Source organism: Eubalaena glacialis, chromosome 3 (genome assembly GCF_028564815.1).
Source record: "Eubalaena glacialis isolate mEubGla1 chromosome 3, mEubGla1.1.hap2.+ XY, whole genome shotgun sequence".
Taxonomy (NCBI): Eukaryota; Metazoa; Chordata; class Mammalia; order Artiodactyla; family Balaenidae; genus Eubalaena; species Eubalaena glacialis.
The window spans coordinates 176,053,844-176,179,554 of record NC_083718.1 but is presented as its reverse complement, the minus strand read 5'-3'; the positions used below and the strand labels follow the sequence as shown (position 1 = coordinate 176,179,554).

General features: G+C 42.6%; 2 protein-coding genes, 1 long non-coding RNA gene and 1 other non-coding gene across 8 annotated transcripts; 3 read left to right on the top strand and 1 right to left on the bottom strand.

The window, feature by feature from the left end:
* The first annotated feature begins 10,544 nt into the window (after positions 1–10,544).
* On the top strand, positions 10,545–13,619 carry LOC133087496 (uncharacterized). Of its 2 annotated transcripts, none has more exons than XR_009700404.1 (3): positions 10,545–10,636; positions 11,573–11,716; positions 13,533–13,619. It is a non-coding gene; the product is annotated as an uncharacterized LOC133087496 (long non-coding RNA). The 2 variants fall into 2 exon arrangements; XR_009700405.1 differs by lacking the exon at positions 10,545–10,636 and adding an exon at positions 10,684–10,753.
* Positions 13,620–59,562, top strand: NIPAL3 (NIPA like domain containing 3). The gene is made up of 11 exons (XM_061184730.1): positions 13,620–13,865; positions 33,531–33,599; positions 35,217–35,388; positions 37,975–38,034; positions 42,316–42,461; positions 46,165–46,261; positions 48,656–48,791; positions 50,682–50,770; positions 52,796–52,859; positions 54,594–54,688; positions 58,689–59,562. The coding sequence occupies exons 1-11, from the start codon at positions 13,773–13,775 to the stop codon at positions 58,886–58,888; spliced, it is 1,221 nt and encodes a 406-aa protein (XP_061040713.1). The 5' UTR covers positions 13,620–13,772; the 3' UTR covers positions 58,889–59,562.
* Positions 59,563–82,385: 22,823 nt separating this feature from the next.
* Positions 82,386–110,718, top strand: RCAN3 (RCAN family member 3). 4 transcript variants are annotated; one of them, XM_061186988.1, is made up of 5 exons: positions 82,386–82,635; positions 89,775–90,026; positions 106,512–106,685; positions 107,733–107,904; positions 108,892–110,718. In XM_061186988.1, the coding sequence occupies exons 2-5, from the start codon at positions 89,832–89,834 to the stop codon at positions 109,074–109,076; spliced, it is 726 nt and encodes a 241-aa protein (XP_061042971.1). In that variant the 5' UTR covers positions 82,386–82,635; positions 89,775–89,831; the 3' UTR covers positions 109,077–110,718. The 4 variants fall into 4 exon arrangements, with proteins under 4 accessions (XP_061042971.1, XP_061042969.1, XP_061042970.1 ...); XM_061186986.1 differs by having other exon boundaries at positions 89,772–90,026; XM_061186987.1 differs by lacking the exon at positions 82,386–82,635 and adding an exon at positions 82,943–83,039 and having other exon boundaries at positions 89,772–90,026.
* Positions 99,142–99,214, bottom strand: TRNAS-GCU (transfer RNA serine (anticodon GCU)). The gene has a single exon. It is a non-coding gene; the product is annotated as a tRNA-Ser (tRNA).
* Positions 110,719–125,711: the final 14,993 nt, after the last annotated feature.

The window sequence follows — 125,711 nt, the reverse complement described above, 5'->3', positions numbered from 1 at the left end:
AGGTCTAAGATTCATTCTGAATTAAATTTTATATTTGGCATGAGATATAGGTCAGGTTTGTTTTATTGCATTTAAATATTCAATTGTTCTAGCACCATTTGTTGAAAAGAATATCCTTTTCTCTATTGAATTATTTTGGCATAGTCATCAAAAGTCCAAGAATTCTGTTCTTTTGACCTATATGTATACCCTTATACCAACAGCGCACTATCTTGGCTTTATAAGTTTTGAAATCAAGGTAGTTGCAACTTTGTTCTTCACTTTCAAAATTATTTTGACTATACTAGTTCTATTTAAAGTTATTACTATATAAGTTTCAGGAGTACAGAATTGTAATTTGACACCTGTGTACGCTACAAAATGATCACCACCACCACAGGTCTAGTTACCATCCATCACCATACAGTTGATGCCCTTCACACATTTCACCCACCCCCGCAACAGACTTCCCCTCTGGGAACCATTGGTACTAGCCCTTATAAGCTCTTTCGAATTACCATGCAATTTATACAACTAGCAGGTCAATTTCTACCAAAAAACCTCTTTGGATTTGAATTGGGATTGCACTGAACCTATAAAACAATTTAGAAAGAATTAATATCTTAACTTTGTCGAGTGTTATGATCCAGTAACGTGGTATATTTCTCCAATTATTTTCAACATTAAGTATGATGATGTTAATTGTAGGTTTTCTTATAAAAGCATTTTATCACTTCCAATCCTAGTTTCTTCAGAGTTTTTAACAGGAACAGGTGTTGAATTTTATCAAATACTTTTTCTGCATCTATGGAAATGATCATATTATTATTCTTTTTGAGTATTCTAATGGGATTATATTGATTGATTTTCAAATGTTAAAACAACCTAGTATTTCTGGAATAAATTCTACTTGATCATGATATACTATCAATTTTGTATATTGCTGAATTCAATTTACTAAAATTTTGTCAAGGATTTTTTTGCATCTGCATTCATGAAAGATATTAGCCTGTAGTTTTCTCTTTTTTGTAATGTCTTTGGTTTTGGTATCAGAGTAATGCTGGCTTCATAAAATGAGTTTCTCTTTTATTTTGTGTAGAATTGGTATTATTTCTTCCTTAACTTTTTTTTTTTTAATTTTTATTTATTTATATTTTATTTTTGGCTGTGTTGGGTCTTCGTTTCTGTGCGAGGGCTTTCTCTAGTTGTGGCAAGCGGGGGCCACTCTTCATCGCGGTGCGCGGGCCTCTCACTGTCGCGGCCTCTCTTGTTGCGGAGCACAAGCTCCAGACGCGCAGGCTCAGTAGTTGTGGCTCACGGGCCTAGTTGCTCTGCGGCATGTGGGATCCTCCCAGACCAGGGCTCGAACCCGTGTCCCCTGCATTGGCAGGCAGATTCTCAACCGCTGTGCCACCAGGGAAGCCCTCTTCCTTAACTTTTTGATAGAATTTATGAGTAAAGCCATTTGGGCCAGGAGTTTTTTCAGTGGGAAGGTTTTTTTAATGACAAACTCCATTTGCTTGTTAGATATAGGGTCTTCAGATTATCTATGTCTTCTTGAATGAGCTTTGGTAATTTGTGTCTTTCAAGGAAGATTTTCCATTTCATCTCTGTCATGTAATTTATTGGCATTAAGTTGTTCATAATAGTCCCTTATTATCCTTTATGTCTGTAAGTTCTGTAGTAATGTCCCTCCTTCATTTCTGATATTGGTAATTTGCATCTTATATCTTTTTGTTAAGACTGGCTAGAGGTTTATGGATCTTTTCAAAAGAAAACAGCAAGGGGTTTCATTGATTTTTTTTCCCATTTCTGTTCTCTATTTCATTTATTTCTACTATTACCATTATTATTTCCTTCTTTCTATTTATTTTAGGTTTTATTTGCTCTTCTTTTTCTAGCTTTTTAAGGTGGAAGCTTAAATCATGGAATTTAGACCTTTCTTCTTTCTTAATATAAGCATTTAATACTGTGAATTTTCCTCTAATCCCTGTTTTAACAGCATCTCATGTATGTTGAAATGTTGTGCTTTCATTTTCTTCCTAAACTAGCTTCTATTTTTCTTATAATATCTTTTGACATATGGTTTATTTGGAAGACTGCTGTTTAATTTCCAAGTAGCTGGAGAGATTTTGAGTTTTTCTGCTGTTATTGGATGGAGGTTTTTTAAAATAAATGTCAATTAGGTCAAATTGGTTGATAATATTGTTCAAGTCTTTTATATCCTTATTGATCTTCTCTTTATTCATTCTATCAATATGGAGAGAAAAGTGTTGAAATCTCCCACATTATATTATTGTGAATTTGTTTATTTCTTTTTAAAGTTTTGTCAGTTTTTGCTCTATGTATTTTAAAGCACTGTTTGGTGCATGCACATTTATAATTTTTACCTCTTCTTGGTGAATTGAACCCTTTATCACTGTGAAATGCCCCTCTTTATCCCTGGTAATATTCCTTGTTCTGAAGTCTATTTTTTCTGATATTAATATAGTCACTCCAGTTTTCTTTTGACTACTGTTAGCAAACTGTATCTTTTTGCATCCTTTTACTTTTAACCTATCCGTGTCTTTATATTTAAAGTTGGTTTCTGAAAGGTAACATATAGTTGAGTTGGATCTTGGTTTTTTAAAATCTGTTCTGGTTATCTCTTTTTGATTGGAGTGTTTAAAACTTTTACATTTAATGTAAAAATTTATATGGTTGGATTTAAATCTACCATTCTCCTATTTGATCTTTGTTCCTTTTTTCCTTCATTCTTTTGGATTAAATGAGTATTTCTTATGATTCAATTTTACCTTCATTGCTGATTTATTAGCTATACTTATTTTATTTTTAGCAGTTGCTTTAAGGTTTAGCGTTTACATCTTTAATTTATCACAGTAAAAAAAAACACCACTTCACATATAACATAAGAACTTTACAATAGTATACTTCCATTTCCCACATTCCATACTTTTTGTTATTTTGAGATACATTTTAGTTCTACATGTATTATGAATCTCATGTTATTATTTTTTTTAAAGACTTGTTTTAATTTTATTCATTTTTTGGCTACATTGGGTCTTTGTTGCTATGTGCGGGCTTTCTCTAGTTGTGGCGAACGGGGACTACTTTGCGTTGTGGTGCACGGGCTTCTCATTGTGGTGGCGTCTCTTGTTGCAGAACTCGGGCTCTAGGCGCGCAGGCTTCAGTAATGCAGCTCAGTAGTTGCAACATGCGGGCCCTAGAGTGCGCGGGCTTCAGTAGTTGCGCTGTGTGGGCTCAATAGTTGTGGCGCACAGTCTCAGTAGTTGTGGCACATGGGCTTAGTTGCTCCACGGCACGTGGGATCTTCCCAGACCAGGGATCGAACTCATGTCCCCTGCATTGGCTGCCACCAGGGAAGTCCCTCGTGTTATTTTTCATTTAAACAGTCAATCATTTTTTAAGGAGATTAAAATAAGAAAAAATGTATTTTATATTTACCATTGTCAGTGTTCTTTAATTCTTTGGGTTTATCTAAGCTTCTGTCTGGTATCATATTCCTTCTGTCTGCAGAACCTATTTTAACATTTCTTGTAGTGCAAGTCTTCTGATAATGCATTCTCTAGGTTTTTGTTTGCCTAAAATAATCTTTTTTTTCTTTCATTTTCTTAGTCATTTTTATTGGTAATAGAATTCTGTGTTGACAGTTTCCCTCCTCTCCCCAACTTTAAAATATATTACTCCGGGGCTTCCCTGGTGGCGCAGTGGTTGAGAATCTGCCTGCCAATTCAGGGGACACGGGTTCGAGCCCTGGTCTGGGAAGATCCCACATGCCGCGGAGCAACTAGGCCCGTGAGCCACAATTACTGAGCCTGCACGTCTGGAGCCTGTGCTCCGCAACAAGAGAGGCCGCGATAGTGAGAGGCCCGCGCACCGCGATGAAGAGTGGCCCCCACTTGCCACAACTAGAGAAAGCCCTTGCACAGAAATGAAGACCCAACACAGCCATAAATAAATAAATAAATAAATAAAATAAAAAAAAAGAAACATTTAAAAATATATATATATATATTACTCCATTGTCTCCTAACTTGCATAGTTTATGATGAGTGATCCATTGTAATTCTTATCTTATAGTCCTAATATATCTTTTTTACCCACTATTTTTAAGTTTTTCTGTTTATCACTTTTATTCAGAAATTTGATTTTCATGATGACTGCATCATTTTATTATTTTCTTTATGTTTTTACTATTTGGGATTCATTGAAATTCCTGAATCTGCAGATTTATAGTTTTCATCAAATTTGGAAAATATTCAGCCATTATTTTTTCAAAAAATTTTCAGCCTTTCCCCACCCCAGCTTCTTTCCTGAAGCTACAAGTATATGTATATAGATTACTTAATATTTTCCCACAGTCACTGAGATTCTGTTCTTTCCCCTCCCCCCCACTTTCATTTGGACAGTGTATATTGCCTTCAAGTTCAATGATCTTCTGTAGTTTCTAATCTGCTGTTAATCCCATCTATTATATTTTTATTTCAAATATTGCATGTCTCATCTCTAGAAGTTACATTTGGGTCCTTTTTAAAAATATTTTCCATTTCTATCTTCATTATGTTCATGTTTTCCTTTACATATTTGAGCATGTTTATAATACCTGCTTTAATGTCCTTTTCTACTAATTTTTTTAAAATTTATTTATTTAATTTATTTATTTTTGGCTGCATTGGGTCTTCATTGCTGCACACGGGCTTTCTCTAGTTGTGGTGAGCGGGGGCTACTCTTCATTGCGGTGCGTGGACTTCTCATTGTGGTGGCTTCTCTTGTTACAAAGCACGGGCTCTAGGCGTGCAGGCTTCAGTAGTGGTGGCTCAAGGGCTCTAGAGCGCAGGCTCAGTAGTTGTGGTGCACGGGCTTAGTTGCTCCACGGCATGTAGGATCTTCCCGGACCAGGGCTCGAACCCGTGTCCCCTGCATTGGCAGGCGGATTCTCAACCACTGTGCCACCAGGGAAGCCCCTTTTCTACTAATTTTATGATCTCTGTCATTTCTGGGACTGCTAATATTGACTGCTCTTTCTCTTGGATATGTGTCATATTTTCCTGTATTTTTCATGTCCAGTAATTTTGTACTGGACACTGGACATTGTGAGTTTTACACTGTTGGGTACTGGATTTTGAAGTATTTCTGTAGAGTGTTGCATTTTTTTTTTTCTGGCACAATTTCCAGTAACTTACAGACCCACATGCTCCTTTCCAGCTTTTTAAGCTTTGTCATAGTGAATCCAGAGCAGCTTTTACTCTAGGAATAATTTATCTCCACTACTAAGACATGATATTTCTATAGACTCCCCAATCAATCCTCATCTGATACAGTGTCTCTCTATTCTGGTTTATGGGAACATGAAGTAGTCCCAGTTCTGTGTCAGGCCCAGAAATTGCTCAGCCTACTGCTTTCTGGTGGCTCTTTCCCCAGTCTTAGTTTCTTCTCATGCATGTGCCCATCATTCCTCAGCCAAAGACTTGAGGAGAGCTCTCTTCCTATTTTTGAACTTTTTATGTGCAGGTCCCTCCTTTATGGTGTTCTACCCTGTAAATTCCAGCCGCTTTGGTCTCCCTGAACTCTGATTTCTATCTCCCCAGCTCAGAAACTGAGGTTTCCCTCACCCTGAACTGTGGCCTAGAAACTGCCCCCAGCACTAAGCTGGAGCAATTGTGGGGCTCACCTTGTTTTTCTTCTCTCAGGGATTATAGTACTGGGCTCCCTGTTGTTCAATGTCTAAAAACCATGTTTCCTATATTTCTCTGTTTTTTTAGTTGTTAACAGCAGGAGCATGATTTAATTTTCATAGAAGTTAATCTTTCATGAACAGACTTGAGTTTTATTTTGCTCACCTTTTTTCCTAAGGAACTTACATCATTTATAAATACTAAGGAATGAAGGATTGAATAAATGATGTTATGCTCTACCAATCCTTTGCTCCTTCAGTATTTACTCTTCACTTTATTCTATCACCCTCACAGCAGCAATTCTCAATCGTTTATGGTGGACAATCTATACTAAAAACTTAATATTTAATATAATTATTGGCAACACACTCAAAGAAATTAAGAAATTAAAAACAACAGAAACAAGTCAATATTGATCACAGCACAATCACTACTCTAGTATAAGAATGTCTTTTAGGATCTATAAAAGCAGCCACTATTCACTTGTCACGTCTCAGTGCAGTGTTGTTGTCTTAGTAATAACCATCTACTTCCCTAGCTGCAATAAAGCTGTTATTTTTTAAATGCATTAGTGTGCTAGAATTATGAGTAATTAGAAGAGATTTAAGCTTCCTATTACAATGGTAATATGTACATATTGTCAAATTTTTGGAAAGATAAATTTAAAAGATTTAAAAAAACAATCCATATTCCTACCACCCAAAGACAACACTATTAATAATGTTTTCCAGCCTTGTTACTGCATACCTGTGAAGCCAGGATGAGAGAAGGTGCAGCCCAGGTGTGAATGGAGCACTGCGCAGATGTGCCTCACTGGTGCACTTGCTTGTATAACTGTTCATGACAGGATGTCATGGGCCTGGAATCTAAGAAAGAGCAATGAAGATATACTACCTTCCTAATCAACAGCATATGTTAAAGCAGTTCCCAGGTGAGGGCCAGTGCAGTGATCAAGAGTATCCAGTCCTCTGTTCAAGGTTAATGGTCCTGGGTTCTGCCACTTAATGGTTCTGATCTGGATGAGTCACTTGACCTTTTAAATCCATTTCCTCCTCCATAAACGGAGATTGGTAACAGTACCTTCCTCTCAAGTTGCTTGTGAGGATCAAATATGATGATCCACAAGTAGTAATTAATGCTGCCTAGCCTACAGTAGGCTTGTATTAATGTTAGATTTTAATACATGCACGGGGATAATATATTAACAGCTTAAAATAATAGCTGTCATTTCTTGAGCCCCTACACTCCTAAACGCCTTGTATAGGATACTTCACGCAATCCTTACAATAATCCAGTGAGGTATTATCCCCATTTTACAGATGAGAAAACTGAAATTCAGAGGGAGGGGTTAAGTGACTTACTCAAGTTCACACCAGAAGTAAGAGGTGGGATCAGGCTTTGAACCCAGGAAGTCTGACTTCTGCTTGCTCTGAACCACTATAATAACCTCTAAGGCAGCACACACTAAATGTTAACATGCTAAATGTTGACATTTACTATCCTTGAGTGTGTATGGTTGGTTTTCTAAAAATTAGGACATTGCATAGAGTCCTATGCAATGTACTATGCAAATAGAGTCCTATGCAAATATTGAGGCTGTCTTGAATTTTCACAGGATGCTGGGGGTCCCCAGAACTCAGTTTTAAAATTCCTGAGGCAGTTCACTGTTGGGTAGTTCTAACTGCTAGAAAGTTCCTGCGTGAATCAGCTCAGAATAAGTCTCACTCCTCTTCCACGTTGGTGAGTTTTGAAATGCAGGTCATAGCTTGTAGTGTTTTGTGAAGCTTTTGTTTGTTATGTGCATGTGTATGTGTGCTGGATCACAATATAAAATGCATTTCTTGCCATGGGTCACAGTCAAAAAGTTTGAAAGCCACTGTTCTATATGACTATTCTTCAGGTATTTGAAGGCAGCTGTCATAACCCACAACCTAAAGACTAATCCTCTTCTCCACAAGGGACCTCTTCAGCTTCTGCAATACCCTTGTAACATGGGGATTCCTCCTTTCATTATACTGGGTACCATCCTCTGGCCCTGTCACCAGATTCATCTGGGCCTCTCCTCAAATTGCCTTTGGGATGACTTCCTTGACCACTCTCTCTTCGGAAGCACCACCCATCTCTCTCTAGCCCCTGACCCTGTCTTATTTTTCTCAAAGCACTTTTCACTACCCAACATCATATTTTATATGTAATATATAAAATATCTTTTTATGATCTTCATCAATAAGATGTTCACCACTGAATCCCCAGTCTGTTTCCTGGCACATAGCAGTTGCTCAATAAATATTTGTGGACTGAATGAATGGATGAATACTAGGAGTAGACACATTTTATCCATAATGTATATAGATGTACTCATAATATTAAATACAACTTTTTCCATTAGGAGCTACATTCTAGAAAGATTTAACTCACAAAACTACAACTGTAGGCATGTTTTCATTCTACCATCTCTATGTTTTAAAAAACCCTTATTACTTATCTTATAGTATTTTCACATATTTCATATATTTATGCATGTATTTTACTGTATATCAATATATACTACCTCATGTATACTGTTACCTTTATGTGGAATTTTATGGGACTTGCATGAGTAGTTTTGACTATATGAGATTTTTATTGATTCAGTTACAATGCTATGGTGCACCTTGGAAGTATTTTACATTTTTCAAAGCACTCTTGGGTAAATAATCTATTTGATATTTTTCTGAAGCCGAGAAAGTGTGTCGGAGAGCTGGAATAAACTTCCGCTGCCGGCTAGTGACCTCTAGATTCCAATCACAGCCTTTCGTTTCACAGATGGGTAAACCGAAGCCCCGAGCAGGGAAGGAGATGGAGTGGACCTGGGATTACAATTTAGCTCTTTGTGGCCCACCTGCTGCCAGACGCCCCCAAACGTTTGTACACTCGCCGGGGCTGAGGCAGGGGAGTCAGAGCTCTGTGGGGAAGGCATGCCCTGGTTATTATCACCACTTTTCAGGTGGGGACTCTGAGGGCACACCTCCAGGGAGGGGAACCTCCAACAGTGGCTTCTTCCGGCCCTCACGGCACCACCTAGCTCGGCAGGGCAATTCCGCACGCACCGGGCAGGCGGCGGTCTCAGTGGGCGTCCCATGCGGTGCGCCGGGTCCTCCTCCCCACGACCCTGGCATCCGTCCCCCAAAAGGGACATCTTCCTACCTTGTCGGGTCCCCCAGGGCTGAATCTGGCCTGTCAACCTCCCTGTCGCTATGGCAACCACAGGCCTAAACAGTCTAACTTCCACCTTCTGCCCGCCTCCTGATGAACTCGAGCCAATGGTGTCCTCGTTTCTTTAGCGTGAAAAGTTGTTGGCCAATGATCAGAGGCATTTCAAAAACCGCTGGGAAGCTGCCAGAATTTTAGGGTTCAGGTTAACTACGTCAGGATGGGTGGGGAACCTTAATAGGGCTTATCTAGGCAACCCCACAAAATCTTGTGATAGACCCAAAGCCTTAGACTTCTGCTCACCCAGAAATCCTACTTCAAGGAATAAATCTAAAAGAACTAACATTCATCGAAGCCCTGTTTATAAGAGCCAAAGAAAAAAGACTGAAACGGGCAACATACGAGGGCAGCCATGTAGTGTTCCAGGAGCCCCTCTTTACACACTTCAGAGCAATCACAGTGATCTTGTCATTCTCCCTCTTAGAACACTCCAAGGGCTCCCCTTTAAACTTAGGATGAAATCCAAACATCTTCATATAAGCTGTCCCTTGCCCGTCCCGCTCCTCCTTCCCACGCGCCAGAAAAATCTCGCACCAGCCACTCTGTCCTTTGGGCAGTTCCTACAATATGTCAACCTCGTCCTGCTCCCGGGTGTTCCCTCTGAGTTCGCTTGGTGTCAGGGTCTGAACCACAACTGCCTCTTTCTCATCATCGAGGTCTCTGTCCAAATGTCATGTCTTCACCTGTAAAATGGGCATGAGCCCAATGTCTCACTCAGGGGGTTGCTGAGAGGATCTGAAATGAAATGCATGTGAGTGAAAAAGCAGAAGCTCCATGCACGTATTAATCATTATTTAAATACAACTCATTTTTTAAAAATTTAATTTTTAAATTGAAATATAGTTGCTGTACAATATTATGTTACAGGTGTACAGTATAGTGATTCACAATTTTTTAAGGTTATACTCCATTTATAGTTATTATAAAATATTGACTATATTCCCTGTATTGTACAATATATCCTCGAGGCAATTATAATTATTACACTTGTACATTACGGAAGCATTCAAGTGCTGGGCTTACTGGTGGACCTTAAGTATTGCTGAGCTGTGGATGTACCGGGAGGGTTGGTATATTGTGCTGCCAACAGGTGTTCCGGGAGGACAGGCAAGGAGAGATTTTTATGGCCCCGCGGCTTTGGGAGAAACCGGGCCTTGAAAGATGTGTAGGATTTGAATATTTGGTGAGAGCGTGGGGTGGGGGAACAGCAGGAGCAAAGCCCGGGAGGGGGCTCTGAGGATAAGGAGGCAGGATACCTGGCAGGCTGCCCACCTGTAGGGCAGGTGGAGTGAGCAAGTCACCGGAGCTTTCCAGACACAGCCCGAGGAGGGAGAGGAGTTTTGTTCCAACGTCCTTCCTGTGGCCGCTAGAGGGGACCCTCTCCAGGCGAGCGCAAAGCTCCTGCGGGGCGCCACCTCCTCAAGACTCTCCCCCTACGCTTCAAGCAAGCTTCTCGGCGGAGCCAATGCCGGAGGTCTGTCCCGCCCACCCCTCCTCGCAGCCACTCGCCTGCGCCAAATGCCCGCCAGCTTTTGACTGGCAGGCGGTCTGGCAAATCAAATCGCGGCCTTTGAAAGCAAAACACTGCAGCACTCGGGCACCTCTGGGTTGGGGAAGGAATCTAGGAGGCTGTGCCTCCGGGTCGCGCGAAGAGTCTAAGTCATTGCTCAGAAACCTCTGATAGGTGGGCCTTAGCGGAAACGCCGCCGGTGAGTAGTGATTAAGACTAAGGGCGAAAAAAAAAAAAAAAGACTAAGGGCGGGGGAAGGGGGACTTGAATTCACCCTTCGTTTCAGGAAAAGCGAATGCATTTGTGATCATCTACCGTAAATATCTTCCTTCTTGTCATTTTGGGTCTCATTGCCTCAGAATGCTTTTTCCATTTTCGCATCGAGGAGAGGGGCATGGATTTGCCTTAGTAAAGGTGATGCCAGGCGTTACCAAATTAGGAAGTGAAATAGAGTAACTTCGCCTAAATTGTTCCTATACACGCCGGCTTGGGCGACAGCAGATGGTGGAGTTAGCAGGTGGATGAGAGAAGGCCTTCTTGATCCATGCTGGCCTGTGGAAGTTGTTTCCAGCGCATTGGGTGGGGACTTTAGCGTGTAACCCTTTAGTGAGACAAAGCCCAGGAAAGGGAAAGCGCTTGGCCTGTAACTGGCACTCAGCAACCGGAAGCTGAATTGGCAGGTGGTGGGAAAGGGCGTGTTTGAGTTGTTTGTTCAGGCAGAGCCAAATTCTATCAGTAGGGTCTAATACAGACCCTACCCTTAGCAGCCACGAGCTGCGTTTCTCTAGGCTGGGAAACCGTACCTGTGGGTCAGTGAAGTAATTCATTGAGATGAGGGCTGGTGGATGGAGTGGAAGCCATCACCTAGTGAATTATCTTTCCTTTTTTAAGTCAGCGACCCTGTGCTCACTGGTGGCTGTGAGGGCCTCAAAATTAAGGGGTGGCTGGCAGCACAGAGTTGGCTCCTTGTCTCTAGGGCATATGTTAGTCCTGGAAAAGTGCTTTGAAGTCAGGAAAAGAGAGTCGCTGGGCAAAGAATGTGTGCCTTATAAGGAAGGGCAACTTGCCGAGACTTCCTCCAAGGCTTTTAGTCCCAACGGCTACCCAGCTGAGGGAGAGTTTTCTGTCTTTGCAGGCCATGATGCCTCAGAGGCCTGGGGTTCCTGAGGCAGAGGGGGAAGCTGCTTTTTCAAAGCGAATTAAATGAGAGTAACCACAGCCGCCACAAAGGAGGGCAAAAACAGAAACCCACCTGGAGGAACCAGCTGATCCAGAGGAGGTTAGTTAGGGGCCTGGATTCCCATCAGCCCCTTGGCACATCCCTGTGGTCTCTCTGACGTGTTGTGGGCGGGGCTGGCTATACGGGCTGTATCTCTGGAGTCGTGGTTGGTTAGGCCTGAGTAAGCCGTTCTCTTCTTGCCCGTGAAGCAGCCACGGTGCACCAGGTGCTTCACAAGCCTGTCTATAGCCAGTCAGCAGGTATGTATGGAGGTCACCTTGCCAGGCTCTGGGCTAGATCTCGGCAAGGAGCAACGGAGCAGGGGATTCAGCAAACTGCTTCCCAGAATTTGTGCTCCAGTGCCCCTTCACCTCCAGGCTGAAAGACTCTAAGAGGGTCTCAGAGATCAAGGGAGCCCTGGGCCACCCTTCCTTCCTAAGGCATAAAAGTATAGTGAAGAATAATTACGCTTTTCACAAGATTACAAACAAATATTCGTAGGGCTTTACAGTCAGGGAGGTCTGGTTATGGGATGTGAGTTACAAAGTTGTCTGATGAGTGTACTTCAGGTATATATATACTGAATATATAACCTCATCTAGAGGCAGCAGCAATCATTTAACTTTGAGGCCCTTTGACAAAGTGAGACCTGGGCTACATTGTCTAAGTGCTGCCCCTGTGCTAAGCCCTGCATCTGATGTCTCCTAGATACTGGACTCAATGTTAGTCCTATAACATAAGACTGTGCTGTTCACACCAGGAACCAGAATTCCTGGGCCTAGGGCTAGATAACAGAAGGAACTGGAAGCTACAGGAAAGATAGGAGGCAGCTTTCTGACACCTTGAGGCACAGCAGAGACTTTGTTTGGCACGCAGTAAGCCCTCAAATATCCATTGCTTGAGAGAAAGAAAGGTGTATTCATAGGCAAATTAAATAAATAGACCGGTAATAATAAAATTAATACTAATAATAACCGACATTCATTGACCATTCACTGTGCACACATTTTATATGCATTATTTCACCAAATTCTCATAACAACACATGGGCGTGGAATATCCATATTTCACAGCAGAGGAGACTGGCTGAAAAGTTAAATAACTTGGCCAAGGTAAAACAGGTAGCACATGGCGGATCAAAAGTAATTTAAAATATTTTTATATTAAAATAAACATAGACTTTGCAGTAGAATCCAAATTTGTATTTTTTTTTTTTTTTTTTTAATATAAGAAGACCTCAAAGAAACCCTTAGCACTTGCAGAAGGTACTTTGGCCATGCTTCCCATAACACTAAAGGCGCACTTCCTCTTTCTCTATTTGGTAGAAAAGCTTGAGATGCCCTGAAAATATCAGTCCAATGAAGTTAATGGGAATTACCGTCATTGCTGGTTTTACTTGAGGCCACATTTTACCCCTGTTCTACAGATGAGGCAACTGAGACTCCCAGAGGCAAAATGATCTGGTCACTTAGGTCTTCCCCCTCCTGGTCCAATGTTGTATCACCTGTGCTAGGCTGACCCTCAGGAGCAGGACAATTCTTCCATCTTCCATGGAGATAACTTTTCTTCTCATTCTTTCTTTCCTGCATCAGAATGTAGATGGTTCCTTTTTTATGGCAGTGGGATTTTTTTCTTTTTTTGGAGTCCTGGAGAAGTAGATGTAGGTAGTGTTCTACTTCTTATGTAGGGGAGCCTATAGAAAAGTAGCATTTAAATTAGGATATGATGGAAGGAAGGAAGCAAAGGAGACGAGGGAAGGGGTTTTTAAAGGGCCGGGAAAAGGCTTTGAGGTAGGTGAGCCATATCTTTATTTGAGATGATAATGTTTCAGTGTTTCATTGTACATGCATTTTTAATGTTCTTCCCCACCCTCTAGAGCACCGCGAGAATCAGGAAACGCATCCCTGTCTGTCTGCCTGGGAAGAGACCTAGAAACTGGCACGTCTCTGAGGGAAGATGAGGAAAAGGCTGTAAATCGGCCAAAAGAGCCTTGAAGTACTCTTTCCGCGTGGGAAAGTGATGGCTGGTGGAAGGAGGCGAACCCCACAAGGAAAGATGGCTTAGCAGCAGCTGCAGCTGCCGAACCAGGCCCAGTGGGATGTGCCCTTAGACCACCATGGACGGAGCCCACAGAGCAGCCCTGCAGCTGCAGCAGCTCCCGCCCGCGAGCAGTGCTGACCCTGTGAGTGAGGCTTCCTTCTCCTACAAGGCAAGAGCTTTTATTTTTTTGGTTTGGGAATTTTATATTTTTCTAACAAGAAAGTAACACGGTGCAGCATTGGCTAACAGATAGGTCCAGGGTCCGCGTGCCTATCGCTGGCAGAAACAGGCAGACCCTCCACGCGTACAAGAGAATGTGTAATCAAAAGAAATGTTCATTAAAATACATAAAAATAGGAAGGTAGAGAAATATTTTAAAAGGAATTCATTCCCACTTAGAAGACTTGATTTTTTAAAAAAATCACCTGCTCCATTACTCAGAGACAACCTTTGTTCATATTTCTGTATATTTCCTTCCTGTCTTTTTCTGGTATTACAGATTGGGGATCAGATTGTACAGAGAGTTTTGTTTCTTGGTTGTTTCTCTTAACCTTGTTTGTGGACTATTTCCCCACGTCATTGAGTAGTGATTGAAAGCATGCTTTCTGAATGATTGCACAGTAATCTGTTGAGCTGCTGTATCAAAATTTGCTGGCAAGACCTCCCACTGTTGGATGTTTAGGTTGTTTCTAATCTGGGATGACTGTAAATGCTGCAGTGAACATCCCAGAGAGCATGCCCCTTTGCTATCTCTTAAGAATTGGATAGCCCTGGAAGAGGCAGTCTCTCCCCAACAAGCGAGGTCACAAATGCCAGTGCATCAAGAATACAGAAAATATAGTTAATATAATTGCCCTTGTGGGGAATGGATGCCAAATAGACAAACACAGAACACTCTCCCTGATGAGGTTTCTAATAAGTTTCCATTTTAATCACAAATTTTATTCAGTTACTTATTACAGAAATATCTTCATGCCAGAGCAAAGGTAAATAAGTCATAGTGACTCTATCAAAGAGCTTAAGAATTGAGGTGGCAGATAGGCATGTGAACAAAGGGTGATGAGCTGACCGAAGTACCAGGGGGGATAAAGGGAAGAAGGCTAGGCTTCAAATCCCTACCTGTTCCTAAGTGATTAGACGTAGGGCTTAGGTAACCCTCAGAGCTTCTCTTACAGGTAGGATGGTGGTAGCAACACCTCCCTCCCTCATCCCTCCTCGGCTGCATGGATCAATGAGAAAGCACGTAGCCCAGTGCTAGGCATGCAGGAGGGGCTTGACTCACCGCTTGACTCAGAAATGTCTCGTGGTTACAAACAGGAACAGATGAAGGTGCACAGAGCAGAGGAAGGAGTAGTTAATTCTGCCTGGGGGAAGGGGAAGGGGTTTCTAAGGGGAAGCTGTCTCTTTCCTCTTTGATTTTAAGGCTATTTTGGTTGCAAGGAATAAAAATCCATTTCAGAGACGCTTAAGGGAAAGGTAAAATTATTATAAGGCTACAGGGTAGCTCATGGAACCCAGGGGCAAGAAGGGCCGTGGGGCTTGAAAGGTGGTAGAACTCTTAATCACACGTTCAAAAGAGGGAGGATCTGATTGGCCCAGCTTGGGTCAGGTGTCTACATTCGTCCAATCAGTAATGGCTGGGGGTGGGGTCCTCCAGCAAACGTGTGGGGTGTCTCCACACTGTGGGCTTGTGGCTGATGCACTGTGGGCATCTCCTACCTTTGGGGGAAACATTGAGAGGCCCCAAGTCCACGTTGATCGGGGGATGGCGTTCGAAACAAGCAGTTTGCCCTGAGTTACAGCCCCGCCCTCGCCCTACCCAGCAGGGAATGGCTTCTGGTTGTTGGGGGAGGGTGGTCTGTGAGACCAACAGGCTGAGCTGCCAGAGAGGCGGCATCCCTGCGGGTCTCTGACACTGGAGGCTCTACTTCAGCCTGCAAGAGTCGGGCCTCACTTTCTTCTATTTAGCAAACAGGTCTTTCAACTGAGCACCTGCCATATACGTGCCTATGCTGGGTGGGGCGGGAGCTATGTAGGTAATTGAGATATCTCCTCCCTGAAGGGGTCTAGAAGGGTGGCGGGGAAGCCATTTCCACAAGTATCTACCCTTCAGGACAGAATTTGGCACAAAAAGAGAGATTCAGCAGGGTGTTAAGAGCATGGCCTTTGGAATCAGGGAGACCTGGCTTCCAGTCCCAGCTCTATCACTTTGTAGCATTATAACTTGGGGAAAATCATGTAATTCCTCCGCACATCAGCATTAAGTTCATCCTATAGGGTGGTTATGAGGATGACCTGAATTTACAGAAAAGGGAACTGAAGCTGCCTGCACCATCCCCTGTTTTCTGCCTGTGGTAATCCTACCCACCCTTCCAGCTCCAGCTCAAATATCACCTTTTCCATGAAGCCTTTGTCAGTCTTCCTGGCAGGAAAATATAGGTCCTTTATCCACACTTTTATAGCCAATTCACAATTACTATGGTAATCATTATCATAGTAATAGCAACTAACATTTGTTGTGTTCACTATAACAGGGACTGTGTTAATCCTCACAAAAGTCCCATAAGGTAAGTACTATTATATCCCCATTTTACAAATGAGGAAACTGGCACAGAGATGTTAATTAACTTGCCCAAGACTACACAGTCAATAGGTCATAAAACTGGAATTTGAAACAAGCCTGTGCTCTGCCAAAGCCCTTGGTTTTATCCACCACTTCCTCTTGCCTACATTGTGCCGGGCACTCTGCAAGGCCCCTTCTCTCCCTGGTACTGGTTATTAAGTGTCGAAATAGCAGTCGTGGATAAGGTAATGCCTTACCTGCTGGAGAAGGTAAACGTCAGGGAGCTGGCCTGAAGCCAGGTCACAGGTGTAGCAGAGCCCGTTAGCCAGCCTGCTGCATCCCTTGCATTTGAATATGAGTAACCCTCAGAGCAAGCCAGAATGCAGTTTATACTTAACTGTTAGCATTTTAAGCCCAAGGGACTATGAGAGTTCAGTTTAAATAGCAAGTGATGACACTGTCTTGTCTTGTCACTGCAGTATGTAAGTAGATGCTGTTGTTGGCAGATGTAAAGCAGGCGCTGGAACAGGAGATCTGAGCTGAGGTTTCACTTGGATACCAATATCCAAGGTTTCCTGCCTCTGCGACCTTTGGCTGCTTTTCTGCAAACAGTTTCTTTTCTTTCAGAGTTGTAGCTGGTGAAAGATCAGTTCTTGGATCAGAGAATATCAGAGCCAGAAGGGTCCTTAGAGCTGTTGCTAATGCTAATGATGATGATAAAAATGAAAATTGTAAAAATAATAATGGTAGCAGCTAGAATTGTTTTAATATTTATTACATGAGGGTTTACAGTCAGCTTCATTTTTCAGAGGGGAAGCTGAGGCTTCAGAGTGATTGCCCTGAAGTCACACAGCAGTAAGTGGCAGAGGCAGGACCCCAGCCCAGGTCTGCTGGTCTTCAAAATCTGTATTGGTATGCTGAAGCAGAGAGGGAAGTGACTTTGGGTCTGCTGCCCCCTCCCCTTGATGGCTGGGTCTGTTGGAGCCATGGCTTGAACCTGCCCCTCAGTGGGAGCACCGGTGTTGCAGTCGGCACCTTTTTGTAAGGCACAGAGTCATTGATCCCAAGATCGAATCCCTGTCCTGGGTTAGCCGTCCACATGTACTTATGAGCACTTAACACTTTGAATAACTTTGGTGAAAACCCCCGGGTGGTTCCTCAGCCAAAAGCAGAGCATGCTGGGTCGAGAAGTCTCCCAGCAGTCTCCAGAGCTGGAGGCTCCCGTTGCTGTCCTCCTCCCTCCCTGCCGGTAGACCTGGACACCACCATTTCACAGTTTACAGTGCTGAGGTTTGGAGGAGGAACTTAATATCAGGAGCCCTGCTGGTTGTCACCTCAACTCTGAACTGCCCTCCACCAGGCACTTGAGGGCGGCTGGTAGGTGTGTGTTCAAATTGTGTAACCCCTGGGCCGCTGGCAGCTTCCTTGCTTGACTTTAGATGCTCATAAAATTGAACCAAAAAAAAAAAAAAAAAAAATTGAACCAGTCACCACTTCACAAGGGTTTGGGGCATAATTAGCGTTGACGAAGCCCTTTGAAACCCTTGGATGCAAGGGCGTGAAGTTGTATTGCGCTGTTACTAACTGTGTCTGTAGCCAGTCGTTGTGAGTGGAGATTAATATGCTTGAGGTAATGGCTTTTAAAAGAAACCTCAGCTTCCTGTGTCATTAGTGGGAATGTAGCCCTTACAAGGTGGGGATCTTTTTTTCTTTATTTTGCCACCTTTGAAGGACACCCCAGAGAATACAGTGGAAGACAGATTCTCATCAGGAAACTGGAAGTCAGACCTCTAGCTAGCTTTAAGTTCTCCCATCCTCACCTTGGACAGGTTATTTAACTACTCTGAGTCTTCCTTCGTTCATCTCTAAACTCCTTCCAACTTGTGTGCTAAAAATAGGACTCATAGTAGTACCCACTTCATAGGGTTATTTGTGGCTCAAAGGTGATGCGTAGAAAGGGCTTAGTGCCATGCCTGACATATATATATAATACATGTGATATAATATATAAATGCTCCATAAATATTATTATGGTAACCTTTTAACCTCGTTTTTGATGCTTAGACTGGTTTATCCCTGTGAGCTTCACAATTTCATTTCCTGGTTTCACCCCTCCACAGCTTCCTCCCTGAAACAGCATTGACTTGTCTGTGTGGCCACAGTTGCTTGTTTCCCGTCTTCATCTCTTTACTTCCCCTTGGCGAGTTGTTAGCAACACTGTCAATCTAAATAGACCTAGGAGGCAGTAATCAAGCAAAAAGAGTTCACTTGGGATCCAAGAATTACAGTTCGGGGCACACAGATTCAGGTGTCAAGTCGAGGGCTTTTAAAGGTGAAGAAGGGAAGTTTGCATCACAAGGGATTTTCATTGGAGTTGGAGGGAGAAGCTAGTCTTGGCTAAGCGTGACTGAGCACTCAGGCCATCACTGGGGGGCGGGGGGGGGCAGTTTGGTACTGTGACAAGCTGCAAGCGTTCTTGCAGAGTCCTTAGAGTATTCATGGTTTGGCCTGGTTCAGAAGTTCATGGCTCCAGCCAGTGAGGACATATAGAAGGTCCACCTCCTTAATGGCCTCCCAGCCCCATTTCATTTTTTTTTTAAATAAATTTATTTATTTATTTATTTTTGGCTGTATTGGGTCTTCATTGCTGCGCACGGGCATTCTCTAGTTGCGGCGAGTGGGGGCTACTCTTCGTTGCAGCGCGCGGGCTTCTCACTGCGGTGGCTTCTCTTGTTGCGGAGCGCGGACTCTAGGCGCGCGGGCTTCAGTAGTTGTGGCACGCGGGCTTTCGTAGTTGTGGCTCGCGGGCTCTAGAGTGCAGGCTTAGTAGTTGTGGCGCTCGGGCTTAGTTACTCTGTGGCACGTGGGATCTTCCCGGACCAGGGCTCGAACCCGTGTCCCCTGCATTGTCAGGCGGATTCTTAACCATTGTGCCACCAGGGAAGCCCCCCAGCCCCATTTTAAAACCCTGACTTAAATGACTCCATTTTATGTCACATTTCACAGCACATTCTCCAGCAGCCTTGTGGATTCAGTCTCATCAGAGGACAGCTTGGTATCTCTGGGTAATAATAATGTAGTGGCTATCAGTTATAGGTCGAACCATAAGAAACTACCACTTTTGTAGGTCAAAACTGGTTGGATATTGGCAATTTCTATGGTTCACCCTAATTCTTAGTTACTGAGTTAAGTGTTTCTTCCAAATGATCTCAAGAAGTTCATGCACCAGCTCTGACAGAGGGGCACCGTCATCCCAACTAGCAGAAGAGAGCGGAACCGAGGCTTAGTGAAGCAGATCTCAGCAGCCTGCCTACCCTGAACCTGCAGCTGTCCTCTGAACAGCCCCCGCTCAGGTCTCCGTTTCTGCACAGTTCCTGGGGCCTGTTTCCAGCTCTCCCCTGTCTCCCACTAAGGTGTTAAAGCAGCTTTGAAGTGTTTTTGGAGCAGCAACCAGAGTCTTTTTGTCTCCTACCTGCGGAAGGCAGTTCTTGCAAAATCACTGCCAGTTAACGCTTTGTAACGATTTACTCATTAGCGTAGGTAAGCTGAGTTATTAGGCAGAGTGCCTGCCTGGCCCCGAGTTCTTTGCCTCGCATGAGGTTGAGGTCCTTGCTTTCAATCCGTAGGAGCCACATGTAGTGAAGGGCTTCCTTTGAGGTCCTCAAACTTGACCCCCTAAGGAAACACTGTGTATTTCCTCACACTTTCTTTTCATTGACATCTAAAACTTAAAACTTTTGATTACAAGTTTAAATATTCGCAAAGTATGTAATTCCTGACACATTTAAATTCTTTTTTTTTTATAACTCTTACACATACTTAACTAAAGCCCCCAGAATATAAAGACCACTTGATCCCTACCATCAGACTTCTGAAAAGACTCTTCTTTAACAGTTGGAAAGTTTACATCATACCTTTTCCTTCTTCAATTTCTGTTTCCCTTCCATTTCCCCACAGAATTTTATCCCAAAATTGTGTCAGCTTAAAGAAAAACACACAACCTAAGAGTTGTGACTTAAGTTTATTTCAGAGACCTTACTGAGGACTATAGCCTGGGAGACAGACGCTCAGTAGCTCTGAGGAAGCTGTTCTGAAGAGGTTGAGGGGGAAACCGGTTTATACGTATGGAATTTTTGGCTAGGAAAGACATGCGGTAAAGTGTACATCTTGGTAAAAGATTACTGGTAGTCACAGAGAAAAGATATCTCAAGTTACTGATTTAGTGCTTTTTTTTTAGTGTGGGAAGATGCAAGAATCTGGGTTCATTAAAATTCTTCCTGAGATGTGCATCTAACTATCTAAGGGGCCTGCTTGTCCAAGCACAGAGCATCCTGTCATTGTCTTAATTTCCGTTCAGAGTGTACTGTCGGTCATCGACTGCAACAAATTACAGCTTAATCCTTGCAGAATTGGGTGGCGAGCAAAAACACTCTTGTTCTTCTTTGTTTATATGTGTCTGTCTTTCAACACTTAAAATTTTTACTGACACCTATCATACTTCTCTACAAGAAAGAATGTAGAGTATGTAACCAAATTTCTTTTTTAAAATTTCCTTTGATATAAGGTTCATAGGTATTGATTCAATACAGAATTTTTTATACAATTGAATAAAAGCAATTGATTAATGCAGTATAAATTTTTATCATCATTATTGAACAAAAATAACTTTGTATTAGAAAAATGTATCTGAAAAGATTTGGACTTGATTTTCAATATTCAAGGTAAATATTATTAATTGGTAGAATGAGATAGAGTTTAGCATCAATCCTGTTGCAAGCTTTGGTTTTTATGGCTAGAAGTGCTGAGCCTCTTCATGTACCCCGAATGGAAGAAGTATTGTTACAGCAGTATCACTGAATTCTTTCAACTCCTTCCAAGTTAGGTTCTAAAAATCACGTAGTGATAAACTAGTTTTATTGACCTATCAGCTAACAATATGATTAGGACCTCATTCATTTTTGTTCAAAACAACATACTAGACACACTTCATTTAGAACAGGATTTGTTTTTGCTTTTACAGTTTCCGTGAAGTTTACCAAAAAAGCATGATCAATTATGCCGGTCACTTTTTTCACTTAGAGACACATTGGGTTAACCTCATATATCCAGAAAGGATTGGGGAAATTGAAATATTATTAATTTTACTACACCTTTGCCCTTACTGTATTGTAATACATATATGTGTACATATATTTTAACTCTAGAATATAATGCAAATATTTACTATAAATATTTGTACATGTATTTATCCCTTGCTTGAATATATTTTTGTCAAAACTTAGAACTGTAGGTGTAACCCAATTAACAAAGTTAGTCTTTATTGTAAAAACATCAGTTAAATCAGACTCTCTGATTTCAGAATATCTTAACAAGGGCCAAGTTATCCCATTCTGATATCTGTCATGCCTTACAGGAATACATATGAGAGAGAGAGAGAAAACAATTCCTAGAATGGGCATTTATCACTAAAGAAATCTCCCAGGAAATAAAATTTCAAAATTCCCCTTGGTTTCTTAGTGGTTTTACAACTTGGGGCAATGTACCAGAGTAAGATTCCACATGAGTGAAGGACAAGCCTTTCTTTGATAAAGTGGGAGGAAGCTACAGAGAAAAGGTAAGAAAGGGGAACTATAGGAAGCTAACAAAGGGCACAGATGGAAATGAGGATATGGTGATTGAATCCCTTAAAACTGTCAGTATCAGCAAAACCTTTGTAGAAGAGAGTCTCTGGGCCCCCCAATCTGAAGGATATGGCCTTCTAGACCTTGCTACCCTGATTTCTCTTTTAGAGACAGTCCTAATGACATCACTCAGAGCCTCCCTATCATCTCCAAGCCCAAATCCAAACCCTTTGAAGTAGAGAAGCCCCCTCCCAATCTGACCAGCCCACCCCTAAGCCTTATCCCTCTACACTCAGGTTTCTTCTGTCTTCCGTGGACCCTTGCCCCAGCTATATAGAAGCCCTCATTGGTCCTCAGGCTCTCACACACACATCCCCTTTTACCTCTCAGTGCCTTTGAGCCCATTTCCCCCTGGGTCTTGTCCCTCCACATCACCTTCTTTCCATTCCTCAAAGGCACCATGCTCATTCCCACCATGGGGGCTTCCCATGGGATGTAGAATGGCTTTCTCCACCCCACCCCCATCACTCTACGTCTTCAGATCTCTCTCTGAAACCATTCTTCAGAGATGCTTCCCTGACTTCCCTTAATCCTGGGTCTCTCACACACTAGATCAGGCCTCTGTGCTTCTCCTAGGTAGCTCTAACTGAAGTGTGCTTAAAAATAATCAGGTGTTTAATATATACTACATGAGGACCGGGACAGTGCATGGCACGTTGACAGTCAGTGCATGGCACACACTAGGCACTGAATAAGTGAATAAGTGTCTGGAATGCTATTCTTCCCTCCTCTGTAAAGTGTCTGTATTCTGCACTAGCCTAGGAACCTTTGAGTGAAGAACCAATTCCCCAGCCCTTGATAATAGCTACTAATTATTGAATACCTATCCTGTGTCAGGCATTGTTCTAGAGCTTTAAATATTCCATAGCTTGACATAATAGTTAAGAGCATGGGCTCTAATGTCAGACTACCTGGGTTCCAGTCCTGCTTCATCCACTTACCAGCTACCTCATACCCTCTGTGCCTCAGTTTCCTCACTGTAAAATTAGATAATACTACTACCTACCTTATAGGGTTGTTATGAGGATTAAATGAGTTAATATATATGAAGTACTTGGAATAGTACTTGGCATGTAGTAAGTGCTCAATAAATACTGTTGTTTGTCATTATCGCTGTCATGATTATTTCTAATATTTACAACAAACCCAGTCTGTCAGTTTCCAAAGGCTGAGCTCTCTCTAGTAGAAGAGCTGGCCAGCCACGTAAAAAGAACTCAGGCTGGGACTTCCCTGGTGCCGCAGTGGTTAAGAATCCGCCTACCAATGCAGGGGACACGGGTTCGACCCCTGGTCCGGGAAGATCCCACATGCAGCAGAGCAACTAAGCCCATGCGCCACAACCCTTGAGCCTGTGCTCTGGAGCCCACGGGCCACAACTACTGAGCCCATGTGCTGCCACTACTGAAGCACACGCCCTCTAGGACCCGTGTGCCACAACTACTGAGCCCGCATGCTGCAACTACTGAAGCCTGCACGCCTAGAGCCCGTGCTCCACAACAAGAGAAGCCACCGCAATGAGAACCCCATGCACCGCAACAAAGAGTAGCCCTAGCTTCTCTTGTGGCTTCTCTTGTTGTGGAGCATGGGCTGTAGGCACGTGGGCTTCAGTAGTTGCAGCACGCAGGCTCAGTAGTTGTAGCACATGGGCCCTAGAGCACATGGGCTTCAGTAGTTGTGGCGCTTGGGCTCAGTAGTTGCGGCGTGTGGGCTCTAGGGCGCACAGGCTCAGTAGTTGTGGTACATGGGCTTAGTTGCCCCGTGGCATGTGGGATCTTCCCAGACCAGGGATCGAACCCGTGCCTTATGCAGGGAACCTGTGTCCCCTGCATAAGAATCCTGTAGGCAGATTCTTAACCACTGCACCACCAGGGAAGTCTCAGGAGCAAAGTTTTGTTGTATACTACTGAAATTAAGATGGTAATTATAATCACTAGTATAACCACTAAGAAAATAACTCAAAAATATATAGTAAAAGAAATAACAAGGGAATTAAAATGGTACTCTAGAAAACATATCTGTTTAACACAAAAGAAGGCAGTAATGGAGGAATTGAGGAATAAAAAGAGACATAAGACATACAGGGGAAAAAAATAGCAAAATGGCAGAAGTCCTTCCTTATCAGTAATTATATTAAATGTATATGGATTAAACTCTCTCCAATTAAAAGGCAGAGATTGGTAGGAATGATATTTTAAAAACATGACCCAAGTATATCCTGTCCACAAGAGACGCACTTTAGATTTAAAGACACAAATAGGTTGACGGTAAAAGGATGGGAAAAGATATTCCATTCACAGTGGAATATTCCAAAAGACAGCTTGAGTGGCTATGCTAACATTGGACAAAATAGACTTTAAGACAAAAGTTATGTTATGAGAGACTAAGAAGGACATTATATAATGATAAAAGGGTCAATCCATCAAAAAGATATAGCAGTTGTAAAATATATGCACCTAACAGAGCCCCAAAATACATGAAGCAAAAATTGACAGAATTGAAGGAAGAAATAGTTCAACAGTAATAGTTGGACACTTTAATACCACATTTTCAATAATGGATAGAACAACTAGACAGCAGATCAGCAAGGAAATAGAAGACTTGAACAACACCATAAACCAATTAGACCTAACAGACATCTATAGAACACTCCACCCAACAGTAGTAAAATACACATTCTTCTCAAATGCACATGGAGCAGTCTCTCAGATAGGGCATGTGTTAGGCTACAAAACAAATGTCAAATAATCATATAAGCATGTCCTCTGATCACGGTGGGATGAAATGAGAAATCAATAACAGAAGGAAATTCACAAATATGTGAAAATTAACCCATGGTCAATGAAGAAATCACAAGGGAAATTAGAGACAAACTCATCCTAAAATTCTGTGGAAATGCCAGGGACTCCAACTAGCCAAACAATCTTGGGAAAAGAAGAACAAAGTTGGAGGACTCATGCTTCTTGAATTCAAAAATTATTACAAAACTACAGTAATCAAAACAATGTGGTACTGGCATAAGGACAGACGTACAAATCAGTGGACTACAATACAGAGACCAGAAATAAACCCATACATCTATGGTCAATTGATTGTTGACAAGGGTGCTAAGACCACTCAATAGGGAAAGAATATAAAGTCTTTTCAACAGATGATGCTCGGACAACTGGATATCTACATGTAAAAGGATGAAGTTGGACTCCTTCCTCATACCATGTAAAAAAAATTAATTCAAAATGGAGCAAAGATCTAAGAGCTAAAACTATAAAACTCTTGGAAAGAAACATAGGTACAAATTTTTGTGACCTTGGATTAGACAACAATTTTTTAAAATGATGACACCAAAAAACATACAAGAAACAAAAGAAAAAATAGATAAATTAAACTTAATCAAAATTAAAAACTTTTGTTCATCAAAGCACACTGTCAAGAAAGTAAACTATAACCCTCAAAATAGGAGAAAATATTTGCAAATCGTATATCTGACAAGGGTTTAGTATCCAGACATATAAAGAAATCTTACAACTCAATAATAAAAAGACAACTCAATTTAAAAATAGGCAAAGCATTGCACAACATTGAAAATGTACTAAATGCCACTGAATTGTATACTTTAAGATGATTACTAGTCAACTTTATTATGTGTGAATTTTTTAAAATAGGCCAAGGATTTGAATAAACAGTTCTCCAAAGAAGATAAACAAATGGCCAATATATACCTAAAAAGATGCTCAACATCATTAGTCATTAGGGAAATGCAAATCAAAACCACGATTAGATACCACTTCACACTCTTTAGAATGGCTATCGTAATTTTTTTTTTTTTTTTACGGAAAATAACAAGTGTTGGCAATGATGTGGAGAAATGAGATCCCTTGATTGGTGGGAATGTAATTTGGTGTAGCCACTATAGAAAACAGTTTGGCAATTCCTCAAATAGTTAAACATGGAGTTACCATATGACTGAGCAGTTCCCCTCCTAGTGGAATATACCCAAGAGAACTGAAAACATATGTTCGTACAAAGAGATGTACACAAATGTTCATAGCAACATTCATGATAGACAAAAAGTGGAAATAACTTACATGTAACTGATGAACAGATAAACAAAATATGGTATATCCATATAATGGAATATTATTTGGCCATAATAAAGAATGAAGTACTGGTTCGTGCTATAACATATGAACCTTAAGAACATTATGCTAAGTGAAAGAAGCCAGTCACAAAAGACCATATATTGTAGAGTTCCATTTATATGAAATGTCCGGAATAGGCAAATCCATAGAGACAGTGAGTAGACTAGTGGTTGCCAGGAAATGAGGGGAGGGGAAACAAGAAATGAATGCTAGTGGGTTTGGGGTTTCTTTGAGGAATGACAGAAATGTTCTGGATTTAGGTATCAGTATGGCACAACTTGATGAAATCTGGGCGTTTTCAAGATTATGTGGCAACTCTGGCTGTTCGGCGGTTAGGACTTGCGCAGCCAAAAAAAAAAAGATTATGTGGCAACTCCGGAAATCAGATCCACACCCGGCCCCCTGTTTGTTGTTGCTGCTTGTTGTGGTTTCTTATTGTTTGCTTGTTTAGTGATTTTTCTCAACTTTTTTGTAAAGTCTGTGTTTTCTGTTGTGTGTGGCCTATCCAAGTCTGTGTCTGTTAGCTTGGTGGTCAGTTTGTGTTTTGATAGTTTCCTTAAACGCCTAGAGCCAAAAAAAGGAAAAAAGAAAAAAAAAAACCTCTCCCAGTCTTTGCAGACTGGCTCTGTGCTGGGGCACTACTCCATCGTTTACCAGTCTATTTACAGCTCTGCCTTAACTTTTACTTGCTGTTCTGCCCAGCCTGAAGGCCACCTGAGGTGAAAGCTTAGCATCTTCTCAAGTGTTTTTGGAGCACGCATCCAGCCCTGGGTATATGAATAGTCTTGATTCCCCAGGATACACCAGAGCTTTTAAAAGCCCTCTCTCTCTCCACCCCGCACCCCCATATCTTCTTTCCCAACCTCTTCCTGCTCAGGCTTTTCCTTCTGTGTATTGTTCATCCCAGTGCTGTCCCTTGCCTCAGGATGCTGCAGCCAATACTTGTGACTTTAAATTCTTTCAGCAAAAGCATCCCGGAAGCTGAGCCCCCAGCCCTGGTACTGCTCCAGTCAGGCAAGACAAAGGCAAGCCCTTGCGCTGTTCCTTCAGGGAGCTGCCAGACAGGTTGGAATCCACAACCTCAATTTTTTTTTTAATTTTAATTTTATATTGGAGTATAGTTGATTAACAATGTTTTGTTAGTTTCAGGTGTACAGCAAAGTGATTCAGTTATACATATACAGGTACCTATTCTTCTTCAAATTCTTTTCCCATTTAGGTTATTACAGAGTATTGAGCAGAGTTCCCTGTGCTATATAGTAGGTCCTTGTTGGTTATCTATTTTAAATCACAACCACAATTTTTAAAAAATAAGGTCCTTATTGCTCCCTGTGTCCTCATGACTGCCATAGGTCTGGAGTGTAAGGGATGGTTTCCAGGCAATTTAAAATGCCACATTGCTCTCTGACCATAAAGCAACTGCTTCTTTCTTCACCAAGCCTTCCCCTTCTTATTATAAGTTTTTAATTAGACTCCAGATTTCTAGAAAAGTTGATTCAGACAGTGTTTGCCAGTTCATTCATTGTTTTACTGGAGGGATGGATCCCTGGAGTTCTCTATTCCACCATTTTCAATGGCATCACTTATAACATTGTGAAGATACTAAAAAAAAAACACTGAATGGTACACTTTAAAAATGTCAAAATGCTGACTTTTATGATTTTTGAATTTGTCTCAATGAAAAAGGTAGTGACACATTAAATAAAGATATTCTGGGTTCATAGAATGGCCTTAGAGCCAGGCATTAAGATGGGAAGACATTAAAACACCTTAACTGAGCAGAAAAGGGGGGAGATGACCAAGCAGTAGAGTGATCCATACTCAAATCAGATGGACGATCAAAGCCACCCACTAGTAAATGTCTGGAATAGAGTCACATCTTGAGTCCCAGCCAAAAATTGCTGGATCGTTAAGCAACGTTGGTCCACTAAGAAAGCACATCAGTTAGCTATTGCTGGGTAACAAACCACCTGAAAATCTAAGTAGCTAAAAACAACAACCATTTTACTGCTCACAATTCTATGAGTCGGCAGTCTGGACAGGATCTAAAAGAATTGAAATCAAGATCTCGAAGAGATATTGGTACTCTGTTGTTAATTGCAGCACTATCGACAGTGGTCAAGATTTGGAAACAACCTAGATGTCCATTGATAAATGAAGAAAGAAAATGTGGTATATACTACAATGGAGTATTACCCAGCCTTAAAAAAGAAGGAAATCCTGGAACATGCCACCACATGGGTGAACCTTGAGGACATTACGCTAAGTGAAATAAGTGCTAGACTGAATGTGCCTCGCCTCTCCCCCACCCCAAATTCATGTGTTGAAGTCATAATCCCCAATGTGATGGTATTTGGAGATGCGGACTTTGAGAGGTAATTAGGTTGTGAGGGTGGACCTCATAAATGGGTTTAGTGCCATTATGAGAGAGACAAGACAGAGCTCTCTTTCTGTACCATGTAAGGACACAGCAAGAAGGTGTCCATCTGCAGACCAGGAAGAGGCTCTCACCAGGAAAAGAATCAGCCAGCACCTTAATCTTAGACTTCTCAGCCTCCAGAACTGTGAGAAATAAATGTCTGTTGAGCCACCAGTCTATCGTATTTGTTATAGCAACCCAAATTGACTAAGGCAATAATCCAGTCACGGAAGGACAGATACTGCATGATTCCACTTATATGGGGTATCTTAAATAGTCAAACTCATAGAATCAGAGAGTAGAATGGCAGTTGCCAGGGGCTGGCAGGGAGGGTGGCAATAAGGAGTTGCTAATCATTGGGCGTAAAGTCACAGTTATGCCAGATGAATAAGTTCTAAGATCTGCTGTACAACATTGTCCCTGTAGTTAAAAATACTGTATTGCACACTAAAAATTTGTTAAGAGGGTATTTCTTATGTTAAGTGTTTATGCCACAGTAAAATTTTTTTAAAAAGAAAGAATTCGAGCAGAGCTCAGCGGTGGTGGCTTGCCTTTGCATCTTTGCTTGGCTGGGGCTGGAGCTGGAGAATCCAAGAGGTCCTCACTCATGTCTGGAACCTCAGCTGGGATGGGTTAAGTCAGCTGGCAGTGGGCTGAGGTGGCTGTGCCTCTCTCTTCTCTTGGTGTTGACCGGGCTCACTCATATATCTGTTTGGCCCTCCACATGACCTCTCTCTCTTTTGGGGGGAAGGCTGGGCTTTTTTACATGTGGCTGGGTTCCCCTCCGAACAAAAGCAGAACCTGTAAGGCCTGAGCTCGGAAATCCCAGAACGTCACTTCTCTCGCATTCTGTTGACCAAAGCAAGTCACAGGCCAACCCAGGTTCAAGTGATGGGGAAAAGCCCCCACCTTTTGAGGGGAGTCATAGCACATGCATACAGGGATGGGAGGAATTGTTGGCAACTGTCACTGCAGTTTACTACAAGTGATAACCCCAAGTTCAGGACAATATAATTGTGAAAGTCTAGTGGGAAGGATCTTGCCTCTCCACCAGGCCTCCTCTGATACCACCACAGTGGGGAGGAGAAGGGGTGCTTCGTGACTGCCAGGTGGGGCAGAGGTCTAGTCTCCCTGTGGTCTCTACTGACACTGGGGGGAGGGGGGTACCGCCTCATCACTGGCCTCAGCTCCCCACTTGGCCTTCTCTGATAGTCCCAGCAGGGGAGTTGGGTTCCTTTGTTACAGCCTCCAAAGGGTGGAAATCTAAGCTCCCTACTTGGCTTATGCTGGCATGGGCAGGGTGGAGCCATATTTTTTTTTTTCCAGCAGTGTTTGGAGTACATCAGTTATTGTCTAAAAGCTTTCTGCCTGGCTTGGCTGCTCCTTTCCTTGTTCTCCGACTAGAGTGCAGGCTTTTCTTGGGGCTTTTTTGGGTCACACCTGTTGATATTTCCAAGTTGCCAGTTTCTTCAGCTCCAAGTCTGAGATACATGAGGCAAAAAGAAAACTCAAGGAACTCCCTACCATGTGGTTCCTCAGGTCCCAAGGTCCTTAGCCTGTCCGCCTTCTTCTCTCCACCTTTCAGTCTTCTTATGTTTGTTTTATATATGATGTCCAGGGCTTTTAGTTGTGCATAGCAGGAAGCATAGGAAAAAGAATGTCTGCTCCGTCTTACTGGAAGCAGAAGTCTTTTAAAATTAAAGTTGTCACAGAATTTTATTGTATGTGAACAGCTGAAGTATTTAAGAGAATTTCAGTTTCCTTATATTCATAAGTGCAGTTTGTTAGACTTATAAGAATAACTTAGGGGCTTCCCTGGTGGCGCAGTGGTTGAGAATCTGCCTGCCAATGCAGGGGACACGGGTTCGAGCCCTGGTCTGGGAAGATCCCACATGCCGCGGAGCAACTAGGCCCGTGAGCCACAACTACTGAGCCTGCGCGTCTGGAGCCTGTGCTCCGCAACAAGAGAGGCCGCGATAGTGAGAGGCCCGCGCACCGCGATGAAGAGTGGCCCCCGCTTGCTGCAACTAGAGAAAGCCCTCACACAGAAACAAAGACCCAACACAGCCATAAATAAATAAATAAAAATTAAAAAAAAAGAATAACTTAGTTCCTTGTTAAGGTTTTGTTTCCAAAAAACCAGATCAGGGAATCTGTTATTTTAATAACATATATAATTTTTTTAAAAAAAGCAAAGTAAATGCACATAGCCTTTTTTGTCCATAAAAGCTACCCCGTTTTTGTCTATAAAAGTGAGGGGGGGACACATATTTACTAGGAGTTGGACTAATAATAATAAACATATTCCCAAACTGTGTTCTGTGAAGCCTTGACTCTATTAGGCTCTTTGGTTGCAAGTAACAGAAACTAGCTTGTAAGCAAAAAAGATTGTGGGACTGCTTCCGGAATAGAAGGAAGAGCTGGAGAAGCCAGCTTCAGAAGGTCAGGAACCAGGAAGGCCCCAGGGGTCTGACTTGGCTAAACCTCACCTTGGGCAGGAGTGAACCAGCCTTTTTCCGCCTTTGTGTTTCTCAGTCCAGGATTTGGACCCCAGAAAGAGAGCTTCTGACCTGCCTGGCTTGGATCAAGCGTGGGTCACAGGCCCATCCTTGTCTAGGAGAGGAGACTGGAGCACTTTGAATGACAGTCCCAACAGGACTATCCAATGAGGAGGCAGGGGGAAGGTGGGGGAGTCCTCCACAGCACAATCGGGGTGCTGTTACCAGAAGGAAAGGAAAGTGATTAAAATGTCAGGCTGGTGAGAATCGCAGATGTACTACAGATGCCAGTGGATGGACTCTAAGCTAAGAGCTCTAGAGCCAAATGGGTTTGGGAAACCTGAGCTAGACAAGGAGAAACTGCCTCTGAGAGCCTCTACTGGGCCAGTGCACTGGATGGAGGATACAGCGTTTCCCAAACTTATCTAACCACATGATGCCTTTTGCCTTGGAACCCCATTGACATATCTGGGAACCCTGGCCTGATTGACCTCCAGTGACCCTTTTAGCTCTGAGATTCTATGATCCTGCAGGAAGGACATGGCTTCTGTTTAACTGAAAAGAAACCAAAAAACATGAAACAGTGGAGATGGAGAAGGACCGAGCCAGTGCAGCTCAGGCTGAGAGCCGTATCGGGAAGCAGTGGAAGCCAGCTCCTTTGGGTCCCAGGAGATGCCCCCAATAACCTCCAGTTAATGAGCTATTTTATGTGAAATGAATTGGTCGGTTTCTTGTCTGGCATGATCATCACTTGGTTTCTCTGAGCAGTCTGGCTGTGACCAGAAGCTTGGGTCAGGGCCGGAGGGGCCCTTAGCAGTCATCTGGGCCAGCACTTATGTCATCCAGAGAGGACACACAAGCCTGGTGAGGGGAAAGGGACTTGTCTGAGGCCATGGAGCGACGTGGTGGCAGAGCTGGGACCAGAACCCAGGTCTCCTGGCACCCAGCTCAGCATCTTTCCTTTATGTTGCAGCACTGCACCTTGAGGGGGAGAAGATGGGGACAGCCACGGTGGTTTCCATCAGCAGGCCTCCTCCTCCCTCCTCCCGCCCTATCCCACAGTGACTGCCCCTTCTCTGGGAAGGCCCCCTCAGCTCTGTGGGCCCTCAGCACTCTGGGAGAGGGAAGGGAAGAGGGGGGCAGGAGGCGGGGTGGAGGGTTGACTTTATCCCCCTTACTGCTTGCTGATTATCTGTCCTTCCAGAGGGATTGAAGGACTGAGTTTGTCTTTTTTTTTTTTTTAATTAATTTTTACTGGACTGAGTTTGTCTTGATGTTCACTGCTGGTTCACTTGGGCCTGAGCCAGGCCTTGAAGGACATGCAGATTTCACAAGGGAGGGCACCAGTGGGAGGAGACTCTTGAGCAAAGGAGGAGTTGGGAAAGCCCATGCTGGGAAGAGAGGATTCCTATTTGGTTAAAATGATGCATTCCTTTGGTGTTTAGCGGGATAACGCTGGAGGGTGTGTTGAGGACATAACATAGTGTGGTTTAAATGCTGGGCCACTTACACTTTGACCCAGCAGTCCCACGTCTAAGAATTTATCCCAAGGGAATAATCCTTATAAATGCACAAAAATGCATGAACTAGAATGTTCGATCACAGCATTGTTTTTAAAAAAGGAAATAGCCTAAGTATCCAATAATACAGAAGCAATGATAGAAAATATGGCACATCCAAATGGTGAGTTATTTGACATTTATTAAAAATGGTGAATTAGATATGCCTATCAAGAGAATGTATTTATAATATCATAGGTAAAGGAACAGGTTATAAAACAAATTATAATATTATTTTTATAAAAATAAATTAACATTGCCATTGACATCAAAATTCATGGACAGAAAAAAATTTTTACAAAAACCAAAATGTTTGCAGTAACTATCTCTGGGGGTTTTAGAATGACAGGTGGCTTTTTATCTTTTTGCGTTATTGTTCTTTTCATTTATATTTCCTAATTATTCTACGGTGACTATACGTTTGGTAATCATTGTATAAAGTTTAAAAATAAATGCCGTGCTAAGGAATCTGAACCTCATTCTTAAGGTGACGTAAATTAAATTTTTATAAATTAAATAATTAAAAGTGCCCTAAGCAACTTTGCCACTTAAAAGAGTCTCATTGAGACCCCTCTGGGAATAGGAAGACTCCATTGATTAGATGGCAAATAGTATCCCCGCTTGTGTTTTTCTTGTAAATTCTGATTTCTGAACATTGCTTTTCTGCGCAAGACCATACCAAGTCCATACATTAAGGGGACTGGAAGAGCAGATTTAGGCCTTATCAAGTCCTTGTGACTGGAGGACAAAGGATGGTGCTTTCCGGTAGTGTCCCATTGCAGGCCGTGTTCTGTAAACCAGCAAGGCAGCCAGAGTAAACTCGGGTAGAAAAATTCCAATAGAGTGTCTGGGGGGCGTGGCTTTGTGATGGATGTTGTTGGTTTTGTTTTGGGACAACAAACAGTTGGATTCAAATGTGTCCTGGGGCCCCTTGGTTCAGGCCCAGCTCATCTCTGCTCCTGTGAACTTTCCTTACAGGAAAACTTGATCGGCGCCCTCTTGGCGATTTTCGGACACCTTGTGGTCAGCATTGCGCTTAACCTGCAGGTACGTTTCAGTCACCAGCACTGCCTGGGGCAGAGATACAGCCGATAGCCAGGGTATCTGGTGCAGGCCCGGCTGCCTCCTCTCTGGGGGACATTGCCTATTCCATCCCAGGGCTGGGACAATACCTTTTAGGTTGTTCCAGAATCTCCCTTGATTCTTTGCCCCCGCTTCATCCCCCATCACCCCTCAACTATGAAGACAGTGCTCTCCGTTACTTAAAAGTCTCTGGGGGGCGCCTTGGAGCAGCTGCTGTGGACGCCCTGCCCCACAACTCCTCGGCCTAGTTGAGCTCACAGGCAGCTGTGGTTTAGAGCCAGTTGACGACACCATGGGAACTGGCCCCACTGGCTGCAGGTGCAGCTGGGAAGCCAGCTGTGTGTGTTGGGTGCTGGTGGCGGTTGTTAATGCCCCGGGGGCAGCCTTCAACCAGTGGGGGATGAGAGTCAGTGGATAAATGCTCCAGGCCCCCGTCCTTGGGTAGGATGGTTCTGAGGGGAGTTCACAGGGTTTCTCAGAGGGACTGAGCCCCAGTTGCCCAAAGCACTAACTCACCGTGAAAGCACCCGTCACTGGTCCTCCTCCCTTCCCTGTCTCACTTTCCCACTCCCTGACTTATGCTTCCTGGAATCACCTCCCAAATCAACTCCCTGCTCCCCAGCCCTTGTTTCAGGGACTGCTTCTGGGAAACCCAGTCCAAGACTTGACACCTGCCAGCAGGACAAATCCCACAGCACACTGGCCAACGCTTTCCCCCAGCGCTGCACAGCTTCCAGCTTCGGCGAGCCGCTCTGCCCCTCTGGAGCAGGCACGTGAACACTCTGCTTCCACATACACACACGTGTGTGTTTCTGTGTGTTTCCGAGGCTGCATGGTCCCTTAGCTCCTTATGTGGTTCCCTCTCTTCTCTCTGCAGACCAGCACCTCTGCTTATGCATCTGCTTCTGTGCAGCCCTCATCAAGATCCTCCCCACATGGCAGCCTTGACCCTCTAAGTCAACATGCCTTTCTGGCTTTCCTTAGTCACTGCCTCAGGGTCTGTGTCCCAAGTTCACATGTCCAGAACCAGGAATATTGTCCATGCTTGGGCCAAGTATCCACCCGAGGGAGGGCAGGGTCCACTAGCACCCACAGGGCTGCCCAGCAGAGCTGCCAGCATTTCTACAGAAAGGAGTGTATCCAAGTGGGCACACTGAACACGGGGACTCCTGGGCACTTTTATTAGAGGGAAAAGTCAACCCAAGGGCCAGGCTAAAGTGGGGGTCCTTAGATCATGGCTCCCACCCCAGACTGCTCGTTGCCTGTGATGTGCATCAGAAATGCACATTTCTAGACCTCACCCACATCTCCCCGCTGAGGATGAGGCCCAGACACATGTATTTTTTCAAAGCTTCCCAGGGAATTTAAGGCTTCCCAGCCAATTTGAGAACTACTGTCTCAGAATAGCAACCTAAGATTTAGATCACTACTGCTTTACTCTTGTCTGAGTCAGAACTCAAAAAAAACTTGACAGATCTCCCCAAACTATTTTTAAAAGTGGGGGGTGGATTTAGGATTCGTGCATCTTAGCATCTTTTCCCTGGAGATCTGGACAAATCGCATTCTTTCTCGGATTTCTAGAAGTACTGTCACATCCGCCTCGCGGGCTCCAAGGACCCTCGGGCCTATTTCAAGACCAAGACATGGTGGCTGGGCCTGTTCCTGATGCTGCTGGGTGAGCTGGGCGTGTTTGCCTCCTACGCCTTCGCCCCGCTCTCGCTGATTGTGCCCCTCAGCGCCGTCTCCGTGATAGGTAAGACCCAGCTCCCACCCCGCCCCTCCCTTGGGACTTGCCCACCTCTGTGAGCAGGTCACTGCCAGGATCGAAGAGACTCGTTAAACAAACCAGCTTTTGCTTTGCTAGTAATACCTAACACTTACAAAGGGCTTCATACTCAGCAGGACTTGCTCTAAGCACTTTACAGATAGTGATTCTTCTAATCCTCCTGGCAGCCTTTTGAGGGAGATACTGTTATTATCCCCATTTTACAGATGAGGAAACCGAGGCACAGAGTGGTGAAGTTACTTTCCCCAAATCACACAGCTAGCGAGAAGCAGGGCTGGGATGCAAACTGGCTGTCTGCCTCCAGAATCTGTTTAAGATTCGGAAAGTTTATCAGAATTGCTTTTTATTTCTACTGCAGAAGGAAGATAAACCTTGACACATTCATCCTAACACTGTCAAGATAAACTAAGCTTTCAGAGTTCAGGTATTTCGTACCTCTAAGAAATGCACATTCAGCTTATTCTCTGATCTTTTTACATCAACTGATACCATTTTTAAAACATCACTAACTTTCTCATCTGCCATTTTTCTATGATTTCTGTAATCACTGAACCAGTGTTTCAGAACGTTTGAACCAACTGGAAGACAAAGGAGTTTTAATGTCCACGAAGTCACAAATAAAAAAGAATTAGAAAAAAAATTCTTTTCTTCTTAAGTAAAAGATGTTAGTAGATTAGTGAACAATAGTTTTTTGTACATAGGAGCAGGGACAGTGAACTTGCTTTGAAATGTTTTCTTCCATCTTGCTGGTAAGCATTACAGTGCTGAGAAGCTCTTCTGTGCTCTTAAAGGAGAAAATCGTATTCTGAGTCTTAATCCTCCTGGAATTAAGAGGGCCTCTTCAATAACAGGGATGGCATATGCATGGCATTTATGTGCCCCTGCAGTACCCAAGGCAGATATCACTAATCAATCATAGTGAGCCTGGATGGGCCCTCAGAATTCTCAGAGCTTCAGGCAGTCATTACCAATTACTAGGAGTTGGCAGAGGAGCGGAAATCTATTTGCTTTCCCTGATCCTATTTATTGAAAGCCCCTCTTTCTCTTGACCAGGGTTGGTAAACAGGCAGCCTACAAGATGACTGAGGTCCTCAGGCATGCTATGTTCTTTCCCACCCAGTATCGTTTCAAAATATCATTTGAGTGCCTTTAGTTGAGGCAAGTTGTCTGCCGTAGTCTCAGCTTCTCTCTACTGTCTTACATCTGGCCCACTTTCTACATCTGTGTTGTTGCCCAGCCCCGATAGGTATTTAGGTTTGTCCTCTGCCCATTGCTCATCTATCCAAAGGGCTCTCAGAACCTTTATTGACAATGAGGAATATGTGACTGAATGACTAAGTGCTTTAAATCTTAGTCTTAGAATTTTAATAAGGATCAAATAACCAAATTCTTAAAAATGGGCTGAATTGTAATGATGGGACTTCACATATCATCCCCTAGAAATTAAGGGGCTCTTAGAGTTTCTTAAGTCACCAAGTGAAAAATAATATTAAAAATAAATATTAAAATAATAATCACCATTTATTGGGTACCTATTACTTATTAGTCACTGTTCCAGGTACTTTAATAATAATACTAATAACTCAGTTATTGAGCATGTACTAAGTGATTTGCATATATTATCTCATTTAATTACCCCTATGACTCTGAGAAGTAGGTATTTTCAGTGATGTGCTGATAAACCAACTCGAGAGAATGAGAGAAGAAGAAAAAGAAAAGAAAGAGGAGGTGGAGAGAGGGAGGGAGGGAAGAAGGGAAGGGACAGAAAAGTGGAAGAAAAAGAAGACCTGATTTTTAATGTTTCTGATGTAAAGGGTGTAAATACCCACACTGTCACTGATTCCAAGCTACCAATGGTTTCCTGACTATTAACCCGCAGCAAGCTGGTGAAGGCTGGATCCAGCACACGATTTCAGAGACTAGGAGACTGACTCTCAGGTGAAGTGACCTACCCAGGTTACCCAGCCAGAGGAGGCAGACCTGAGATAGTAACCGAGGTCTGTTCACGGTGAATGCCAGCCCCATCCTCTAGGACAGTCACAGGAAAGTTTGAGTACATCTGCAAACGTGGAAGAGTCAGGGAGTGAAAAGAAAAGAACCAGGGGGGAAATGTCAGAGGTAGGCATTGCCTTCTGAAGGAGCAAGAGCCGTGGCCTCCAACAGTCCTAGGTTCGAGCCCAGCCTTTCCTTGCCAGCTGCATGGTCTTGAGTGGGTCCTTTCCCTCTCTTAGCTTCAGTGTCCCCATTTTTCACATGGAATCATAACAGTGCCCACCTCAAAGAGCAAACACGCCAGAAATAACTTGTGTAAGTTGCCTGTCACACAGCAAGTATTCAACCCCCGGTGTTCCTGGCCTTGTAGGAAACCCTCAGGGTGGCTCAGAGAGGAGCCTCTGTTTCTAATAACAAGAGACTGAGCTCTTGGGAGCATGAGTGAGAGCTGAGGCAAGCTCCAATGCAGATGAGCCAACCCAAAGGGCACTGGCGAAGGGACTCCATTTGACTGATGGCAGCCTCAATGCTCTTCTCCCTGTGCTTTTTTTTTTTTTACAGCCAGCGCCATCATAGGAATCATATTCATCAAAGAAAAATGGAAACCTAAAGACTTTCTGAGTAAGTTCGTGGATTTGTGCTCTGTTCTTAATTTTATGCTTGTGCTTTTTTTCATTATAAAACCAGCTCACCCCAATTTAGAGATCCTTTGTCTCCTGCTCCCCAGTGTGGTTCTGTATCCCACCCTCATCAGGCTCCTGAGAGCTGGGTTTTTTAATCAGTGGTTCCCAAACTTGGCTACACATCAGAACCATCTGTGCAACTTTTTAAAATGGGCTTTCCTTTATTCCATTCAATCAATATTTATTGAACATCGACTGCTGGGATTTTAGGAGGCCCAGTAAAAGGCACCCTCTTTCCCTAACTGAGTTTTAAAACAGTGAGAACTAAACAAGGAAGTCAAACACAGGAGATCAGAAGTTATGCTTTATTACTAATAAAAGCTAGATTAGAACATGCAGCCACATGAACTTGCTTACACTCTCCCCCAATGCGCTCCAGCCCACAGCTAGACCTTGGGCCAGTCTCCCAAGGAAATATTTGGGTTTACAGAATGGAACACTTATCCAGAATTACTGCCGTACATATCCTGGGGCAGAGAAGGGAGAAAAAAAGATCAGAGCCTGAGTGTTTAAATTATTTCGATAGATTAACTCCATTCGGTCGAGAAATGCAGACCAGTGGGGCAAGAGGCAGAAGTGTCGGTCCATTGGAGCTTCCTCCACATAGAAACCCAAGGAGTGGGGAAGAAGTTACCTACTGAGTGCCACCCTCTGTTGTAGGTGCTGGAGATATAGCAGTAGGACAGATGAGGATCCTACTCTCATGGAGATTACCGTCTAATGTATATGTGTGTGGGAGGGGAGAGCATACAGTAAACAAGTTAACTATATAACTAACTAAATAAAATAATTCTAGATCTTAGCGAGTGCTTCAGAGAAAGTAGAATGCTTTTTGTTGGGGCACTGGGGATGTGGGGATGCTTTTCCTAGACTGGTCAGGGTTGGACTCTCTGAAGAGGTGGGGCCCAGACCTAACTGATACTAAGGAGACTACCAATGCCAAGCTCTGTGGGCAGTGTTCCATGTAGAAGGAGCAGCAGGTGCAAAGGCCCTGAGGCAGGAATAAGCTTGGTGTGTCCGGTATCAGTAAGGCCAGTGCAGCTGGAGGGTGATGAGTAAAGGAGGAAGCAGGACATGAGAGCAAGGAGGCATGGAGGAACTGGATGATGCAGGGGCTTACAAGCCACACTAAGGAGTTAAGGAGTGACATGATGGTGGGTCCAGGCTCTATCCCCAGAGACTTTAAATCTGGGCTGGGGCCTGGGCATTTGCATTCTCATAAAGCTCCCCAGGGTGAAGTATATTAGTCTGCAACTTGCTTTGAAATGTATCCAGAAATAACCTGGCTTGATGAATGAGTGGAGGGATGAAGAAAATGGATCGTGATATGGGATAAAACAAGTATAATAAAATGTCAATTTAGAATCTAGGCGGTGGGACTATGGGTGCTTACTATTAAAGATTCTTTTTTATATAAATTTATTTTTATTTATTTATTTTTGGCTGTGTTGGGTCTTCGTTGCTGTGCGCGGGCTTTCTCTAGTTGCGGCGAGCGGGCTTCTTATTGCAGTGGCTTCTCTTGTTGTGGAGCACAGGCTCTAGGCACGCAGGCTTCAGTAGTTGCGGCATGCGGGCTCAGTAATTGTAGCTCGCAGGCTCTAGAGCGCAGGCTTAGTAGTTGTGGTGCACGGGCTTAGTTGCTCCACAGCGTGTGGGATCTTCCCAGACCAGGGCTCAAACCCGTGTCCCCTGCATTGGCAGGCGGATTCTTAACCACTGCATCACCAGGGAAGTCCTTGTGTCTGAAAGTTTTTAAACACAAAATGTCGGGGAGAAGAAGCTCCCAAGATGCTGCAGACACACAGCCACATTTGGGAACCACTGTTCTGAATCATTAGTGTAGAGTAACAGCAAGATTGGGCCAGGAGATGGAAAAAGAAAAGAATCTTACACTGAAAAAAGCAGAACTACTGCTCAGCAAACAAATGACACCACAAAGACCAAAAGACTCAGAATGATTTGTAGTAATTCTGCTGGGGTAGGGGCGGGGCTGGGCTGGTTCTGAGATCAGTGTAAAGGTTTATGTCCCTTCTAGGGTCATGCTAGGTGGTCCTGGAATGAGAGGCATGCCCTATGTGAATTAGAAAAAGAAGCCCTTCTGGGCATCTATAGTTCTGTGGGCAGATGCCTTGGTGAGCAGAGCATGGGCTAGATTTTAGCCCTCTTCACTGCCCTTGTGCAGTGAGCAACCTGCACAACTGTACCTGGCTGCCCTGCTTAGAGTTCTATTAAATTCAGCAAACATTCACCCAGTGCTAGACCTTTGCTGGACAACACAGGCATATTGATGAGTAAGACCTGTCCCTGCCTGTGGAGAACTTAAGACAGTAGACTTGCACAGAACTTACCATGTTGAGTTTAACCATGGTTCATTCATTCACTGAGCAATTGAACAACTGGTTTTTGAACACCTTTTGAGGCCTAGAATGAAAATAAAGGACATTTAATATGGTATCACATTTCCTGGAGATAGTGAAATGAAACAGGTAGAGTTAATTCTATCACAGAAAAATCCAGAAGCCTGTGGTCACAATATGTGCAGCTCAGAACTCACAGCCCTTTTCAGCTTGCCTGGGGCTGGGCTCACTCAACTTCAACCAGAGGCTTTTCACCAACCCCACAGGGTTCAACTGGAGTGTGACAGGACCCTGGGGAAGAGTCAGGAGACTCTTGTCCTTCACCCAGGAGCATGCCTCCTGGGCCACCAACAGTTTCTTTTTTTTTTTTTAAGAATTTTGGTAGGAACTTTATAAATTTATTTATTTATTTATTTTTGCTGTGTTGGGTCTTCGTTTCTGTGCGAGGGCTTTCTCTAGTTGCGGCGAGTGGGGGCCACTCTTCATCGCGGTGCGCGGGCCTCTCACTATCGCGGCCTCTGTTGTTGCGGAGAACAGGCTCCAGACGCGCAGGCTCAGTAGTTGTGGCTCATGGGCCCAGTTGCTCCGCGGCATGTGGGATCTTCCCAGACCAGGGCTCGAACCCGTGTCCCCTGCATTGGCAGGCAGATTCTCAACCACTGCGCCACCAGGGAAGCCCCACCAACAGTTTCTGACAGGTCTGTGGAGTAGAGTGTTGATAGTATTTAGATAGTTCCCTTGGGAGTAGGTTAAATAGCCAGTTGGGAGAGGCTGAGACAGTTTTTCAAAGGCATACGGTAGGCTCTGAAGGTTTGCTTTTGAGGTTTTTTTGTTTTTTGTTTTTATCTAGCCCATCTAGCTTTAGAATGTTCCTTGTAAAATGCATATTAAAACCAGAGTGCAATACCAGAACGGCTAAAATGAAGAAAAAAACGCAGTTTTGCTCATACGCTACTGGTGGGAGTGTAAATTGGTACAGCCACTTTTGAAAACCATTCGACAGTACCTACTAAACTGGACATCTACATCTCCCGTGACCCAGGAATTCCACTCCTAGTTTTGTACCCAATAGAGCTACATGCATATGTTTTCCAAATGACATGCACAAGAATGTTTGTAGCAACGTGATTTGTTATAACCCAAGACTGGAGACTACTTAAATGCCTATCAACAGTAGAAATGATAAATTGTATCCTATTCACACATGGACCACCGTACAGCAGTGAGAATGAAGAAACTACCACCACATGCCAGGATACAGATGAATCTCACAAATATAGTCTTGCATGAACCCAGACACAAGAAATCGTACTGTACGAATCCATTGATATAAAGTACAAACCCAGGCAAATGGTCAGTGCTGGTAGGAGTCAAAGTGTTGCCCTGGGGGTGGGGGCTAGTGATTGGAAGGGGACACGAGTGGGGATTTGGGGGTCCTACGAATGTTCCCTTTCTCGACCTGGGTGCTGGTTACATGGATGAGTTCACTTTGTAAGAATTCATCGAGCACTTTTTTGTATGCATGCTATCTTATTAAAAATTTTTTTAACACTAAATGTATCTTAAAAAAATGACATTCAGGGGACTTCCCTGGTGGCCCGGTGGTTAAGACACCACACTTCCTCTGCAGGGGGCACGGGTTAGATTGCTGGTGGGAGAACCAAGTTCCTGCATGCCTTGAGGCGCAGCCAAAAAAGTAGGAAAAAAAAAATGACATTCATGAAGATACTCTATTTTTTTTCAAGTAAAGAAAAACCCAAAATTCAAGCAATAGCACGTCCCGATATGTTACCCCAAAGACACATGCTGGCCTGGGGCGGGCGCTTGCAGTAAGCCCTGTGATGGCCTCCCCCTCACTGCAGGGCGCTACATCTTATCCTTCGTTGGCTGCGGTCTGGCCATCGTGGGCACCTACTTGCTGGTGACATTCGCACCCAACAGTCACGAGAAGATGACAGGCGAGAACATCATCAGACATCTTGTGAGCTGGCCTTTTCTCCTGTACATGGTAAGAGAAGCCTCCGGTCCTTCCACCTGAGATGGTGTGGGTGGGGTTGGAGTCCTAGAAACCAGAAACCCAAATTCCCAGCAAGACGGGGTTCATGGGAATCATGACGTATTTCACAGCGCCGAACACCACGCTCGCAGAGAGCATGTAGTTCCTGGGGAAGTGCTTTTTTTCACTTGTGTCCTGAGTAATGTCTAAAACTGCATGTATAGTATGATAACTTGATTTTTTTAGAGGTATTTGTAGGTCTGTACGTTACCTGTAAAAGATTGGATAGAAAAACAGAAACTCCATCAGTAGTTGTCTCTGGGAGATGGAATTATGATTGTGTTTTAATTTCACCTTCGTCTTTACATATTATCCAAAATTTCTACAGTGAGCATTTAACTGTTATGGTAAGAATAAAAGTTAAAATTTTCAACAGTTAAAGAATGTTATTTTTTTTTTTTTGCCCGCTATCACACAGCTGATAGAAGCTGATAGAAACACGGGAGACACTGCAGACTTTATCTCCTAAACCCCCAACCAGAACTAATCAAGGTTACAAATAGATTACAATTGACTAATTGTAATCTAAATTGATTACAAATAGACTAATCAAGGAAAACATCTAAGGTATTTGATAAAGCTACTGGTGTATTCCTGCTCCCCGCCCCCCCCCCCCCCCCCCCCCCCCCCCCCCGGCACAATGTTAAACACTTTTTAATGTATTATCTATCAACAAAAATAACCAGTAAACAAGGAGTTTTATCTGAGCCAAACTGAGGACTATAGCCTGGGAGACAGCCTCTCAGATAACTCCGAGGAACTGCTCTGGAGAAGCATGGTTTTCAGTACAGTTTTATATCTTCTCAGGTCAAAGAACATTAAACAAGTCAGGGATACATTCCTTTAAGGTATAAAACAACAACAACAAAAAACAGATCAGCATGTACACAGCAAGTCGGTTTGTCCTTGGTACCTGGGAAGGGAATCTTATCATCGCAGGGGTACTAGCATTGGCATCCCATGAAGGGAGGCATTTAATATTTATTTTTTATTTTTTAATATTTATTTTTAATGTGAACATTCTTTACTTCTGGTCAGTGTACCCTTTTCTTTAATAATTAAAGCAGGTGTACAATGTATGTTTGAAAGGCCACAAATACGCCGTTTTAGTTAACATAATTTTTTTTTTTAATTTCTCCATTTTAATCTTTTTTTTTTCATATTTATTTAATTACTTGGTTGCACCAGGTCTTAGTTGCGGCAGGCGGGCTCATTAGTTGTGGCATGCAAACTCTAAGTTGCGGCATGCACGTGGGATCTAGTTCCCTGACCAGGGATCGAACCCGGGTCCCCTGCATTGGGAGCTCAGAGTCTCATCCACTGCACCACCGGGGAAGTCCGTGTTAGCATAAAATCTGAGTTAAATCATGTATAAGCCAGAATGACTTCCCTAGACCTCAATGTGTGAAAATTTGTTTCATCACATCTCAGACTCCCTCAATAGTCCTATAACATAGGTGTTTTTCTCCGCATTTTATGGATGAGAAAACTGGATCTCAGGGTTAGCAAACTTGCTGAGAGTCCCATGAGAGCAGAGCTGGACCTGAAGCCTGCCTGCCTGTCTGGCCTCACGTGTCACCACAGCCTGCTAACGAAGGTGTTCGCTGTTTTGCCTTGACTCAAGCAACCTGGGCCTGCTGTAGAGGCCCAAACGTCCTTTTTCCTCCGATTGCCCGTGAGGCAGATGATAGATTCCCCCAAGGTTGGGGCTGTGTCATCTCCCTAGCGCCAACCAGCCCCAGCGTTGACCTGTAGGCATGGAGAAGTGTCTGCCGGGCAGAGCCAGAGACCCACCTCTTCAGGAAAAGCTTAACCCCAGAACACAGGCTTCTCTTTCAGAGAGTCCTGGGCTCGAGTCCATTACATACTGTGTAGCCGTAACCAAGGCACTTAGGCGCATGCTCTGCCTCCTTCTCTGTACGTTAACTGGCGGGGTCCCTGCACCCGGGGTGGCTGTCAGGTCCACCCAGTAAGTGACAGATGCTCAGTGACCAATTCAGTTTGGCTTCCTCCATCGTCACTGTGAGGCAGTGCTGCCAGCTGGAAAGATTTGGCCAAATCAAATTCAGTAAATATTTATTGAGTGTCTGCTATGTGCCAGACACTGTGAGTATAAAAACTAAACGAGACAGGCTGACAGAACTCGTGGTCCATCAGGAAACACCAACACATATACAGCCGTCTCGCGATAGAACGCCAAGTGCTCTCCCAGCGTGTGTTTAAGCATCATGAAGAATGGTGGGGAGATCGGCCACTCCCACCCCCCTGCCCAAATGTGCGCACATCAGTTGGGAATGTTGATGAGTAACTGTACATCTGCTCGATGGCGTATTTTGCGACAATTAAAGATAATTATGACAACTCCATAAAACATGAAAATTGTTTACGGTAACTAACAATGGCCCAGCACAAGACTGTGCTTTGACTGTGATGACAAGTAGATAAAATATGTATTCACTGTGACAAAGACAGGAAGAAACAGGAAAATGAACGCAGCTGTGTTTTATGGTCTCTAATTCTGAGGAATTTAACAATTTTTTTCTTTTTAAAATGCCCATTAATGTTTCTGCATTGGTTTTTGTGATAAATGAACTTCGCTAGGAGGTTGGGATAGGCAAACAGAGCTGAGCCATTGCTTTAGTTTTGCTGGGGGCTGGGGCTGGCTTCACTCCTTGGGAAAGTATTGCCAAATGTCTGGACCTTTAAGGAATAGAAAGGACAAGCTGTTGCTGCAAAGGCGGGGAACTTCTCAAACTGCAGAGTTTTCAAACTTGCTGTTGTCTAGTAAGATTCTACTGATGGAGTACCTTCTGAACACCAGGCACTGGGCCCCCATCTGCAGGCAGCGTAGCCTAGTGGGAAAGCACATGGGCCCTGGAGCCAGACTATCCGGGTTCAAATCCCAGCTCTGCCATTTGCTAGCTTGGGATTCTTCACAGAATTATTACGCTGATTTAGTGAGCTGAGTAAAGATAAAATGCTTAGAATAGAGCCTGGCAGATTTATGAGTTCATTAAGTATAAGCTGTGATTATGGCCCTCTAAGTTAAGAACTCTTATCCCTGTTTCACAAAGGAGGTAACTGAGGTTTAGAGAACTTAAGTGACCTGGCTAAGGTCACACAACTAGTTTAGAAGGAGATCCAAGCTCATAACTGGGCCTCCCTGACTCCAGAAGTCCTCTTTTTTCGACTCCACCAAGCTGCACGCAGTGGAGGCTTGGTTAGCAGGCAAGTGGTGTATCTACTTACGTACTTAACCGAAGAGCTCTTCTCCTCAACGAACAAGCAGCTCCCTCTTTGACCAACTCCCAGTTTTAGTGGGGGTTACCATGGAGCAGTGAGATGGGACACCAGCTCAGCCTGATGCATCTTGACCATCCAAGGCAGGGTGGACCTGAGGCCAGCACAGCACCCTCAGAGCCTCACCACGAGGTGAACTGCTCCTCAGAATTGGGAGTAGAGAGATTCAGCGTTCCCTGCTTTCCTGCAGGATATGTATCAGTGGTTTGGGAAATACTGGATGTTTCAATTCCCTTTCAACTCTGAGGGCCTGTGACTGATGCAATCAGCAGCATAAACTCCAGCCCAGCCCTCCAGGGTCTCCTGGTCTTGCCTGTGGCCCCCGCTGACCTCCCCCCCTTGCTGCTCTCTGTAGCTCGTGGAGATCATTCTCTTCTGCTTGCTGCTGTACTTCTACAAGGAGAGGAACGCCAACAACATTGTCGTGATTCTCCTCTTGGTGGCGTTACTTGGTAAGTGAGGGTCCTGGGGATTGAGTGGGGATTGCCACCACTAAGGAGCACCAAAAGGAAATGTGGGTTTTGTTTACTGAGCTGTGGCATGTGGACCCAGGAGCTGCTGGAGGCCGGCTCAGGCTGGTCCTTCTGCATCGGCGGCTGCAGGAGCTGGGTCCCTGCTAACCGGACGCAGGCCTTGTCAGTTCCATCGTGCTGCTGACGGCTTTCGGTGTTCTTGCTCAAATACCGCGTCTCCTAAGTGCCAGGAGCGGTGCTGCAAACAGGCTAGAGCAGTGGGCCAGACAGACACCCGTCCCCTCAGGGTGCCACCCATTCGAGAGGGAGGAAATGACAGTAAACGAGTTGACAAATACATAGATAGTATAAGTTTGGGCAGCGACAATTACAATGACGAAGAAGAAAGCAGAGTAAGGGTAGGGGTGGGGGGTTAAGAGGTTATTTCAGAGAAGTCAGGGGTGGAACAGGTTCCAACAAGTGAGTCCCTAAGGGTCCGTGTAAGACCTATCAGAGGTTAAGACTTAATTCTGGATTCAAAGGCAAGAATTGATTTCGAATTTGCTCTCTTTTTTTTTTCCTTTTAAAGGCATGGGTGCAATGGGGGAAATGGCTCCTAAATCAGATTGGGGCAAGGCTCTAGCCCCACATAGAGTTAGATTTACTACGTAGAGCTGTGAGAAGCACCCCTTCTTCCTGGAGAGGGAGAGGTGGGTGCGGCCCTGCCGCTACCTCCTAGTGACTGTCCCTGTGTCAGCCACGCTGTCCTCTAAAAATGGGCCTAAGAGAACACCCAGATCTCAGGGGGGAGAGGCGATTAAATGAGATAAGCACCGGTCCCCAGTGTGTGTTGTTTCCTTCTGTCCTTCCGACAGCAAGCCCCCATTCCAGCGACAGGCCATAAAACACACAGATATGTCATCGTAGGACAGGGTTCCATTTTTTTTTTTTAACAGCTTTACTGAGATATAGTTTACATACTGTAAAGCTCACCTGTTTAAAGTATACAATTCAGTGATTTTTAATGTATTCATAGAGGATGCAACCATCATCATAATCGAATTTCAGAACATTTTTGTCACCCCAAAAAGAAACCCTGTGCCCACTAGCAGTCACTCCCCATTTTTCCATCCTCCCAGGCCCTGGCCAGTCACTAATCTACTTTCTGTCTCTATGGATTTGCCTTTCTGGACATATTACATAAATGGAATCGTATACCATGTGGCTGTTTGTCCCTGGCCTCTTTCACTGAGCATCATGTTGTAGAGGTTCATTCCTGTTGCAGCATGACTCAGTGGTCCATTCCTTGATGATTTTGTTTGCAAAGTGGATTGGAAGATCACGGTCCCAAAACGTTCTCTCCTGGTGAGTTGAAAGGTTAGAAGGTTCTGAGGCACGTTGGCCAATTCCTTTCTGCCCCCTCCTCACCAACAAGGACAGCCTGGAGAAAGTGCTTGTCTTAACTGCCTGCCAGTGTTTGAAAACTGTAGTCTAAGTAGCTGAGGGACCCAGAAGCCGCTGTGTCTGCTGGGCTGTTGTCAGGAGAAGGCAAAATGAGCAGACGCTGAGAAAAATAGGAAAGCAAAACATTTCAGCCAGAACAAGGAACTTCATTTGTACCATACTTGGGAGTTCCTTTTAATTCCTGCTCTGGCAGGGGGATCCAACAGTTTAGAGTTAGAAGTCGTTTCTGCAGCACTGGGTAAAGCAGTGGTCTCCATAGTGAGGTGGGTGTATGGGAAGAAAAAATATTAGAACTGGTATTTATTTTTTATCTCCACCTTATAAGTATATTTCCTACACATGTTTTATGATATCTATACCATATAAGCACAGTGTTACATGACTATAATTTTAAAATAAATAAATGTATATATATTTGAAAAGTATATACATATGCATAGGGGTATACATTCCAAAACATGTGGAGACCTCTGGTCTAAAGAAATGTTTTTAAAAATACCAGTGAGTAAGCATTTTAAAAGACCAAAAAAACAACACAAAAAACTCCTGAGCTCTGTACACACCACATTTTTCTTGTGATTGCCGTGAGAATGATACTCCAAAGAAGTTCATTTATACATTCGATTGTTTTGACCTTGCATTGTGTTCCAGACACAGTGCTGCCACTCTGGAGTTCAGAGTGAACTCACTACCCTTTCTTGGTAGAGTTTAGAAGGGCGTTTGGAAGTACCCTTCGGGGTTTTGCTTTCCTCTCTGCTTTTATGGGAGGGTACAAAAGAACCAGTGCCAACAGGATCTTCTCACTGTGTAAATCACTGGCTGGGCTCTGCCCGTGTTCCCTGCATCTTGGTCACTTTGTCCTTTGAGTTTATAAACTGTCCCCCCCCCATGTCTCTGAGGCTCCCACACATCCTTGTTAACCTTCTGCAGGCTCAATGACCGTGGTGACAGTGAAGGCTGTGGCCGGGATGCTCGTCTTGTCCATACAGGGGAACCTGCAGCTCGACTACCCCATCTTCTACGTCATGTTCGTGTGCATGGTGGCAACTGCTATCTATCAAGCCGCGTGAGTTGCAGATTCTTTTCCTGCTGGGCCTCCCCACAAAGGTCTCTTCCAGCTTCTGGGCCTGATTACAATTGTTTTTGAAGCTGTAGGGCAGGTAGAACATTCAAATGTTCTGTCGCCAGGGTTTGGCATCCACTGTGGAGAGAGAGGGGTCTCTAATTTGCTGAGTTATCACATGGAGGGGTGCCGTGCCGCTTGAAAAGCCTGGAGTGGATGTATTTCTCCCTCTGCCTCAAAATGTGAGAACCACGCAATCAGAGGCAGCCTCGATTCCCATCTGGACCAAGGCAGGTGCCCACTTCCGGGGCCTCAGAAGAAGCTGTGCCGTCCCCGTGAGGCACCTATTTGTCTGCCCGGTGGAAGACAGAAAGTTGTCTCCAACTTTCTCGTCCTCAAGAAATCTTTCCAAGTAGAAGAGCAAGGCGATGGTTTCTGCCTCAGAAGCAGCAGTTCTGAGGGTAGGCCTGGGCCTTGCTCACGTCAGAGATCCGGTGCCCAGCAGGGGGCCTGGGTGAGCATGTGACAAACCTGCGTGGGGACGGAGGGTGGACAGTGCCGGTTTCAGTGTGGTGCCTGGGGCCGGTTCACCCCGGACAGGTCAGGCCCTGGACTCCAGCCACTGGGGCTCACCATCCACCAGCGGTGCCTGCGGGGAACATAGCGGTGACCGCTGCCACCCGGGTGCCCAGTGTAAGCTGTGCTCTCACTGCCTTCACAGGAACTTGAATTCATTTGGTCCCCACGACAATGATATCATCCTCACTTTGCACGTAAGGAACTGCTGCGAGAGGCCAGGAACTGGCGGAGCTGAGACTGGAACCCCGGCGTCTGTCTCCCTCCCCATCCCGCGCCCCTCACCCCTCTGCCCTAGGCCTGCTCCTCAGCTCCTCTGAGACACAGATTCCCCGTCTGCAGTGACAATAACAACAGCCCCTACCTAACAGAATCGCAGCAGGCTCTAGTAGGATACAGGATAGCATCCAGTAAATAGTAGCTTCTTTTATGATTTTTGTTACTATTATTATGTCTATTATGACTATGCTTAGTCCTCCTACAATGATTCTGGTCATCACCCCTGAGCCCCTGCCCAATGCAAGGCTCTGTGCTGTGCCCTCCAGGGCTTACAAAGATGATCAGGTGCCCCGCCCTCCTCGGGAAGCTTCTCACTCACACAGCACACATTCATCGAGGCCTGCTGTGTACCGGCCCGTGCTGGGCCTTCCACGCACAGAGACGTGAGCGATAGTACTGAACTCAAGGTGCTCACAGCCCTGGTCCGAGGACAGCCGGGTAAACCGACCATTACAGTTGGGTGGGAAGTGTGTTATGGTGTAAGGAACTTTGCAACAATAACCAAAATGCTATGCAGAGAATGGACAAAGAATATATTCCTAAATGATGGAGTGTTTATCCTAGGTGGAGAGATTAGGAGTGACTCTAATTTTCTCTCTCTTTTTCCTATATTTATTGCAGTGAAAGTTGAATTAAGAAGAAAATTTGTTTAAAAGAATAATTACAACACGAGGCAGGACGTGATAAGCGCTACAGGAGTTTCTTGGAGTGTTAAGGGACCAGGAATGGCTTTTTAGTGGGTAGGGGATGCAGGGGACACAGAGGTGAGGAGAAGGGCATTGCGGTGATAAGAACTGTGTGGTCAGAGGTGTGGGACGGGGAGAGGGAGGGGCCTCAGGCTGTGTGTCCAGAGGAAGAATAGGAGCAAAGCGTGGACCCCAGCCCAGGAGACACACAAGGCTGGCATCTTTATAATCCCAAGGAATATTCCTTCATGCCTCATCTTCGTATTTTCAGACCAAGCCTACGGTCATCGGCTTTCACCTCGGCCTTCCGACATCCCCACAGCCCACTGACCAGAGTGCTTTTGTGTTGAAGGTTTTTAGGTCAAGCCTCACAGATGTATGACTCCTCTCTGATTGCCAGTGTGGGCTACATTCTCTCCACTACCGTGGCTATCACAGCAGGTAAGGGTGTGGTCGCAAGATTTCTGTCTTCTACCTTGACAGCAGGGACATTCCCCCAGTGTGGAGGGAAGGGGCGCCGCCTCTGTCAGAAGGCCAATTCTGCTGACTTGTTCTGCCCGTCACAGTTGTAGATGGTTTTGTGGGGAGAGTGCAGGATTTAGAGCCAGAGAGGCCTAGGTTTGCACCCCAGCACAGACATGGAGCTGTGTAGCTCTGGGAAAATCACTTCACCTCTCTGAGCCTCAGTTCCACATTCATAACATGGGAGTAATAATACTTTCCTCCTAGAATTGAAATATGTATAGTCCAAATGTCCCCTACTTTGTACTGCTTGTGTTAGGTTTCTTTAACAGTTTCTACCATCATCTGCTAACTCCACAGCCTCCACTGGCCAAGTGACCATACACTTCTTCTGTATAATTTTTAGAGATCATGAGTATATACATAACACGTGCTCAGTAAGTGATCATCATCATTATTACATTCCCCTTTTCTTTTACTCCACCCCTATATTTTTTTTCTTTTTCTTTCTGAGGTGGCTTCAGAGGCTGCAAGCATATCTCTGTGTGTGTGTGTGTGTGTGTGTGTGTGTCCGTTTTTTTGTTTGTTTATTTTTAAATGGCAATGGTGACTAAGATTTTCAGAGTAAAAAGACCAGTAAGAACCAGTGTGCCTCCCACTGGAGGTGGCCCAGGCCCAGCTGGAAAGCCGTATATTTCGCACTGCATCTTGGACAAGTGGTGCCCAAACTGGTGTTCACAGAGGTTAGAACAAGAAGGCACACAGCCTGCCAGGGCCTGTGCCGTGAGCGGGACCAGGGATTGAGTGGGGCTTGACCCAGAGCAGCCAGAAAGCTAACCTCATGCAGAGATTTAAGTCATGGTCAACAGCTTCGGTCCAGGCAAGACTGAAAGGAATAGAAACACCGTGGTTGAGTCCGCAGTCAGGCAGGGAATCAGGAGCTCCAGGCAGGGTCGGGGTGGTGGGGTGTGAAGTGGGTCCAGACAAACGCTGGCTGCAGGGTGAGGGTGGCAGGCCTGTGGCACTGCCACACTGCAGGGTGTGACATCTGCCAGTCTCATGAGGTTAGAAAGCTCCGGCGGCTTAACCACAAAGCCTTGGTTTTCCATCTTAAGAAAGATGGGGGGAAAATGTGGTACATATATACAGTGGAATATTACTCAGCCATAAAAAAGAACGAAATAATGCCATTTGCAGCAACGTGAATGGACCTAGAGATTGTCATACTGAGTGAAGTTAAGTCGGTGAAAGACAAATATCATATGATATCACTTATATGTGGAATCTAAATAAAAGGTACAAATGAACTTCTCTACAAAATGGAAATAGAGTTACATATGTAGAAAACAAACTTATGGTTACAAGGGGGTAAAGGGGAGGGGAGGAATAAATTGGGAGATTGGGATTGGCATATGCACACTACTATATATAAAATAGGTAACTAATAAGGACCTACTGTATAGCACAGGGAACTCTACTCAATACTCTAACGGCCTATATGGGAAAAGAATCTAAAAAAGAGTGGATACATGTATATGTATAACTGATTCACTTTGCTGTACACCTGAAACTAACACAACATTGTAAATCAACTATACTCCTATAAAAACTTAACAAAAAAGAAAAAGAAAGAAGAGGGAGAGGGGTGTGTAAAAACTGGTAAGTCTCTAGTGTAGCTCATAGTGTCGTTTCACTGGGGGAAGCTGGGCAAAGGGTACATGGGAATTCCGTACTATTTCTGTGCATCTAATATTATCTCAAAATAAAAAGTTAAGAAAAAAAAGATGGAGGTAAGAGGGGCCTAGGTGGGGGAGAAAGAGAAGACAGTCTATTCCCCCCAAATGGCTTTTATTCCATTCTGCTAATTTCTTACTAGGTGCAGTCATAGTATTTTGGACCCCTTTGGTATTCTGTAGGGAAGGGAGCTTCGCCAGATCCTAAACAGACTGGCAGGTGGGTGATCTGAAAACAGCTCACCCGCATTTTCTATTCTTTGCTTCTTAGGCGCCATCTTCTACCTGGACTTCCTCGGGGAGGACGTGCTGCACGTCTGCGTGTTTGCACTGGGGTGAGTCCCATCCTGCTCCCTGGCCCCGAATTCCAGGCAGGCTGCCCCTCTCTCCCCACCCCTGCTCCAGCCTCTCAGGCAGTCCCTTAGAGCCAGAGGAGCAGCTGGCAGTGGGAGCTTTGTCCCCAGAGGTGAGCGTTTCATTCCCCAAAGGGCTTTACTTTTCCTTTCTTCTCTTTTGGGCTTTAATCGCCTTGTCATTTCGAACACATCACAATTTGACCCATGAAAGACTCTCAACCTCACCTCAAATCAAAGAAATGTATACTGAAGCTAAACAAGATGCCATCATTTTGCAAAAACTAACAGGAGGGGTAATGTCCCATGTTGGCAAAAGGATAGGAGCCCAGCTCTCTGCCACAGTGTGAGAAGTTCTTTAATGTGGGAGGATAATTTGGCAATAACAGTGAAATTTTTAAATGAGCATGCTTCTTGATGCAGCTTTCCATTTCTAATCATTTATCTTGGAGAAGTAAATGATGGACGTAAGGACACATGTATGAGGGTGTTTATTATTTTAAAAATTAATTGTATAAGAAAATAATTGGAAACAACCTAAATGCCCATCAGTAAAATACAGGTTAAATAAATTACACTATCTTCATATAATTAAGTGCCATACTGCCATTTTGAAAAATTGAAGTCAGTCTATTCGTACTGACGTAGAACCATGTCTAGGATACACTGAATGAAAAAAGTTACATTTTTAAAAATGTATAGTATACCCTATGAGCCAGCAATTCCACATCTAGATATAGACCCAAAAGAAATTAGTTATATATATTGACAAAATGACTTGTACATGAATATTTATAGTAGCTTTATTCATAATATGCCCAAACTGGATACAACAGGAGAGTGGAAAACAAGTTCTAATATATTCAGACAATGGGTCAGATAATGTGTTCAACACAACAATAAAAAAATAATGAACTACTAATACACACAATGAAGTGGATGAATCTTAAAAACATTTATCAGGTGAAAGAAATCAAACATAGAAGAGTACATGCTGTATGGTTTAACTCACAAGAAGTTGAAGAACAGGCCAATCGATTCTGTGGACGTCAGAACAGTGGTTTCCTCTGAGGAAGGGTCTGCATGAATGGGGAAGGGGCACAGGAAACTTTCTGGGGGTAAGGGATGGAAATGACTTCTCTATTGACCTGGGTGGTGATCCCATGAGTGTGTGCACAGGTAAGATTCATCGAGCTCCACATTTAGGGATTGTGCATTTTATTGCCTGTAAATTATACCTCAGTTTTTAGAAAGTGTGCTTGTTTATCTAAGCTCTGGAGAAAAGAAAAAAACAAAAAAAGACTCCGGAAGAATATACACCTATGGTGGGGGCGAGTACAGGGACTTTCTAATTTTTACTTTCTCTGCTCCTGTATTGATTGAATTTAGGCCATAAAGAACTTTTTAATTAAACAAACAAAAAAAATCTTTAAAGGCAGGGTTCTGAGATGCAGGGTAAGTGGAGGTGAGGGTTTGGCCGAGGATGGCCTGATTTGTTCTGATTGAGGCCTGTGTGGGCTGCACGGGCTGTTATTATTCATCTCGCATCGGCTTCCTGCTGATCCCAGGCCCGGCCGCCTCTCAGGGCCGCTCAGCAGTGAGCCCACCTCCGCAGCCTGCCACCCTGTTTTCCCCTTTTTCCCATTACCCACGTTTGAAAGCATCCCTCCCAACCTCACTCTGGCCTTGTTTCTCTTCTTCGTCTGTGTTCGCCAGGTGCCTCATCGCATTCTTGGGCGTCTTCTTAATCACGCGTAACAGGAAGAAGGCCATTCCCTTTGAGCCCTACATTTCCATGGATGCCATGCCAGGTAACATTCAAATCCAGCTGGCCAGCCCATCCACATAGAATGACTGCTACTTCCTGTTTAAAAAGAGACAACCAGCCTCTGGGTTTGGTGCAGGGAAGGTGTGCTGTGCTATTATGATGTGACTGTCTCTCTTTTTTTTTGTTTCTGTTTTTTGTGTTTTTTTTGGTTTTTTGTTTGATCTCAGTTTGCAAAAGAGGAGGCAATGGCTGAGGCACCTTGATTGGTTTTGGGCACATCTTGCCAGTTCTCATGTCAATTTGGGGATCTTTTAAAGACAATCCTGATTCACACTGGTTATAATTATGATCTGCAGCACCAGGCTTCCTGCCTGCAAAAGGAAAAATCCAGTTCATCTCAGTGGAATGGAATGATCAGAGAGGGGAAGGAAAATAGGATGAATGAAATTCAAATACTATAACCTCACTCCTTAGATTCCACAAGGGAGTGGATTGTTCTGGAGAGCCTAGTTCCCCAAGGAGCTCAGGGTTCACACTGAGAAGCACAAGTTCAAATGGCAGGAACATAAGTGTGTGAATCAGCTGAGTACTGCACAAAAGGGAGTGATGGGGCTTGCAGAGAACTGGAGAGCACTTTCCAGCCTCAAGGGATTCAGATGAGAAAGTTAAGATGTTGGGCAGCCCCATCTAGATTTGCTGACCTAAATTCTATAGGATACTAGCGGCCACTAGCTTTCACTCTTTAACTCAAATTTAATTTTTATTTTAGATATATAAGATGGAACTCTCTCCAAAGCATAATCTCCCACCCTCCATTAAGACAGTCTTGTGAACAAAAGACAATCGCAGTGATGGAGTAGAGTACTACTTAAAGTACTCAGGAGGCAGGCGAGTTCTCAGGGCTGACCGAGGTGCCCATGATTTAAATGGCCCCAGGGTTTATGTGTCTACTTTTTATATTATTTCCTCATCTCTTGCTATTAAGCTGTTGTCTGTCATTCTTGCTGTTACCAGCCTGCCTGTGTATAGCAGCTCCGTGTCAATCTTCTCATTTGACCCAAGTTGTTTGAATCATGTATAAAATTAAAATAAATAAGCTCTGAGTTGGGGCCTTAAGGTTTCTCCTACGAGTTAAGTGCATGAGCTTTAGTGCATGGACTTTTGAAACATCTAATCTGGCTGCTCAGATGCCTTTTTTGCTTACTTCCTTGTTTCTCGGCTGTGTTCCGGATAGATGAGGGCGCTGGATAGCTGAATTCCAGATAGGTGAGGTGTCAACTCTGTGCAAGTATGTGTATGTACATGTGTGTTTGTGTGTTTATAAACCGTGTATGTGTATACATCTATATAAGTATTTGCATTTGCGTATATACAGATGTGTTTTCTGGTAGAAGATAGAAGGTAACCTAAGGTAATCTTAGGTATCCGCGTTCTGTGATCTGTTTGTGGACGTGGCTCTCGCTTCCTCTTTGTGCCTTGTGACCGGTGGGAAGTTGGATGTTGGAGAAAGGAGACCTACCCTCGTGCCATGGCACGACAGGACTTCTGAGTAGGCCTGGCTTCTGTACTTTGAAGCTGAGCATGGGCTTGGAGTTCAGATGACCTGGATTCAAATCCCAGCTCTCAACCACCTACCTGCTGAGTGACCTTGGGCGTGTGCCTGGACCTCCCAAGGCCTCTGACCCTCACTTGTAAATTGGGATTCCTTTTCCCAGGGTAGTGGGATAATATGTTAAAGGCCCCTTGCACAATGTCTGGGACCTGGTAGATGCCTGGTTGAATTTGGTTTCACTTCGTTTTTACTTGAAAAAAGACTGAAAATTTCGAACACTTGTTTGACCTGATGCCAGGTCAAACAAGAAGAAGAAAACTCTTAGACAGAGACGCTTTTCCAGCTGTTTGGTTTCCCTGGTCAGCATCAGGACCTTCCTGGCTTTGGGTCTAACCAGATTGATATCTTCACAACCGACTAGTAGCCACGGTTCAAGAGGCATTCAAGTTCCGAAAATTAGCTACACGTCACAATTAGGAGAGGCTTGAAATAATTCTAGCACCTGGAAGACTTCTAGAAAATGAGAAGGAGAAAAACAGTCCCTGACAGCGAGGAGCTGGGCTGGCTCTCACAGCTGGGCCCTGGTGTTCCTGGCTGAACATAGACCATTTCACAGAACATCAACAGCAGACAAGGTCATTCTGGGACTGTGATGGATCAAGACACAAACAGGACCATGCCACTGTCATGTCCAAACACAGACAAACATGAACATGGTCCAAACCATAAAAAGACCAACCATCCCCCTCCCACGAGTGGCTGCTGCTTCTTTACCAATCACAGCCTTAGTCTCCATCTAGTCTTCTTTCCTTCTAGATAACAATCATTAAGATCCCCAGTTATAGAATTATCCCCACTTCCTGTCAGCATCTCATCCAAAGCAAAGCCCTGCTTCCTTAAACCCTCCTGAAATCACCTAACACAACCCAAATTCTGTAGTAAGTCCTTTCTAATACCCTCTTACTGAAACAGCTCCCCATGATGTACATCTCCTTCACTGAAATGAGTCAAGAAACCCAAATTTGTTAGACTATAGGTATATTCCTGGTGGGTTTTGGCTGGGGAACGTTGACAAAGCTAAACTATGCCTGGTAAGCCAACTGTTCTCCCTGAGGAATAGGCATCCCCTCATCTCCTCCCAATTCCCTCCCCAAAATCTAAACCACAGACTCTTAAACTGTACCCTTCAAATTCCCGTCAGCCAAGGCTTGTGTAATGTGGAAGCAAAGGCCCTTCCACAGATGGGGTCTTCCCAGGCCATTTGCAGAGTAGATAAGAGCATGGGCCTTGGTGTCAAATCCCAGCTCTGTCTCTCATTAGCTGTGTGTCCTTGAGCAAGTTACTTTACCTCTCTGAATCTCTGTGTTCTTGTCTGGAAAAGGAGGATAGTAGCATATTTCTGTCATAGGATTTGGGGGGATTAAGGTCTATAGGGAGCCCACACAGCATTCTGGTTAAGAGTGTGGGCTTCAGAATTTAAACCATCTGAGTCTGCACCCTAGAGCTGCCACTTGCTAGCTTGGCGACCTCAGGCAAGTCCCTTAACTTCCAACTGCCTCATTTTCCTAATCAACAGTTGTGCGAATCAAATGAGATAAAACTTTATAACTATTTAGAACAGTGTCTGCCACCAACTAAATGCTCAGTCCTCATCAGCCATTATCATTATTGCTGTTGTTGTTACTATTACTATTTAAAGCACTTAGCCCAGTGCGTCAGGCATAGGAAGCAGTCAGATGTCAGCTGTTATTATCATCATGGTTTCATGGAAGATAATTTGCATTCAATTTTTTTATTACTCAACCAGGGGGCAAGAGAATTTGAAGGGTCTTAATTCCCTACCAGGAAAAGAACTGGCCTCCGAGGAGGCCAGGTCCTACTTGGCTAGGGGAATTGTAGAATACATTTAAAGGAATTAATAACTAAAGTCTTTGCCCTCAAATGTAAGTAGAAATCCGACATCAATGTGCCCAGAGGTAATAAGCAAAATCGCACCTTACTCTATATGTGGATCAGGGATGTTAATGTCAAAACTCTCCCTCTGAGCATCATAATACATGTGTCACCATCATGTATCCATGGCACAAAAGTTATCGTCTTCTCTCAACAGTATAATGAAGTTTTCTGGATCCTGATTTAATTCAGCGAAAAGTGTTGGCATCTACCACGTTCAAAACACAGTGCTGGTTCCACTTGCCCTGTGGCCCGGACATTCCCACCTCATTCTAAGCCAATGGTTTCTTTTGACAGTGGCTGGTCTGTGTGCATATTTCCTGAAGATTCATCCTTTGTTGCTTAGCAACTATAATATTTCTAGTGTATATTTATGGGCGCTCTTTTTTTGTTCAATCCAAACCATTCAGGAAGTTGACAGTGCACATGCTTAGCTCCTGAGCACTGTGATTAGTCTGTGGTGGGATAGAGGAGGATGAGATGCAGCCTCCTTTGGCCCCACTGCATAATGATTTGGGGGAAATGGATTTCATTTCAGGTATGCAGAACATGCATGACAAAGGGATGACCGTCCAGCCTGACCTCAAAGCTTCTTTTTCCTACGGGGCCCTGGAAAACAATGACAACATTTCTGAGATCTACGCTCCCGCCACACTGCCCATCATGCAGGAAGAACATGGCTCTAGAAGCGCCTCTGGGGTTCCCTATCGCGTCCTGGAACACACCAAGAAGGAGTGAGCGCACCTTGAAGGAGACTCACCTTCTCTCCATTTACAGCTGCTCAAGCCATGCTGATAGCGGTTCAACCCTTAATTCTAAAACTTTCCTTTCAAGTCGTATTTTTTTAATCCAAGAACTCTGTGGACGGGGATCTTGAAAAGCCTTTGTCTGTGGCAAAGGGTAGATTATCTTGGTCCTGGAAATTTCAGATGATGAGGGTGGGGCTGGGGTGGGGGGCTGAAAGCAGTATTCTAGGCGGGCAGTACAGAGTTCAGCCTCTGCCTGGTTTAGCCCAACGAGATTTGGAAAGCGGTTGTCATCCTTGAGGATGGTAACTGGGTTTCCCCAGTCAGTGACCAAAGGTGGCCACATTCTTTAGAGCTAAAGCAAGGCAGAGATTCTGCCCTTACTTTCCAAATCCATTGAAAGGCTGGAAACCTCCAAATCTAGTCTTCCCTCACCTTATGTGCAGGCCTGATCTCTACCCACCTCCCTCTTGATTCTGTACTTGAGATAACCTTTGTGTCGCCTTCACATGGCATGGTGAACCAGCCCTGGGTGTAACATCCTGCCACTCGCCTGTAAGAAATGCACATCTGCTTTCTGGTGGTCTGTGCCTCCCCAGTGAAAGTGTGCTTGATGCGTTTGTACTGGATCCACTCTGAAAACTAATTTGGTTTTGGTTCTGTGAACTACTTGGTTGCTTTCTTTCCCCTCAAAGGAACTGAGAAATTAAGAGAAGGGGAAGAATAAGAAAGACAGGAGCAGGGGTGATGAGCCTTCAGCCCATAAAGGGAGAAAAATCCCTTTTCCTTTTGCAAGAGGTGATTGCATCACCTGTAAAAGGACGGACAGACAGTCTGACTGTTGTACGTGTATTTTCCTGCACACCAGTGTCCTCTGGGAAAACCAGGGGTGCTCATTTCAGAGACAGCCTCACTCACCTCTCCTCTCTCCTCTCCTTTATAGATTGACGAACCAAGCTTGAGTCATTGGTTCACTTCCTTGGGGTCGATAGACTCTTTGGGTCCTCATCCCCGTGCACATACATCTGGGAGAAGTAGGCATTCTCAAAAATGGGGCTGCTGCTGGCTGGCTGGCTGGCTGCGTACACGATTGTCTTCCCCTAGACTGACTGTATGCTTTTGAGAATGGCAGGTAAAGGTCTGCAAACTTTAATGAAAATAAGGATCCTCTAGGGAGTTTATTTAAAATACAGATTCCTACACCCCAACCACAGGTACTCTGATTAAGTGGGACTGGGACCGGGCCCAAGAGTCTGCATTCTTAACTGGCAGCACAGGTGATTCTGAGGCAGGTAATCCAAGTATCACACACCTTGAAAGCCTAATAACTGAGAGAGACAGTCTGCTGAAACCCTGACACACCCCTGCTGGAAAGTTGGAATTACCATTCCTTGCTTCCTCTTGGGGGTTCATTTGGCAGGCCAAATAATCCGCATAGGATCCATGGCATTTCTGCATCCAGCGATTACTTCTTAGAACTACACTTCCTGCTTCCCTAGGCAGCCTTGAACGAACCGGCAAGATAACAGTGTTAATAGACCAGTGTTGATAGATCATTAACCTTTATGGATTGTGCTTAATGCTCATTTAGTACCTTGACTTCAAAGCTGATGTCTGTTGCCTGTGATAACCACTTCTGTATTGTGTCTTAACCACTTCTGTATTGTGTCTTACATGCCTAAGAAGGCAACAGACAATGACTTTTCTTTTCCTTTAGAATAGGTATCAAAACAATATTTATGAGGCACTTACTATGTGTTAAGCATTTGGACAGTGAGGGCTACAAATAATAAGACCTGGTTTCTGCCCTCCAAGCCAGCCGTGAGAGACACAAATACCTGGTCAACTATGGCAGGGCAGGCCGAGTGCAATAGCCGACCACAGAATATGACAGTTATGGAGGTCCTGCTAAAGGTCAGGCCCTGAGCCCAGAACTGGGTGTTCAGAATTGGAGATGATTTAGGCTCCACTCATTGATGGGTGGCAAATCTAGCTAAGATTTGGGCAAAGCACAGAAAGTAGAGTGATCACCCCCAAGCAGAGGGGCCAGCATTTGCAAAGACACAGAGATGGGTTGAGGCGGGTGGCAAAGGAAGAGCCAGGGTAGGTGATGGGAAATGAGCCTGGAAAGATAAGCAGTGGAGGTAGAATCATGGAGGGACTTGAAGGCCTGGCCGAGGAGTTTAAACATATCCTAGAGAACATGGGAGCCATTGATGGTTCACGAGGAAGAGAATGGCAGGATCCGCACTGATTGGAAAGGAGGCCCTATGCAGTTTGGAGGAAGACTCTGAAGGGGTAATAAAAGTCACTTTTCAAGGTCCGGCTGCACAGCTGCAGGAACAAAACACAAAAGGGGAATTAAAATCCAATTTCGCTGCTATTCACATTTTCCCAGTGATGTTTCTAACGTGGGCCGGGAGGGGGTGTGAGGGCAGAGTGGATAAAGGGAAGGTGAGCGGGGAGGCCATTTAAATGTGTCAAACCCAGGTGATCATTTGGTATCTTATGTGCTCCCAGCCTTACTCTGCCCCCTTCCCTTGGTTTTGTGTTGGGTCTTTTAACCTGGAGTCAGGCAAGAGTGATGAATGGATAAAAGCACATTGTAATCTCAGGTCAGCTGATGATCATGGGTTCAGTGCCGCCCAGGAGCTGCCTTCAGGTTTAGGGCAACAGCCCCAGAATTCTGACTCTGTCTTGGGCTGGCATCTCCCAGTCTTTGTCCCTGAGTGTAAATGGACAGTTTGCTGGTGGCAGATAAGCAGCACTTGCTGTTAGGGCGGGGCACAAGGGCATCAGCTTTCCACTCACAGCCCTGACTCTTTATTTTTCTCATGGCTCTCACGTCCCCAAGCCCTCTCGAAGGCTCCAGGCAACAATACATATCCTGTCGCCATCTCCCTTCTCACAGCCAGTACCTAAGGCAAGGTCACCAAACTTGGGTTTCAGCTTTCCAGTTGTTCTCTGGCTTCCTCTCCCCACCCCACTCTGTTCCCCTCTTCTAAAGGCTGGGATTCTGGGGTCCCTAATCAGATAGTAAAAGCAGTTCTTCACAGATGGGTGCCTGCAGCTTTTGAAGGGAGCTTAGCCCCACTCCACCCACCCCCACCCCTCCCACGAAGCTGCAGGTCTGACATGCCATCACATGAAGCCTCAGGTCATGCGAGGGTTTTGCAGGATGGAATTGAACACTGGGTAGGCAAGGGAGGATTGACATCTCCATTGCTTTTCTGGTGGAAACGAGGCAGCTTGATGGCACAGTGTGGAGACAAGATGTCCATCAGGGTAGTGTTGGGGAATCTCCAACCCGCAGCCTTGTGAATTCCAAATCTGGTCCAACACTGGCTGACAGGCAAAAAATTTTACTGTGTGTTTCTCTGAGAAGCTGTGTAAATAAAGTCACCTTAGAATGTATTCTATGTGGATGCTCACATTCTGTTAATTTAGTGACTAATGTATGGCATGTCTTATTTTTCAAAAAAATGTGTGTGCTATGTGCAAATAGCATTATGAAGTGGTATTTAATTAAAAAGAAAATCCATGTGATGCCTGTTGAGCTTGAGTCTTTTATGTTTGGTTAATACTTTCCAGAGTTATCTACGACAGTGCTGTACAATAGAACTTTCTGCAACGATGGAAATGTTCCATGTCTGTGCTGCCCAAACGGCAGCCACTATCCACGTGTGGCTATTGAGCACGTTAAACATGGTGAGTGCAACCTAGGAATTGGATTTTTAGTTTTATTTAAATTCAATTATCTTAAATATCCACATATAGCTAGTGGCCGCTGTAGAAACCATGCAGATCTAGAGATGCCTGTGATTTCACTTAAGGCTGAATTAAGCACTTTTTTTTTTCCCTGCAGTGGTGAAGAGTATAGGCTTGTGGCCACACTGCCTAGGTTTGATTCTTGACTCTACTACTTATTAGCTGTGTGGTCTTGAACAAGTTGTTTAAACTTTCTGTGCCTCATCTGTAAATCCGGGATAGTAACAGTCACTTCCTAAGGGTTATTATGGGGATCAGGTGAGTTAATAGCTGTAAAGTCTTAGAACTATGTCCAGCATCCCATCAGGACACTGTATGACACTGAAGCTATGGTTTCCGTATTTACTTATTTATTTACTTTTTCACTTTGAAATTGTATAATGAACACTTGTGATTTTTCTTAAGTAATTCTAAGCAAATGTGTCTCTCTTCTTTCTAAGTTTCCAATCTACAAAGACAGGTGTGGAATAGAGCCTAAATCTTTATTTATACACACACACACACACAGAATAATATATACATACTCATACATTTAATAAGCACTTATTATATGCCACACACTATACTAAGACTTCGTGTACATCTCAATTCTCCTTTATAACAATTCCATGAGGTAAGTTTTAATATTATCCCCATTTCACAGATGAAGAAACTGAGACTCAGGTCATATAGCTGGTAAATAGCAGAACTGCTATTTGAGCCCAGAACTGCCTGACTCCAAAACCTGAGCTCTTCATCCCTCTGCTGTGCTCCCTTTCCTTGGTGTGGTTGAATTTCCATGGGGTAAGTTCACCACACATTAGGATTTCACCTTTATCTGACAAATAAAAAGGATGTACGGTTTCTAAGAAGGATGCAGACTTAAAGAACAGAATGCCCCCCTGCCCCTAGTTCATATGTTGAAATCTAATCCCCAGTGTGATGGTTTTTGGAGGTGGGGTTTTGGGGAGGTGATTAGAACATGAGGTTGGAACCCTCATGAATGGGATTAGTGCCCTTATAAAAGAGACCCCAGAGAATTCCCTCATCCCGTCTGTCTGGTGAGAACATGGGAAAAAATACCCTACTATACTATTATTTCTTTAAAACAGGACATCAACACCCAAATAGTAAGGGCAAAATCTCACAACAGAGAATAATCCCTGAAACTGAATAATTTACCTTTATGAAAAATTTAGGACAGTCTCATTATTTGCCTCATTTTCTTGCAGGCCTGTAAGATGAAACCAGCATTAGGGAACCTAACAACTTGGTTTGATGCAGCTCAAACTTGGTATTACTTGTGAGGAAAGGGGGGCTAGTTAGCTGTAGACACAGGACTAGAACCGTCTTATGAGCTCTAGTCTGTCCCCTTTCCACTGCATCACTGAGTCCTGCTACATCCTACATCCTCCATGCACCCCATTCATTGAGTTTTAACTCTGTGCCAGGCCCTGTGCTAAGCACTTTACATCCATTATCGCATTGCATTCTCTCAACAGCCCTGCAAGGAACCTGTTCAATCCCTGTTTTACAAATACAGAAACTGAGGCTCAAAGAAATTCAGTCATTTGGGTGTGTAAGCCGCAGAGCCTGGATTCAAACCCAGATATAACTGATTCCAAAGTCTGTTTTTTTTTTTTAAATCCCATCCTCGGTATGTCAATAGACAATACTTTTGTACCTTTACATTCTTTGTTCATTTTTAAGCATAAAATGCAACTTTCTCTGAGTCTGGAGGAGCACAAGAGCATTAGCTTTCAACCTTCACCGTTGCCCTGGGCCAAGGCATCTTTCATTCCTTTGGTACACTGAGTATATGGTATTTTAGGCAATTATTGTATCAATCAGGGTCCAGTCAGGAGACAGAAACCACGCCAGTTTTTGGAACAGAAATTTTAATATAAAGAATTGGTAACTAGGAATAAAGTTGTTCACTAGGCAACTGAAAGGGTACAGAGAGACCGCTAAGTATCATACAGGTAAGACGCAGCTCCCACCCCGAAGGCTGGGGGGGAAAAAGGAAGAGGTTGGAATGATTACAACTTAGATGTTTGGAGGAGGGGCCCTGCGGAGCTGAAACTCAGAGGAGCTGAAACGGAGGCTGATGCTCTGCCTCAGAGCTTGGAGGAAGACCCTGGAAAACTGGGACCCAGGCCCACGAGCCTCTGGATAAGCCCTGGAGACCACAGATGAAGAAGCCACACCCTCTGAACTTAAGTGGGAGAAAAAAAAATTTAATTATGCCAAAAATATTTGTTAGAGTTTCCCATTCAATATGGAGCCTAAGCACACACATTCACCTCCTCTCTGTCCCAGAGTGGCTTTGGGCTTAAAGTCAGTAGGTATCAAGAACAAGAGTGCTCTGGACAGCTATCAGAGGGATTGCTATGCCAACAGGCACAGAGCAGCTATGCCCCAGTTGAAGCCCTAAGAATTACTCTAAACAGTGGAAGTGACTTGGCTGTAGAGGGCCCACGGTAAGGATACTGGGGTGGGGGGGGGCGGGGTCAAGATGGAGCTGAAGAAATGAATGGACCTCTAGAATAACCAGGAGGAGAAATAAGGAAAGACAGCCCTGTGCAGGCATGATAGACACTGAAGCTCCCTACTCCTAGAGTCAGTCTTGCTTATTTTTGCCTGCGTCCCAAGGCAGCCTGCCGGCTCCTCACTCACACACCTGAAGGGGAAGCTGATGGAGAGACCCTGTTCACTTCCTCAGAGACAAAAATTACCCCTCCCACGGAGGGGACCGTAAGCCTTTGAATAAACAAACCCACACGACTGCGAAGGAAACCCACACAACTGCAAAGGAAACCCAGCCAACTCTCTGCAGGAAGCAATATAGCTCTTCATTCATAAGTGGGAGTTATCCACTGAGAATTACAAGGCATTTGAGAAAATCCAACAACACGAAAGAGAAAGACTAAAATTGTTGAGGTGAAACAAGAATGGCAGGATAGTGTAGTCAAAGCCGGCCATAGTCCACAAGGATTCATTAAATCGTCATCTCTGTTTTTGTGTATGCTTGAAATTGTCACAATAAAAAGTGAAAAAATGGTGTTTTGAGCACTTGTCATGTGCTAAGTACATACATACAGCAATGAAAAAAAGAGAAACACCATACAAAGGAGTCAGAAAACGAAGCAAACAATATAAAGTGTGATGGTTAATACAACTGAGGGACTGATGATGAAATTTCATGGGGCCAGGACTAAGCAGGAAACAAGAGAACCCAGAAGGGGAGACGGAAGCTGTGGACATGGCCCTGGGTGTGGTGGAGAGCAGGCACTGTGTCTCAGCCCCAGAGCCCGGGCTGAGCTGGACAAGGCGGAGACGACGTTTCAGTCCAAACTAGGATATCTGCAGGGCCAGCTACACAACATCCAGGACCCAGTGCAAAACGAAAGTGCAGGGGCCCAAAAAGTGAGAAAAAGTGCCATTAAATGGACCATTTTTTACCATTCATTTTTATTTTATGCAATACCCATTTTTAGACACAAATATAAGAGCACTAACTCATGTAGAAATCACTGATATGACACAATTCGTATTTCATTGCTTGTACATGAATAGGTATTGTGTTCTTACCTGAACAATGGAAATCCTACACAAAACTAACTCAACTGTTTTTATTTCTTAATGGGTATACACATATCCTACCAACATTCTCTGCCTTCAGCTTATTGATGAGTAAAGAAATAAAAAGAGAAGGAGCTGTGGGTGGTCTGAGCCTTCCCTTTCCATCTAGGTCATCATTTTCAGCGGAAGTGGTTGTCTGATAGGCTGATACAGGGAAGTAACACGTGTAAGAAGGACATGATGGGGATCCTTGTCCGTTGCCTTCTTCCTGCATTGAAAGAAAGTTTCAGTTGGAATGGAAAGTGTAGCCTCTCCAGAATGTCAGTCCTTCCCCACTCCCACCCCTGCCCCCACTGAATCACAGGCCTAATGGTCACCTAGGATTTGCCTTGAGCACGCCTGATGAGGACGTCAGGAATGCTATGTGCAAAGAATGCTGCACACACGTTGCTTTTAACTCCTCTGCTCACACGCATGTGGCACCCATCAGACCTTGCTGACAAACAGAAAGATGTTCAAAGATAAAATTATAAGAACTTCAAGATGGCAAACGCAGAGCATTAAACCAAGTGTGAGGCCCCTTTGAGTGTGAGGTCGTGTAGGAGTGCACAATTCACACGTGCCTGGAAAGCTGGCTCTGGCTCTCTAGGGGCATTCCCAAGACCCCCACGTGGTGCCCACTTATGTGGACTCATAGTAGCAAACTGATAGGTCCTCAGTGTGAAAGCTGCTCTGAATCCAGATCAATCTGGGCCTCATCTCATGAATGACAGCAAACTCCTTTTACCGATCTGGGTTTTTGCACTCTTTAATCAATAGAAATTGATGACGCCAGACAAGAAATTCAGGCAAGGCTTTATCGCTGCAGCACAAGGGAGCAAAAACATGTAACAGGTGTCCTTGCTCACTCCCTGAGGGGGTGACAAGCTGGTCCCTTAAATGGGGTGAGGGTGGGGTGGATCGGTGGATAGGCCAGAAGGGCGGCTTAGGTGGTCTGCCCACCCCCTTGTAGGGATCATGTGTAGTACCCTGCTTTTGCTCCTGGCACCTCAGAAGTGGCAGTTGGGTTTTGGCCTTTTTGTACCTCATTGTTCATATTTTGCCCCAACTGCACATGTGGGCACTTATTTTTAGTTCCTTATAGTTTCTTGTATTCTGCTGGTCGAGGAGATATTTGTCCAGGTGCAAGTACTGCAGCAAAGGGTCCCAGGTCCCAGGTCCCAACCTGTAATAGGAATAGAAGAGAGTTTTACTTGAGCCAAACTGAGGACTATAGCCCGGGAGACAGCCTCTCAGATAACTGAGGAACTGCTCTGGAGAACCATGGTTTTCAGCACAATTTTGTATCTTGTCAGGACAAAGAAAACCAAATAAGTCAGGGATACATTCCTTCAAGGTTTAAAAACAAACAAACAAACAGATCAGCACATACACAGCAAGTCAGTATGGCCTTGGCACCTGGGAAGGGAATCTTATCATCAAAGGAGTACTAGCATTGGCATCCCAGGAAGGGAGGCATTTAATCTTTATTTTTAACATGGACATTCTTTATTTCTGGTCAATATGTCCTTTTCTTTAATAATTAAAGCAGATGTACAATGTTTGTTTGATAGGCCACAAACAGGCTGTGTTAGTTAGCATAAAATCAAGTTAACCTATGTATAAGCCAGAATGACTTCCCCATACCTCAATATGTGAAAATATCTTTCATTGTTCTTAAAAGGTGTTGGTATCCATTCTGACTGAAATAAATCACAGATTCAAAGAAAGAAAGATTCAAAGAAAGAAAGACAACAAACTCTACTCTGTGGGCATTTCCAGTATGCTGCTGCCACTTTAAAAACTGAAAAACTGTAAATTCAGAAAATGGTCAAAGCTACCTGGGATACTTTTTTTTTCTTCCAGTTTTATTAAGATATAATTGACATACAACACTGTATAAGTTTAAGGTGTACAGCATTATGATTTGACTCACACACATTGGAATGATTATCACAGTAACTTTAGTACACGGGATCCTTTTGAAGTAAAGGAGCAAGGTAGGTGTCTGAGTCAATTCCTCTCAAGTCAAATCACCTAAAGCCGACAGCTTGATTTGTTGGATAAATGTGCTTATCTAATTTACACTTCAACTGTAACCCATTCAACCCAGGCCTCACCAGACCATGACTTTGGCTAATAATACTTTTCCTTTTTATACCCAGATTATTATAGCACAAGCTTCTAATAGCTGGAAATTAACCACTTCAATATGACATTCTCTTCCCCAGCCCCATCTTCTGCTTTTTTGAGAGATTCTCAGGAAACATTTCAAGTGTACTGGGTGCTCTGTAACATCTCTTGGGTTTTCCTTTCTTAATTACTCCTCTTGCCATGACCTCTGCTCTACTAGCCGCTTTGAGACCATCACTGAGCTGGGTCAGCTGCCCCCTGCTGGTGACCTCCCACTGATATATACTCCCCCTACCCTCTCTGGTCCTTACCGTGGGCCTCCCCCTCCAAAGCATGGGTCAGGCCTTCAGCAGCCCCTGGAAATAGCTTCTTGTGAGCCCACAGGTCCAAACAGAACCTCAGGAACCCTTCACAAGCAGGACTCTCATCTGGTTCCAGGTAGGCCTACACACCATGGGGCCAGCAGCCCATCTCCTTTCTCCTCCACCAGGTTTCTCTGAGCACCTGAGAACCCAGACCTGACTAATCCCACTGAGCCCTGAAAGAACAAGTCTTTCCTCAAGAATTTGGCTTCGTCAAAAAAAAGCCCAACTCAGTGGTCCCTCCCAGAACTGAGGCAACTCAGCCTAGTCCTTTAGACACTGGCAACATCAAGATGAATGCTGGTAGCATTTGAAAACCACTCAGTGGCCACACACATTGTAGTACAACTGTGCACATGATCTCTGGTCTGGTCATTTAGGTGGGGTTTTTTTAGTGTCTTCTAGATCTCCGGTGATGTTGCTCCCTGACTGAAGGAAGATCACATGGCCTGTCCAATAATAGCTAAGAGAAGCACAGAGCAGGACACAGGGAGGCAGCACAGTATCAAGGCTAAGAGTACAGGCTCGGGCTTCCCTGGTGGCGCAGTGGTTGAGAATCTGCCTGCCAATGCAGGGGACGCGGGTTCGAGCCCTGGTCTGGGAGGATCCCACATGCTGCGGAGCAACTGGGCCCGTGAGCCACAACTACTGAGCCTGCGCGTCTGGAGCCTGTGCTCCGCAAAAAAGAGAGGCCGCGATAGTGAGAGGCCCGCGCACTGCGATGAAGAGTTGGCCCCCGCTTGCCGCAACTGGAGAAAGCCCTCGCACAGAAACGAAGACCCAGCACAGCCAAAAATAAATAAATTAATTAATTTAAAAAAAAAAAAAAAAAAAGAGTACAGGCTCTGCAGCTTACTTTCTCTGGAATCTTAGGAAAGTACATAACTCCTCCAAACCTCAGTTTCCTCATCTGTAAAATTGGCATGGTAATACTGCCTCCCTTGCAGTTTGTTGTAAGGATGTAATATAGAAAAATGCCCGGCACTGAATGACGTCTCAATAACATTAGCTACTGTTATTATTTTTCTTTAAGCTAGGGAGAAGTAAAAGTAGAGGCACAGAGCCACAGGCCAAAGTCAAAGAGCTAGGTGCTTAGATTTTGGCTTCTTGCATTGTATTTGGGGCTTGGCCACCTTTGGGAGGCCTTGTGAATAGACATGTATCTCATCCACTCATGAATAGATTTTTACAAGTTTAACCTTATCACCAAGCTTGTGGGTATCTTTTTGAAGATGCCCTTGCATACAAAGTTTCTGAAACTACAAAGCTAGTCTCAGTCATACCGAAGGATAAAATCTTCCAGTTGCCAAGGTATGCAAATGTAATGGACGGAATGTTTGTGTGACCCCCAAATTCATGTGCTGAGACCCTAATCCCAATGTGATGGTATTTGGAGGCGGGGCCTTTGGGAGGTAACTAGGTCATGAGGGCAGAGCCTTCATGAATGGGATTAGTGCCCTTGTAAGAAGAGGCAATGCCAACAAATTGGACAACCTAGAAGAAACGGACAAGTTTCTAGAAACCTACAGCCCACCAAAACTGAATCAAGAAGAAATAAATAATTTGATCAGACCGACCATTAGAAGTGAAATAGAATCTATAATAAAGAAAATTCCCTGCAAAGAAAAGTCCAGGACTAATGGCTTCACTGAGGAATTCTGCCAAAACATACAAAGAAGAACTTATACTGATCCTTCTCAAACTCTTCCAAAAGACTGAAGAGGAGGTAACACTCCCAAAGTCATTCTATGAAGCCACCACCCTGATAAAGATACTACCAAAACCAGACAAAGATACTACCAAAAAAGAAAATTACAGGCCAATATCTTTGATGAACATAGATGCAAAAATTCTCAACAAAATACTAGCAAGCCAAATCCAACAACACATAAAAAAGATCATAGACCACAATCAGTTCATCCTTCACAACCTGGTTCATCCCAGGGTCACAAGGATGGTTCAACATACACAAATCAATCAATGTGATACACCACATCAACAAAGGAAATGACTAAAACCACATGATCATCTCAACAGATGCAGAAAAAGCATTTGATAAAATTCAACATCCATTCATAATAAAAAAAGGAAAAATGTTACCAAAGTGGGTATAGAGGGAACATATCTCAACATAATAAAAGCTATTTATGACAAAACTACAGCCAACATAATACTCAATGGTGAAAAGTTGAAAGCCTTCCCACTAAAATCTGGAACAAGACAAGGATGCCCACTCTCACCACTTCTATTCAACATGATATTGGAAGTCCTAGACAGAGCAATCAGACAAGAAAAAGAAATAAAATTTATTCAAATTGGAAGGGAAGAGGTAAAATTGTCATTATGTGCAGATGACATGATACTATATATGGAAACCACTAAAGACTCCACACAAAAACTACCAGGACTGACAAACGAGTTCAGCAAGGTAGCAAAATACAAGATTAACATGCAGGAATCTGTTGCGTTTCTTTACATTAACAATGAAACATCAGAAAAATCCTTTTTAAAATCACATCAAAAAAGAATAAAATACTTAGGAATAAACCTGACCAAGTAGGTGAAATACTTATACACTGAGAACTATAAAACACTGATAAAAGAAATTGAAGATGATTTGAAGAAATGGAAAGATATCCCATGCTCTTGCAGTGGAAGAATTAATATTGCTAAAATGGCTATACTATCTAAAGCAATCTACAGATTTAATGTGCTCCCTATCAAATTACCCATGAAAATTTTCACAGAACTATCGATAGAACAAATAATCCTAAAATTTACATGGAGCCATAAGAGACCCAGAATTGCCAAAGCAATCCTGAAGAAAAAGAACAAGGCTGGAGGCATAACCCTCCCAGACTTCAGACAATACTACAAAGCTACAATAATCAAAACAGCATGGTATTGGCACAAAAACAGACATATGGATCAATGGAACAGAAAAAAGAACCCAGAAATAGACCAACACACCTATGGTCAATTAATCTATGACAAAGAAGGCAAGAATATACAATGGAGAAAAGACAATCTCTTCGGCAAGTGGTGTTGGAAAAGCTGGACAGCCACATGTAAATTAATGAAGTTAGAACACACCCTCACACCATACACAAAAATAAACTCAAAATGGCTTAAAGACTTAAATATAAGACAGAACACCATAAAACTCCTAGAAGAGAACACAGGCAAAACATTCTCTGACATAAATCATAGCAATGTTTTCTTAGTTTAGTCTCCCATGGCAATAATAAATAAAAGCAAAAATAAGCAAGTGGGACCTAATCAAACTTATAAGCTTTTGCACAGCAAAGAAAACCATAAACAAAACAAAAAGACAATCTACAGACTGGGAGAAAATATTTGCGAACAATACAACTGACAAGGGCTTAAATTCCAAAATATATAACCAGCTCATACAGCTCAATAACAAAAACAAACAAACAGGGCCTCCCTGGTGGCGCAGCAGTTAAGAATCTGCCTGCCAATGCAAGGGACACAGGTTCGAGCCCTGGCCGGGGAAGATCCCACATGCTGCGGAGCAACTAAGCCCGTGTACCACAACTACTGAGCCTGAGCTCTAGAGCCCGCAAGCGACAACTACTGAGCCTATGTGCCACAACTACTGAAGCCTGCGCGCCTAGAGCCCGTGCTCCGCAACAAGAGAAGCCATGACAATGAGAAGCCCTCGCACCACAATGAAGAGTAGCCCCCGCTCACTGCAACTAGAGAAAGCCTGCACACAGCAATGAAGACCCAACACAGCCATAAATTAATTAATTAATTAATTTAAAAAACAAACAAACAAACAAAAAACAACCCAATCAAAAAGTGGGCAGAAGATCTAAATAGACATTTCTCCAAAGAAGACACACAGATGGCCAACAAACACATGAAAGAATGCTCAACATCACTAATCATTAGAGAAATGCAAATCAAAACTACAATGAGGTACCACCTCACACTGGTCAGAATGGCTGTCATTAAAAAGTCTACAGATAATAAATGCTAGAGAGGGTGTGGAGAAAAGGGAACCCTCCTGCACTGTTGGTAGGAATGTAAATTGGTGCAGCCACTATGGAAAACAGTATGGAGGTTCCTTAAAAAACTAAAAATAGGGACATCTCTGGTGGTCCAGTGGTAAAGAATTTGCCTTCCAATGCAGAGGACGTGGGTTCAATCCCTGGTCAGGAAACTAAGATCCCACATGCCACAGGGCAACTAAGCCCGCATGCTTTAGAGCCCAAGTGCCTCAACTAAAGAGAAGCCCATGTGCCGCAACGAAAGATCCTGCATACTGCAACTAAGACCCGATGCAGCCAAATAAATAAATAAAATATTAAAATTAATAAAAAGTAAAATAAAATAAAATAAATATTAAAAAAAAACTAAAAATAGAGGTACTATATGACCCAGCAATCCCACTCTTGGGCATATATCCAGAGAAAACCATACTTCAAAAAGATACATGCACCCCAATGTTCATAGCAGCACTATTTACAATAGCCAAGACATGGAAGCAACCTAAATGTCCATCGACAGATGAATGGATAAAGATGTGGTATATACATACAATGGAATACTACTCAAGCATAAAAAAGAATAAAATAATGCCATTTGCAGCAACGTGGATGGACCTAGAGATTATCATACTAAGTGAAATAAGTCAGAACAATAAAGACAAATACCATATGATATCACTTATATGTAGAATCTAAAATATACAAATGAACTTATTTACAAAACAGAAACAGACTCACAGACATAGAAAACAAACTTATGATTACCAAAGGGAAAAGGGAGTAGGGAGAGAGAAATTAGGAGTTTGGGATTAGCAGATACAAACGACTGAATATAAAATAGATAAACAACAAGGTCCTACTGTATAGCACAGGGAACTATATTCAGTATCTTGTAATAACCTATAATGGAAAAGAATATGTATAACTGAATCACTTCACTGCACACCAGAAACTAACAACAACAAAAAAAGAAGAGGCCAGAGAGCTGGCTTGCTCTCTCTCTGCCATGTGAAGATACACAAGAAGACATCTGTAAACCGGGAAGAAGGCACTCACCAGAACCTGATCGTGATCTTGGACTTCCACCCTCCAGAACTGAGAAATAAATGTCTGTTGTTGATAAGCCACCCAGCTTATGGTATTTTGTTACAGCAACCCAAGCTGATTAAGACAGCATGTCATTAAGATCTTCTCTCAGTTCTAAACCCACACTTCCAGCGGATGGCTTTGGGGTGCCGGGGCTGAAATTGCCTTTCTGCTTTGCCAGCTGCTCCCGGTGAGGGAGACTGTGAGGTTGCACGAGGAAGAAGGACTTACTCCTTCCTATTTCCTGTTTGTACGTACATCACTCGGCAACACTGCTTCACTCGAGCGCAGCAGCAGCTGAATCTGGTTTTGCAGTTGGACAACCAACTTCATAGCAACCCCTCAGAGACATCAGCACCCCTTCCTCAGAGGTCTGGGGCCCAGGTCTGCTGTGCCCTCCTCTTACATATTTAACACGCTTATTGACATAATTCACATACCATACAATTCACTCATCTAAACTGTACAATTCAATGGTTCTTAGTATATCCATGGGTATGTGCAACCATCACCACCATTAATTTTAGAACATTTTCATCACCTCTAAAAGAAACCCTGAAAAGAAAATAATAGGTGGACTTTCTCACCTTCTGAGATGGCCCACACTCTGTCTGTGGAGTGTGCTTCTCTCTAAATAAATCCACTTCTTACTGATCGCTTTGTCTCTCACTGAATTCTTTCTGCGATGAGACATCGAGAACCTGAGCTTCATGAAGTCCTGAAACCAGTCGTTCCACAGGAACTAAGACCCCCACACTCACGTGGAGGATGGCGACTACCTGCTGAGCGCAAGCAGTAGACCCCAGGCTGTTCAGAACCAGAAGGTTGATGATTAAGATTCCTAAAACACCACACTGTTACTTCACAACCAGTCAATGAGAAGAAAGTCATGAATCCTTCAGCCTCCCCCCACCCCCGCCGCAAATGTTGCCTTTAAAAATGTTCCCCTGAAAGCCATTGGGGAGTTTGGGTCTTTTGAGCATGAGTTGCCTGTTCTCCTTCTTGGCCCTGAAATAAACCTTTCTCTGCTCCAAAAGAAGAAAAAAAGAAAATAACAGGTGTTGGTGAGGATATGGAGAAACTGGAACCCCGTGCACTGCTAGTGGGAATGTAAAATGATGCAGCCACTATGGAAAACAGTATGGTGATTTCTCAAAAATTTAAAAATAGAGTTACCATATGATCCAGAAATGCCACTTCTGGGTATATACAAAAAAGAACGGAAAGCAGGGACTCAAACAGATATTTGAATACCCACGTTCACAGCAGCATTATTCATAATAGCCAAAAGATGGAATCAACTCAAGTGTCCATTGACAGGTGGATAAACAAAATGTGGTGTATACATACAACAGAATATTATTCAGCCTTAAAAGGAAGCGATATGGATCAAACTGGAAAACATTATGCTAAGTGAAATAAGGCAGACACAAGAGGACAAATACTGTATGATTCCACTTACATGAGGTACTTAGTCAGATTCATAGAGACAGAAAGCAGGGAATGGTGGCTGCCAGGAATGGGGGGAGGGGGGTGGGGAGTTGACTGGGTAGAGAGATTCAATTTGGAAAGATGAAAAATGTTCTGGAGATGGATGGTGGTGATGGTTGCACAGCAGTGCAAATGTACTTAATGTCACTAAACTGTGTACTTAAAAATGGTTAAAATAGTATATTTTATGTTACACACATTTTACCACAATTAAAAAAAAAAACCTGTACCCTGTAGCTATCACACTCCCCCCCCCCCCGCAATATTTCCTATACTCCCTATCCCCACCCTCCCAGCCACTGGCAGCCTCTAAGCTATCTTCTGTCTCTGTAGATTTCTCTGTTTTGGACTTTGACATGAATGGAATCGTGCAATATGTAGACTAGTGTGACTGGTTTCTTTCACTTAGCATAATGTTTTCACAGTTCATCGAAGTTGTAGCATGTATCTGTGCTTCATTCCTTTTTATGGCTGAATATCCTCTTATCTTCTAAGTTTTAATAATTAAACCTCTTCCGTTGGTTCCTTTCATCCTAGGAATGGGAAGCTGCTTCCTGCAGTTGCTACCTCTGTGACCCCTTTTTTTTTTACCTGTTTAGTTACTAGTGAATAACTTTATATGTAGGTAACAATTCTTTATAATAAATTCTTTCTGTTCAAATCACTAGTGTGACTTCTGTCTCCTGATCAAACCCTGATAGTCAAGAAAAATCAAGATAATTTGAATTCCTGGGCTATTCATGCAGCTGCCTATTTTTAATGTTCCATTTTCTTCCTTTCTTTTCTGTGCCCCACCCCCTCTCCTGATGATGGTCATCTAGCTCTTATTATCCTCCACCCATCTGCAGCTCAAATTAATCAGCAAATAATATCTCCTCCTAACAAATTCAAGAAATGCAACATTTAAAGAGCGGCTCCTTCCAGCGTGGAGTAGCCCTGCTGCTCTTGAACCCATCTGCAGTGAATTCTGCAGCCTCTGAGTCTGCAGGCAAACAGGACTGATTCTTTGTAATTTAGAGGAACATAGCTGGATGAAATCTTACACAGCATCCAGGCTTCAGAAGGCACTGATATACCTCATCTTACAAAATAGATTGGAAGGAAATATACCAAAATATTGAATAATCTCTAGATCATGGGGTTATAAGTGATTTTAATTTTCTTATTTATCCTTTTGTTTTCAAATTATCCATAAAAACCAAGTCTAGCTTTTACAATGAGGAATTTTAAGTATAAAAAATCGACATCACTCATCTCCCAACCAATGGTGCTGGTAAGAAGCTTCCCCCCTTCCCAGCCGGCTCTTGGATCATGTTGTAACTCTCCTCTTTGGGGAATGACTGATTTTCCAGGAAGAGGAGATAAATGAGGGTGTTACCAGGGAGGCTGGGTAATTAAAGCCTCTTCAGGAAAAGGTGTCATCTACAAGGCAAATCCCATAGGAGATCTAGAGTGTGTGGCAGGCCATGAATTTAAATATCTAATATGCCTGGGTTCTATGAGCCTTTGAGACACAGAGACAGAGACAGAGACCAATTGGCAGGCAGGCAGGCAGGCTTCCATCTTCAGGCCTCTTCCTTTCTCAGTATGTGTTCTCTCATGAGGTGATCTCTCTCACGATCAGAAGCAGCTCTGTTTCCTCCCTCCCTTTCTCTCTTCCACATTTATTGAGCACCTACTATATACCAGAACCAGATATTGTTATAGGAGCTGGGGATTTAACAGTGAACAGACTACTCCCTGCCCCCATGGAACTAATATTCTAGTAATGGACTTAGGCCATTAAATCAGTAACTGCATAATTATTCTCTTAAATACAACTGTGATAGATGCCATGAAAAGTAGTATAGGGAACTGTGGGTCACTCACAAGGTATATCATTTGGGATTAGGTTTGGCTGCAACAGACACCTAACAGTATAGAAGAACATTTCACTCCCAGGTAAAGGCAGTCTGTATACAGGCAACCCAGGGCTGGTATGGCAGCTCCAGTGTCACAAGGGATCCGGGATCCACATCTTTTGGATCCACCATCCCAGCATGCGGCTTCCATCTTCAAGGTTACCTCCTGGTCCAAAATGGCTGCTGGAGCGCCAGCTATCATATTCATATTGCAGGCTAGAAGAAAGAGGAACAGTAGAAGTGCACAGGGTACCTCTCCCAGCTAAGTCAGCTTCCTTTTGCTCATATCTCACTGGGCAAAATTAATTTATGCCTAGCTGCAAAGGCGGTAACACACTGCTGCCTTGAATACCATTTCCTTGTAAACTGATAATAAACCAACTAATGTTTACTGAGCATCTGTAATGTGTCTAGCTCTTTAGAAAACAACCCTGCAATGCAGATATCATCACTGTCATTCAACAGATTGGAAAAGTGAGGTTCAGTGGGTTTAAAGAAACTGCTCGAAGATCACACCACCAGTGATGGTGGAGCTGACTTCCTGAAGCCCATGCTCTTTCCATTGTATTTTGCTGCCTTCCCACCAGCAACTAAAAAAATGGAGAAGAAAGTTCCTCAGACTTGTCATTGATTATATTTAAAGAAAGGCCCCTTTTTTCTATTTAAAGTGCATTGATGCTACGCAGCCAATGAAAAGAACTTAGATCTGTATAAAAGCAGGGACATGGTCTGTTTTGTTCACCACTATCTTCTCAATGCCTAGAACAGTGCTGGGCAAATAGTAGAAATCCAATAAACGTGAATGTTCCCTGAATGTTCTTTTGTACCCCTTTCCAATCAATCTCCATCCTTCAGATGCAACCACTATTCTGATGCTGATCACCATAGATTAGTTTGGCCTTTTATTTAACATCATGTAAATGGAATCATACATCTATAACTCTTTGGTGTCTGCCTTCTTTTTGCCCAACAATTTTTTGAGATTTATTTATGCTGTTATGTGTATCAGTAGTTTATTCTTTTTATGGCTGTGTAGTATTCCATTGTTGGAATATACCATAGTTTGCTTATCCATTCTTCTTTTGATGAACATTTGTAATATTCCCAGTTTGTGCATATTATGAATGAATAAAGATGTTAAAAGCACTCTTGTACAACCCCTCCCCCTTTTGGGGGATATTTGCTGACATTTTTTGTGAATATATAACTAGGAGTTGAATTTTCGAGTCACAGGGTAGATGTACCCTTAGCTTGAAAAACTGGCAAAAGTTCCCAAAAATTGGTTGTCTCCTTTTACATTCCACCAGCAACACTGGAGTGTGAGATGGAGATCTTTTATCATTTCTATTAATTCCATAGCACAAACCTAATAAGGACTTTTTAAAGTATTGACTTTTAAGTCTACTCAGATAAGAATAACAAAATCTGAAATGAAATCATCTGTCTGGAAATTCTCCTCCAATGTAAGAGGTGAGCTACTCAGGATCTGTAGCCTCATCTGATGGGTTCTACTTGAGTTTTTCAGGACAGCAAAAATGCTTATCAACCTTGGCATAGGTTTCAATGGATTGAGTCACAAGGGATCAATTTCTCTCTCTTTTCTTCTCTGCCTGTAACTCAAACCTCACAATGATGAGGAGGAGAGGGAGGGAGTGTTAGAAATGTAAAACTACGTGAAGTTCATTCATAACATGCACTTATTATACACTGTGGGCACAATGTAAGAGGGAAGATGTGGAAGATTCCATTCTTGTTCTTAAGTTGCTCACAACCTAGTTGATAGATATAAGATGGCACTGCTTCCTCTGCCCACCATGTAAAGATTGATGTTCTCCTGGATTCGGCCCTTTGCCCTTTTCGTGTTTCTTTTCCAGCTGCTCCTCCGGGGTCATCTCACCTGAGCTAATGATTTCAGCTACCCTGCACACCTCCTTCCAGAATCACTATGCTTGGTTTGAGCCCACTCCTAGGCTCCAGACCTGTGTCTTCCGGCTGCTTCTATCCCAACTCCTCTCTCATGCTCATAACTTACATATAATTCATCAGTAAATTTTGTTAACTTTGCCTTTAAATTCCACCAGGAACATACTATTTTTCACCACTTCCTTTCCTATAACCCTTGTCCAAGCCACTGTCATCTCTGGTCTGCCTTATTGTAATAGCTCTACCAAATCAGTATTGCTATCTTATCGCCTGTTGCCTACTCTTTACTCATTTCCCTTTCTTTCGGTAATAAAAACTTGAATTACCTTTGGTGAATGTAACCGTCAGGGTTCCCGCAGAAGGTTAATCTGAGCTGAGTTTGGTAAAGGTTATATACAAATGTGTGGGCAGGGTTGAGGGAAACAAGAAGGAATGATAGGATGAAACTCTGAGGCTGCCAGCAGAAGGGAGCTACTACCACCTCTAGGCCAAGAGAAGGGAGACTCTACCAGAGCTAGGAGAGACCCGTATGAAGAGGGGCACTAGACAGAAGACTCAGCAGAGGTATGTGGCCAACATGCAGTGACCCAGAAGGGAAAGGGCCTGCGGAAGGGGCCTTACTTCATCCTCCTCCAATCCTCTGCACGCTTCCAATGTCTTCTATGGATAAATTCAACTGTAAGCCAGAGAATTAGGGACCCACTGAAGCAGTCCACGCTGGTATCTCCTGAGGCACAAATCAGGAAGAAAAAAATGTAGAGAGTAGATAAAGGGATCAAGAGAAAATTTTTGGTCACACAGGAAGCCACCTTTCCCTAATTCTCAGTCCATGAGATTTAAGAGCTACTGACCACACCTTAGCTCCAGAGGTTAGCACATGACCCAGATCTAGGCTATCAGAATAGTCCACGCCCCTTCTGAAGACAGTGGCTTAATGATGCACGAGTAACCCAAGTTAGACCAACAAGATGCAGTCCTGGGACTTTTGTTGACAGCACTGAGGAAAAGAAACTCTCTAATGGTAAGGATATGATGTGAAGTTGTTAGCAGCCATTCTGCTATCTCATGGGGAAAGGCAGCCTGAGAAAGAAGTCAACACAAAGGAAAACAGAGTTAAGAAATGGAGATCAAATCCTGATGTCATACTTTTAAGCCCTTAGATCCAGCCATGCTTGAAGCCCACAACTTTTCTGCATTACATGAGGTAATGAATTCCATTTGTTGTTTAATCCAGTTTGAGTGGTATATTGCATGCAAACAAAACAAAAACAAAACCTCTTGAATAATATTTAATACTTATCCCAAAGACCAACATAAAGGCATACCTTTATATCTCTAAATATGCCATTATTTCTATGGAATGTCCTTTTCCATATTCTCCACCTAGAAAAATCCTACTCAAATAACCTCTTAATGCAAAGCCTTCCCTCAGTTTTCCAGGTAGAATTGCTCGATTCTTCCTCTGCTTTGTCAGCACTTTGCAAATGCCTCTATCAGTGTACATATAAAGTTGTGTCATAGTTAGTTGTTTGCTTATCTGTCTCCCCTATCTGTGAGCTCCTGAAGGGGTAGATTTGCGTGGCCCTTACCCCTGTAAGCCTAGTACCCAGCACAAGGCCTAAACCCTGAGTTAAACAAGGCTAAACCAGTCTTTTTACTTAAGGACCTCTCAGAGCCATTTCTGTGTTAAGATGCATTAATGGGTCCCTATGCAGGGGTACAGAATGCAGCAATTTCCAAATTCATTTGACCTAAAAACTCAATTTTTGCTGAAGTTGCTATGTTTGAGAAATTTAGAGAAGAAAAATAACTGCGGTTCTTAGGGTGACCTTAATGCATGAAGTGGCTCTCAATAAATATTTGTTAAGTGAATGAAAGGGAGAACTTGGTGGGGAGCAAGGGGCAGTAGGGTTGGAAGCAACAGAAACAACACAAGCAATGAACAGGAAGCCAGAGGGGTGATCCGTTGGACATATCTCTGTGATGGTGCCAGGTCAATAGAATAAGAATGATTGGGACCATAATGCAATCCTGTTTCCTTAGTTTAAATCTAACAGAGATTAGATGTATTCTACACACTTTAATCCTTCTTCCTGTCCCATGACCCAGGGGCTAAGTGCCTAACGGCACTGCTTCCTTGATTTTGACCTTCAATTTGCTTCACTTTGCCTCAGAGGGGACTATGTGGGAGATCAGAGCTGATTTTCCTCTAACTGCACACCCTTAAGATACATTCCTTTCCTGTTCTGTGCCTGTTTCCCTCTCTGTGAACACAGGCTCCCTTCCAAGCTTGGCTCAGACGCCTTGGGAAAAATAAAAAAAATTTTTTTTTAAATAACCTGACAAAGGAAGCCCCAGTCCTACCACTGTAACTTTGGACAACTCATTGAACAGCTTAGGCCCTTGGTCTTTCTATTTGTAAAAGAAATAGAGGCTTCTGAGAGAATCAAGCAAGACTGTGCGGTGAAAAGTGTTTTGCAAACGGGAAATAAAACATTAGAAATGTAAATATTATTAGGATTGTACATACGATGAAGAGGAGGTGGAGGGAGAGTGGAGGGGGGGGAGGAGGAGGCGGCGCCTGCAGCACAAGCCCACCGTGGTTCAAAGCCCAGGACAAGGAGTCAGCAGCCGGATGCAACCTATAGCTCAACCACCTAACTAGCTGTCTCGCCTTGGGCAATTAAGCACATGGAAGCCCTCTTCATCTATAAAAGGAGGATAATAATGTTCGGTTCGCTGGTTGTGAGGTTAAATGAGGTAAATCCTGCAAAGCACGCGTTGCAGTGTACATAGTAACTAGCCCTCAGTAAATGTTCATTATATTCCTAACTGTTCTTGCCACCGACTGAATGGGACCAAGCATGAAAAGGAGATAAGCCATTTCTGGTCACGGTGCAAGACCAGAAGATCGCCAAAGGTCCCGTCGTCGGGGGCACCTAAAGCCCCCTCCCCAGCTAGACCGCCCAAGCCCCTCACCTGCGCGGAACAAGAAAACCCGGAGGCAGGTCAAGTGCGAGCGCGCAGCCAGGCTCCCGCCCCGGCCCCAAGGCCGCACGCGAAGGGCGGGGCCGCTTCCTGCCGGCTCCTGGGCCCCGCGCGCCCCCGCCGGGTCGTCGACACCGGGCGCCTGCGCCGCGCGCGCTCGCCGGAGGTGGGGCGTGGGAGGTGGGGCGTGGGGGGCGGGGCGGAGCCGCGCGGGGCCGGGCGTGCGCGCGCGACGCCGACGGTCTCACTCTACAGGACGCGGCTCGCGCCCAGGCCGAGGCGGTCGGTCCCGCGGACGTCGAGGGCGTGGCGGCTAGGCTCTGGGCAGCGGGCACCTAGCAGACTGTACCCCGGCGGCCGCCCGCGGCGTCTCCCCAAGCGCGGCCCCTCGCGGCGCCCCGTCTATCGCGTAGCCCGTCCGGCCGCCCCGGCCTCTCCTTGCCTGCCTGCCTGCGGCGGCCACGCGAGCAGGTGAGTCTCCCCTTCGCAGGGTGGGGCCGGCGCCCGCCTCTCCGAGCAGGCTCTGCACCCGGCTCTCGGGAGGATGGGGGGCACTGGGTGTGGCAAGTTAAAAAAAGAAACGGTCCGCAGGTGCCCGGGAGGGGTGGGCCCTCCTGTGCCCGAGATCCCAGAGATGCTGCGCCTTTGCCTTCCGGGTCCAGCCCCTCTGGCGTCCAGGCTCTTCTCTGACAGCTCTGGGGTCGTGTCTTGGAAAACAAAACCAAGAAAAATGTTCTCTCTCCCAACAGCTGTTTGACTTTTTGAAAAGCTGACAGAGCCAACGTGCTCCTGAAGGCAGAAGGGTGCAGTCCAGGGGCCACCAGAAGTTGGAAGCCCCTCCTTTTTTCTTGCTCTTCTTCCTCCGTGATGCGCGGGTAACCATCGCATTACCTATTCGATAACTTCTTGAAACTTGTCTGTCTGCTTCCATCTGCTGCCTGGACCAATAGAGCAGTAGTGGTCCGTTTTCAGGTTGCTTCGTCCCAGCTTCCGTGCAAAATCTGATCATCTCCTTCAGGGATTAGGAGTCTAGTGCAGGGAGCAGTTCAGATCCGTGTTGCAGATACAAACTAGGATTATTTAAAGTGATGTTTTAGTGCAGTGCTCAAAGCCAGAAGTATTTGCTCCTTCTCGTTGAAAGTTACCTAGCACACCACATTTATTCGAACTTTTAATAGAAGTCTCTGCATTTCATAGAAGTCTCAGATGTACAGTTTCATAAGCGATTGACTTATTTGTAGCTGTGGTTACAATAGGATTTAAAGTGATTAATTTTAAGACTGTTTCATTAGCTCTGATTCAAAATACTAAATTGTAAAAACACAATACTGAGACTCAGATGTTTGTGTATCAACTAAGTTCGTGCTTTTTGGTGGGGATATTATATTGGTTTTCTAGAAATGGATTTTTGATGCAGGAGACAGTGAAAGGCCTGAAAACTCAGAGCCCCTTCTTTAGCCACGCTGTCAGCTTTATGTTTTACCAGATTGGCAAAACTTTTCTTCCTTAGCGTGGGAAGAGATTTCAGTGCTTTTCAGGAAAACAAGATTTGTCCCACTATTGAATTGTAACATCTGTAAAGCTTTTAAACGTGTTCATGTTAAGGATTACAAATGAGTACAAATTTTGTATGGTACTAGAGGATATGTTGGTTGAAAGACTTAGGCAAAACATCATGAAAAATAGTGTGATTTGGAAATCTGTTAGGCTGAAGCCTGTGAAATAATGGGAGGTCTAAAGTTCAATACCATTTGTTATTTAGACCCAAAGAACTACAGAAGGTGGAGGTCAGACAGTGGAGCTCCACTTTTCCCCTAGAATGTAGTGGTTATAGTGAGAGGAAATGAATTACATGCAGTGAAACAAATAGCATCAGTCTTTATATCTCTACTTCAATTATTCTTTAAAACCTGTTATTTTCATTTGTTCTGACAAATGTGAAAAGAGGGCATAGGTCATTGAAACATACAAAATTCAAAAATCTAATTTTCATCTTTACTGTTGCACCATTTTTTTTTCTTACCACAGCTACTAAAAAGTAGTAAGATTCTACCTAAAAGTAGTGAGTGGGGAGGAAGTGGGAGATAGAGGCTTGTAGGATAGCTATTCAGAACCCCCGCATTGACAATGCAGAGGGTTTTTTTTAAAAAAGAAATTTAGTCTAAATTTATAATTTAGACGTTTTTAAAAGGTATTTAGTAGTTCAACATTAGCTGTGAGTATTTTCCTCATTTTATATTGAGAGGACAAATGTAATACAAAAAGCCAAGTGACTGTTCCAAGGTTATTCAGCAGGGCACTTGTAGAGCTGGAAATGGGGTATTTGTTTGCTTCCAGTATTGATCAGTAGCATTTTGAGCACATCAAAACATAATAAAGTGCATCTAGCTAAAGTATTTTAAATATGCACCAAGTTGAGAAGCATACTATTTTGAAAAGTTATTATTTTTTTAATCCTGGAGGAGGAGGAGGAATTTACCTTTTCCTGATCAGAATTTAAAATGCAAAGTCAAATCCATGTGCTTGACATTTTCCCCTGATGGATTATTTCTGTCACAAGGCTTGTAGCAGAGCAGAGGGTCATGCTACTTGGAGTTTTCCACTCACTTGATATTTCCATGAAGAAACAATTTGCCAGAAGCCAGCCACAGCTACTGTTGTGCTGCAGATGATGCTAAACCCTGATTAGCACAGACCTTTGCTTACAAAAGCTGGTGGATATTGGTTCAGCCCTTTCCAATCAATATTTCCCTGAGTTAGTAAACTGAGGGACAGCTTAGTCTTGTAGGAGTTGCAGTGGGGCAGAGTTAGCGACAACTCCAGTAATATCAGCATAGAAGCTGTGTACTTCTGTAAATTTTTTTCTTTTCCTTAATAAAACCAAACAACTTCTTAAGTACCAGCTGAGTTACCTTATAAGATGATTTCTTTAAGGATGTGCTAGGATTGTCTTTTCCACTGGTTGACTCTGATCATATCTCTCTGTTCAAATCTAGCTACATTTATGATGTCAGAAAATTGTGAAATGGTTGACGATGTTGACTTAAGCTTTATCCAAAAAAATCTCATGGCAGGCCTTTAGCAAGAGAACCATCATATGAAAGACAACATCTCTAATACTGTGTGCAGTGAATTACAACATAAAATTCTTTGAGGCCCTTAAAAAGTGCACCATGGCCTTTTTTTAGCTAGCTCTCTGTTTTTAAATCTTTAAATGACTTCATACTGGAGCTATATTACTACTACCAGTGGTTGCTCTGGAGCTGATTTTATTGATAGACCTGCGACTGAACAGTTTTCTTGAAATGATACAAAGTGTTAGTTTTATTTTCTTAGTTTTATTTTTGTATCCTTTTTGTTGCTTGGAATTAGATCATTTGGGTGTGTATTTTTCTCATTTTGTTATTTTAATATCAGTTCCACCAAAGGTTCTGATATTATTGGGATCCTTTCGACCCAACAATACATTGACATAGATTGTGCCTATGTAAAAATAATTAGTTATTGACCACCAACTATATGCAAAGCATTAGTCTGAGCACCCAGCATGTATTCTCTCATTTAATACTTCTAACATCGTTATTGGATAAGGATTATTATTATCATCCCCATTTTATAGTTGAGGAAACAGAAAGGGAGGCAAAGTAATCTACCTAACATAGGATACAGGGGACAGAGTTTAAATCTAGAGGAGTCTGATTATGGAGCCTGAATCTTTCTGAGATATTTTAAAATACTGTTCAAACTTGTTTGCAATTACTACAGTATTTCATTAATCCATCCTTTTAAGCTGTATCAAATATACACTACTGTATAAGTGAAGAAAATATAGCAATACTATAAAGATTATTGAAATATCTTGGGACAAAAGGCAAATCATTTAACAATAATGTAAAAAAATTGAAGGGAAAATACCTATAAAGATATTATAGGGGATAACTGACAAAATTTGAAAATCGACTCTGATTTAGAAAGAAGTATTATATCAATGTTAAAGTACTTGGTTTTGATAATTGAACTGTAGGTTGTATAAGAAAATGATCTTGTTCTTATACACTGAAGTATTTGAGAGTAAAGGGGGCATACCCTATCTTAGTCTCAGTGGTTTGGGGAAAAATGTATATGTATAAAAATGAGAGAATGATTTTTAAAATAGGCAAAAATGTAAGTAATTGTATACAGGAAAAGGGTACACAGGAATTCCTTGTACTATTCTTGCAACTTTTCTGTTTGAAATTATATCAAAAGAAAAAGTTACCCCAAAATGAAGGTAGAAAACAGGAAATGAAGGTGTAACATTCTAAGAATTTTTTTTTTAAGTCAGGTGAAGGATTGTTTCTTGTGCTCTGATTTTTTTTTTTTTGGAGGTTGGAGGAAGGAACTTGAGACAAACAGAAAATCTTATCAAAAATAGCTTGACTTTCTCAAATTTCAAAATCTAGCCATTCAAAGCTCCCTAACTCTCCAGCCAGGCCAGGTGTTTTCCTCACCTCTTTTTAATGGGGAGGGGGAGGATAAAGACATTAGTGTCTCAGAGATAAGAGGTAAAGACAGCCCACTTTTAGTGATACTGAAAGTTAAATTAGGTTGGTTATATCATTTCCCTGCCTAAAATCTTCAATGCCATGCTAATATTGACTAATTTTTATGTCAGAACTCTGTAACCCTACTTTCAAGGCAGCCTGGCCCAAACCTACCTTTCTCGCTTTGTTTCGTGCCATCCCCACCAAACCTGGTCTGCTCTGGCCGCACCAGATCTCATGATCCTGTGCCTGCTCCTCGTTGTGTCTTCCTGCCTTTGTCCATGAACTGTTGGCTTCGCCTGGAATGCACCCCATTCTTTTCCTGCTGAAATTCTGTTCATCCTTTAAGTCTAACCATAACCTCCTTTGGGGAAGCTGTCTCTAATCTCATGCAGAATTAAATTTTCCTTTGTCTGTGCTGACGTATCAGAGGGGTAAACACAATACTACCTGCTTTCATTCAGTAATCCTTATTAAGCATATACTCTGAGCTAGAAACTGTGCCAGGGACTGGGGATTCAAAGGTACTCAAGCTCTGGTAGCTTAGGAGTGATTTGTAAACAAATAATCAAGTACATAACAGAAATGAACAAAGCTACGGACTCTAGCTGACAACTTAGTCTTAAAAGATTACAGGGCTTCCCTGGTGGCGCAGTGGTTGAGGGTCTGCCTGCCAGTGCAGGGGACACGGGTTCGAGCCCTGGTCTCGGGGGATCCCACATGCCGCGGAGTGGCTGGGCCCGTGTGCCACAGCTACTGAGCCTGTGCATCTGGAGCCTGTGCTCCGCAGCAGGAGAGGCCACGATAGTGGGAGGCCCGCGCACCGCGATGAGGAGTAGCCCCCACTCGCCGCAACTAGAGAAGGCCCTTGTACAGAAACGAAGACCCAACACAGCCATAAAAATAAAAAAAATTTTTTTAAAAATTTTAAAAAAAGAAAAGATTACAATGGAAGTCACAGTGAGATACCATTTTCCCCCCAGCACGCCCCTGTCCAGATCGGAGATTTCCAGCACAATCATCTACTTAAAGGAATAAGTTTTAAACAGTTGTAGCACCAGGTAGGTATATTCAAAGGAAAGCTAAAAATACAAGTCTAGAACTCAGGAGAGAGGGTGGAGTTCAGTGTGCACAGGCAGGAAAGACCTGGGGGCAGATGAGAACCTTTCAGGATCCTGTCGTTTTTCAACGCACCATCCCCTCCGATGCCCAAGATTCTGCTCTTGCTTCCCCTCAATTTCGGTGACATCTTTCCCGGCTTAAGAATTATTGAAGTGAGAGACTGTATTGATATACATGTGTTGTGTGTGTGAACTCCGGGGAAGCAGGAAACAAAGTTGAGAAACACTGGTGGTGGAGTAGTTAAAATGCTTGGGCCTGGATAATACCACCCAGGAAGAGTAAGATGAAGAAGAGGATGGGGTTGAAACCTCGAAGAGACGTTGTAAAGGGTGAGTAGGGAAAGAGGAGCCAGTGATAAGGGCAGCTGGCGAGGAAGGAGAGCCGGGAAAGACGGAGCCCGGGAAGGGCAGGGGCACAGAGACGTCCCAGAAGGAATGGGTAGGTGGTGGGTCCCGAGCTGCAGAGACAGGCAGAGGCCTGGGGTTAGGACACCACGAAGAGGCTGTTGCCATCCAGTGGGGGCAGTTTTAGCTGGAGGGGGGGGGCAGGAGTCCAGCTGCCCTGAATTCAGGGGTGACTGGAGTTCAGGAGACTCCTCTTTCCAGGAAGCTGGTAGGAAAGGGGAAGCAGAGACAGAGATCGAGGGGCAGGCAGACTCCAAATGGAAGGTTTTCTTTTTTCAAGACTGGGCCGGGGTGGGGTGGGGAATCTTGAAGAGGTATGTTTGCTGAAGAAGAGGAATGAATGGGTGGAGACGGAGAAATTAAAAGTATAGGAGCCAGTTAATGGAACAAGGTCCCTTTGGGGTATTATTGAAGGGAAGAAATTCTTGCTTTGGTGGGATCTCCTTGAGGATAGGAACCATGTTTTCTTCATCTCATAGCTCCGTGTACCTGGCATGCAGTAGACACTCGGAAAATGTTTCTGAAAACAAGTAAAGATTTTACTTTTTAGAATTAGTCTTTCCTGATTGATACAGTGGAATAACGGGGAAAAAAAATCACTATTTTTTCCCATAATTAACATTCTGTACTGTTTTCTATATAAGCAATATATTTGCAACTTCGTGTTCTTTGAAATAAAAGAGAAAATCACAAAGGTAATATTGAGGTAGTAATAATCACGCTCACTTAACTTTTCTGTGCCTGATAAGTATTACTTAAATTCCAGCGTCTTGAAATGTGTTATGTTCAAGGCACTCTGCTTGGTGGGTGTGGAGTGCAGTTCATCAGAAGAGAAAAAAATGCACATAAACAGTCCTATAAGACAGACTCTGTTCATTATTTAACAGTGGGACACTATCAGCTCCATGCTTTGGGGTTAAAATTACTGATTTTTAAACATTCAGAGAAAGGACATTTTAAAAATTGTCTTCTATGTCAGATTTTGCCTGTTGTAAATATTTCTGATATTAGCGAAGACCAACTTTGTATAGAACTTTTGGTTCTGTGTAACCTAGTTCTTCGAGAGTGTATTCAAAAAGAACAAATTGGTTAAAAAAGGTAAAGTCAGCTTATTGCAGACCATATTTTAGGGTGCAGATGGTGAGTGAATCAGTGTGGGTTTTATTCTGCTCTGCCAATTTCAGTGTTGCAGACCTAAATCCCAAACAAATATGCAAAGGCAGTTCTGGTTCACATTTTTCTTCCTACTGCTTGTAAACTGGTGTACATGTTGATAATATTTCATTTTGTATTATCCCCCCAGCTCCATTTCACTAGAAAACTTGCAGCCTTTTTTTCGTAATATGTCGCTGCCAGTGAAATATATTACATAAAGTATGCTAAGCAAAGCAGATTAGTAGGTATAGAATTCATTTATGAGGACTGTAATGAGGTTTAAACTTTGATTGATCTTTCCTGAATAAAATTGCTTCATTTGATGAGTCGCTGTCTTGAGAATTAATTGGAGCGTTATTGGGCCTTCAAAGTCTTACCTCTGTTGTTTTCTTTTTTTTAACAGTAGATGCCTGGTAGACATCTTAGAACTTTAAGAACGGAAAAGACCTGCTTTTAGGGGATAATGCTGAGGGACACTATGAAATCTTGGAATGATAGCCAGTCAGATCTCTGTAGCAGTGACCAAGAAGAAGAAGAAGAGATGATTTTTGGTGAAAATGAAGATGATTTGGAAGAAATGATGGATTTAAGTGATCTGCCTACCTCACTTTTTGCTTGCAGTGTCCATGAAGCTGTGTTTGAGGTGCCAGAGCAGAAGGTAAGCCTGTACCCTACCTTTCCCTGCCTTTGGTAGTGTGTTAAATGTGTGCGGGTTCGGGGAAACAGCACGTGGCTGCCCGTTTGCAAAGTTTATTACGGGTCCGTGACAGGTAGAGAAGTGTGCACCAAACTTTAGACATTGCTGGGGCATTTTTATTATGCTTTATGAGACTATCAGTCTGCAACAGATAGGAAATATTTAAAATCCAGTCCTTCCCCACAGGCATTTTGAGAAGTACTGGGTTCTAGTGAACTCTGAATCAAGTCCTGTTAAGTTCATCCATTTATTCATGCAGTCATTCATTTTTGGAGCCTGTGGTTAAAGAGAAGCTAAGTGATTTTTAGCCTGGCTTCCTATTACTTGGGAGTAAATTCACAAAAGAAGGAATTATTTTAAGCCTTTTTCTAGGGCTAATTACATAATTAGGACTATTTATGATTTCATTTTAACAGAGTTGTTAGTATTTCTTGTTTTACTTTCTACAACCTGGCCAGGGCAAAATGATTGAGTTTATTTTTTTAAAAGGTTACTCTTCTTTAGTTCATTCATTATTTAACTGGAAAAAGAGATTGTGTGTGCGCTTTTGGTTCCGTCATGACCTCACAAAAGCTTGTGGGTCTTAGTCCTACAAAAGTAAAATATTTCTGCCACTGGTATGAATTTTGCATGTTCTAAGACTTCGTTTAAAAATCCTATCATGATCCTTTTAATTTGCTATCTATGCCCTCAAAGTATTTTCCTTCCAGTGACTCTCATGGAGCAGAACTTGATATAGTTTGACTCAGTACGTACTTGAGTGCTCCAGTGTGCAAGGCACTGTACCAGTTGCTTCAGGGAATTTAAACAGCTTCTGCCACAGAGAGTTTACAGTCCTGCAGTGGAGATGATCAGTAATTTGATGTAAGATAGAATACTCGTGCCTTTAGAGACACTTGAAAGTACTGAGGTAACAGAGGAATAGGATCACAGCCAGCTGGAATGAAAGATCTTACGGGGAGAAGACATTGCAGAGGAGCTGTGTGAGTTGGGTAGGAGTTTAGCAGGGAAGGGAAAGGCAATTCCAGCCAGAGGGAACAGAATGAGCGAAAGAGCTGAATCAGGAGAGCATGGACCGCTTACTGCAGGGAGTAGCGAGCAGTTCTATGTGGCTGGCACTGAGGTGAGATGTAGCCAAAGTCAAGAGCAATCGGGCTGGAAAGGTGAGTGTGGGGCATCCTGCAGACTCAAGGAGCTTGCTCTTCTGTGGTCAGTAGCCTCTGAGCAAAGGAGTGGCAGTCAGAATTACACATTGGGAAGGTCAGCCACAACCTGTGAAGGGCAGAGTGGTGGCAGGAGAGCCAAAAGCAGGGCCCGTTGGGGTGTGCTTGTGGAAACCAGCCTAGAGGTGCAGGAGACCTGGAAGCGGAGCGGGAGAGGGTGGCAGCCGCCAGGTTTTTACCGTTTGGGTTTGTTTTCATTTACAAATGCTATTTTCTTTCCCAAGTTCAGTCACAGTGTAGACATTGTGAAATCATTCTTCCTAGTTTTCTCATACGTTTTAAGAGCTCTAAATTTTCATGTAATAAATAATTACATTGACTTTGTTGTTTGTTGTTGTGAGAAACCACATGTATTGCAGTTTATCTTAAAATTCGTAAGAATTTTTCAAGAAACCTCACAATCTTATCTGTCCCAGGTTTTTCTTTGTTTACTCTAGCCTAGGGATTTGTTTAACTTGCCGAAGTGATGAATTCTGGTTGGTTTTCAATTTTTAAACCACTTGAGGTTGTATCTAACCTAAATTTATATTGGAAATCATATCACCAGAAATTCTAGCAGCAGTTCAGTGGACTTCACATTACATACAGTTCTTAACTCATAGTAAATTTTATATAAAAACCTTCATGATAATATCTGAAGCTGCAGAATATAAAATGTTTATATAATAAAATTATATATGGATCATTAATTAGATATAAAGTGTAGGGAGAATCAAATGTTTTCTTTATAGTTTGCTTCTCACTATCAGTGTGTTATTTTGCTTTCATTTCTTCTGGAATAACCTGTTTGTGCAGGTCATCCACATACGTGCAAAAAACAAAGCAAAACAAAAACCACTTCTGACGGATTATGGGCAAAATAATTCTGATTGCAATTAAATGCTTTATTTTCAAAAGAATTTTAGTTTTTTCTCCTGGTTTGAAAAGGTTTTTGTCTTGATAATTTTATAATTGTTGGAATGAGCTTTTACCCTCTTTTGAATGGTAGACTGAGTAACACAGGTGCCATTGTCATGTAAAGGTGAATCTTCATTTTAGATCACTGGATTTGGGCTCTACATTTTCATCAGTTTTTCGTGAAAATTGCGTGAGGTGGGGGAGGAAAAGTAAAGAATATAGTAAACTGTAAGAAAAATAAACCGAGGAAAAGGCTTATCTCGTGATTTCTGTTTCTGCAGCAGCACGGTTGCTAGTTTTTATACATGTGCTCAGCTAATCAGTGGCTCCATCTGGAGCATTGCAGGTTTAGTACCTAATTTTTCTGAAACAGATTGGAATTTGTTCCAATGTGATTTTATTAACTTGACATTTTTAACCCCAGTTTTCCCTTTCTTAAAATAAGGAAAAATTGAGCAGCCTTCTGGTTTGAACATGAGAGGTCTTCAAAATGCAATTTAGGTTTTTATGATGGGAGAAACTGGATTGATTCTCCGTTCTGATTTAGGTCTGTGTGTCTGAGGGGACTCAGTAAATGTTGATGCGAAGCAGCATTCCAGATAGGACTGACTTTATAAAGAAATGCATGTGGCTTTTGGATTAGTCTCTTCGCAAAGCACTACCCTTCACACATGAAACTGTTTCCACTGACCTACTCACCATACGACATTTGATTTATTTTTCTAATGATGATGGTTGGGGTATATTAAGACATCTCTACTTGCTCTCCTGGTCCTGCTTTTTGATCAGTGACACTTAGCATCTAATACAGTTCCCAGTACGGGGCAACACCTGTTAAATGTTTGTTGAATGAATGGATTATGTTAGATGTTTGTGGAGGATTAGTGATACAGAGCTGTGGTAGAGAAACAGACTTATAAGCTGAGTGAGGTTAAGTAGTATGTAGGAGATTTAATCTGAAATTGTGATCTCAGATACACTGGCGCAAATTCTTCTGTGGTCTGTATAATCATATGCATAATATAATCTTTCTGTCGAGCATTTGGTTTCTATACCCTCCATTTAAAGAAGAATAGAAAATATTACTTAAGAAAAATAAATGGTATCTGGAAGTTAACTGAAATACCCTGAGTCTCTGGTTTTTAGACCTAATCAATTGTTGAGTGTTTCTAATACAACCTTCAATCCAGGAGAAATAAAGCTTTTGAGGAAAGTGATTTGTTTTAAATTTGAGAATTGCAAAAGGGGATTCAAAGGAAGAATGTTAAAGTGAACTGTCTTTTTAACAGTGCCTGGAACATAATATGGTTTCAGTAAATATTTGTTTAATTGAATCTGTAGTGCCATTCTGGCCAAGAATTAGTAAAAATTTAGTTAACTTCAAGGCTAGATTAAACACTAAAGAATCATAGAAGTTTAGAGCTGGAAGAAATCCTAGCCAAGTCTCATACAGTAGTTTCAGAGTAACAGAGTATTGAGCTTGCTTTAGAACCCATTTTTCAGTTGTACACTGAAAACTACAAAACATTGCTGAAAGAAATTAAAGACAACACAAATAAATGGAAAGATATTCATATCCATGGACTGGAATACTTAATATTGTTAAGATGTCAGTACTGCCTAAAACAGTCTATGGATTTGGTGCAATCCCTATCAAAATCCCAAAGATGTTTCCTGCAGAAATAGAAAAACTCATCCTAAAATTCATAGACTCTCAAGAGACCCCCAAATAACCAAAACAGTTTTGAAAAAGAACAAAGTTGGAGGACTCACACTTGTTGATTTTAAAACTTAATGCAAAGCTGTAGTAATCAAAGCAGTGTGGTACTTACTGTCAATTATATCTCAATTTTAAAAAAAACAGTATGGTACTGGTTTAAAGATAGACATATTAACCAATTGAATAGAACAGAGAGTCCAGAAATGAATCCTTGCATATATGGTCAAATGATTTTCAGCAAGGATACCAAGACCATTCAACGGGGAAAGGACAGTCTTTTTAACAAATAATGCTGGGAAAACTGGATATCCACATGCAAAAGAATGAAGTTGGACCCTTACCTTACACCATATACAAAAATTAATTCCAAATAGATCAAAGACCTAAATGTAAGAGCTAAAACTATAAACTCTTAGAAGGAAACATAGAGGGAAAGCTTCTTGACATTGGATTTGGCATTAATTTCTCAGATATGACACCAAAAGCACAGACAACAATAGAAAAAATAGATAAATCGGACTTTATCAGAATTTAAAACATGTGCAGAGAATATTTTCAAATCGTATATCTGATAAGGGATTCATACCCAGAATATATAAAGAACTCCTAAAATTCAACAACAAAAACCAAATGGGGTATATACAACTAATTGAAAACTGGGCAAAAGATTTGAATAGACATTTCTCCAAAGATGTATAAATGGCCAATAAGCACATGAAAAGATGCTCAACATCATGAATAATTAGGGAAATACAAATCAAATTCACAGTGAGATACTTCACACCCATTATTGACAAGGATATGGAGAAATTGGAACCTTTTGTGCATTGCTGGCGGGAACATAAAATGGTATGACTGCTGTGGAAAATGGTATGGCAGTTCTTCAAAGAATTAAGCATAGAGTTACCATATGATCCAATGATTTTGCTTCTGGGTATATACACAAAAGAAAGCAGGGACTCCAACAGATATTTGTACACCAATGTTCACAGCAGCATTATTCACAATGGGCAAAAAGTGGAAACAACTCAAATGTCTATCAACGGATAAGTTAATAAACAAAATGCAGTGTATACATACAATGGACTATTATCCAGACTTAAAAACGAATGAAATTCTGATACTGTGGATGAACCTTGAAAGACATTATGCTAAGTGAAATAAGCCAGAGACAAGAGGATAAATATTGTATGATTCTACTTACATGAGACAGAAAGTAGAATGGTGGTTGCCATGGGCTGTGAGAAGTGGGGAATTGGGAGTTACAGCTTAATGGGTACAGAGTTTCAATTTGGGATGATGAAAAGTTCTGGAGGTGGATAGTGGTTATGTACAGCAGTGTGAATGTACTCAATGCCACTGAATTGTACACTTAAAAATGGTTAAAATGGTAAATTTTGTGTTTTGTATATTTTACCACAAAAAAAAATGCAACCCCCCCCTTTTTCTTGACTTTATCATTCTTTGTAATATGCTTTTATACATATATAATATATATAAATATGTACATATGTGTGTGTACTATGTATGTGTATATGTATGGGCACCTCTTTTGCCCCACTTTGCATGCTTTTGGCCCACGTTTTCACTCCAGCTGTTGTGAGAGTACTCACCTGTATGCAGGTGTAACCTCACAGCAGCTGGCCTCCGTGGCACTGTGGATATCGTGCTCTTTGTCCCAGTGTTTCTCTGCTGACTGTGCACAGATGCTCGTCCGTATCGATGCAGGTGCAGATGTAGCAGTGTGAGGGAGTTAATTAACATCTCACAGGGCAAGCCTTGACCAGTGGGGGGCTGAAGCCAGTGAATAAGTCCCTTCTCCTCTACTCTCCAGCCACCAATTCCTTGGCTTCTGGCTCCTCAGAGTGCTCCTAGCAGGATCAAGCCCCAGTTGCTCACAGAGGTGACCAGCTTGGTAACACAACCTGGACAGAGGGAGGACGGGCTTTCCCTTCTTCCCTGTTCCCACCTTGTCACATGAGGTCACTTCCCAAAACAAGCTCCCTGTGTGTGCCCTTGCCTTGGCCTCTGCTTTCACAAGGAGCCCAGGGAAGACACAGGTGAATAACTTCCAAGTTTGGTTATTCCTCCTGTGTAAAGGCACTGTCTCAGGCTCTCAAAAAAGGGGCAATTTTTAGCTTGTGCAAAAAGGATAAAGACTAATATAAAGAAAAACCATATGCCCACCCAATTTAGCAAATAAAATTTGACTAATAAATTGAACTCCTCTTGTCTTCTCCCAGAGGTAAGCGTTATCCTGAACTCCGTGCTTATCATTTCCCATGCAATTTTAACTTTTTATTAAGTTTAACCGTATGAAATTGGTGTATCTGTAGGCCAAAATGGTCAAATACAGGTTTCCCCCTTTCTGCAAAAGTAGAGTGTTTCTACAAAACCTTTTGTAAGCTGAAATGGTATAAAATGAAGAAGCAATTCCTTAGGACACATCTTACCAAAGGATGCACAGAATAAATCGAGGTAAAGCACAGATGCTCACAGACACAGTTCAAAGCTAGGGTGGCTTGAGATGCTGAGATGCTAAGGATAGTTCCCCGGGAAGGAGCTTGGTGGTGCCACTCTCACCGCTTGCGGTGTGCACTGCCTTTATAACAGCTGCTGCAAAACAGATGCTGAATGCGATTTTCGCCTTTTTTTGGTAAAAGGGAAACATCCTCTTTGGATTTCTTTCAGTTAGCGAAAACAGGTACTAATATAGGTCTTTTGTAAAAGCAAAGCAGCATAAAGCAAACTTTCAAAAAGTGGTGGATACCTGTATTGGCATTTCTTCTGGTTCAACCTAATACTGTGTGTATGTATGTATACTATTTTTAAATTTTGCTCTGTTTGCAGTTGACATGATTGTCTATTTAGAAAGGAATCTACATAAAAACTCTTAGAACTAATAAGTGAGTTTAAGAAGGTTGTAGGATACAGGGTCAATATACAAAGTCAACTATATGTCTCTATACTAGCAGTAAACATTTGGAAATCGAAACTTAAAAAACATTACAGTAGCACCATGAAATACGTAAAGATAAATCCAACAAAATATGTGCAGGATCTGTATGCTGAAAACTATAACACTAATGGAATACATAGAATTTTACATTATTTAAAATTTTCTATAAATGGCATAATTATATGTTTTTTTCTCCATGTTATATTTGTAAGATTTTTGTTTTTTAAATACCATGACTCTCCCTTTTGGCCTGCAAAGTTTTGTGTTTTTTTAAATTAATTAATTAATTAATTAATTAATTTTTGGCTGCATTGGGTCTTCGTTGCCACGCACGGGCTCTCTCTAGCTGTGGTGAGCAGGGGCTACTCTTCGTTGCGGTACGTGGGCTTCTCATCGTGGTGGCTTCTCTCGTTGCGGAGCACGGGCTCTAGGCGCGCGGGCTTCAGTAGTTGTGGCTCGTGGGCTCTAGAGCGCAGGCTCAGTAGTTCTGGTGCAACTAAGCGCGGGCTTAGTTGCTCCACGGCACGCGAGATCTTCCCGGACCAGGGATCAAACCCATGTCCCCTGCATTGGCAGGCGGATTCTTAACCACTGTGCCACCAGGGAAGTCCCCTATATTTGTAAGATTAATCCATGTTGAGATATGTGTTCAGTGTCCCTTGCTGTATACTGTCCTGTTTTACAAATATACCATTCTTTATTTACCCATTCTAATGTTGGACATATAGGTTATTTTTGAGATGTTGTTATTGCAACAGTGATGTTGTAAGTGTTCTGTATGTGTCCTGTATATGTGAGGGTGAGAGTGGGGGGTCTCCTCGGGGTATGTAAACAGGAATGATGTTGCTGGCTTGTCAGTTTGCACATTTTCACCATCTTAGTGGAGACTGTCAGATAGTCCCTAAAGTTGTACCTGTTTGCATTCCTACCGGCCATGCAGAAGAGTTCCCATTGTTCCATAGCATCACCAATACTTTATATTTTCAGAATTGAAAATTCTTGCCAGTCTGGTAGTTAACATTTTTATTCCTTTTTAACACACTTTTGCATAAACTGTAGATGAATGCTTCTCAAATTTATCGCTTAGTGAAGGACCAGGTTTTTCCTCCAAACTGTCACAGATTTGTAGAATACAATAAGAATGTCACAGCAGTGTAAACTTGCTAAAATGTTCCTAGACCCTTTCTCTCAATTTCTATACCAAACCTTGTTGTGGACCAGTAGCAGAGTTCATGGACTAGCGCTGGGTCCTCAGACCACTGCATCGGATGTATAACATTCAGGAAATTACAAATATAAGATTTTGAAATGAAGAAGCTATCTTCAGTTATCTTTGATTATATTTGTAGCTTCCATTGTAAATACTTTGTCTCAAAAACAAGAGTTAAAAAGGGTCTTAGGGCTTCCCTGGTGGCGCAGTGGTTGAGAATCTGCCTGCCAATGCAGGGGACACGGGTTCGAGCCCTGGTCTGGGAAGATCCCACATGCCGCGGAGCAACTAGGCCCGTGAGCCACAATTACTGAGCCTGCGCGTCTGGAGCCCGTGCTCTGCAACAAGAGAGGCCGCGATAGTGAGAGGCCCGCGCACCGCGATGAAGAGTGGCCCCCACTTGGCGCAACTGGAGAAAGCCCTCGCACAGAAACGAAGACCCAACACAGCCATAAATAAATAAAATAAATAAATTTTTAAAAAAGGGTCTTAGATCATTTAGTTAGGTATCCTAACTATCGGCCATATTGAGAGATCACTGAAGAGTCAGGTTAGCTGTCATGTTCTTAAAGACAATTGGTTTACAGATTCCACATTCGATCTTGATTTGTGTATTCAGTAAGTGTTCATTGAGCATTGTGCCAGCCAGTTAAAGTTCTGGGGAGACAGTGGTGAACACAATGACTCTCCAGCCCTGATGGAACATTAAGGAGATAAAGATATTTCACATACAAACAAGTGAATCAGAAGTTCAGATAATAACAAGTATTGCTGTGAAGAAAATAAAATAGTGGAGGGGTAGAGAGTGACTTGATGGGTGACTCTAGTCTAGTTTTTAACTAGAGTGGTTGGGGAACGCCTGTCTGAAGAAGTGACGTTTGAAGTCACTGAATAATGAGAAAGAACCAGTATAATATTTAATACTTCCTATAATTTAATTGAGATTTATCCTAACATAATTTTTAAAATATTTATTTATTTACTTAGGCTGCTCTGGGTCTTAGTTGCGGCACGCGGGATCTTTGTTGCGGCATGCGGGCTTCTTAGTTGCGGCATGGGGGATCTAGTTCCCTGACCAGGGATCAAACCCGGGACCCCTGCATTAGCAGTACAGAGTCTTACCCACTGGACCACCAGGGAAGTCCCCTAACATAATTTAAATAACTTTTCTCTAATGTGTCTATATAGTTGAAATGCCTTATAATTTTTTTTTATCTTTCTCAAAACAAATAATGCATTGAAGCTTTTTTTCCCCAGTAATCTCAATTTCAGTTGGAAAAGATCTGCCAGTCCCCAAATCAAGGTAGGATTTAAGGTCCTTGGGTTCTAAGAAACATCTAGATTACCCAGGTGTATGTGTTCCTAATCTCTCCAAAGCAGGGTGCTCCCATGGGGGAGGGCGGGATAATTCAGGAGTGAGCGGGCTCGGAATAGGCACGTGTGTCGCCTCTATACTGTCTGGCACAGAGCCCAGCTTTTGAGCCTTGCTGTGCATTAAATATGTGATGAATAAAAAACTGGGAAGATTATCTACAGGGTCAGGGTGCCAACACTCGCCGGCGTTTATGTTGAGCCCTCCTAAATTAATTTCAGTAACCATGTCTTTTCTGTTTTATTTTCTTATCTGATTTACATTTCTATTTTTATAAGTTTTATAGGGCATATTATATTGGGATAGCACAACATGTCCATAATATGTGTGTGTATGGGTATGTGTGTATGTATATAAATTTAAAAGTAGATAAATAAATATAGTATATTGGCAGTGCATATTGTAATACTTTTACTGGTTTGGGTGTACAAAGGACTTTTTTCCCCAAACCATTTTAAGAGTAAGTTGCCAACAATTGTGGCCATCACCCACAATTTTTTAATTTGTATTTGCTACAAACAAGGGCATTCTATGAGAAAAAACAAAATTCAGGAAATTAACATTGATACATTGTTCTAATTCTCTGACCACATTGATACACTGTTCTAATTCTCCGACTCCACTCAAATCTGCCAGTGGTTCCAGTAATGTCCTTTATAACAACAACAACAAAAATCCAGTCCCTTATCAGGCAGTGCATTCAGTTGTCAGGTCTCTTTCAGTCTGAAACAATTCCTAGTCCTCCCTGCCTTTCAGGATGCTCACACTCCAGGAGATTGCAGGCTGGTCGTTTTGTAGCCCATCTCTCAGTTTGGGTTTGGCTGATGTTTCTTCAGGGTCAGAGTCAGGTTGTGCACCTTTGGCAGGAACATCACAGAAGCGATGCTGTCCTCTTCTCACATCCATCTTTAATTTGTCCTGTTACCGATGAAATTCACTTTGAGCCCTTGATTAAGACAGTGTCTACCAGGTTTCTGCACTGTCGAGTTATTCTTTTTTTCCTTGTAATTAATAAGTACTTTGTGGGAGTTACTATGAAAGTAAATATCCTGTATCCCCATCAAGTGTTAAACATATTTACTCATATCAGCAAGATTCGTGGTTTCCTATTTCATTCATTGGTTATAATCTGTTACTGTCATGATTTTATGCTCACTTTCATCCCAGGTTTGGCCAGCGCTTGCCCCTTCCAGGTGGTCTCTGTGTCTTTTTGACATGTGCCCATCACTCTTCGGGTACCTCTTTAAACTTTCTAGCATAACACACTATTCCAGAATTATCTTGTACTCTCCCTGCCCCAGCGCTGGAATCAGCCATTCCTCTGAGGAGCCCTGATTCCTTTCAATGGAGAACAGTCATATTTAGGAACCGAGATAGGAGTTAGCTGTGTGTGCCGGGTGCTCTCGGAGTCTCACTGTTCCTAGGCCTCTGGCACAGAGGTGGGAACTATGTGCATATGAACATATTTGCATACATACCTGTGTTCACACGTATACTTCCAACTCCAGTCCAACACTAAAGAATTGTTTCTAGTTTTCTTCCTTTTCAAATCTGTAACTCCTTTCTCTGACAGAGAGAAAACTAGCTTCCATTATCTTATTATAGTTACTTATTCAATCACTTCTTCTGTATCACCTTAAATTAAATCACCACCCACCCCGTTCCCATGAGGACACCCACCTGTGTTCCAACACCCCATGCCAGGTCCCACCGTGCACCCAGACCCACCACAGGAAAGTCCCCTTCACCCCACCTGGGTTCTGATACTTCTGCGGGTACCCTCCTTACCCTGCTCGGGATCCAGTGTCCTGTGCTGCCCTCCTGCAGACACATCCCTACCCACTTGGGCTCTGAGCTCCAGGCTGGATTGCCTTCCTGAGCAGGTCCCCTCCTCAGCCTTCTCACGCCATCAGCCGCCCCTTTGCTGGTACCGTCCCTCTTGCCCTGCTCTGGGCAGTCTTCCCGCATGGACACCTTCCTCACCCCGCTGAGTTTCAGCGCCCTGTGTTGGGCTCCCCCTGTGTGGACACACTGTCCTCATCCTTGTTGGGCTCCCGCACCCCATGCTGGGCCTGCCTCCCTCCCCGGTGTCTGCCCCCCCTAACCCACCTGTATCTGACACCCTGCTCCAGGCCGCTGAGGCTCCCTGCTCCCCATCAGCGTGGACACACCAACCTTACTTGGCTACACCTGAAGGCTTCTGAACCGAATGTTCAGGAAGAGGAAGGATGCCGTATTCTTTTTAAAGGAACAAATAATACACTTCCTTCTCAGACTTGTTTCTGACATTCTTTCAAGTTTACATGTCTTTGGAAAGATGGGTCCCTAACTTGAAAAATCACCTTCATTCTCTAATGTCCATGAAGAAAACACCACCAGAAAGGAAATGAACGTCTACCCTGGGATAAATCACGCAATCAATATTGTTCCTTGTTTTAGCCTTAATATCTAAGATAGTACCTGGCCTCATTGAATGAGTGAGTGGATGAACAGTGAGAAAGAATTTATCAAGACACGTACACACAAAGATCTAGATGGAGACCAAAGAAATAGAACAGAGCTCAAGTTACTGCCAATCCATAAGCACATGGACAAGCCCGAGAATGAAATGTTTCTTGGTCTTTGTACGTAACTGACCTTGATGAAGAGGAGTCGTGTCTTGCTCCTCCACGTTTTCATGCATACCGTGTTAGCTTCATATCAGCCGTTTCCATTTGTTTTAAGTGGCTTTTCATTCTGTGCAAGCTTGGCGCCATGAATACATACATAGTAAGCAACTCCAAGGCCATCACCCAACAGTTGACTTTATGAAATAGAAAACAAAACAAAAAGACAAAATTAATAAGGAAGATTAAAAGCCACTGGCATGGAAATAGTGTATTTTTTCAGTACGTACAATTCAACTTATTGCTACAATAAAAAAAAAAAACACCCTGCTATCCTCTCCCTCAGTTCAAGTCAAAGTTCATAGCAGAGTAATGCAGAGTCCTCAGTGTCATAACAGAGAAGCAGGGTCCTCTGCTTCAAAGGGTCAGGGTCATAGGTCAAGTTCAGAAGAATCCTGGGAAGATGGACACTGATTCTGTTAATCAGTGGTTCACTGTATCACCCACTGCAACCGAGTCTCCTGGGAGGGCATGTCTCCTAGGTGACTGCTCCATCAGCTCCACGCATCTGAATTACACTAAAGGACTGTCAGGAAGGGCAGGTTTTAATTTTCCACTGGCGACCTCCGTGGTACCTGCTATCTAGTTCATACTGTCATCACTGTGTATTTACCTCCTTCCTGGGGAATCCACATCACACAGTAGAACAGCTATTTTTGTGACCACAGAATGGCAAATGGGTTATTGCAACAGCTCTACCTATTTCTGTTAATAATAGTGATAATACTCCCTATGTACTGTTCTAAGACCTTTAAATGTTCTCTCTTTCTATCACCAATAACCCAATGAAGTGAGTACTTTTACTATCCTCAGTTAATGGATAGGGAAACTGTAGGCACAGCAAAAGTGAGTAACTCGCCCAAGGTTACACAGATGTATAATGGAGCCAGGAGTTAAACGCAGACAGCTGAGCTCCAGAGTTCTGTGCTCAGAAGATAAGTGGCTGGTAGAAGCCATAAGACCTTGCTGAAGTGATCTGTCCAGGCTGTGAATTCCTCCTTAGGTCTTCCTTTTGTGGTCTCATGTTTGAAGAAGTGAAGAGTCTCTGTTACTGGATGCAAAAAGGAGTGTTTTACCCATGCTAAAGGCCAGTGAGCAGAGAGCCTCTGGTCCTCAGGAATGGATGGTGTGTACTCATGTCCCCCTCGCAAATGCAGAGGTGGATTTTGTACTTGTTCATCAAAGCCAGTGCTCGGTCACTGAAGTCACAGGAGAGATACCACCATGTGGACGACATTGTCCCTGACTGGGCCATCGGACCATCTACAGGCTGGCACATGCAGTTCTCTCTACTCCAATAGAAGCCTGAGGCTGGATGTGAAGTTCAAGCTGAACCTGAACTTCCCTGAAATTTATTTGAAATTTAAGAAACATCTAAACAATTCATGAGACAAGGAAGAATCATAATGGAAATTAGACTAAAGTATTTAGAATCAAATGATAGTGAAAATAATATATATTAAAACGTGTGGGGACAGCTAAAATAATACTTAGAAATGTATATTTTTAAAATGCTTATATTAAAAATGAGAAAAGTTGAAAAACTAATGGAGTAAGCATCCATCTTAAGGTGATAGAGAAAAAACTCAAAGAAAAGAATAAAGAGCAGGAATTAATGAAATAGGGAATAAACATACATGGAGAGAGCCAATAGTGCCAGAAAGGTGATTCCCCAAGGAGAAGAGTTATATCTCTCCACTTATATGGGTCTTTAATTTCTTTCAACTATGTCTTACAGTTTTCAGTGCACAGGGGAAAGGATAATCATTTCAACAATGGGTGCTGGAACAAAGGGATAGCCCTATGGGATAAAAAATGAACTTTGACCCTTGTCTCACATACAAAAATTAACTTGAAGTGGATCATAGACCTAAACGTAAGAACTAAGCTATAAAACGTCTACAAGAAAGCATAGGAGAAAATCTTAGTGACCTTGGGTATGGCTGAGATTTCCTAAATATGACACAAAAAGCACAAAGGTTTTTTGTGTTTTATTTTAAGTTATTTATTATCTTTATTTTTTATACTTAATGTGCGTTTATACTTGATACATTTCTTTTTTTTTTAACATCTTTATTGGAGTATAATTGCTTTACAGTGGTGTGTTAGTTTCTGCTTTATAACAGTGAATCAGCTATACGTATACATATATCCCCATATCTCTTCCCTCTTGTGTCTCCCTCCCTCCCACCCTCCCTATCCCACCCCTCTAGGTGGTCACAAAGCACCGAGCTGATCTCCCTGAAAAAGCACAAAGGTTTTTTTTTAAGTCAACACATGGAGTCAACACTTCATCCAAAAACAAAAAACAAACAAAAAACAAAACAAAAAAACTTGCTTTTCAAAAGATACTCTTTCAAAATGAAAAAGGAAAGCAAGGACAATATTTGAAAGACATAGACTTGACAAAGGGCTTCTATATAGAATATATAAAAGAACTCTTACAACTTAATAAGAAAGATAGCCCAAGTTAAAAGTGGGAAAAGATTTGAATGGACACTTGACCCAAGAAGTTATAGAGATGGCAAATAAACTTAGGAAAAGATGCTCAGTATCAGTAGTCATTAGGGAAGTGTGAATTAAAACTACGGTGAGATAATACTATATCCCAGTACAATGGCTGAAGTTAAAAAGACTGACCATACCAAATGTTGGTGAGAATGTGGAGCAGCTAGAACTCTTATACACTGTTGGTGTAAATGTAAAATGGTACAATCACTTTGAAAATCAGTTTCTGAAAAGTTGATCATATACTTGTCGTACAATTCAGCCATTCCACTCTTAGGTATTTACCCAAAAGAAATAAAATCATATATCTACCCAAAATCTGTACATGAATGTTCATAGCAGCCTTATACCTAATAGTTCAAAACCAGAAACAGCCCAAATGCCCATCAGCAGGTACATGGGTAAACATCCTTACAGTGGAATTCTACTTGACAATAAAAAGGACCACAAAAGAGAACCCAGTAATATGAATCTCAAAATGATTATGCTCAGGGAAAAAACCTGGACCTCCCCCCACACACACCAAAAGTACATTTATATAAAATGCTAAAAAATACAATCTAATCTAGAGTGACAGAAAAAGAGATGGTGGTTACTGGGGTGGGGGGGGCACCTCATACACATCTGTTTTATGTAAAGTAAGGACTTAAACATGAAAGGTAAAACCATAAAACTTTGAGAAGACAATCCGGGAGAACATCATTATGATCTCAGAGTGCAGAAGGATTTCTCAAGACACAACACAAAAGGAAAAAGTGGATACATTTAGTAATGTTCAAATTTTAATATTTATGGTACCTATAATTGACAAAGAATTAGTATCTCTACAGAACTCCCATGACTCAATAAAAACAACCCAATAGAAAAATGGACAAAAGATATGAACAGATACATCACATTAAGAGGAGCCCCAAATGGCCAATAAACATGAAAAGAGATTCAACCTCTTTATTATTCAGAGAAATGTGAATTATAACCAAAATTAGAGCCCATTTCATATTCCCTACTTCACATTGATAAAAATTTAAAGGTCTTTATCAAATGTTGGCATAGATATGATGCAACCAGAACACACATTCACTCTTAGAGAGTAAACTGATATAAACTCTTTGGAAAACTATTTGGCAACATCTACTAAAGTTAAAGATGTGCCAGTGCTAAGGCCCAGGGATTGCACTTCAGAGAAACTCATGCATATGGTACCAAGAATGTTCATAGCAGGACCGTAGTAGCAAAAACTGGAGGCAGTTCAGATTCCAGCAGCACTAGAGGAATTGTGGTATGGCTCTACAATGGAATACTATACAGTCATGAAAAGGATGGCTCACAGTTAGTTACACGCAGCAACAAGGAAGAATCTTAGGAACAAAAAGCAAGTTACAGAGGAATATGTGCAAAATGATTCAATATTTAGAGATCCATATAAATGTTGTAAAACTATAAAGAAAAGCAAGGGAAAGATAAGCACAAAATTCCAGAAAATCGTTACTTTGAAGCAGGAAAGGAATAGGATGGGGGTAGAAACTCTGGCACACTGCGGACTTCAAAATGATAGTAATGTTTTTGTTCTATAATTGGGGATGTTTTTATGAATTTTATACCTTACATTTATTTTATAATACTTTACATTTGATTTTATAATATGAATCTACACTATATTTAATAAGGTTATTTTTAGAATAAGTGCAAACTGCAGAATTTAGCATATGATTAACAGGATACCTCTTCTTGTATACCTACAAGAAAAAAATGCTTTTTTGGGGAAAAAGGCAAATTATAATGAGTTCTATCCCATTAATTATGTTTAATGACTTAAATTTCCTCTTGGTAAAGGTTTTTCGTTTCTCCCCTCGCCCGCATTCTCTCTGCCTGGCTGCCCCTCAATTTGTAGGAGAGATTTGAAGCACTTTTCACCATCTATGATGACCAAGTTACGTTTCAGCTGTTTAAAAGCTTTAGAAGAGTCCGAATAAATTTCAGCAAACCTGAAGCAGCAGCACGGGCTCGAATAGAACTCCACGAGACAGACTTCAATGGGAAGAAGCTGAAGCTGTATTTCGCACAGGTACTTCATGGTGCAGACGGCAGTGTTCTCTAAACTTGTTTTCCTCCATCCAGAAATACTGTCAGGTCTCCATTTTCTCTATTATTATGCCAGAGGTCTTTGATATGAACAATCCCCAAGGAGAAAAATATTTTTTCCTTTGTTTTACAGATATATACATTTATTTATTAAGCATATTTGCCATCCTAACTTTGTTTTGTTTAAACATGAAAAGAGTTTCAACCTCTTTTTTATTCAGTTTAAGGAATTCATTTTTCTGGCAGCTTTTCTCAACTGGGGTTGAGAAGGTTAAGCCCTAACACCTTAAGGTCAGTGAATTAACTTTTCTCCTGTGCATCTAGAATGGCACTCGTGCTGGGACATCCTTGGAAGAAGTGAGAAAGTAGTCTCTGGAATCACTTCCGTGTGCTGTGATTCATATGAGGCACCCCTCTGAAAATGGGGTGAGCAGGGAGGAGGCATGGCACATACGGAAAGACTGTTTTAGACTTTGGAATTGAAAAGGATCCTGTGGGTTGCCAAGAATTGGCTATGCTTATTTCTCGGAAGAATTAGTGAAATAAAGGCATTAGACGATGTGTTAAGGGCACTGTTTTATTTTCAACACAGCATTTTTTCCCTTGGTCTTAGCTTTCAAAGTAAAAAAAAAAAAATTAAGGGGTTTGTCATCTCATACTCCAAATGAAACCCGTATTTGGACTTTTCTTGGTGGAATTGATGGAGATGGTATAACCTAATCTCTTCTAAAACTGGGATTCAGTGCTTAGTACCATTCATTGTTCATTCATCTCTTCACCAATTTATTTTTCTAGTCAACTAATATTTATTGAGCACATAATGCTCTGTGCTGTGCACTGAGTGTTCAGTGGTGAACCAGACAGGCACAGACCCTGGCCCAGCCACTGGGAGATGTACTGTTAAAGAGAAATTTTTAATTTTAAAAAATTTTCTCCCAGAAGATGTTCTCCCAAGAGATGTTACAGTTAATGTAAAGATGAAAGTGAAAAAAATAGTCCAGTCAAATTTTGAACATCTCCCTCCCTGCAGGTACAGATGTCCAGCGAAACACAGGACAAATCGTATTTACTGCCCCCGCAGCCGGTCAAACAGTTCCTCATCTCCCCTCCTGCGTCGCCTCCAGTGGGGTGGAAGCAGGGGGAAGACGCGATGCCTGTTATAAATTATGATTTACTCTGTGCTGTTTCCAAATTGGGACCAGGTAACAAACTTCTATCTCTCCTGTTTTATTCCCAAAAAACTTTTGTATTAAAGACTGTATTCAGCAATTTGTGTTCTAGCCAACTAGTAACAACATGATCAGCATGGAGGATAAAGTCACACAAACCTGGGTTCAAATTCTAGCATTTGCTAACTTTGTGATCTTGAGCAAGTTACTTAGCTTCAATTTTCTGAGCCTCTGTTTTCTCATCTAAAGTAGGGATCATAATAGCTACCTTTCAACGTGGTTATAAGGATTACATGATATATATGTAATAATTAATCTAACTGCGGTTTTTACCGCTATAAATTCTAGTATATAACAGGTTGTTAGTGAGCATTAGTTGCCATCAAAATAGCAGACAGACGTCACATTGACTAGTATATCAGGGAATTGGTGGTGATACCATATCATCCCTTCCAGATTCTTCTCCTGTATTTATTTTTCATTTCTTCTTTTCCTTCTCTTTTATTTCTCTATCTCTCTCATTCCTTTAAAACAATATAAGAAATCGATGCCATTGTTGTTCATACAAGTTGTCCACCTAAGATAATGTTATGTCTTTTATAGGGGATACAAAAGGCATTTTGAGGGGAAATGGCTAGTTGTTGTTTTTAGACATCAGAGCTGTATCTTGGATCTCTGAGGTCCTATAATAACGAGATTGCCGTTGCTGCCCGGAACCTTACAGGTGTCTACCAAGGGAGAACCAGAAACCATTATGAAATTAAGCAGATGTACCTGTGTTATTCATAGAACAGTAATTAGCACTTACATTTTAATCCCCAAGACCTCCTTACTAGCTAATGTCTTAAAATGCCAAAACTTTTTAAGAACCTTAAAGCATCAATTCTCTAATGCCATAACAAGATGAAGTTCTCTGACATAGGATTTAAAGATTGAAAAACCAATAATGAGCAATGAAAATATGAGTAGAGCAAGAAGTTTCAAGGGACAGAACCCTTCCTTTGCTGTTTACCTCCACAGGAGAGAAATACGAGCTTCACGCGGGAACCGAGTCAACACCGAGCGTGGTGGTTCATGTCTGTGAAAGTGAAACTGAAGAGGAAGAGGAAACAAAAAATCCCAAACAGAAAATCACCCAGACAAGGCGCCCTGAACCTCTGACTGCAGCACCGAGCAAGCCCCGGGCCTTCGACTGCACACTGTGAGGCTTTGGTTGTGGGGCGAGGCTGCTGCCACCTGGGCTGGGGTGGCGGGGACATGCCTGCCCGTGACCGTGACCGCTGCTCAGCCGAGGCGAGGACAGGAGGGAACAGAGCGCCTGCCCTGGGGACAGGGGAGTACAGAGTAGCAGCCGGGTTTACCTGTTCAAAATTTTAACTGATGCTGTGAGCAGCACGTTAAATGAAAGGATTATTCCCCAACATGTGGCAACTCTTGACCATTTTTAACAATAGCAAATTAGGAGAATGGCTCCCTCCAGCAACGTTGATTTCCCTGCTTCCGTATAGCATGGGGTACCCCAAAATGAAAACTCTAGTCACTGAGTGCAGTACCATTTTTAAGAACTTAAAAATAGTCTTACGATTTTAATAATGTAGTACGGGTTTTTTTGGTAATGGTCTGTTGGCTTCCAACTAATCTATTGGTCAAAGGTTAATTGCTCTTCAATATACATGGAATTTTTTGCACAGAAGGAAACCTGACATAGAGAATAATTCATAGAAAATCATTTTTCTCAAGTGTTTTTTTCTTAACTTTGGGGAAGAAATGCCCAATTCCCTTTGACTGTCAGAATCAAGGGACCCAAATCTATATGCACACTGTCCTTGTCCCGAAAGTGATACACAGGCCCCAGTTTCTGATGTGCCATTCCTCCCGGACACAGAGCTGTTGCTTTGGAAGGCAGGACGTATCCCTTGTGAGCTTGGTGACTGTGACCTCAGGTGGCCACTGCACTCTACCATTTGTGACCACGTCCTGGCCTGTAGCTCAGACTGTCTTCAACCACCAGTTGAGTTTTTGTTATGCATATTTGTGTGTCATCATTCATAGACTTTGAATTAGAAAAGGTCATGATAAGATTTTCCATTTTTAAATTGTCCATTTAAACATTTTTCAGTTTGATTTGAAAGAAAAGTCACACACATTCTTTTTCTGTGAATTAGGGAAAGATGGGGCAGATGGAGATCGTTTTGTTAATTGGACTTTCTTTTGGGTGAAATTTTTTTACCCTGGCTTCCAGTTGACATTTTCCCCTAAAATAGAAGTGTTTCCTACTTGTGTTTCAGAGTGTATCGTTGAACCTGCTAAGGTAGAAGTAGACATCTTCTTAACTCTTTGTGGTCTATTTGGACTTTGAGGTCCCTTTTGTAGAAAAGCATCAAAACTAAGAATGCTTTGCTTCAGGTCAAGTGGCTCTGCTGATTCTCTGCTCACGCTGAGGTTTTCTTTGTATGGCAAGTGTCTGGGGTTCCCTGGTGTGTCTGTGCAGGGACGTGTGAGTTTGGACTAATAAACCAATATGGCTGCCACAACAAAGAAAGAAAAATGCAGAAATTCAGACTGTGCTGTCTATACATTTTTGGTAATGTGTTTCTGTGGTCTATATGTTCTTATTATGGTAGAATTTATTTCTAAGGACATAAACTTTATTGCAAAAAAAAAAAGTTTTCTATATTTTCCTTGCCCTCAAATACTCTGAGATGATCAACTCTTCTATTTGTATATATCCACCACTGGTAAACCTCAATGTAAATTCAGTTGAAACTTGTGATTCTGTAAACAGTTTATTAAACTCATTATTTGGCAGTTTAACTGGCAGCCACTTAATAAATTTACTTTGCAGTTCTAAATTCAGCATTTTGTCACTTTTTAATCTTATCTGCGTGTACTAACTTATCATTGCAGGACAGACCCTAAGTCAGGAAATGTATGTATTTTCAACATTTGGGAATTTTTGAATTTCCTTTTAGATAATATTTATTTGCTATAATTTTCTAAGTGGTCAAAAGTCATGATGTTTTATTGTTTGGCTTGGCTTTCATGCTCTACCTTCCAATTAAAGAATATTCTATCCCTAACTTAAAACTGCCTTTAAAGTCAAACAATGCAAATTACCTGAATATTTCTTTTTGTCTTTTCTTTCTTTTTTTCCAGTGTTGAATAAATTGAAGAAAAACTTAAACCAAAATTAAATATATATTAAGTAATATATATTTGTATTTAATATATAATTATTTAATATATATTAGACTTTTCTGAATGGAAAACATTAATATTTTCGTTCTTTCTAGTCTAATGTTTCCACAAGATGAACTCTAAAACAAAAACTCCTATATGCCCATTAACTTTTTTTTTTTTTTTTTTAATTTTTGGCCATGCCCCACGGCTTATGGGGCCTTGACCAGGGATGGAACCCAAGCCCTCAGCAGTGAAAGCACCAAGTCCTAACCACTGGATCGCCAGGGAATTCCCTCCCATTGACTTTTAAATACTGTGAAATCAACCAGGATCTCCCCAGGTATTATGAGCTCTGTCTTTTTTTGGCTATTTTGTATCCAGTTCATGTATCCATCTTGTGAGAGATAAGTCTCATGCATTTTTTTTTTTTAAGTACCTTCTAATAAGTTTATCTACTTCTTCTTTGAAATCGAGTCATTGCTTAGATTTAACTGATAGTATAGTAGCTATGTTTTCTTTAGAAATGATAACCTCTTCTTGGGAATCAATTTATTTAGACAGTTATGAGGAAAGAAGATGATGCTTTTTGTTAGGAAAAAACATTTGCGAAGGATAAGAAAATCATACGACAATAAAAATAGTCGACAGAACCTGTAATGCATGGGCTATTATGGTCTAGGTTCTTTCAATTTACCCACCGGATGAAACCGTAAGTTAATCTATTTAAAAGTATACTCCCCGTGAGCATCTACTAGTTTAAGGTGCTAAGAAGCAGAAATGGTAAAAACAGTACCCTTGCCTTGGGGAGCTGAAAACCAGGTGAAAGCAAACTAGTCTTTTCACATTCTCCTTCACCAAAATATTATACACTAAAACCTATCAGTAATTAAGAGCCAAATAACAGCTCCTGGGAACTTCTAAGTTCAACATAAAGGTTTTTTTTTTAATTGAAGTTTAGTTGATTTGCGATGTTTTGTTAATTTCTGCCATACAGCAAAGTGATTCACTTATACATATATATATTCTTTTTTATATTCTTTTCCGTTATGGTTTATCACAGGATATTAAATATAGTTCCCTGTGCTGTGCAGTAGGACCTTGTTGTTTATAACATAGAAGTTTAGATAAACATTGTGGTTTACGGGATGTTCAAATCAAAGAGATGCCAGGAGATAGAGTCAGGTTAGCACTTTCATTCTAGAATACGGTTGTTTTTGTTGCCCACTCACAATAATTCTGTCTTTTTAAAATGTTGTGATATATGGAATTCCCTGGTGGTCCAGTGGTTAGGACTCCGTGCTTCCACTGCAGGGGGCATGGGTTCGATCCCTGGTCAGGGAACTAAGATCCCGCATGCTGCACAGCAGAGCAAAAAAAAAAGTTGTGATATAAAGTGAAAAGATTTGATTTCTCAGAATCTCAATTACAGAGCTGAAGATGACTTTGGAAATCATAGTCTACTCTTCGTGTTACTCAGATTAGAAAACAGGAGCTGTGACTTGCTGTGAAGCCCACAGAAGGCAGCCCTGGTTCTAGAATTGGCAGTCCCAACTCCCAGGCTAGGGCCTTCTCTAGTTTTTCTCACCTTAGCCTCTTAAAGACACTCAGAGGCAGTGAATCCCAGTCATAAGAAAAGAAACAAACAAAAGGGAAAAAATGCCTTTTCCCCTGATGGGATACAATGAATAAGAAAAATCTTATCTGATGAAGTCAATGACTTCGTAATTTTAATGAATGAATTCGATGTTCCGATGTTCCGTGTTTTGTGTCTTTGTTGGCATTGTACCATTGGGTTTGGAATCTACGTAAATAATGTTTTATCTTGGTTGCAAGGAATTGTGTTGACATTTTATCAATATGTGGGCTTTCCTAGATTTTATAGTAATGAGATTAAAATATAAATAGGCATACTTGAGATGTGACTCTCATGAAGCAGAACGAGATCTAACATGATTTGAAAAGAGCTTGCAGTGGAATGGCACGTTCCCTCAGTGCTTGTCAGGTGGAGTTCTGTTAAAGAGTGAAGGCTGACCTGTGCTTCAGGTTTCTATATAGACTCTTACAGACCATGGCTTCATTTGTAAAAGGGAAAATCTCACACCTAATTAAGCATTGGAAAAGGTACAAAATTCTTTGGTTCTTCAGGCTCACTGTCTGCTGGATCTCTCTCTTTTCTCCAGAGTTGTGTACTTCATACCCGTCCTACAGGTGAGCTTGGTCAGTCTTTCTCTTCTTGGCACACTTGCATTTATATCTTCCTGTAGGAAGGGAAGTAAATTACTGACAATAAGTGTGACAATATAAAGAAACTAAAGACTTGGAGAAGTAGTTGCCTCCTAGCTGAGGAGGTAAGTCCATGTTGTAGAACCTCGCCTTTTAAAAGGTTAAATAAATTTAAAGAGTAAGATTTGTGAACCTTGTCCAACAATTTGATAAATAACCTGTTTTTTAAACTTCCTTTGAAGTGGGGTCAGCCAGAACATCTTCATTGGAATGCAGTTTTTTTAAATTGCATGGAACCAGTTTGCAGGGCAGAAAGAGAGACCCAGATGTAGAGAACAAACGTATGGACACCAAGGGGGGAAAGGAGGGGGGGGGATGAATTGGGAGATTGGGATTGACATGTATACACTGATGTGTATAAAATGGATAACTAATAAGAATCTGCTGTATAAAAAATAAATAAAATTCAAAAAATATCATGAATCGGGGGAAATTGTAAAAATTTGTAGAGTGTTATTATTATTACCAAATATACAAGTAACAAAGCCAATGAAATTTGCAACAACTCCTAGGTTCACTGACCAAAAAAAATTATAAAAATGGTCAAGTTCAAAACAGAAGTTTCCAGCTAGGGTTAAGAACTAACCTTGGACTGAGTCAAAGTGTCTCTGTCCATTTAAACAAAAGTTTAAAGGCCTTTTACTACATCAGCCATGTGGTCCATCTTGTAAACCTGCATTTCCTTTTGAAACAAAACCACGTTCTGCAGGCGCTTGGAACGCAGCGTAGCTTTGACTGAATGTCCATTCTTGCCATAAGGGAATATATATATCTATGCAGCTAATATGTGTTTTTCTGTATTGTTTTCTGCGTAGTCCCCAATCTTCCTAACTCAAATTGGGGACTGAGGAGAGATGAAGGTGGCTAATCCTGTTATTGTGCCATACTCTTCCCACTGCTTTCTCAGCCAAGTCGGGGCGCCCGTGATTTCATTCCTGCTGTATTGTGCATATCCTCCAAGTTTAAGAAACGTTTCTCCACCATTTCACTTCTCTGTTCACTGAACCCAGGAGTTGAATTTGTTATTTTATCTGAACACATGTGTGATCTTGTGTTACATTTTGGGGCACGTTACCTTTCTGGTACTATCGACTGTAGTGAATATTATTGTACTTCAAAAAGCTGGTCAGTAATTCACATGTGTGTATTCCACATTTTAGTGTGTTTGAAGTGGCAATTCGTAGTTTGTAGTGCTTTGTTATTTGTCAACTTTGGCTCTTCTGTATTTTGAGGACATTTAAACATTCCTCATCCTATCAAGGTGATAAAAGCAGAATGTAATTTGGGGGGGAGTCTTTGTGATTAATTGTAACAGTTTTGTTTTTAAAGCTAATAAAGTTAGTTTTTTTTTTAATCCTTTGAACTGAGTTTTCTTAGTAGTATTTTCAATAAGTATCACATTTAGGTAATAACACAAAAGGCAGAAAAGTGAAATATTATGTTTGATTCTTTAACTAGATCCCAGCTGGACATTAGTGCTGTGTTTGTGCCCAAGTTAAAGGTGGTGACTCACCGCTGACTCTGGTTTGCGTTCGTCACCAAGAAAAGCTTTTTACCCTGGTTTGTTCCTCAGTTAAAAATGATTTACTCTGGGAATTCCCTGGTGGTCCATTGGTTGGACTCTGCCCTCTCACTGCCGAGGGCCTGGGTTCAATCCCTGGTCCACAAGCCACGGGGTGTGGCCCCCCAAAAATTTGATTTACTCTTGTTAAAGGCTTATTTTCTGTCTTGGTTAAAACAAAACAAAACAAAATCTCCAAATCAAAATGTTGAAGCTAAAAATGACTGTAGAGGTTATCTAGTACAGTGATTTTATATATATATATACACACCAGTTTTAAGCTGTTGAACTCTGCTCTTTGTTCAGAAAAAGTCTTATGTAAATCCCAGTGTAAAAGTGATTACCAAAAACAAAGGTAAACAGAGCTGCTCCTTTTGAAGGGAGGCAGGGGGTGGGGAGAATGGGGACCCACAGTCCCCTCCAGCCCCTGTGAGAGCTCATGGAACAGTTCAGAGCACTCCACAGGGATCTATTTCAGTACCCTGCACACCCCTGCCCCAATGCTCCGCACTCACACCTTTACAAGCAAATGGCCCAAGAGACATTGCCAGGTTCACACATCTGGATGGTAGGCCACCTGGGACTAAAATCTCAGTTTCTTGCCCCTGTCCCAGGTTCTTTCTACCACACTCTCCTACTCTGTTAAACTGAAATCCTTAATTTTTCAGGAGAAGACGTATCACGATTCAGAGGTTCTTAAAATTATTAGTGTTTTTCTTTGTTTGTTTTAAAAGAACTAAGCCAGAGTTGTTGGGGACGTTGCCATTGTCACACACGCTTTTGAAGCTGTGTTGTGGGGAGCGGCCTCCAGGTGGCGCTGAGCCTCCAGGTGACGGGGGCCTGGCACTCTTCACTCTAATCTGTTGCACATAATGGCCTTAAAATAAGATCTCACTGGAGCTAAGGATTCCTTGGCTGAAACAGCAAGTTGGAAAACCACTGCAAATAACCTAAAGGTAAAACACTCTTTTAATGCAGGAGAAAAATACAAGAATAAAGGTTTAAGTAATTTACCTCATAAAATTAGACTGAGATAAAAGATTTAAAAAAAGAAAAAATAGACTGACTGAAAAGTTAGATTCAACAATGTGTGTATCGGGGTCCTATTATCACCAAGAAACATGTTGGAACAGATATGGGGAGTGAGCAGTAACCCACTATGCTTTCATTGAATGCATCAAAATATGGTTCCAATCTAGAAAGAAAAAAGATTTAAATTCTTAAGCTCATAGGAAAGATCTCAAATCTTGCCAAACTTCCCCTGGTCTTCTGAGACATAGAAGGTATAAATATAAGTAATTCATGGATTAGGTATTTAAATAGGGTGTATCAAAATTTGTTATATATTTGGGAAAAGTTTGTGGTCTGAAATATTTGGAAAAGTTAAACAGCTTCTATATTGCAGTGCTTCTAGGAACTTCTTTTTTTCATCAAGCATGTTATTTATTTATTTATTTATTTATTTTTGGCTGTGTTGGGTCTTCGTTGCTGCGCACGGGCTTTCTCTAGTTGCAGCGAGCAGGGGCTGCTTTTCGTTGCAGAGCACGGGCTTTACGCGCACAGACTTCAGTAGTTGTGTTGCGTGGGCTCAGTAGTTGTGGCTCGCGGGCTCTAGAGTGCAGGCTCAGTAGTTGTGGCGCACAGGCTTAGTTGCTCCACGGCATGCGGGATCTTCCCAGACCAGGGCTTGAACCTGTGTCCCCTCACTGGCAGGCAGATTCTTAACCACTGCGCCACCATGGAAGTCCCACTTCTAGGAACTTTTAAATTTGCACATTCTGAGTCTCCAAGAGGATAATACTGTACTTATCAAGTCTAATAAACTATGAAGCCATTTTGCCCAGAAGTGTTTCATTGCACTGGTGTGCAAAGAACATTTAGAGAAACTTGCTACTGAAATCCTGACTTTAACTTAATCAGTTAAAGGATAGGTTTGCAAATTAAAATTTCTTTATTAATTTCTCTAAACAAGAGTATTAGATTGGGGCATCAGAAGGAGCCTTCCTGGTTTAATGAATGGAAAAACCAATGTGATTATTAGACTCTCTAAGGAGGTACAGCAAAGTTGCCAAATATAAGAATTACTTAGAAAAATTGGTAGCATTTCCTTCCACTATCAATAGCCAAACTGTAAGCAATGAGACACCATTCGGGCCAATGCAGGGGACACGGGTTCGAACCCTGGACCGGGAAGGTCCCACATGCCGTGGAGCAACTAAGCACATGCGCCACATATACTGAGCCTGAGCTCTAGAGCCCGCGAGCCACGACTATACTGAGCCCACGCGCCACAACTACTGAAGCCCGTGCGCCTAGAGCCCGTGCTGCACAACAAAGAGAAGCCACCGCAATGAGAAGCCCGCGCACCGCAACGAAGAGTAGTCCCCGCTCGCCGCAACCAGAGAAAGCCCACGCGCAGCAACGAAGACCCAACGCAGCCAAAAATAAATAAATAAATAAATTTATTTTAAAAATAATAAGATGCCATTCATAATTGCAACAGAACATCAGTGGAAAAAACTTTCAAAGTCTAATAAGAATATGGTTAATTATCTAAGTAATGCTTTTAAATGGGGTAGCAATATTTTAGGAATGTCAGATTTTCTCCAAATTAACCTATAAATTTAGTGAAATCTCTGTCAAAGTTCCAGCTCTATTTTTATAATAAACTCATTAAGCTTATTCTAAAATGTTTATGGAAGAATAACAAAACAAATAAGACAACCTTAAAAAGAAATAAATGGAGATATGCCTTACCAAATATTAACCAAAAAGTCAAATGAGATTGGTACAAGAACTGGCAAATAAAGTAAAAAAAAAATAATGGAGACCAGCCCATGTACATATAAGAATTTAATATACAATAAAGTGCCATCATAAATTTATTTTATTTATTTATTTTTGGCTGCATTGTGTCTTCGTTGCTGTGTGCGGGCTTTCTGTAGTTGCAGCGAGCGGGTCCACTCTTTGTTGCCATGGGTGGGCTTCTCATTGCGGTGGCTTCTCTTGCTGTGGAGCACGGACTCTAGGCGCGCAGGCTTCAGTCGTTGTGGTTCACGGGCTCTAGAGCACACGCTCACTAGTCGTGGCGCCTGGACTTTGTTGCTCCGCGGCATGTGGGATCTTCCCGGACCAGGGCTCGAACCCATGTCCCCTGCATTGGCAGGCGGATTCTTAACCACTGCGCACCAGGGAAGACCCTAAAGTGCCATCATAAAAAAAAAATGGAGAAAGACTGGATTGTCTAGTAAATGGTGTTGGGGAAACTGGCTTAGCATATGTAGGTAAATAAAAATTGGTTCCCCATCAAACACCACATACAAAGATGGATTCCAGATGAACTTAAGACCTAAATGTAGAATGTAAAACTATAAATGTAACAACAAATTGTAGGAGAATGCCATTGTGACCCAGAGACTGGAAAAGACTTCATAAAACTTTAAAAGCATTGCTGTAATGTAAGTATAATTTGACTACATTGACATGAATGATTTAGGTTCAGTGACGACTGCCATGGCCAATGTTGACAGACAATAGGGAGAAGGTATTTGCAATCCTAACATGGGATTAATAAAAATTTGGAAATCAAAAGGAAAAGCAGCCCAATAGGAAAACTGGCTAAAGGATACAAACGGCATTGACAAAAACAGAAAAAGTGAGCCTATGAAGAGATACTCCAACCCAGTAATAAGTGTAAATTAAAACAAGATCCCACTTTACACCTATTGGATTCTCAAAAAAGTGAAAAGCAAATAACGCCAAGTCTAGCCAGAGGGTGGGGATATAGGAAACCTGATATAATACTGGTGGGAATGGAGACTGTTATTCTGAAGAACTAGCTGGTAGTACTTTGTCATATCAGTAAGAATAAAGTCTCTGGGGACTTCCCTGCCGGTCCAGTGGTTAAGACTCTGCGCTCCCACTGCAGGGGCCTGGGTTCAATCCCTGATTGGGGAATTAAGATCCCCAATATGCAAGCCGTGTGGTATGGCCAAAAAAAAAAAGAACAAAGTCTCTGACTCAGCAGTTCTCCTGGAGATATATATCCCAAGAGTATCCCAAAGATGTTCTCATGCAGGTCCGTAAGGAGACGTCTTGAGAATGTTCATTGTGCCATTATTTATGGAGGCAAGCTGGTGTCCCCAACTGGGAAATTGACACTGTGGAGAACTACACATCAAGAGAGTAACCATGTACACAACAGCATGGATGGGTCTTAAAAACAGAGCTGAATGACAAAAGTGAGAGTCAGTGAGATGTATATAACAGTTGCATTACATAAATTAAAATACAAAGACAGTAATCACTATGCAAGAATATATACAAATAAAAAGACATTAAACACATATATACATACATAAGAGGCATCCTGCATGGATCAATGATGATAATGTGCTAGGAACTGAGAAGTCTGATTTACTATTAGACTTTAAATAACCTTTTTTTTTTTTTGCAGTCTGTTTTTTTTTTTTTTAATTTTATTTATTTATTTATTTATGGCTGTGTTGGGTCTTCGTTTCTGTGCTAAGGCTTTCTCCAGTTGTGGCAAGCGGGGGCCACTCATCATCGCGGTGCGCGGGCCTCTCACTATTGCGGCCTCTCTTGTTGCGGAGCACAGGCTCCAGACGCGCAGGCTCAGCAATCGTGGCTCACGGGCCCAGCCGCTCCGCGGCACGTGGGATCCTCCCAGACCAGGGCTCGAACCCGTGTCCCCCGCATTGGCAGGCAGACCCTCAACCACTGCGCCACCAGGGAAGCCCTGCAGTCTGTTTTTAAATGCCACTTTTTATTGACAGCCATCTGGAGTGGGGATGAGGTGTGTTTTATGACACTTGGCCGAGGTGATGGTTGGCCCATATTATTTCATATTTTAAAAAAATTTTTATTGGAGTATAGTTGATTTACAATGTTGTGTTAGTTTCAGGTGTACAGCAAAGTGAATCAGTTATACATATACATATATCCACTCTTTTTTAGATTCTTTTCCCATATAGGCCATTACAGAGTATTGAGTAGAGTTCCCTGTGCTATACAGTAGGTCCTTATTAGTTATCTGTTTTATATATAGTAGTGTATATATGTCAATACCAATCTTCCAACTTATCCCTCCTCCCACCATTACCCCCTGGTAACGGTAAGTTTATTTTCCACATCTGTAACTCTGTTTCTGTTTTGTAGATAAGTTCATTTGTACCCTTTTTTTTAGATTCCACATAAAAGCAATATCACATGATATTTGTCTTTCTCTGTCTGACTTCACTCAGTATGACAATCTCTGGGTCCATTCATGTTGCTGCAAATGGCATTATTTCATACATAACCTTTATATAGACTTTAAGAAACTACTAATACATACCTCAGTCTCTTTCCTCCCTTGATTCTACATTAAGTTTAACATTTTTATGTTATTTTTCTTTATTATTGCTCTAGAAGAAAATATTTTGCTGTGATTTGTTTAGGTGAAATGCAGATTTTATTGGAGGTATTTGCCTTTTAGGATAAATATTTCAGAAAAATGTCAGGAATGCCTATTCTGATGCTAGATGTGTGTATATTAATGCTTTCTCCAAGTAAGTTACATAGATTCTTTATTAACTGTACTCCCATATGGATGGAAAAAAATATACCCACCATTCATGGTTCTCTGAGCTACAGATAAGCATTGCATGTGGTTTGACTCTAGATTCACCATTTCCTTTTGCTTCAAAGAAGTAATCAAGTTATTTCTTGGCCTGGTGCTGCCTTTCTTCCATGTGTTTTGAATAATTGAGATCTTTAATGGAAAATTATACAGTCTCCTGTCCTGAGAGATCTGAGTAGGCCCCCTGGCCCCAGAGCGGGTAATTAGACCACAAATGATTTCTCAGAGGTTGCCTGGGTAAGTCCTGTGAATAAAAGGTCTTTAATGGGCCACATTTACAAGTCTTCTATTTCTTCTTTCCTTGATAACTTGAGTCATTTCCTAGACTATTTATTAGAAATTTCTAACAACTGTTGGAAAGTCTAGAATGGAGATTTGTCTCCTTTCCAAATGAGAAGCAGCCCTTGGGCACTGATTGACCAGTGCCACCTGCTAATTCTAATGAATTAGTGGTTTCCTTTGTGAAAGAGACAGAGCTGCCCTCCAACTCGGTTCCAGTCTTCAGTTTCCCTTCACCATCCATACAGGAATGGAGCACCTTAAAATGTGTTTTCCTGGAGAGGGGCTTACGAATTGTTCATGCTGGAATAAAATTAAACTGCAGGCTTAATAAAAACCCATTGAGGAGCACATTATTTATCTACTACTGCGTAATAAATTACTGCAGAATTTAGCATCTTAAAACAACACAGCATTTATTTATTATCTCACAGTCTCTGAGAGTCAGGAGTCTGGGGCTGTCTGAAGGTGAAGGCTCAGGGTCTCTCAGAAGTTTCCATCGAGTAGTCAGCCTGGGCTGCAGTCACCTGACGGGACTGCAAGACCTGCCTCCGTGCTCACCACAGGGCTGTTGACGGGAGGCTTTGGTTCCTCACCACAGGGCCTCCCCGTAAGTGTACACAGGGCATGGAAGCTGGCTTTCCCCAGAGTTGAGGGATCAGAGAAAGCACCCAATATGGAGTCTTTTTTTTTTTTATAAAGTATTTTTATTTTTATTTTATAAATTTATTTATTTTATGGATTTATTTGTTGGCTGTGTTGGGTCTTCATTGCTGCTCACGGGCTTTCTCTAGTTGCGGCGAGCGGGGGCTACTCTTCGTTGCGGTGCGCGGGCTTCTCGTTGCGGTGCGCAAGCTTCTCATTGCGGTGGCTTCTCTTGTTGCGGAGCACGGGCTCTAGGGTGCGCAGGCTCAGTAGCTGTGGCGCACGGGCTTAGGTGCTCCGAGACATCTGGTATCTTCCAGGACCAGGGCTCGAACCTGTGTCCCCTGCATTGGCAGGCAGATTCTTAACCACTGTGCCACCAGGGAAGCCCCTGGAGTCTTTTTATAACCTAAACTCAGAAGTGCTATCCCATCACTTCTGCCGTATGCTGTTGGTCACACAGACCAAGCCTGGTACCAAATGGGAGGAGAGAAAGGGTGCTCAAACAATCCTGAGAGGGAAATGTAAAGCTCTAAACACCTAGATTAAGAGAAGGGTAAAGAATTAGATCTTTCCCTTCATCTCTCAGCTCTCCTTATTCTCTCTTTAGTGGTCACTTCATCCCCTCTTATGGCAAAAAGGACTTTCCCCTCAGAGTAGAGAACAAGGCAGTGAACAATTCAGGTAGAAGGAGAACTTTCTAGAGTCCCAACCTAGGGGAGGATTCTTATTGGCTAGGTTGGGTGACATGCCCATACCTGTGGCCAGGTGGTCAAGTTCTTTACCCCAGAAAGGGAAACAGAAGAAGGGCAGACAAAAACACCATGTATGTACTTCAACATACTGATGAGTGTTATAAAGCCTAAAAGGTGACAGCATTTTACCGATTGGTGAATTGGTCAGATTTTAGCAATCTAACAGATAAGCAGTGTTTGTTTTTTAATCTGGTATTTATTTTTTACCATCCAACTGATTCCAGGCAAGATATGAAGAGTAAATTTTAAGTGAGTCTTTTTTTTTTTTTTTTAATTTTATTTATTTATTTATTTATTTATTTTTGGCTGTGTTGGGTCTTCGTTTCTGTGCATGGGCTTTCTCTAGTTGCGGCGAGCGGGGGCCACTCTTCATCGCGGTACGCGGGCCTCTCACTGTCGCAGCCTCTCTTGTTGCGGAGCACAGGCTCCAGACTGAGCGCAGGCTCAGTAGTTGTGGCTCACGGGCCTAGTTGCTCCGCGGCATGTGGGATCTTCCCAGACCAGGGCTCGAACCCGTGTCCCCTGCATTGGCAGGCAGGTTCTCAACCACTGCGCCACCAGGGAAGCCCTTAAGTGAGTCTTATAAACGTACCCAAAATAACTTGTGATACAGAGGTTTCTGACACAGATCTTCCATGATAATTTACCACAGAACTTCCTTAGGATCTTGACGTCAAGTGACAGGCAACACCAGTACCACAGTCTTCCATGTTACACTGAGAGACATGTACTCAGAATCCATGAAGAACGTTATTTTATCACTACTCTAAATTTTTGATAGGGTAAGTCACTTTATATTATTTCACCTATTAAATACTTAAAGATCCAGAGAAGGAAACATCACAGCTGTTTTTTGTTTGTTTGTTTGTTTTCAATTTATTTATTTATTTATTTTTGGCTGAGTTGGGTCTTTGTTGCTGCACACGGGCTTTCTCTAGTTGCGGCGAGCGGGGGCTACTCTTTGCTGCAGTGCGTGGGCTTCTCATAGTGGTGGCTTCTGTTGTTGCAGAGCACGAGCTCTAGGCACGTGGGCTTCAGTAGTTGAGGCATGCGGGCTCTAGAGCACAGGCTCAGTAGTTGTGGCGCCCGGGCTTATTTGCTCCAAGGCATGTGGGATCTTCCTGGACCAGGGCTCGAACCCGTGTTCCCTGCATTGGCAGGTGGATTCTTAACCACTGTGCCACCAGGGAAGCCCTCACAGCTTGTTTCTATTTAGATTTTCTGACTGTATAAAATTTTACTCTCACACTGTATCCTTCCATTCTTTTTTCTCAGTGTAAGTTTTATTTACAAGTTTGCAAAACTATTACCAGCATCTAATTCCAGAATGTTTTCATCACCTCTAAAAGAAACCCTGCACCCATAAGTAGTCACTACCCATTCTCTCCTGCCCCCAGCCCTTGGCAACCACTAATTTATTTTCTGTCTTATAGATTTGCCTATTCTGGACATTTCTTATAAATGGAGTCATACAATATGTGGCCTTTTGTGTCTGGCTTGTTTCACTTAGCATGTTTTCAAGGTTCATCCATGTCATAGAATGAATTCTTCATTCCTGTTTGTGGCTGAAAATATTCCATTTAATTGATATAGTACATTTTGTTTATTCATTCACCAGTTGGTGGATTTGGGATATTCCCACTTTTTAGTTATCTATAATGCTCTCATGTACATCCTATACAAGTTTTTGTGGGGACATATGTTTTTGATTCTCTTGGATAGATATACCTGGGAGTGGAATTGCTGGGCCATGTGGTAACTCTGTGTTTAACTTTTCGAGCAAATGCCAGACTGTTTTCCAAAGGTGCACCATTCTACATTCACCCCAGCAGTGTATGAGGGTTCCAGTTCTCACCAACACTCTTTATTAGCTGTCTTTTTTTTTTTTTTTTTGGCCGAGCTGTGCAGCATGTGGGATCTTAGTTCCCCACCCAGGGATCGAACCCACGCCCCCTGTACTGGAAGCTCAGAGTCCCAACCACTGGACCGCCAGGGAAGTCCCTTTAGCTGTCTTTTTGATTTTAGCAATCTGAGTGGGTGTAAAGTGGTGTCTCATTGTGGTTTTGATTTGCATTTCCCTGATGACTAGTGATGTTGAGCACCTTTTCATGTACCTATCGTAAGCTATTCGTATATCTTCTTTAGAGAAATGTCTATTCAGCTCTATAATGGATTGAGTAGTGTCCCCCAAAATTCATGTCCACCTGGAACCTTATGTGGAAATAGGGTCTTTGCAGATGTAATTAAGTCAATGTGAGGTCATACTGGATTAGGGTGGGCTCTGAGTCCAGTTTGACTGGTGTTCTTATAAGAGGAGGGAAATTTGGTCATGGACACACACAAAGAGAATGACATGTGGAGACAGGCAAAGAGATGGAATGATGTTCCACAAGCCAAGCAATGCCAAGGATTGCCAGCAACCACCAGAAGCTAGGAGAGAGACGCGGATCAGGTTCTCCCTCAGAGCCCCAGTAGGAACCAGCCCTGTCAACACCTTGATTTCAGACTTCTAAAGCTGCTAAAAGTGTGAAAGAATGCATTTCTGTTGTCTTAAGCTATGCCGTTTGTGGAAATTTGCTACAGCCACTGTAGGAAACTAATACAAGCTCCTTTGCCTATTTTTAAATTGGGTTATTTGTGTTTTTATTCACAACTTCAACTTATAACCAGAACATACTACATAGGACTTAATTCTTTCCTTACAGTTAAAGTTTTTAACAAGAGTCTGATTTATATCACTAGCTTTAAAAGCAAATTTTTGTATTTTGGTTTTAAAAGGACTATATTTGTGCTTATCTCTTTATGTTTATTTTTTTCCCACTTGTCCTCCTGATACTGACCAAAGTTCTTGGCCTTCCCCAATCAATAGAAATTGACTAGAGGCCAGACAAGAAATTCAGACAAGGCTTTACTGGGCCTCCTGAAGCTGCAGGAAGGAGTGAAAACAAGTAACAGGTTCCCTTGCTCGCTCCCTGAGTGGGGGCAAGCTGGTTCCTTATGGGGTGAGGGTAGGGGTGTGACCAGGGCTCTGGCCGGAGGGGTAGCTTAGGTGGTTTGCCCACCCCTTTGGTGGTGGTGTGTGCAGGGGGCATGCGCAGTACCCTGCTTTTGCTCCCAACACCCTGTTTCGGTTCCTAGCTCTTCAGAAGTGGCAGTTGGGTTTTTTGGTCTTTCTGTATCTTTTTGTCCGTAATCTGCCCCAACTCTGCATGCATGCAGTTATTTTTGGTCCCTTATAGTTTCTTTGTATTTTGTTGCTTGAGGAGAGGTGCATTCAGGTGCAAGCACTGCAGCAAAGGGTCCCAGCTCCCAGCCTGCCTCACTCCTATCCTAGGAATGACTTTAAACATGTGTTATTATATTTGTTAGGAAAAGTCACACAATTTGTAACGAAATGTAAGAGAGAAGAGAGAGAGAGGATGAATGTGGCTGAGCTCCTTTGAGTAAATGCCTTACTCTGTTCTTGACTCCCATTCATTCTTCATTCATTCATTCA

Bases quoted from the DNA above. Each gene is read 5' to 3' on its own strand.
- NIPAL3 (XM_061184730.1), top strand. From the start codon at position 13,773: ATGGACGGAGCCCACAGAGCAGCCCTGCAGCTGCAGCAGCTCCCGCCC. The intron at 42,462-46,164 runs GTAAGAGAAGCC...TGCTCTCTGTAG, and splicing joins GGCCTTTTCTCCTGTACATG to CTCGTGGAGATCATTCTCTT. The intron at 46,262-48,655 runs GTAAGTGAGGGT...AACCTTCTGCAG, and splicing joins CCTCTTGGTGGCGTTACTTG to GCTCAATGACCGTGGTGACA.
- RCAN3 (XM_061186988.1), top strand. From the start codon at position 89,832: ATGCTGAGGGACACTATGAAATCTTGGAATGATAGCCAGTCAGATCTC. The intron at 90,027-106,511 runs GTAAGCCTGTAC...CTCAATTTGTAG, and splicing joins TTGAGGTGCCAGAGCAGAAG to GAGAGATTTGAAGCACTTTT. The intron at 106,686-107,732 runs GTACTTCATGGT...CCCTCCCTGCAG, and splicing joins TGAAGCTGTATTTCGCACAG to GTACAGATGTCCAGCGAAAC.